Below are 122,881 nucleotides of genomic sequence, written 5' to 3' on the forward strand. Positions count from 1 at the left end.
TAATTCAGAAACTAGGGTAGCATCCATAAAGCTCTCATCTGCCCCAGAGTGACTTAGACTGGTCTCCCCACAGGAGTATCACACAAAAAAGGAGTGCGGATGACGGGAATTAGAGAATTCTTGTACTTGTACCTACTAAAGAAATAGGTATCTTAACAGGGCAGGTGGCTATATAATGTCCCGCAGCCACACAGTACAGACAACAGTTGGAGCTCACACTACGGGAACATTCCCTAGGTGACAATTTAGCTCTGCCCAGTTGCATAGGCTCAGGAGTAACCGACTCATTTTAATGTATTTTATTTCACCTTTATTTAACCAGGTAGGTTGAGAACAAGTTCTCATTTACAATTGCGACCTGGCCAAGATAAAGCAAAGCAGTTCGACACATACAACACAGAGTTACACATGGAGTAAAACAAACATACAGTCAATAATACAGTAGAAAAATAAGTCTATATACAATGTGAGCAAATGAGGTGAGATAAGGGAGGTAAAGGCAAAAAAAAAGGCCATGGTGGCGAAGTAAATACAATATAGCAAGTAAAACACTGGAATGGTAGATTTGCAGTGGAAGAATGTGTAAAGTAGAAATAGAGGGTGCAAAGGAGCAAAATAAATAAATACAGTAGGAGAAGAGGTAGTTGTTTGGGCTAAATTATAGATGGGTTATGTACAGGTGCAGTAATCTGTGAGCTGCTCTGACAGCTGGTGCTTAAAGCTAGTGAGGGAGATAAGTGTTTCCAGTTTCAGAGATTTTTGTAGTTCGTTCCAGTCATTGGCAGCAGAGAACTGGAAGGAGAGGCGGCCAAAGAAGGAATTGGCTTTGGGGGTGACCAGAGAAATATACCTGCTGGAGCACGTGCTACAGGTGGGTGCTGCTATGGTGACCAGCGAGCTGAGATAAGGGGGACTTTACCTAGCAGGGTCTTGTAGATGACCTGGAGCCATTGGGTTTGGCGACGAGTATGAAGTGAGGGCCAGCCAACAAGAGCGTACAGGTCGCAGTGGTGGGTAGTATATGGGGCTTTGGTGACAAAACAGATGGCACTCATCCGTCACCGATGATTCTCGAGGGAACTCGGGTGGCTTTGGCGCTTCTCGGAAATGCACACTTCGGGGATTTCTGGATTCCTTCGGAGGTGAGCAAGCAGAAGCGGATGGACGAACGTTCGAGACCTGACCTCCTTTCACGCTTGCATTCTCGTAGACATCCATCAATCCTAATCGTGAGGGCGATGAGGGAATCGAGGTCCAATGGTAACTCCCGAGCTGCGAGCTTGTCCTTTATTTCCTCGGGCAGTCCGTGAAGGAAGGTATCGAACAGAGCCTCCGGATTCCAGGCACTCTCAGCTGCCAATGAGCGAAAATATACTGTGTAGTCTGTCACACTACGGGAGCTCTGGTGTACCTTCAGTAGTTTTTGGGCCGCCTCGCTCCCGAGCACCGGAGAATTGAATACCTTCCTCACCTCCCCCATGAAATCTTCCAAGTTATGGCAAACAGTGGATTGTTGCTCCCAAACCCCAGGAGTGCGCCCTTCCAACCATTAGCATAATTAGATATGCTATCTTCGATCAATCCAAAGGGAATGAATATGGCTGAAGCTCAAAAATGAGGGAGCACTGGGAAAGAAACGCCAGGCAGGTTCCAGGATTGCCAGCATATCGCTCCGGAGGAGGTAAGCGGGGTTCTCGGAGAGCCGGGGTAGGCTGAACAAACCCACCACTAGTAGGGAAGTTACTTAGTGGCTGGGAGGTCTCAGATGTGGCATGCTGTCTGCGAGCTAATTCACGGAATTGCTCCGTTAATGCCTAGAACCCCTGGTTGTGGCGTTCCGCCAGAGATCGGAACCCCTCCATCAGGTTCTAAAGTAGCTCCTCCTGTTTCTCAATGGTAGCTCCCTGCAGGGAGACAGCGTGATGGAGCTGGTCCAAGTCTGCTGGGCCAGTCATGGCCAGTTCGTACTATAACGACACAAAGCGAGACCCAGATGCAGACACGGGAGGCAGATGGTTTGAGTTCTGATATTTATTATAATCCAAGGGGTAGGCAAAAGGCAGGTCGGGACAGGCAAGAGTTCATAACCAGGTCAAAGTCCAAAACGATACAGGGCGACAGGCAGGTTCGAGGTCAGGGGCAGGCAGAATGGTCAGGCAGGCAGGCAGGCTCAGAGTCAGGACAGGCAAGAGTTCATAACCAGGTCAGAGTCCAAAACGGTACAGGGCGGCAGGCAGGCTCGGGGTCAGGGGCAGGCAGAATGGTCAGGCGGGCGGGCACAGAGTCAGGACAGGCAAAGGTCAGACCCAGGGGGACGAGAAAAACAGAGACTGGGGAAAACCAGGAGCTAGGAGAAAAATGCTGGTTGACTTGGCAAACAAGACAAACTGGCACAGACAGAAAACACAGGTATAAATACACAGAGGATAATGGGGAAGATGGGTGACACCTGGATGGGGGTGGAGACAAGCACAGGTGAAACAGAACAGGGTGTGACAATATGTTGCACTAAAATACTAAATAAGCCATTGCTAACCAGAATAATGTCATACATCGATATAAATGAATGCTTCGATCTTGTAAATAAAGTGGTCGCTGTCATCTCTGCTTCTTTCGCGGTGCAAAGACGTTTAGGGGCCATGGAGAAAATGCAATAACAAAACAAACAAACAGAAAGATTTTCTGTGCAAAATGTCCAAATGATATCAGTTTTACCGGTTTTAAGAAAATACAAACCTGTGAAAACGACCCAAAATCATGTTTTTGATAAGATCTCAGTTCAGCTTGGATGCATGCATATTTTATGTGGTTGAAATAACTCGGCGGTTGAAATAGGCTACTATCAGCTTTTATTACTCAGATAAAGATAGCACCTCTACAGACAGACGTGTGCATTTGCATTGTCTCAAGTTGCTGAAAGAAATAAATCATATTTCTCCACTCCTGTTCCCAAGTAAAACATTTGGTGTATCATTTTAGCCTGCTGCAAGAAATGTTTATTTCTGCAGGAGTTAATATTAAGGCTATGTGAGAGGTTATAGACCTAGTGTCCAGATCTCAGTTTCTATTTAACCCATCCGAAAATTATCCTACAGTTCCTTTGACGAGGCATAGGTCTATTTGGTGACTCGAAATTGTATAGCGCCTCACAATCATCACGTAGGCTATAACATAACCTGCATTGCTATCATCCTTTTACCACTACACCTAATATTTCCCAAACATTACTTTCTGGCTCTCCCTTCTCTTTATTTTCAACTCTCCATTTCGCAGCTTTTCTCTTATTGAATTAAACTCCCAACATTTTACTTTTTGCCTACATAGAAGTTAACTTGTTCTGCCCGTTCCCAAAAGCATTTGGCGATAAACGTGTTGGCTATTTGGCACCGTATAGTTAGGCCCTAATGCCACATAGCCTAAAATAATGAAATAAAAAACGAATATAGACATAAATTGCACAAGAATGATACATTTATGGAGGTATTGTTTATCTTTATTCAACCCGAACTTTATCCAGACAATATTTCATAACCATAAACCCAACCTCCCCCTGGGACTGCGGGTTACGAGTCAACCCGCTGTTGATCTACCCACTTATTTTGCAACGCACACTTTCTGACACACTCCAAGTATGCAGTTCCCATACTTCGTATGCAGTTCCCATACTTACAATCTTTGGCTTACAATCAATACACTAGATATCATTGCGACTAATTAAAACACAGGTCCTTATAGAACACTAAAATCTGATAAAAATCTACGTTTCAAGAAAATTACACTTTCTTCGCGTGCACACGTGACATCATTTAATTAGGTCATGCGCACCTCTGCGCAGGTTTATTGCGGTATCTCTCTATTTGTTTGCAACTTCAGAGAGTTCAGAAATCAGTTTATCAGAAAATGCGTTCTATTTTGGCGGCTACGTTGACATAATGAGACAGTGAACTGAAACGTGTCCAATTGCGTAAAATAACTACATTTGATTGTCAGTTGATGAAAGTAACGAGGAACAATGGAACAGGTAATGAAATTCGAGATGATCTATTGCTGCCCCTATTGATCTGTTTGCATATCTGTTGGATGTTGTTATCTTTGCTCTTTGCAAGGTCAACACGATTTATCCGAAACGGATTGTAGTTGGTTTTCTGTCTGCACAGCAAACAGTATGTTAGTATACTATGAAACAACTGAGTTGTACATGTTATCTGCTGTACCATTCATGAACAACTGGTGCCTTGTAATAATTATCCTTGTGTTATCCATATAATTAGTTGAATGCACACAATGTTATATGCTGAGGTAGAAACAATTATTACTTTCAAACAATTGTAGCCTGTTTAAGCATTGTTAACTAATCACTATAATGATCTCATTGATCCTAGGAGGGACCAATCAATGTCAAAGCTCTGAGGGCCAAGTTTCAGGAGGAAGCCAGAGCCCAGGCTCAAGCCAGGGACCAACACCGACCTGCCATTGCTGAGAAGCCCAGACGGCTCCCATCCACTGTTCCTGGGGAGCAATGCAGCACCCTGATGAGCTGCATCCACTCGGCTGTGGAGAACAAACCTGTCATCCCCAGGGTCATCTTCAGGGATGGGACCAGGGTGTCTGGGGGCAAATGGCCCGTCTCCTTCCCTGCACTTGTACTACAGGCCATCCCACCAAAACCACCAACACCACCACACCAGAACAGTCTCCACAATGGTGGAAGGGACTGCACAGCGACAGCCAAGAAGTCCTTCAAAGACCGCCACTTGCCTCTCGTACTGCCTGGCCTGCCTTTGAAGGAACAGAAAACTGATTTGCCACCTCATAAAGAGGTCCCGCCTCCAACAAAATGCAAGAAAAAGGGTTTGCTGCTCCACCACCCCTTCAAGTCAACCAAAGTCTCCAAGGTTGGTGGCGAACCTGCAGAAGAGCCTGCGTATGCTGGTTTGACCACCAACAGACGTTCAGGCACTCCAGTAGAGGGGCTTGTGATGGACAGGAATAAGGCTGAAGATAGGCTGCCACTCCAGATGGAACATTCTAGCACAGAGTGCCCAACCTCCAGCCCAGACATCACCATCACCACTCCGTTAGAAGGCCCAGGTGAAGACTCATCCTCTATGGTTAGTGCGACCCAGTTCTTCAGTATGTTGGAGAAAGGCAAGAAACGGTTCTCACCTAAGCACCTGTTGGTGTACGCCAGACCCAAGAGCCTGCGTTCCAATGGGGTCCATCTCTCAGACCATAACTCTACCATGGACAAGGGAGTTCATCTGCCCTCTACAGATTATGAGAGTCATGCCCCAGAACATGACCTTCCAGCCCCTTTGCCTGTCTGTCTCCCGCACCTCCCTGGTGTTTCAGCTCTGCCATTCTTCAAGATGAATGGCTCTTCCCGCAGTAAGTAATCTCAGATTCAGAACAATTTTGCGACGTGGTCATTTTGTTTGGTCATTCTCATGTTCTGCTACAATAGTGTTAGAGTTAATGACGTATGATTGCGTAGTTGAGATACAATTGCTCTCTTCATTTTCTTAGGACTAGAGACTGCATCAGAGAAACAGTTTGGCCGGGATAGAGCAGAGCTTCTGCTTGTAAAATCTGATGGACTTCCCCCTCCTCGTCCAGCCAGGAAACTTCTACCTGACCGGGGGTCTCTGGGACCTTTGCCGATGAAACCTCCAAGACCTCCATGGGTAGATCTCAGATGTTACCACCCAACCACAGAACATCACAGAGGTACTTTATCTTCTATTTTCGACCAGTTGTGGTCAATTCCACTGTAAGTGACACTGACTCAGATTTTTCACTTTTAACTTAAAGAATGTATATTGATGTAATGCAATTTACTTCAAATATAATTTGATGTGTGCTGTTCATTGAGCTCAAGTCAAATGTCTATTTTGTTGTTTTGCTTGCAGAGTTGACTTCAGCGGTTGAATCTGAGACATGTGAGGATCCACACTCTGAGCCTCCATCCATTGCTAATCCTGAACTGGTTGTTCCAGAGTTTCCGGACTTTGAGTTGAATTCAGAACTGGAAACTGCAGAAGGCAATGCATTCGACCTCGCAGCTCTAGAACTAGAAGCTACAGAATTTGGAACCCTTGATAATCCAGTAGATCTAGACTTGGGGGTTCCAGATTTCCTATCCCCTGAATGTGAGTTACCATCTTGTGAGCCTCCAGAAATTCCCAGCTTTGACCATCGAGCCCTGACCCTCAGCAGTCATCAGGATCTAGTTCTTTCAGAGTTCTTGGCTCAAACGTGGGAGTTTCCAGCTTCAGTTCAAAAACCTCAAGATGTTTCTGAGCTATCTGCTGAAATGGTGCCTGTTGAACCCTCATTTACAGAGGACACTGACCATGACTCTGCTTCGGTTGAATTTCCTCATTCAGGACTGACGTTGCGGTAAACTGCTTGAAAACTATCATCTTATTTTTGCTAAATACTATAGTCTGCTGAAATGTCTCACCAGGGATTGTGTGGGGATAGAAACTACAGAGTATTTGGTATAGTGAACTTAAGTTTAGCTCTGGGAAGTCCGTTATTCCTCTTTATACCTAACCTCTGAAATGTCCTCTCTTCTAGTGTCTGTCAACAGGAGAACTATTATGAAACCTGTGATAATGTGTATGAAGTTGTTGAGAACACCAACATGTTCACTGTCAGTCAAAACTCACACAAACGTAAAGGCCCACCAAAGAGTAAGACACTACATATGTTTCATTTATTTAATTGAGAGCCCATATCATTATACCAGTATTTATAACATTCAGCCATTTTTTTGATGAGCTATTTACCTTTTGTCAAAGCCTACTCTAATTCAAAGAGGGTGTGTTTATGATTTGTTCCAAATGTTATGTTTTTCAAATTCTCTTCTAGATCCATATGGGGACCCCCGTCCAGTGGTAAGTGACACAATTTTACTGCAGAGTTTATTTCGGTAACTGAATGGTTGGTGCTGTTGTGTATAAAAAATGATTCTTTGTTTTCTGTTTGTATCTGAAGAAGGAGGAGCCTCGAATGCACATATGGCCCCGGAATCCATGGTATGTCGGCTCTAAAAGATGGCCCAATTATTCAAATATTGTAGTTGTTGCACAGGCAAATTAACCATAAGTAAGCCCAGAAAGAGATTTTATTTGAAAATAACATAATTTCATACCTTGGTTACATTGATACACAATGACACATCTCTTTTTATTTGTGGGTATACTTGCGAACAAATTTCCATCACAATCATTTTAGCTGAATTCCTGGTGATTTTAATTTAATTTTTTCAATTTTTTTACTTAACTTTGGGGGCCAAATTGCTAGTGGGCTGATTTTTGCTGAATCACTAGCGGGCCTGTTGCCGACCCCTGGTGTACATCCCCTCCATATGTATTTGGACAGTGAAGCAACCTTTTTTGGGGGGGGGGGGGCTCTATACTCCAGCATTTAAAACATACACATGTTTAAATGTTTTGAAATGAAAGCATTTTATGTATCTAGTCCCCCCCCCAATTTGAAGAAGTCATCAGTATTTAGACAAATTAATTTCTAGTGTATTAAAGTATTCCTAAAACACACTGACTAGCACAACGTCAAGCTTGTCACTCTACAACCTTCTTGGATGCATTTGCAGTTAGTTTTGGATTATGATTTACCCAATAGGAACTAAATGGTGAATAATGTATTGTGCTATGTTGTAGTCACTTTTAGTGTAAGTAAGAATAGATGTTTCTGAACACTTCTACATTCATGTGGATGCTACGATGATTTCGCAGATAGAGTTTGGCAGTCTCTATGGGGGTACCACAGGGTTAAATTCTCTGGCCGACTCTTCTCTGTGTATATCAACGATGTCGCTCTTGCTGCGGGTGATTCCATGATCCACCTCTACGCAGACGACACCATTCTGTATACATCTGGCCCTTCTTTGGACACTGTGTTAACTAACCTCCAAACAAGCTTCAATGCCATACAACACTCCTTCCGTGGCCTCCAACTGCTCTTAAACGCTAGCAAAACCAAATGCATGCTTTTCAACCATTCGCTGCCCGCACCCGCCCGTTCGACTAGCATCACTACTCTGGACGGTTCTGTCCTAGAATATGTGGACAACTATAAATAACTAGGTGTCTGGCTAGACTGTAAACTCTCCTTCCAGACTCATATCAAACATCTCAATCCAAAATCAAATCTAGAATCGTCTTTCTATTTCGCAACAAAGCCTCCTTCACTCACGCCGCCAAACTTACCCTAGTAAAACTGACTATCCTACCGATCCTCAACTTCGGCGATGTGATCTACAAAATAGCTTCCAATACTCTACTCAGACTGCATCTAATTTGCTATCACAGTGCCATCCGTTTTGTCACCAAAGCCCCATATACCACCCACCACTGCGACCTGTATGCTCTAGTCGGCTGGCCCTCGCTACATATCCGTCGCCAGACCCACTGGCTCCAGGTCATCTACAAGTCTATGCTAGGTAAAGCTCCGCCTTATCTCAGCTCACTGGTCACAATAACAACACCCACCCGTAGCACGCGCTCCAGTAGGTATATCTCATTGATCATCCCCAAAGCCAACACCTCCTTTGGCCGCCTTTCCTTCCAGTTCTCTGCTGCCAGTGACTGGAACGAATTGCAAAAATCGCTGAAGCTGGAGACTTACATTTCCCTCACTAACTTTAAACATCAGCTATCTGAGCAGCTAACTAATCGCTGCAGCTGTACATAGTCCATCTGTAAATAGCCCACCCAATCTACCTACCTCATCCCATATTGTTTTTATTTACTTTGCTGCTCTTTTGCACACCAGTATCACTACTTACACACCATCATCTGCTCATCTATCACTCCAGTGTTAATCTGCTAAATTGTAATTACTTTGCTGCTATGGCCTATTTATTGCCATACCTCCTCATGCCATTTTCACACACTGTATATAGACTTTCTTTTTTCTATTGTGTTGACTGTACGCTTGTTTATTCCATGTAACTCTGTGGTTTCCGTCGCACTGCTTTGCTTTATCTTGGCCAGGTCGCAGTTGTAAATGAGAACTTGTTCTCAACTAGCCTACCTGGTGAAATATAAAAACAATTATGGAGGATCATGAATGAGTTGTGAAAAGGTTATGGAGGCACAAAGATAACGCCCATAAAATACTCAACTATTGGTAATGGTTAGAGGTTAGCATGATTTGTTGTAGCCTTTGTAACCTTCTCACGCATCAGACATTATTCATGATTTTTCATAATTTAGAAGTGTTTAGAAACATCCCATCTACTCACTTGTAAAGAAAATTGTTCGTCATCGCCATTCAGTTACTATTGGGCAAAATATAACACAACCAAAACAAACTGAAAATGCATCAACGAGTTTGTAGTCACAAACTTGATGTAATATTGGTCCAAACATTAAACCTTTGACTGCTTTAATACCATATAAGTGAATTTGTACAAATACTTATGACAGCTTCAAATGGAGGGACTAGATACACAGTGCTTTCATTTCTAAACAGTGAAACAGATCTATGAAAACACCCTCAAATAAAAGGTGACATTCTGTACTGTCGCATATATGAAACTTTTATCTAAAAGTATAGAGCCACATTAAACATGTTGGCTTCACTGTCCAAATACATATGGAGGGGAGTGTACATCATGTGCACAGGTGTGTTTGTCATCTCATCTCTCACTGTTGCTTCAATTAAAGGGAATCATCAAATTCATCAATACCTCTAATATTTGGTTCCACTTCATAGCATGTTGTCAGTTAGATTCATGTTAATAGAATAATTATATATTGTTCTCAGTAAGGAAAAACAGAGCCCTGAGAACCACGATGACAAGGATCAGAAGAAGAGAGAGAAGCACCGCCTCGAGAAGGAGAAGAAAGAGCAAAAGGAGAGAGAGAAAAAGGAGAATGAAATGAAGAAAAAATTCAAAGTAATTCTGACCTTGTCACATGTAGCCTTAATGAGATATTATCTTACTAGCTATCAGTTTAAAAGTTGCTGTGTCATGGGTATCAGGCTCATAGGTCAATCTTGTTTTGGTATTTTGAGGGTCCAGCTTTATTTACCCGTAGATCAACACGTTGACAAACAATATTTCAACAAGCTATCCACCATGTTGACCTAAAATGTTCCAGGATAATAGCATTCAAATTTGCATTCCAACTACTCAATTGTGAAATTTGAACTTTTGGATCCAATATGGCACCCATTAACATTCCCAGAACACTCCACACCAAACAAAGTTTGCCAAACTATGGCTGTGGTTACTGTGTAATGTCTGTGTTCAGGTGACTGGCCAGGAGGAGGCGATGTACCATGCCAGGGTGACAGTGGCCAGTAAAGTGCGTAAGAATGACCTGCCAGTGAAGAGTGGTGACACGGTTAGCATCATCCGAACCACCAACTGCCCCAAAGGAAAATGGCTGGCCCGTGACGCCAACCACAAATGTGAGTTTGTCAATGTTGTATTATTGTTCTTTAATGGCCTTCGGGGGGGTTCAGAAAGAGTCAGAGTAGGAGTTCTGATAATAAAAAATAAAAAAAGAATACACAAATGAGGGAATGCTGATATAACATTAGGATTAGTTTTTCCCTTAAGATCATCAGAGTAGATGCTTTTTGAATATGGCACAGGTCAGGAAAAACTCTGGCTAAACTGTGGCCCAAATTATTATCAGGCTGCAGTTGTTCACTGCTCTCACTGCTCTGTTGCTGTTGTGGCTGAGTGTTTTTCCCTGTTTCATCGTTCACTTTTCCAGATGGCTATATCTCTGTAATGAATGTGGAGCTGAATATCAAAGAGATGCTGGAGCTAGGGAAGAAGGCTCAGGCTGCTGGCCGAGGAGGCACAGAGGGAGATACCATCAGCATTGGGAGCAGGTACACAACAGAATGCAACAGTCTATTGTTCAGTACTGTACATCAATTCCAAACATATTTTGTTGTACAGAGGAATATTCAGTGTTCTTAGGAAGAAAAAAATGGAATGCAAAATGAAAGAATTTAAGCATGTTGCCATAATCAGGGTATTTATATATTTTATTTACTCACTCCCTTTGGTTCCGTGCCCTTCCTATCCTGTCTCCATTATATTTTACAGATCATCTAACCATCATCCCATGCTACACAGCAGCTGTAAGTCTTCTTCAACATGCTTACAGACAGTTCTGTGTAAAAACTGCATGATTGATAAGGGCCTGCAGCCCTTCCCATTGGCTATTGTGGTTTTGCAGCCTATCATGCTCTCTCTCAGTCACAGATGACGATGAGGAGTGGACATTAGACGAAGAGACCCTGTCCCCCTACATGGAGAACCGGTGAGACTTTCTGCACTGTCTGGGAAGCAGTCAAGCTATCCCATTTTTATTTGTAAAGCCCTTTTTTAATTGTCAAGTGCTTAACAGCAGTGGTTCTATATTGGTTTTGCCTCGGGACCCAAGTATGTATGTATATGTATATATATATATATTTTTTTTTTTTGTCAAAATGCAATCTGGAAAACAATTGACTACAAATATGGCATTCAATATAGCAATTAAATGGCCAGAGAACAACATTTCTACCTTTTTTTTCCATTGTCAATAATTCCATTTTGCCCATAATCTTGTAAACGAATGTTAGTAAGCTCACTTGTTTGACTACAAAATCAACCAAATCCACGAAATAGTGCTGCTAATAACTTTTATATTTAAAATACTGTGATTTGAAAAAACCTTTCTCAGAGACTTAAATGACTTTCTACCTGGTCTTAGTCATTTTAAATTCAGACGAGTATTTTATTCATCCCCCCCCCCAAAATTCACACACAAAAAAACTGCTGTGGGGCCTGCCGGGTGGCTCAGTGGTCTTAAGGCACTGCATCGTAGTCTTAGCTTTACCACTAGAGATCCTGGTTCCAATCCAGGCTCTGTCGCAGCCGGCCGCGACTGGAAGACCCATGGGGCGGCACACAATTTGCCCAGCATTGTCCGTGTTAGGGGAGGGTTTGGCCAGCAGGGATGTTCCTGTCCCATCGCACATTAGCAACTCCTGTGGCGGGCCAGGCGCAATGCACGCTGACACGGTCACCAGGTGTACAGTGTTTCCTCCGACACATTGGTGTGGCTGGCTTCGGGGTTAAGCGGGCATGGTCAAGACGCAGTGCGGCTTGGCTGGGTTGTTTCGGAGGACGCACGGCTCTCAACCTTTGCCTCTTCCAAGTCCGTACGGGAGTTGCAGCGATGGGACAAGACTGTAACTACCAATTGGATACCACCAAATTGGGGAGGGAAAAAAAACTCCACCAGTTAAATCGCTGCTTTACAGTTCACGTTTGATTCAGCTCAACCATGTTATTTCCACAGAATTTCTGTATAGATAATTGATGAAAAACTTTTGAAGACTGCAATGTACTGTGTATATTATTTAAAGTTTGTTTTTCTAGGAAAAGCTGAGCGAAGGACTGATATATTTAATCTGTTTTCTTATGTATTCTTTAGCGTTCACAATCGGACTGTCTCAATGCCTGATATGCGTGAGTATGATTTATATGGTGTATATATCCATATCTTTGAAGTTATAGATTAGATTTTTGTTTCAGACGTCTGGATTAGAGATAGTGTACCTGCGGTCTCAGGTCTTCATTGTACTGCCCATATACTTATGACTGACCATTTCAATCACGGCTTCAAAGACCACCGTAAAATGACCCTCTTCCCCCATTTCTACTACCCCCTTCACCCTCTTTTCATCCCTCTCTCTCCTGTCCCCTCTCACTGGCAGTCTGCAGCCATGCTAGTGCCCACCACACCCTTAGTGATGGCAGCATAGAGGACCCCCACACACAGTAAGGCTCTACTTTGTCTTTACTGTGATGCCAAATTCAAATGTTATTTATGCAGCCTTTTCTACCACAATGTATCACAAAGTGCCCTAACTTAGTAGTTAACGGTTTCTGTCTTCAGAACCAGACATGAGGCTCTTCAGAAGTTAGCCATCTTCTTTCAGAACAACAAAGCTGGCATCAGTGACACAGCAGAAGACCAAGTGCCAACCCCTACAAAGTACAGTATTTACAAATTGCATTACAAATCCTCATTGCCATCTTTCTAGTCCGTTATTCTAATTTTAAAACTTTCTTTCGCTTTGTCTTCTGAAGTGCTGAAGCTCCAAGTAAGTAGCTGGATACTGACTTCTCTATGGCTGGGTTTGCTATCACCTCGCATGTCACTGTCATTGATTGTGGTGAGGTAGAAAAGTAAACTCTCACTCCAGCCAATGTTTGTGGGTCTTTATGTTTATGTTTATGTCCATCTACAGGCTTCCTATGTGTTGTGGAGCCTCCATACTCGTAAGTGAAGATAGTGTGTGTATATTTCATGCAGTATCCTCATTGGTCTTAATGGCCCTTGAGGTAGTAGTCTAGCTTGGACCAAAATGTATGTACCTGTTTTCTATGGCAGAGACCAGGAAGTGGTTTTTGCAGATTTTGAACTACTTCCCCCTCCAGTTCTATATGCAGATTTCCTGTGACAGGTCAGTACAGACTAACACTAATGGCACAGGGGTTTTCCCTGGTCAGATCATTATGGCCAGGAAAAACTGCACTGGTCCTAACTTCTCAGAGCATTAACAAACTCTTTCTCTGCTCTCTAGCTTCACTGACCGAGAGAACTAAAGGAGAGCACAACAGTTTATTCTCCCATGATTGGCTGAGTAACCTGACCGTTACTGATGCAGGCCAGGCAGCCAGCTGACCAACCCCACACATATCACTCTGCCTTAGGCCTGGAGAACATACCATGAACTCCAGATGAACCACTGTCGTTCTAGATCTATGGACTCTAGATCTACCATTTTTAGATCCAGATGAACCACAGTCATTATAGATGTATAAAACTAGCTCGATAAACCATAGTCATATATATCTCAGATCTGCCACTAGATCAGGGCCCAATTTTTCAAAAATTATCGGGTAGGATTAAAAGCATAGAAATATAATTAATAGAACTGTCTGTATTATATTTGAATGGGGATGCCCATTCTATTTCCATGCCTTTTAATCCTATCCGGATTTCAGCAATTGATCAGGTAACTTTTGAAAACTGGTCCCTGAATATCAAGTAGCCTCTAGGGTTTAGGCTTTTTCCAGTATGTTCCACCATGTCACTTTTGATGGGCTTCCTTTCTCGGGGGAAGCCCATCTTTTTGTGCAGTTATTATTAGTGAAGTATGTTTGACCTGATGCCTTTATTTCTCTCTTGATCACATTTGTTTTGATAGTTGTGTGGTTGCTTAATGCTTTATCCATTGCATGTGTACTGTTATACAAGGATGTTTAGATCAATTGTTTGTCTTCTTGTTGCCTTTGACTATGAACACAGTAAATGATTCACTTATTTCTGTTCATTGATCATTTTGGCACTACTGAATGGGAAACGATGAAGTAGGTACTCAAGTCTGCACTTTCCATAACACAATGGTGAAATGGTGCATTGTTTTGGGTACAATGCCTTGGTCAAGTGTATGTATAATTATTTTTTGGCTCTTCACACTTGTTTTGATCTGTTTGTTCAAAATATCTGATTTTGATGTCCAATGTATCACCTTCATGTAAAGCATCAAATAAATGGTCATATTTCTAGTCTAACAGAGTAACACTTTTTTTCACAAGAGGGCAAGAGGGCAAGCTACCCTTTTTTCAGAAGAGGGCACGCTGCCCTGTTGCAAAAACTGACCGATAAAACTATTAAAATCAACAGAGTGACTTCACTTCTCACAATTGCTGTACTGAATTTAAAGATGATAGTTCAAGTAAGGTAGCTGCTGTCAGCCAGTTGAAGATTATAAAGAGAAAAAAAACCTGGTTGGTTAGACACTGGCCAGAGTTTCTGACAGGGCTGGGTCAGTTGCCTGCTGTTAGTGACTGGTCGTTCGCGAAGAGCCGACTCGCATATCAGAAGAGCCGAATCTATATATAAAAAAAACCCATTAAGATATGAATAATCAAAATATTTAAATTAATATAATGAACTATTTCAAAGAACAAAGAAAGGAAATAATATAGGCCTAAATGCTCAAGCGCACATTCGTTCTGTCTGCTCAGACTAACAGCCTCACTTGTTCCTGTCAATCAGACATGCAGTGTCAACCAAAGATGCGTGAGGGAGGGCCGAGCCAACTCACTCACAGTCACACTTAGCAGCCGAGGAGAGAGAGGAAGAACAGCTGGAAAATGAGTCTGAAGCACAGTAGCAGTTGGCTGCATTTTAATAATCTAGACAATGTTAAAGCACAGTGTAGAATTTGCCAAAACAAAATCTCATATAAAGCCGGTTCTACGCACAACTTACACCGGCATATGCGAACTGTGCACCCAACTGTGAAGCTAGCTGTAGTGGAGCTTCGAGAAACTAGTGGGCCTGCTAGTGATAATGGTGGAGCCAGCACCTCCACACGTGGAGATGTATCCACTCAGTCAAGTAGACCTACTCCGTGACCCACAGCATCACATTCTTCTATGGACCAGTTTATGCCAAATATTTATGTTTGTAGCAAAACGAGGCCAAATTGATATTGCATTGGCTAAAATGATCGCCACCGATTTCCAGCAATTTTCGATCGTGGAGGACAGAGGTTTTAGAAATTATAGCAATAGTCTAAATGCAATGTACACAATTCCAAGCAGGAAAACCCTTTCAAATTCACTTATTCCACAACTGTACGAGAGCACACAGGCTTCAGTGTGGGAAAGAGTCCAAAAAGCTACTGCAGTCTGACTTACCACTGACTGCTGGACATCAAGGGTAACCACTTCTTACATGTCGGTTACATGTCACTTCATTAAAAAAATTCCGATGTCTAGCTGTCTTCTGGACTGCTTGGAGTTCAGCGACAGACACACCTCAGATAACTTGGCAGAGGAACTGTTGAGTGGCCAGAGAATGGCAAGTAGATGGAAAAGTGGTATGTTGTGTTAGTGACAATGCAGCTAACATAACCAAAGCCATGGACATTTTAAAATGGACCCATCATCCATGTCTTGCCGACACAATCAACCTGATTGTAAGAGATGCTCTGAAGGTGATGAAGCCCACTGTGGACAAAGTGAAAGCAGCTGTGGAATAATTCCACAGGAGCACAGTAGGTGCTGAAAAACTAAAGTCTACACAATGCCAGATGGGGATGCCTGAGCAGAGGCCTAAACAAGACTGCACTACAAAGTGGAATTCAACATTTTATACATTGAAGTGGTTTCTTGAGTCAAAGGATGCCATCATCTCTACCCTGGCCATTGTCAATGCACCTGTTGATGCTCTGACCCAAGAGGAATGGGAGGTGGTGGAGGAGGTGTGCAGAGTCCTGGAACACTGAGCAGGTCACTGTGGAGATCAGTGGAGAGAGGTACAGTAAGCAGTTATTACTACATCATTATTTAATCCAGTATTATATATGTATATGAGCAGAAGATGAGAATGTTGAGAATGTAATATCAGTAGACAAAACATGAACCTGAGTTACTGTACTGTTCTGTCTTTTCAGCTATGTGACAGCCTCAAAAATGATACTCCTGTGTAAGGGTCTGCAGCGAATCACAGCCAACCGCCAGAGAGAAGCAAATGTAACCACATGACATGTGACAGAGTTGATGGACACCCTAGGTTCATCAATGGACAGAATGTTCCATTTTGGGATGCTGCAGTTTTGCACATTGTTATTTATTTTTCTTTGATGTGGTGCAATATTCTGTTATTATGTTGTTCAGATTGTTTTCATTTTGAATGGTTAGATTTATATGCACTTTGTTTATATACATTAAAAAGTTATACTTTAAATGCAAATGTTTAATAGCATTTTTTTTCTTCATAACAAACCAATGCATTTTTAAATACATTGTGGTTAAGGTAGAGTATGATTTTATTTAATTATTTAATAAGAATCGTTTTAACACCAATCATAGTCAAACTATGGCAAACTGTTTGACTTGAAAAAATACAAAACATATTTTTTTTAAAGATCCTTTTGGGAGTCAAAAGAGCCGGCTCTTTTTGGTGAGCTGAGCCGAACGAGCCGGCTCACTGAAAAGAGCCGGAATGCCCATCACTACCGGCTGTAGGGGGAGGTCCGTGGGTCTTGTAGGAGGCGGTCACCGGAGGTGGGAGCGCAACTAAACCTTCGGTGGTCCTCAAGGATTATTAGAAGCTGGCTCAACAACGAAAGTCACAGAACGAGCAGAATATACGGGAAAGAAATAAACCCTTGCAGTTAACTTGAAAGTCAACATTACTATCAGAAAAACCGGCACATCTCATTTGAATTTATCAGCACAATATATGGAAAACTATTCAAAATCCCCTCTCAGCTGATGGTAACTCAATAACTGACTAGGAGAAGTTAACGGGACTGGAGGCTGCAACTTTGCCACGCTTTCTTTAATTTGGAAAACCATTCAAGGGGCCTATAAATGCAACGCTGTTTAATTTATGAGAAGACAATGGCACCAGAGACAAGGAATGGAGGAAGCTCTTCCCGGAATAACAACAACTGTAAAGACAACAGCAGGAGAAAGTTGCTGGTCGGTATGGATCTCGTCTGCTTGTTTTTAGGTGAGATTTTCTGCCTTTCATTTCTATAGATGTTTAAGGATTTTCGGATGTGAAATGAGTAAACATGTTTTTTATTTGCATAAAATCTGGTTATGCGAATTAGCATATGTTGTATTGTTTTTATTAATTATGTTATTCATGTTAATAAGCAGGATAATGTTCTGGGACAATGTTAGTTTGTCATCATAGTCGAGCTAGAGTGTTAATCCCAAAGTTATGTCAAGTCCAGAAACTGGCAGTCTTAATAATAATAATGAATCCAAGCAATCTCTGAGCAATGTCATTCTTTATCCAAGATACATATATATATTTTATATAAAACAGAAAAAATAGTTAAAACGTTTTCCCCCCCTTAGAAAGACAATGACTTCTCATGACAATATTTGTCCAGAGTTATTTGAATGCCATTGCCCACAATGCAAATGGGAAAGGGTAATTGATAAATTGCAACAAGTATTTTTACTTGTTGCACTCATTTGGCCTGTTTTAATATTTTACAGAATGTCTCACATGCCACAAGCCAGGAATTCTATTGAAGTGGCATCTGGTGTGTGTGTGTGTGTGTGTGTGTGTGTGTGTGTGTGTGTGTGTGTGTGTGTGTGTGTGTGTGTGTGTGTGTGTGTGTGTGTGTGTGTGTGTGTGTGTGTGTGTGTGTGTGTGTGTGTGTGTGTGTGATTAAAGGAAAGTGGTGACAAGGTCAGCCATGTGTTCAGCTAATGTTCTGGGTGCCATATATTTCCCTCTCTCTCTCTTTCTGAGCTAGGAGTGAATGATTCCTTACCAGGCTCAAAAACACTAAGGTGGGGAAGTTCCAAACAGCTCAAAGGTGAATGAATCAGTAATTCCAAGAAAGACCCTAATAAGTCTTCTGATCCAAGGCCTAGTTGATCTGCTGGTGACTTGACACAACGCCTACAGTACAAGGTGTATGATATGCATTTCAGAGACCAGTCATTTTTACCCCTTGACAGTTTGAAAGTATTATTCCTTTGATGGGTTGAAATGTATAATACATGGAGGTTGAATTTATTACTCTGTGGTGAAGACGTAGTATTCAACTTCTACAGGGTTACTGACTGAGTTGACTGTGTCCCATGAGACATCTATGGCCACTTCTTACACCACAACTGTTTAGTAGAAATAGTCTCTGATAAGGTTATCTCAGGTCAGTAGAGGTTCTTCTGTCAACAAACTTCTCTGTCTCTCTATTGCCCTGCAAATTCAGAAATACAGTGCCTTGTTACGTTACAGCCTTATTCTAAATTGGATTAAATTAAATTAAATCCTTAGCAATCTACACACAATACCCCATAATGACAATGTGAAAACAGGTTTTTAGAAATGTTTGCAAAAACAAAAATAGAGTCCACCTGTGGTAAATTCAATTAATTGGACATGATTAGACATGATTTAAGTTCCCACCGTTGACAGTGCATGTCAGAGCAAAAATCAAGCCATGAAGTCAAAGGAATTGTTCATACAGGGCCGAGACAGGATTGTGTCGAGGCACAGATCTGGGTAAGGGTACCAAAAAATGTCTGCACCATTGAAGGTCCCCAAGAACACAGTGGCCTCCATCATTCTTAAATGGAAGATGTTTGGAACCACCAAGACTCTTCCTTGAGCTAGCCGCCCGGCCGAATTAAGCAATCGAGGGAGAAGGGCCTTGGTCAGGGAGGTGACCAAGAACCCGATGGTCACTGACAGAGCTCTAGAGTTCCTCTGTGGATATGGGAGAACCTTCCAGAAGGACAACCATCTCTGCAGCACTCCACCAATCAGGCCTTTACGGTAGAGTGGAAGGATGGAAGCCACTCCTCAGTATAAGGCACAAGACAGCCCGCTTGGAGTTTGCCAAAAGGCACCTAAAGACTCTCAGACCATGAGAAACAAGATTATCTGGTCTGATGAAACCAAGATTGAACTCTTTGGCCTAAACGCCAAGCGTCACGTTTTGAGAAAACTTGGCACCATCCCTACGGTGAAGCATGGTGGTGGAAGCACCATGCTGTGCGGATGTTTTTCAGTGGCAGGGACTGGGAGACGTCAGGATCGAGGCAAAGATGAACGGAGCAAAGTACAGAGAGATCCTTGATGAAAACCTGCTCCAGAGCGCTCAGGACCTCAGACTGGGGTGAAGGTTCACTTTCCAACAGAACAACGACCCTAAGCACACAGCCAAGACAACGCAGGAGTGACTTCGGGACAAGTCTCAATGTCCTTCAGTGGCCCAGCCAGGGTCCGGACTCAAACCCGATCTAACATCTCTGGAGAGACCTGAAAATAGCTGTGCAGCAATGCTCCCCATCCAACATGACCAAGCTTGAGTAGATCTGCAGAGAAGAATGGGAGAAACTCTCCAATTACAGGTGTGCCAAGCTTGTAGCGTCATACCCAAGAATACTCATGGTTATAATCACTGCCAACGGTGCTTTAACAAAGTACTGAGTAAAGGGTCTGAAATACTTTTGTATATGTCATATTTTATACATTTGCAATCATTTCTAAAAACCTGTTTTTACTTTGTCATTATGGGATATTGTGTGTAGATTGATGAGGGGGAAAAACTATTTAATCCATTTTAGAATAAGGCTGTAACGTAACAAAATGTGGAAAAAGTCAAGTGGTCTGAACACTTACCGAATGCACTGAATGTGTTTTTATTTTTGAAGAATATAACTTGTAAATGCTTCATTAGCTTAGTTCAACTGTCACACTCCATGAGCACCCAAAATATACACATGTTTTTCTCCAATGTTTGTAAACAAAGTAGATGTAAATAAACACTGTATAGTCTCAAAACATGGTTAAAACTATCATTTTGAAATCATGGATAGTCAGTCCTTGCATCAATAGCACTGGCTATGAATTTGAGAGTGGTTACATTTCTCCAGCCCCATCCCCCAGCTTTTTACCAAAACAGTGGCTGGGAGGAACTTTGTTATTGTTTCAGCTGCTGATTGCCACATTAAGCATTCATCACAAATATTTTTGGCAACCACAATTCAACACAAATGTGATCTTTTCCCCTCCGTTCCTCTCTCCCAGCAGTCTGTGGAATTATGAGAGTATAGGAACAGGGTTTGCCCGCCGCACCACGACCAGACAGACAGGGAGTAGTTTCTGTGGGGGTACTGCCTGCCATGCACACAAGCGTACAAGTAAAAACAAGGGCATCTGTATATACTCTATCATACATGTAGTATACACTAAGTATGTCAGTGGGCGAGCATTGGCAGCAAGTGGAAAATGTGTCTGTTTATTTTAGCTTCAGCAACTGGTGTTATGGTAAATGCCCCCAAAATATGGTGGAATTTCATTCATTCAATGCAAGCCTCTATTTGCCTGTTCCAAACATTGATTGTAGTTTCCATAGTGGAATTGACGCCACAAACTGTAATTCTAAAAAGTCCTATGGGCGTGCTTAAGAATTCTTATAACCCAATAAGCTCAAGGTAAATGTTTCTCGCTTCCAATTTTCCATGAGAGAAAACAAAGCAATCAGTTGTTTGAGTACTAACTCATCACTTCGAGGAAGTTGTTTTGGTTATACCTTACTGGGGCTTTAAAGTAATCCGCTACGATGATAGAAAAGCCAAATAATAAATAGACCACAATTTTGATTTTGGTAAAAGAAAATCCGACCTGCTCACTCATGCCCTTTTTAATTAGGGAGTGTTTACTGCTTTCTGTTTTTTGGGGGTTCAGTGTAGCTAATGCATTAGACATGCGCACTCGGCTGGTGTTGTTCTTGGCAACCAGCGGGGCACTAGTTTTCCCTCGCTTGTGTGAAGCGAGTAAAACGGGAAATCCCAAGATGTCTTGCAGAATGCTGATGCTGCACTGTCTGGTGGCATGGGACGTCAGGTTTGGGGGCCTCGGGGCAAGACAACACAGCTGAATCATGGGAAAAACAGTCTTTGTAACATCTCAATTTCCTTTTATTTAACTTGCTCTCATTTTTACTCGCCAGCCTACTCTGTGAGTCTTGGATCTGATCATGTGTTTAAAGGTGGTCAGTGAGATCAAGACACCACGATTAACGCCTTGCACATTCATAGCTGTGCTGAGACTAGGGCCCTCTTTTTTTCTTTCCACTGCCCTACATCCAGTGGCGTAAAGTACTTAAGTAGTACTTTAAAGAATTTTTACTTAAGTGTTTTTTGGGGGGGTACTCATACTTTACTATTTATTTTTTGACAACTATTACATTTACTTCACAACATTCCTAAAGAAAATAATTTACTTTTAGTCCATACATTTTCCTTGACACCCAAAAGTAGTCCTTAGCAGGACAGAAGATTGTCCAATTCACACACTTATCAAGAGAACAACCCTGGTCATCCCTGCCACTTCTGATCTGGCGGACTCACTAAGCACAAATGCTTTATTTGTAAATGATGTCTCAGTGTTGGAGTGTGTCCCTGGCAATATGTAGAAAAAAAAGAAAATTGTGCTGTCTGTCTGGTTTGCTTAATATCATTTTTTTGTAAATTATTCATACATTTACTTTTGATACTTAAGTATATTTTAGCAATTACATTTACTTTGATACTTAAGTATATTTAAAACCAAATACTTTTAGACTTTTACCCAAGTAGTATTTGACTGGGTGACTTTCACTTTTACTTGAGTCATTTTCTATTATGGAATCTTAACTTTGACTCAAGTATGACAGTTGGGTACTTTCTCCACCACTGCCTACATCATCAGCAAGCAGCGGTCCCAAGCTGCCAAGCCAAGCACTGTGCTGTGAGAGGAATGCCTGCTGATTCCCTCCCATCACAAGGGCCATGAAAAAGGCCCAACGGATTAGACAGTCAAGATCGGATGGTACTTAAAGTAGGTTTTCTCTCTGCTACAGCTCTAACACCACTGAAAACACCTACTGTAGCTTCAAATGGTCTTCTGGTTTATTGTTGCTCCTGTCAGGGTATTTGTTTGAATAGTAATAGTAAAAACAGTAACAGTAATAATGTGAATCATGTTGAATCTTGGATGTGAGGGAGGGAGGCCAGTGGAGGAGTGGTTAGGGTCTGGTCTGGGGTTCCCATCAGGCAGAGAGACTGGCCTGTAACATGAGCTGTTTCCAGCTGGGCCTTCAAAGCTCAGGCAGCTTGGAGCAGGGCAAGGGGAGCCAAGCATACTGAGGTGTGTGTTGACATTTGGGTTTGAAGACATCAAGCCCCCTGCCTCAGCTCTGCAGCACCCAGGCCAGCACCCCCAGTTTGATCTTCCCTCCCACCCCGGCCTCAGCCTATACCTAGAGAGAAGGGGTATAGGCTGGATGTTTGTTTTTCTTTGTATTCATACATTTCAGAATTATTCAAGAGGTTCACTTCAAAGTGTCAAACATCAGTAAAGGTCCACTTTGATGTGATCGAGCGAGAGAGTATGTTTTCTGTCAGGGGGTTGGACAGTCCTCTCCTGGGTACCACTTTTCCCCTTTAGTCCTCTTGGCCTACATTTTATTTTCTCATCCAATATGTTTGTTATTTGTTTGTTGTAAAAAAATGTATAAGCTCTTTTACCTCTAAAAGTGGCCAAAGACACAAATTAGATTTGACAAAAACACCCTTCAAGTCTCATCCTTGAAAGGCTGTTTTCTGGTAGAGGTTGAAGGCTGATAGCGCCGCCATGTTTTTTCCACTTTAGTTATCTGTGATGGATACCATCCAACCCTTTTAGTAGTAGCTGCCTCTGTTTGATGTTGGTTATTCATGGTATGAAGGGTGCTACATATTCTAACAATGACAGATCTTTCCCTTTCTTGGCTGCCATGTCAGTAAATTTAATTTAGTTTATTACATTTTTCAGGAGTTGCTGTTATTAAGTTAATATTGTCAATGGCCGGGTCATTTCAGTACACAGAGATAGGATAACAACAGCAGGATGTTCATGTGTTATCTGGTGGTAGAACGAGAGGCTCTATCACTTAAACGGATATTTGGTAGATTGCTGTAGCCTACATGTCCCCTTGATATTTTCCTCAAATTGAACATGGTACAGGTCCAATTCTGATCACCGTATCATTTTATATTACACAAATGTACAACGTTATCAGCTGAGGTTTGTGTGAAGAAAACGTTGATCAATGTTATGATGACAACTGCATAACAACAGTTCCCTTCCAGAGCCCATACAAGTGTATTTGTCTGCCCCTGGTAAGTTTGCTTGGTGAGTGTTGTGGGTTAACTGCAGAAATACAGGTTGTGTGTGTGTGGTGTGTGTTTGTATGCCAGTTAGAATACATGGGCTGACCCCAGCTCTCGTGTGTCTGTCTGTGTGCAGTGATACTCTTTGCTGCCTTTCTGCACAAGTTTCCCATCGTGCCCCACCGGAGGGGCTTGTTCTGCAATGCCAGCAGCATCAGTCTGTCCTATAAGAGCAGCACGGTGCCCACCACTGCCCTGGTAGCTGTCGGCTTCACTGTGCCCGTCACCTCCGTAAGTCTTTAGCATGGCGCAGCAGCAGGAGGGACAGGGAACACATACAGGGGACTCACTCCAACTTCACCCAGGCACTAACTGGCTATCTAAACGTGTCCGTACACACTTATAGCTTCCTAACATTTACTAGTTGGGGATCACCTTTCTAGTCATGCCAGTTGGCTATAGCAGAAACAGACCAAGGTCAGTAGGGGATTCCATTGGGCCAAAATACATTTAGAGTGAGAAGTGAGACCCCCATATTCCCTGTCTGTCCATCGCTGTGCCATCTACCTGTGGACCCTCCTCTAGGAGCCCCTTATTGACCCTCTCGTTCTCTGTCTCCATCTCTCTCTTCCTCTCCTTCTTTTCTCTCTCTCTGCCTCACCGCTGCTGTGTGTACATAGCCGGCCTGCCTTTCCTGATCATAGAGACTAGTGCTGTACAGCCCTACCACCGAGGCTTTTACTGCAACGATGAGTCCATCAAGTACGCGGCCAAACATGGAGACACCATAAGCGACGCTGTGCTTTCTGCTGCTGGCATTCTTATCACCATCCTTTCTGTAAGTCACTATAACTCGCTAATTAGCCTCAGTCCCAGTTCAGTTTGTTCTGTGTTGGCCAACTCTTATGTATAAGAGTATGCATTGGAGTTGTCAAGACAGCACAAACAGATCTGGGATTCAGGCTACTCACTAATGTATGTTCACCCGACTTTTCACCTCATCGTCTCAGCAGTATACACCATCACCTACTCACTGTACTGTGTGTCTACCGGGCCACCCACTGTGTGTCCCAGTCACTGTACTATGCGTCAACTAAATGTTACCACAGATCGAGTCACCTTTGAACTATCATGTCTAGTGGATGTTATCCAGGATCAAATTTGTTATTTTTTTGACCACCATGCCAATACACATCATTCAAAGTTGAACTTTCTCTGAGTGCCTACATGCTCACTGACAGATTGCGCAATTAGTATCTTATGGTGCATTTCCATACAGGATTTACCTCAGCGTTTTACCCAAAAGGCTCAGACTTTTCTGTTTCCATCCTACGTGGGCCGGCGCCCGTTTCTAAATGGGCCACTGGTACTTTCAAGCTTACATTTACATAACAATGGCGAACTGTGAACTTTAACATCTTCTCACAAAGCAACAGTTTTGATTATGCACAGGTTGTTGATTCTGCCCTTCACTGCCAGACCTAGCTATAGAAACAATTTCCCTAGTATAACATAAGGGTGTATACACTAGTGTAACACTCGTGTTACAGTCGAAAAACAGCATTATTGACTATGATTTTCCAGACCTGTCAGGCCTTTTAGTGTTCTGAGTAGCACTAGATAAGAGCAAATCAGAATCGACATTCGCCAGTTGGTTTTGCTGTTAGTGTTATCTTGATTGGTGTGATTAAGATGGTTCCAGTGTTGAAGGTGTTATAAAAGAGTTTAGAGGGTTGAAATGTTAAATGGATCAGGCTGTTGCTGTTTACTATAAGATGACTGAAGATCTGCTGGTGTAGGGCTCCATCTCACTGAAGAGAAGTCTAACCTCAGGGTTGCATTCTTTGGAGTGCAACGTTCAAGAACTTTCAGATAGTAATAGATTATCTAGAACAGACATGCTTCTCTGTCCTATAGAATAGGGTCAGATGATCATGCTAGCTGCTCTATTCAAGACATTTCTATCCTCAACCTTCTGTAACGTTGCATTCCACTGAACAGACCCAGTCAGGGGTTGAGGCAATTGGATTGGTTTGCATGGTGAGAAGGATCTCCCTTGGCCTGTGTAATTATGGTTGACGCAATGGTTGTTCGGTCAAACGCTGTAATTCACGGGCCTGGAAATGTGGTGGATGGCACAGGAGAAGAGCTGTAGGCTCATTTTCTTCTTCTGAACGTGACGTTAAATTCCATGTTCCCCAGAGGCCCAGAGCCTTTTGGCTGGCCTTAGACTTTCTTGAACTCTTGGAAAACTCTTAGCATTAGGTCATTTAATGCTTCGTTGCCCCTTGGATAAAGTGGAGAGAGAAGCTGCCTGTCTTAAATTAAAGGCATAGATGCTGTGTCCCTTGAAATTGGCACTGCGTAAAAAACATCTCTGGAAAGAAAAACAACTCTGGGAGTGTACGAGTTTACTTTTTATCATTTGTGAGACGACTAGACATTTATGAGACAAGCCACGAGACAACCTCTTCCCCCCTTTGAATATCTCTGAGGTTACAACTGTAACAGTTACATAAAGTTACTACAAAGCCGTTTCATTCACATAGTTGATCTTCTCTCAGTTGTCACACAATGAGAACCAGATGTATTCTTTTCTCTCCCATGAAGCAGCTGGGTTGGATCAGCCAGGCTCTAAAGGGCTCCAAGGTGGAGAGAAAGAAAGAAAAAAGAAAAACATACATGTTATCAGCTTGTAAAATCTCCCTATAGGACTTTCCCCCCAAGGAATGTGTTTTAAAAAAAAGAGACGTTTTTTCGACCAGACAAGAATTTTGCGATGAAACCGAGATACTAACAAGAAAACACCCAGACATCCACTAGTGAAATCAGAGCCCTGCGAAAACAAGTCAGCTGGTGAGGTGGAAAACTAACTAGCCCCTGATGTGAGTCTGCTCTGGCCGAATCTGGACACCATGTCGCCTAGCTCAGCGTTTCTCCTGATTAAAACCAGAAGTGCTGCCCCCGCCCTCCCTCTCTCAATTCCTCTCCCTTTTCCCTACTTTTCTCCCTCCCTCTCTCTCCCCCTCTTTTCTTCTCTCCCCACTCAGTCCTTCTCGCGTCCTCCCTCTTTATCTCCCTCGCTCTCTCCCCCGCTCTTCTTCCCTCACTGTTCTCTCCCTCTCTCCCTTCCTCTCTCTCTTCTTCTCTCCCCCTCTGTCCGTCACTCCTGTCTCACTCTCTTTCTCCCTCCCTCTCTTCCCTCTCCCTCACGCCTCTCCTCACTCCCTCCCTCTCTAATTCTCCATCTACCTCCTTCTATCCCCACTCACTCTCTCTCTCCCATTTGTCAGTGGCCAGGAGGTGGATTAGAGTGGTGTGGGGAAGGGAAAGGCATTTGAACTTGAACAGCTGTAGTGAATTATTGGAGTCCAGTCCACGTCCCCTAGTCCAGTCCACGTCCCCCAGTCCAGTCCACGTCCCCTAGTCCAGTCCACGTCCCCTAGTCCACGTCCCCTAGTCCAGTCTACGTCCCCTAGTCCAGTCCACGTCCCCTAGTCCAGTCTATGTCCCCTAGTCCAGTCCACGTCCCCCAGTCCACGTCCCCTAGTCCAGTCCACGTCCCCTAGTCCAGTCTACGTCCCCTAGTCCAGTCCACGTCCCCTAGTCCAGTCCACGTCCCCTAGTCCAGTCTACGTCCCCTAGTCCAGTCCACGTCCCCCAGTCCAGTCCACGTCCCCTAGTCCAGTCCACGTCCCCTAGTCCAGTCTACGTCCCCTAGTCCAGTCCACGTCCCCCAGTCCAGTCCACGTCCCCTAGTCCAGTCCACATCCCCTAGTCCACATCCCCTAGTCCAGTCCACGTCCCCTAGTCCAGTCTACGTCCCCTAGTCCAGTCTACGTCCCCTAGTCCAGTCCACGTCCCCTAGTCCAGTCTACGTTTGTTTATTTACCCACTGAAAACCTCTGCATGTGCTGTCCACAACTCACATACTCACTCACCCTCACATACTGTAGCTATACTGAAAGTTATGCATTTCGTTTTTGATGTTAATGGTACAGACCAAGGGTTTGATCTGTAGTGTTTTTATGGACGTTTTCCTCAAGAACAAACAGAAACATTTGCAAGGCAAGTTCACAGTATTGATGTCGCTGTTCATATCACATTCTGATTACTCCTAATATTGTCCCTCTCTACTCTCTGATCTGTCTCACCTGTTTTACTTCTGTGATTTACTGAATTCCAAGTGTGTATTGGATGTCTGATACTCTATCATATGGTATATTTAGGAAATGAATACGCGGTTCAGTTTTGTTGACATAGGAAAAGTGTCTTCATAACTACTATGGAACAGAGAACATACAGTAACTGTATGCTATACTAGCAGTCATTTGACTGCCCCAGGTCTACAGCAGCCATCTTTGTAGATGACCTGACTGATGAGCCATATATACAGGCAGAGTTTCTGTATCCTCTCCTTGATCCCTCCTGTCAGATCATCATTGGTGAGAGATAAAGTTGTGTAATCTACAAAGATGGCCGCCGTAGACTCCGGGTCCATTAATTACCATTTCACTGCCACAGCGGCCATCTTATACTGTCGATTACATGACCATATCCTCTCCTTGTTCCTTCCCCATCAGATCGTCATTGGGGAGAGCTATAGGATTCACTACCTGAACGAGGGCTCCAAGTCCTTCGTAGGGAACCCCTACATCTCCGCCCTCTACAAGCAGGTGGGCGTGTTCATCTTTGGCTGCGCAGTCAGCCAATCGTTCACGGACATCGCCAAGGTATCGGTGGGCCGCATGCGACCCCACTTCCTGGACGTGTGCAAGCCCGATTGGTCCACCATTAACTGTTCCCTGGGCTACATCACAGACTACCAGTGTCATGGGCCCGAGAGCAAAGTCCAGGAGGCCAGGTACATTACTCTGACATGACTCCATTGTGATTGTGAAACATCTATGTAGTGCTTATGAAGACTTTATGAATGCTCTATAAAAAAACGTAGAAGTTATGCTTAGTTTAAAGTGATACTGGTTAAATTTCATGCAAAGTGAATGCTTAGTTCAATACCCAGGAGAAAGGCATACCTGGATAGCAACAACAACACTGTGTTAACATGGTTATTCTCTCCTTTTCAGGAAGTCGTTCTTCTCTGGCCATGCATCCTTTTCCATGTACACCATGCTGTATCTGGTGGTGAGTTACTGTTATGTGTCTTAGCCAAATGCACAGACACACACGCGCACGCGGATAACGGACGTCACGCTGCTTGCTTAGCGATACATGACGCCCTCCCGAAGCGTCTGACCAGTCGCGCTACACGAAAAGCTAGCTAGGCTGAGGAATACATTTCACACACACGCGCGCACACGCGCGCACACACACACACACACACACACACACACACACACACACACACACACACACACACACACACACACACACACACACACACACACACACCTCTACTTGTCACCCTGTGTTGATTAATTCATTTCCCCTCTGTCCGGTCCTCCCAGTTCTACCTGCAGTCCAGGTTCACCTGGCGTGGAGCCCGTCTCCTGCGCCCCCTGACCCAGTTCACACTCATCATGATGTCTTTCTACACCGGCCTGTCCCGCGTCTCCGACCACAAGCACCACCCCACAGACGTCCTGGCTGGCTTCGCACAGGGAGCCTTGGTGTCCTACTGCATAGTAAGTACTATAACTATGACTTACTACATAGGATGATGGTACTGCATATACAAATTACTATATACATAATGCAGTTATGCAGTCTGTATCAATAACATGTCTGACCTGTTTTTACTATATCATTTATTATTGACAATATTCCAAAACAAATCTTATTTTTTCCTATCCCCCAGGTGTTTTTCGTATCTGACCTGTTCAAGCCCAGAGGCAGGAGTTCAGCTCTACCAGTGACGCCAGTAAAGAACCCCACCAACCCAATGACAGACATCAGAGAGAGGAGCAACCACCTCACCATGGCATAGTACAGACCACTAGAGTACAGCTACCTACCGCTGTAGGTTTTAAAGATCACTTACATCACCTACTGGTCTGTACTGGATACATTCAACCACCAGCCAAAGCAACAAGACTGAAAACTGACATGTCTGTAAGGCACAGAGAAATAATAAACTGGAAAACATTTGAAAACAGAGGAGAGTTGTACACACACACACACACACACACGCACGCACGCACGCACGCACGCACGCACGCACGCACGCACGCACGCACGCACGCACGCACACACACACACACACACACACACACGTTGTGCCTTCTGAACAGCCAGCAACGCCGATGTTGCTCACCATCTCATCTGACATGTGAATGTGGAAGAACGTGGGGAGCACGGCTCTTAATTCTTATCCGGAGAACTCTGTTTCTCATTCGTGCTTTCATTAGTGAAGGTCTCCATGGAACCTGCTGCTCTACAGATTGACTTGGTCTGGTAACTTCAGGCAACATGGATTCAGGCTCATAATTCTGCCTATGACAGAAACACATGAACAGAAACAAATTCCTTGATTACAGGAAGGATGTTTATTTTATGAATAATCTTTGTTATATAGTCAAGCTATAGCACTATATCCAAACTCGATATTTGATTTGATTGTCACCACTTGAATGAACTGAAGTGAAGCTTTTTTGTAAAGCTTTGTATTAAAATCAGCTTTTAGGTCTCCTGAAATGTAGTTTGTATAGAAGTGTAGTTATAGGTGATGGAGGTGTAGTGGTGTATACAGTAGATAGACAGGTGGGTTTCTTTCTGCTGGTTGGGACGAGCCTCCACTGAGCCCTGTAATGAAATAACTGTGTGTGTGCCAGATGGCTACTCACAAGTGTTAGGACAGAGTGACTGTGAGTGTGAGTGTGTGTGTGTGTGTGCACTGCCATGAGTGTGTGTGTATGTGCGTGTCTGTCATGTGCCAGTATCTGAATGTCATGTCTATATTTGAGTGAGTTGGTGTGTCTTGTCATACATGCTTCAGGTTGAAGATCGGGAGCATGAGGCTGCTTCAACAGACGTTTATATTAAAAACAGGAAAACTGTGGAATTACACTTTCTTATAGCTTTGTGATACATTTTGTAATGACTCACATATACTGTGCCAACTGCACCAACAACAAAAAGAAGCCCATCTCTGTGACAACGTAGTATATCCTGTCCTTTCATGTCATTTCAACCACACAGCAATATCTGTTTTATTTTTTTAGATAATTTATGTATCAGAGAATTATGTACAATATCATTTATCTACCTTTTCATGAAATATCCACTATGAATTTTGACGTGTCGATGCCTGTGTAATTGTGCTGTATTAACAAGCAATGATTGCCAGAAGTAATTTAGTGAAATTACAACTTTTGTGAGTATTCAAACTTTGTAAAATAGCTTTTTTTAAAGAAAGCTTCAATACATTTACAGTGATCCCTCGCCACTTCGCGGTTCACTTATCGCGGATTCGCTATTTCGCGGATTTTCATAATGCATTTTTTTTTTTTTTTTGGTGCATTGTGCTCTGCATTCTGATTCGCTAAAAACTCACTCCCGCTTCTTGTATCAAAACATGCTACGAATTGTGCTATCATTTTGTCGTCTCGTGCAGTTATGTGTACGTACATAAAACAGCTTGGCAAATTTACATTAAGTTGTAAAAACAGCTGCCTATCACTATGTTCTTCTCCCGAACAAACACACCTGCACCGCGGGCTTCAGAAGAAGAGAACACTGCAGAGCGCAGTCAGGATGCAGCGGCCCAGTCTGAAGAGCAGTGAAACGGCCTACACGTGAGTCACTGTATTTGTATACATGTAATAGTTGCTAATTGTAAAAAAAAAAAAAAAGTTTTCTATTTCGCGGATTTCACTTATCGCGGGTCATTTTCGGAACGTAACCCCCGCGATAAACGAGGGATTACTGTATATTAAAATAACCTTTTAATATTTTTGTATTGTCCTTTTTGTATTTTCTTCAATAAAAATACAAGCCAAATGTGTGTATCAAATATGTGCAGTGTAATAAAAAAAACATTATGTTAAGAGTTTTTGTGCTATTTATTCATGTCTTTCTTCACTTTGACTGCGACAAAGGCATAAAAAACTTACAGGAGTTGATAGTGAAGCGGAGCAGCTCTCTCCAACTGTGTGCGAGGGTGAGTTCTGGGCGTAGGTTCCAGTCTATGGTAGAGTTCCGTTCTGTGCTTCACTTCCTGAAGGGGAAATAGTGTGCATTCCAGCTTTTAACCCATGCCCCCAGTGATACACTGTAATAATACAGACCATGCAGATGAGTATGCCACAGTGGTACACTGTAATAATATAGACCATGATAGTGAGTATGCCACAGTGGTACACTGTAATAATATAGACCATGATAGTGAGTATGCCACAGTGGTACACTATAATAATATAGACCATGATAGTGAGTATGCCACAGTGGTACACTGTAATAGTATAGATCATGATGGTGAGTATGCCACATTTTTACACTGTAATGATATTGACCATGCGGATGAGTATGTCACAGTGATGCACTGTAATAATATAGACCAAGCTGGTGTTTATGTCACAGTGATACACTGTAATACTACAGACCATGTTGGTGAGTATCCCACAGTGATACACTGTAATAATATAGACCATGCTGGTGTTTATGTCACAGTGATACACTGTAATACTACAGACCATGTTGGTGAGTATCCCACAGTGATACACTGTAATAATATAGACCATGCTGGTGTGTATGTCACAGTGATACACTGTAATGATACAGACCATGATGTGAGTATGCCACAGTGGTACACTGCAATAATATAGACCATGATGTGAGTATGCCACAGTGGTACACGGCAATAATATAGACCATGACGGTAAGTATGCCACAGTGGTACACGGCAATAATATAGACCATGACGGTAAGTATGCCACAGTGTCACGCTCGTTGTAATAGTGAGACCAAGGCGCAGCGTGGTATGCGTACATTCTCCTTTAATGAATGAAACACTGAACAAAAACAACAAAATCAACGAACGAAACGTGAAGCTGTACAAAATAGTGCAGACAGGCAACTAAACATAGTCAAGATCCCACAAACACAAAAGGGAAATTGCTGACTAAATTTGATCCCCAATCAGAGACAACGATAAACAGCTGCCTCTGATTGGGAACCATATCAGGCCACCATAGACATACACATACACCTAGATAACCCACCCAAGTCACCATCACGCCCCAACCAACACAGAGAAAAAACAGCTTACTATGTTCAGGGAGTGACACACAGTCATACACTGTAATAATATAGACCATGATGGTGAGTATGCCACAGTGATACACTGTAATAATACAGACCATGATGGTGAGTATGCCACAGGGATACACTGTAATAATACAGACCATGGTGGTGAGTATGCCACAGTGGTAAACTGTAATAATATAGACCATGCTGGTGTGTGTGTCACAGTGATACACTGTAATAATATAGACCATGCTGGTAGGTATGCCACAGTGATACACTGTAATATTATAGACCATGCTGGTAAGTATGCCACAGTGATACACTGTAATAATATAGATCACGCTGGTGAGCATGCCACAGTGGAAAATGTGTACATTCCCATAAGAGAATGTGACTCTTAGAAGACGAGAGCTGAAAGAGATCCTAATAACGTACAATAATAGTATTGTTACAACTTCAATCCCTATTGAAAAATGCATCCTCTTTAAGTCGTTCCATAGGCTACTATTCAATCTCTGATGAATCCATTCTCAAATGTATGAGCAACATAACTATACTGTAGATCTGGCAGTGTCAGCAAGGAGCTTATATGTGATTATGGCTATAAGCTGGTGTAACAGTATAACTTTAAACCGTCCCCTCGCCCCGACACGGGCGCGAACCAGGGACCCTCTGCACACATCAACAACGGTCGCCCACGAAGCATCGTTACCCATCGCTCCACAAAGGCCACGGCCCTTGCAGAGCAAGGGGCACACTACATCTAGGTTTCAGAGCAAGTGACGTAACTGATTGAAACGCTACTAGCGCGTACCCGCTAACTAGCTAGCCATTTCACATCCGTTACACTGGAAAGCTTGCTTACTCTAGTTATGACTCAGTCACAACCATTTCCTGATGTCCCTAAAGAAGTGTGTTCTACATAGTTATTGCTATCTATGCTCTTGCCAATTATGGTATTTGCCCACCATCGTCTTCCTGAGTAGATACTTGGCACAAGTGAGGACTGAGAGGCCTGAGCAGTAACAGTGCCTTAAAACCTCAAAGTCAGTTTTGTCTCTCTCTGTTTCTATAAACAACGCTAGTGAAAGTTACACAAACCAAACATGGAGCTTTTTTTCTGAGAGATGAAAAGCTATTGACGCACAACTTTTTATTGCTGTCTCTTTAATCTATATTTTTGAACTACTGCCATATAAGTCATAACAGTTAGTGGAAGATTAAGAAAGCATTTACAGTGTCTGAACTCTATTTCTCCATGAAATAAATGTCCTTGTCTGAAGAAGACAGTGGCCAAGAGTCTAATCGATATTCAGAAATGTGATGTGAAGCCTTCTTGAACCCCTTGGTTATGCTCAGATGGTAAAGGTTTATCACTAGTCTGACTTTGAGGGAACTACAGGTTCAATGAAGGCTTCATAAACCCTTCATAAGGCCTATATCAGGGGTGTCAAACTCATTCCACGGAGGGCCTAGTGTCTGCAGGTTTTTGGTTTTTCCTTTCAATAAAGCCCTAGACAACCAGGTGTGGGGAGTTCCTAACTAATTAGTGATGTTAATTCATCAATCAAGTACAAGGGAGGAGCGAAAACCCGCAGACACTCGGCCCCCCGTGGAATGAGTTTGACACCTGTGGCCTATATAGATGCTTCAGAAATCACTCTGTGTGCCAGTTCGACCAATATGTGTTGCAATGATTTGGAGTGAAATGTTTGACTTAAAGTTTTTCTCTTTGTTTTGACCAAACGTGTTTTATTGTTTCAGTTAGGGTCACTAAAAGGCTTTTTTGGTGGTTTTCTTATAAACATTTATGTGTTGCAATTATTGGGAGTGAAATGTTTGGCTTGAGGTTGTATACACAGTACTTTTTAAACATACATATGGCCCCAACAGACATGCCATTTCTGGGAATTCTCCTCGTGTTTGTTTTTCATTGAAAGAAAGAACAATTTCTTCATCAACAGTCCTAAGCATACTAATAATGGAATCTCTTAGATGTGGTCTTTAAACAAAAAGGCTCATTTGTTGTTTGTGTTTTCCCACAGTCATTTAACGCCTATTATGTGTGCGGTCGCATTTTTGTGTTGAGTGTTGCCCTGACTGCATTCTTCACATGCAGTTAGCTCTGTGGAACTGTTGTGGTCACCTCTGAAGTCACATTTGAAGATGATATTTTTCTTGTTTGGTTATTCGAAAGGGCCCCCTTCTGCTCTTGAAATACGAAACTTGAAGCAAAGCACAAATGTTATCAATTAAAACGACTGAAGCGGTTTGTTTCCATCACACAAACAAATTAGGAGATTTGCTGAGGGGGCTCTGCTACATTCTCTGAGCTGCATTTTACAATGTGTGAGCTGTTATTTTGATGTGAGGTCTTATAAATGTGGAAAGTGGAACAACATACACCAACCATTAGAAGTAACATGTCATATTAAACTCCACTGATAGTGAGCATAACAAACGAGCTAAAGGGATAAGAGAAGAAGAACAGCAGCCAGTGTACATCGTTTGAAGAGTGCAGACCTAAGTGAGGAAGATCATTTTCTCCATTCGAGATCTCTCATATGGTCTGTCAGTTGTTGATGTTGCTTAGATCATCCCTCCTTCCCTCCATCCCTCCCTCTGACCGATTGGGGGTTGATAGGAAATGAAGCACACCCACAACGCGCCCATTGCCTCAGCTGATAACTGGCCTCACACACACACCCACACACACGTATGCACACAGCTGATAGGTGACCACATTACAACGTGGGTCTCTACTCAACATGTTCTGCACGAATCACAGACCTTCACCCATGAGACACCAACCAGCACCAGACTACGAGAGGATAGTCAGTGTGCGTCATCGCACACATAAACACACCCACGAGCATACACACACACTTTATACCTCTTTCCATCTCCCTACAGAACCTTCCTGTTTAACTAGAGTATTTGTTACCCATTAATGTTTTATGTGAAAGGTCTGGAATAAATGCTGGGCACTTGGGTGAGAAGAAAGAGTCAAGTATCAAAGACTTATGTACAAGGAAAGTTAACATCAATAGCATGCATGTCAATCTCTCCTGGCTCAAAGATTGACTGCACCACTACTTGTCTTTGTGAGAGGTATTGACATGTTGAAAGCACCGAACTGTCTGTTCAAACAACTAGCACACAGCTCGAACACCCATGCATACCCCCACAAGTCATGATAGAGAGAATAAAGTAGACGGCACACGTCAAACGTTTGATTTATGACCCTATGTCCGGATGACGTGTGCATGCCCATATTTGAGCATCCGGTCAGGACATCCTGGTGGGAAGTGATCACGTGCTTATGCCCATATATGGGCATCCTGTTCCTGTTCTCACGCCTTAGAGTGAGTGTGAAAATATGTATATAAGGCCTTTGAAGTTGTCATGATAATTGATGTCTAGGGACCTCTTTGAACTGGGGGGGGTGAACATTTCAAAGAGTATGGCCCCCCACCCCCTGTTTTATTGACCTTAGGGCTGTTGTCTATGAAACACGAATGTCCTGGGGTATTGGGGTTGGCAGACGCATTATAAATAAAGCCCAGAACAAGACATGCGGCCCCAGAACACTAAACAATACTTTTTTTTAAAATCCTGAACATTAAACAGAAAATTATGTCTCCTAGGCCAATTCTCAGGGTGCTATGCGTCTCTTGTCATGAACCCAACGACAAAAGCCTCGAGGAAGTTCTGTGTGAAGCCCCAGAATGTTTTAAAGAAGTTTTGGGTACGAGTGAGGGACATATGTCTTACATATTCCAACCGGAGGATTCTACGGTTAAGATATTCACAGACAGTGGCCCCAAACCCCTTTATCAGGCAAAACCTGGGAGTTTTTCTCCTGCTCTGCGGATGAGAGAATGGCTTAAGATTAGGCTAGCGCTCTGTAAAATTTAACAGGCCCTAAGTGGTACAACTCTGCCCGGATATGCACTGGAAGAACAGGTCTGCAGACGCAGTGATCTGAAGGCCCTAAGAATCACTTCAATGGCCTATAGCCCTGACTCCAAAGTGACAATTTTAGCATGTGAACAATTTGATAGTGCAAATGTGACAAAGTCTGTCAGTTCTCATGTATCTTCCAAAGCATGCAAGGATGTCAACTTTTTTATGCCAGTGTTTAGCTTTAATTGGATTGATTATCCCATATTCATACCCATTATGAATAAGCTGGACAGTCTTTTCCAAAATCGTGAACAATTACGGCGCTGGCCGCATTAAGATATATTGACTGCTGTACAAGGTTTTGACCCCCGGATGCAACTACCATTTTCGGCCTTAATCGCAGGCCCATCAAATAGTGGTAAAACTTGTTTTGTAAATAGTATTTTAGAGAATTCTGAACATGTGTTATCTCAAAAGCCTGATAATATTGTGTGGTGTTATTCATGTTATCAACCTCTGTATGATGAATTATTGAAGACAATAAAAATCAAGTTTGTTGAAGGAATACCTGAATCCCTGTCTGATGATGAACTTCTCCCTCCTCATAAAAACAATCTGCTGGTTTTGGACGATATGCTATTTGCAGGTAGCGAACATCCCGAAATTTCACGAGCTTTTTACCCAATATACTCATCATAGAAACCTGTCCGTGCTTTACTTGGTGCAGAATGTGTTTCACCAAGGTAAAAATAGCCGTACCATTAGCTTGAACACCAATTACATGGTTTTGTTCAAAAATCCTAGAGACAAACTACAAATTAGCACTCTAGCTCAGCAGATGTACCCGGGAAGGAAATCCTACTTTATGGAGAGCTATGAGGACGCTACCAAAGCGCCATTTTCTTATTTAATCGTGGATTTAAAAGCAAATACTCCAGAACACCTGAGGCTATGAACCGGTCTGTTCCCATGGGAGTGGCCGGCTGCGTACATTCCTAAAAAGTAACAGCTATGTCTCTGCGTTTAAAAAGAAACCTGCCCCTCTTGAGAAGCCTAGTTGGGTCTACAGCTAAAGAACGGAAGGCCATCTTGGGTCACTGTTCTTCAGATCTCATATTATCCCTATGTGAGATTGCTTTGAATCTTCTCAAAGGACGCATTCCACTCACCCTGATCCAATTGAAAAAATTAAAGAGACAAAAGACCGCGATCAAACTCTTTGCCAGTCTTCAAAAGAAAAGACATAGCATACAACAGTCTGGGGGTTTTCTTCTACCTTTACTAAGTATAGCCGTGCCCTTCATCACCAGCCTTATTGCTGCCAGACGTGGGGGTTGAACACCGAGCGTGATGGCCAATAAAATGTATTTGTTGCCACAACAAGAGTTGGATAGACCTAAAAAACAAATGCAGGGTCCTGAAAATATCAGACAAACAGCGGAAAATGATTTGGATACGGCCATGAAGGATATTTTGAACCGAAAAGGATTGAACCCCTATGATAAGGTCCAAAAATACACAAACCTTTTGGAAAGGTATTTGGCCTTGGTAAAACAAGGGGAGAGAGAGACCGACCATTTAACGCTTTCCCTACCGGACCCTTTAAAAGATGACGAGCCTAGCGAGAGCCAAGCCCCTGTAAGGCCTGTACCTGCAATCTTACCGGCTGAAGATCAAATGCCTGTTGAAGATAAAGTTATGTAGGACATGTTGACACATGTTCCGGCACGTAACAGGAAAAATGTTAGATACATTATGAACAAGATAAAAGACTCAAAGGGGACCGCTACTTGGAATGACAAAGGAGAGTTTATCCTTCAGGGCGCTGTTGTCAGGGGTTCACATATGCTTGACTTGCTTAAAAGTACCACGGCAGCCCACAAGGTTGCTGATGACAGAAGACCTCCCGGCTGGCGTCAGTTTCTTAAGGCCCTGGCAATCCTCAACATTCCCCTCTCGGGTGTACCCAACTATAAGCTTCGTCAACAGATTCAAGCTTTAAAACAAAAACCTTCAACGAGATACAGCACCCCTAAAGATGCCCCAACAACCCCACCCCCCTATGAAAGGGATGATGATAACTAATTTACCCCCCTGAACGTCTCCGGACCTTTTCCTAATCCTGATCTCTCTGGGTGGTTAGACTTTTGAATGACTTTTGAATGACTATGATTAAATTCAATACATTTCATTTGAAAAAGTAAGCAATTTAACATTTGTGGCATTCTTGAAACATTTGACGTGAGCATACGCCTTGATTACACGGTCTTAAAGGACACACATTTGAACACTTTTGATATTTTCTAACAAAAGAAGCTACAACGTTATCATTACTTCTTAAATCAGCCTTATAAAGAGACATAACATCTTCAAAAGAAACTCCCCGGGCTCTTTGGCATAGGTAGAATACACAGTGTTGACCGCATGTAGTGGAAAGGTTATCTGCACTTGTTTGATGCTGTAGTATATCTTTGATATACGTTTTTGGTCAAAAATTCTTAATAGATTTGGGGAAATGTGAAAAACCGGGGGGAAAGCCGTAGGAATCAAAAAAAGTTGAGATTTTTCTTCCTCCTTCCTCTTCTAATGTCACAGCTAGCCAATGTTCACCAGGCATGTGTTTAGGATGGGTATTGACAATAAACATGGCAGGCCGCTCCGGCCATTTCTCAATAGGTAATTCATCACAAGCCAACTGTAACGGCGGGTGAGTGAAATGAGTGAGGAGTCAAATGCAGAGAGCGAAATGAACGGGAAAACGCTTTAATGTCCTTCAAAAACGTAACAGGTCCAAACATGGGTGAATGCCCAAAACACTGGCGCTAAACAAACCCCAAACCTCGTTACAAACACTGGACAGCGAAAAACCCAAAACAAGACACGATACATCACCAAACGTAACAACCAATAAGCCCGGACAAACACTAGCAGGCAAAACGAACCTAAATAGCACCCATCCCAAAACCCTAACAAGGAACAGCTGAAAACAATTAGACAGAAATAAACGAAAAGGAAAAAGGGATCGGTGGTAGCTAGTAGACCGGCGACGACGACCGCCAAGCGCCACCCGAACAGGAAGGGGAGCCACCTTCGGTGGTATTCGTGACACCAACACTCCACAAAATTGTTTTCCAATCAATCGGCTCATGAGCCCTTCCAACTCTTGGGTATTCATGTCTTTGCTCAACGATCCTTAATAATAATCCACTAAGACCTGTCTTCGGGCATTCACTTCCAAGATTGAATCAGAGCATGCATAAACAATCATGCTAACTGTACAGGCTAAAGGTGTACGGAAATGCATTTCAAGCCTGAGGTTACCTTGGGACACCACAGACAGATTTCCTGAGGTGTCATCATCAGGTGATAAATTGAAAGCATACAATGTGTAACCCTCTGCAAAATAATTTCTGTCAATAGGTAAAGAGAGATCTTTTAGATGCCTCCCTGTAGCCAGGAATAGATTGTAAAATTCTCGCACAGATATGTGGTTATTAAATTGTAGTTGGAAAGCCTTAACAGGGACCTGACGTCCGTCCTAACAGAGAGCTACATACTCTGCATTGAAGTGTTGAAAATTAAAGTTTTTTTAATCTAAGCTGCCCGTATTAGAGGCGTGATCAACCAAACCTATAACCACGTATCGAGGTAAAGGGCCTAGAAATAGGTTTTCTTGACTGCAGATTCTACTGCCCACAGGTATGCTAAAGGTTTTCATGGTAATTCTTTGGAGAGGGTAAAGGGCATTTCCTTTCATCAAAGCCTGTGAGTGACCCAGACGAACTGCCGGAGATACAGACACTTTTTTAATAAAAAGCGTTGCCCCCAACACTTTTAAACTAAAGTCCCCGTCCTGGGCAGACATCAGGCAAAACTCATCCTTGGCCCTGGTTAATTTTACTCTTAAATCAACCGAATTTAAGAGTAAACGTTCTTGAAAGAAAATGTCAGAGTGTATAGGCCCTAGCAAATGAAACTCTCGAGATTCGGCACAGTAGCGAGCGCGTGCCTCCAGTCCTTTGTTTGCACCGGTGGGTCTGTCGATTCCATAGAGCCTCCTGCAGTATCCTTGCTAAACAGCCCGGCGCTGAATTGTGTTATGAGAGTATCTTCGGAGTAGTTGAGTAAACACTCCATGATGGCCCTATAAGGGTATGTGGCACTGCTTTGACTGATTAGGCGTTCACCCAAAGTCACGTCCACTTGGGAGAAGATGGTGGCCACTGGGTAATTAATGAGACTCACTTTGGCATCGCCTGCAATATTAGTGCCATCTCTTTTGGTCACTTTTAGACGCAAATGCACCAAGGTGTTGTTGAGGTCCAGATAGTTGTCACCGTGGCCTGGTATGAAAAATTCTATAGGACCGTTGTCGGTAATGGCAGAGAGAGGGGCTGTCTCCACATAACTGGACCTCTCTATTGAATGTTGGGTTAAGGGGGCCGTGAAAAGATCGAGCTCTGTCTTTATAGCTTCAGAGGACATGCGGTGTAAAAGAGCCATGTTGCTTGTTCTTTTAGAAAATACTTCAGAGTATTCTTTTTGTCGTTTTTGGTCCAGACCTCCTCACTTTACCACGTCTTTGACTTACTGAGTTTCTTTTAACTGTTAACCTCCGCTTTTTAGGGGCAAGCCTGCGCCTTATACCCGGAGGTCTCTTTTTTGGTCTTCGAGACAACATCATAAGCCCCGAGCTTGGTCATAGCATTGGTCATAGCATTGGCTACAACCTCACTTACTATATTTTTAGCCGCTGATTTTAAATGCTGTTTGGCTATGCTGAGGCCTCTCTTCATAAACGGTAAAACCATCCTAAAGAGGTTACGAAATATACCTCCTATCCCCGAACCGTACATGGTCGGGGATCCATAATAGCCAGGTAACCCATTACCCACTTGAGGAACATAGTATGAGACATAGCGGTTAGTGTCGAGATGTTAGTGGTCCATAACCCTTTTTAATTTATTTGTATTATGTTTATAAATATATATATAATACTAATATTATATATGTAGAGAGGTTTTGGTGGGTCTAAAGTGGAGTTTTACAATCGTTTTACCATAAGTAAATTCAATGTTTTCGTTCTGATCCGTTTTAAGCTCAACCAGAATGTTTTCAATATATTTCTTGCTGACATGTACGTAGTGCGGCTTGTCGTAGGTGACAGTGACTATGTCCCCGTCCTTTCTGTCTATATGAACTGTTCTCAGGAGGGGCACACAGCTGTCTCCGACCCTTTGATAGGATATGATGTCGGTATACACAAATATGTTGTAAAATCCTGCATGTATATCCGCAGGGAATGGGAATAATTTATCTTTCACATACGTCCATTTATTGGGACCCATCCCCAACATGTAGGCTAAATTAGCGCTGGTCTTTATACCCCGTCAGCATCCCCTGAGATTTGTACCCGTTTATGTATAGGGTTGTAGATCAGGAATATTTCCATATTTTTCAGGGTTAGGAGTTGATTCAACTCTGAGACGATCCTGTCGACGGTTCTATAGAACCCTTTTTTAAGCTTAATAAGTTTCGCAGGTTAAGATATCTTTTTGCAATAAAAATCACGGTCCTTATCTTTGATATTATACCAACTATGGGGGTATGTCATCTCGCTGAGACCTACTTCCCAGGCCTCTGATAACTCTGATAACTGATAACTATAGGCTTTGGAAAATTGGTTGTATAATTCGAACTCTGATTATTACGATATATATGTGCAGACGCATTACTGGGGAGAGTCAGGTAGAAGCCGCTGTGTTCCATGATGCACTCCTGTGTACATGGGAATGATGGTGTATTTATCATGCATGAGGGTTTAAGTTAACCCCCGATGCCTCCACCACATCGTGCTGTAATACCCAACTGTTGAACTTTTGGGGCCAGTTTTTCCAGCGGACCAGCACCCATTTTATACCCTTTTCTCTCTTTTGATCTAGAATCTCCTCCACGTGAAAGACTTTGTCTTTACCCAACTGTACCTTCTGTAATTCCTTCTCATAAAAAGATCCCTCTATAAGCTCCCCGTCATAATCTTTTAACGTGTAGACAGGGGGTATGCGCGGTAGACATTTGGTAACGGTGAACAACTCATCACTGTAACCTTGCTCATATTCTTTGGTCAAAAACACCCCTCAACTTGGATATACGCACCAAGTCCCCCTCTATGAATTTAAAAATAATATTTTTCTTACGGCGAAGGGGGAACAAACCATACAGATTTTTAAAGACTTGAAAAGAGTTTTCAAAAGAGACCTCGGAGGGCTTCATACGTATACTCTTATGGTAGCTGTTGTTGTACCCCTTTACTAAATCTTGAACTATATCGATATATCTATGCGTGTTGTGAGCTGTAAAATATCGCCACATCCGCTCCTTCAGAGTTCTGTTAAAGCGTTCAACAACTGAAGCTTTCAAATCCGAGCCTGTAGCAAAATGTACTATATTGTGCTTCTTCATGAGTTTCTGAAAAGTATTATTAAAAAATGATTTTCCACCATCAGTCTGCACTTTCTTGTGGGCCCCTCCTTCCTTCAAGATAGAGTCAAAGGCCCGGGTCACCTCTGCCCAGCTCTTATTTTATAAGCACCTTACAAATGCTATTTTAGAGAAAATATCTATAACCGTTGTAGCGATTTCCATCATTTTTATCTGCAAGGGCCTGCATGTCACATAGATCCGCCTGAAATTGGGACAAGGGATGAGTAGAAAAAACTCTATTTCTTGGAAATTGTTTTCTTACAGGTTTATGTAGAGTATGTGCATCCTGCTCTGATAACCACTCATTCACTTTAGCATCGCTTAACAGGCTACCTGTTTCTTCGGCTATAGCTCTCTGGAAACGCTCTTTACCCCCATAAGACCCGGGGTTAGAGGGATTATAATAAATGTTATTATATATGTTGTGTTATTACGCTATGCCCTCCGACAAACCATCAAACAGGCAAAGCGTCAACACAGGACTAAGATCGAATCGTACAACACCGGCTCTGACGCTCGGCAGGGCTTGCAAACTATTACAGACTACAAAGGGAAGCACAGCCGAGAGCTGCCCAGTGACACGAGCCTAACAGACGAGCTATATTACTTCTATGCTCACTTTGAGGCAAGTAACACTGAAACATGCATTAGAGCATCAGCTGTTCCGGACGACTGTGTGATCACGCTCTCCGCAGCCGATGTGAGTAAGACCTTTAAACAGGTCAACATTCACAAGGCCGCAGGGCCAGACAGATTACCAGGACGTGTACTCAGAGCATGCGCTGACCAACTTGCAAGTGTCTTCACTGACATTTTCAACCTCTCCCTGTCTGAGTCTGTAATACCAACATGTTTCAAGCAGACCACCATAGTCCCTGTGCCAAAGAACACCAAGGTAACTTGTCTAAATGACTACCAATCCGTAGCACGCACACGTGTAGCCATGAAGTGCTTTGAAAGGCTGGTCATGTCTCACATCAACACCATTCTCCCAGAAACCCTAGACACACTCCCAATAGATCCACAGACGACGCAATCTCTACTGCACTCCATACTAACCTTTCACACCTGGACAAAAGGAACACATATGTGAGAATGCTATTCATTGACTACAGCTCAGCTTTCAACACCATAGTGCCCTCAAAGCTCATCACTAAGCTAAGAACCCTGGGACTAAACACCTCCCTCTGCAACTGGATCCTGGACTTCCTGATGGGCCGCCCCCAGGTGGTAAGGGGAGGTAACAACACATCCGCCACTCTGATCCTGAACATGGGGGCCCCTCAGGGGTGCGTGCTCAGTCCCCTCCTGTACTCCCTGTTCATTCATGACTGCACAGCCAGGCACGACTCCAACACCATCATTAAGTTTGCCGATGACACAACAGTGGTAGGCCTGATCACCGACAACGACGAGACAGCCTATAGGGAGTAGGTCAGAGACCTGACAGTGTGGTGCAAGGACAACAACCTCTTCCTCAACGTGATCAAGACAAAGGAGATGATTGTGGACCACAGTAAAAGGAGGATAGAGCACGCCCCCATTCTCATTGACGGGGCTGTAGTGGAGCAGGTTGAGAGCTTCTAGTTCCTTGGCGTTCACATCACCAACAAACTATCATTGTCCAAGCACACCAAGACAGTCGTGAAGAGGGCACGACAAGACCTATTCCCCCCCAGGAGACTGAAAAGATTTGTCATGGGTCCTCAGATCCTCAAAAGGTTCTACAGCTGCACCATTGAGAGCATCCTGACGGGTTGCATCACTGCCTGGTATGGCAACTGCTCGGCCTCCGACCGCAAGGCACTACAGAGGGTAGTATGTACAGCCAAGTATATCACTGATCCCAAGCTTCCTGCCATCCAGGACCTCCATACCAGGCGGTGTCAGAGGAAGGCCCTAAAAATGTTCAAAGACTCCAGCCACCCTAGTCATAGACTGTTCTCTCTGGTACCGCACGGCAAGCGGTATCGGAGTGCCAAGTCTAGGTCCAAGAGCCTTCTAAACAGCTTCAATCCCCAAACCATAAGACTCCTGAACATCTAACCAAATGACTATTTGCATAGTCTGGGTAGCCCCCCCCCCCCCCCCCTTCTACACTGCTGCTACGCTGTTATTATCTATGCATAGTCACTTTAATAACTCTACCTACATGTACATATTACCTCGACTAACCGGTACCCCCGCACATTGACTCCGTACCGGTACCCCCTGTATATAGCCTCGCTATTGTTATTTTACTGCTGCTCTTGAATTATTTTTTACTTTAATTTGTTACTTTTTTTGTATTTTTCTTAAAACTGCATTGTTGGTTAACGGCTTGTAAGTAAGCATTTCACTGTAAGGTCTACCTGTTGGGTTCGGCGCATGTCTCCTCTGAACAGTTGATGTTGAGATGTGTCTGTTACTTGAACTATTTAAAGCATTTCTTTGGACTGCAATTTCTGAGGCTGTTAACTAATGAACTTATCCTCTGCAGCAGAGGTAACTCTGGGTCTTCCTTCCTGTGGCGGTCCTCATGAGTGCCAGTTTCATCATAGCGCTTAATGATTTTTGCGACTGCACAAAGTTCTTTATATTTTCCAGATTGACTGACCTTTTTGTCTTAAAGTAATGGACTGTCGTTACTCTTGGCTTATTTGACATGTTCTTCCCATAATATCGACTTGGTCTTTTACCAAACAGGGCTATCTTCTGTATACCACCCCTACCTTGTTACAACACAACTGATTGGCACAAATGCATTACGGAAAGAATTTCCACAAATGAACCTATAACAAGGCACACCTGTTAATTGAAATGCATTCCAGGTGACTACCTCAAGAAGTTGGTTGAGGGAATGCCAAGAGTGTGCAAAGCTGTCATCAAGGAAAAGGGTGGGTTTTACGTACGTCTCTAAGAGGGAACGCAACACCCTGCTACAACTCAACTCCCCGTGGAGTGAAAGAGGTATGGGACTGTAGGTGCGAGTAAGGATGACAAAAGGCAGAGAATTGACCATTTACTAGGAATTTATTGCTTCCTTCACACTGTACATTTGGGGAAAAGGGGCTGGATGGAACCAAAGCAAAGAAAGTAAATGTCAAAGCCCCCTCTCCTACCTTACCTGCCTACCCACTACTTACCACCACCTGGTGCTCTAACCAAAATACAGGGTGTGGTCCGCCCAGGTCTTACCTAGTGTGTATAGACAGTAAATACTACGGGTTATGTATGCCCGTGGGCCTCTTGGTGCCTTCCCCCCTGGGAACAAATGAAACAGAATATTACAAACAATTTTACAAAAAAAACCTGAGAAACACAGGACATAAAATAGGCTCTATCTGACTGAGCAACAAACTAACACAGAACCAATAGCTCTCTCAGCAACAACTAACATAGTACATCCCAATTCTCTCTTAACAACCAACACAGGACACACTAATCATATATCTCTCAGCAACCAACATATGACATACCAATTCTCTCTTAACAACCAACACATGATATAACCCTCAGCTCTCTTCTGAGCAACAGAACACTGGCTTATATAGAAGGAGTCTAATGGGAAGAAGGAGTCTAATGGGATACAGCTGTATCCTGACGAGGGGGCGGGGTCAGCTCTCCAATCATCGATGTGGCCGACCAATCAGCTGCTTGGGGGGAATTTCCGGAAGCCATCCTGAAACACACACATACAAAACCACAACACAGAAACTGGGGAACATAACAGTGGGTACTTTGAAGAATCTAGAATATAAAATATATTTGTATTTGTTTAACACTTTTTTGGTTAGTACATGATTCCATATGTGTTATTTCATAGTTTTGATGTCTTCACTATTATTCTACAATGTAGAAAATATTAAAAACAAAGAAAATCCCTTGAATGAGTAGGTGTGTCCAAACTTTTTACTGGTTCTGTACAGTAACAGCTAATTACATTGTGACATTTCGATCTTTGACAGGGGATTTTCTGTGTTTCACACAGTACCCCCCGTCCCATCCCACTTACCCCACCCCCTCCCTCTTCCAGAGACAGAAATCCCCTCCCAGCCCCTTTAGTCGACTTCCAACCCCGAATCCCAAGGCCTTTTCCCCCCCTCATTTATTTTTCTTGCCAAAGAATTTGAACAAATGACCTCCATGTGCGTGTGTGAAGGAGCCCCATGGGAAGCAGCCAAGAAGAATATATTGCTGACTGAACACAAACATTGACTTCATCAAAAAGCATACTCTGATGTTCTCCATATGGTCACCTGGTACTGGCCCGCCATTCACTGCCACTGACAGCAGGGACTGTTACATACGTATGTCGCTTCACTGGTGGGTTTAACTAACCATGCCAGTCACCCATCCCACATATGTAGCCTACATACAGCATCTGACATAGAAAGACTGGTGTGTGTTGTCAGTGACACCGGTTACACAACTCACGATATGTCTGTATGGGTTTCTTTGGAACGTTATGGGGGAACTTCTTTAACGAAGGAGAAAACTAAAGGAGAGTAAAACAATAACAGGTGCATAATTCCATACACGCTTTGGATGTTAGAAAAGTCTGAGCCGTAGGTTGAGAAACTTCGAAACAACATCCTCGACTGTGTAATGATGACTGGTAGACGCTAAACATTTGGAGACCATGAGCCTTGGTTTGTCCCCTCGTGTTTTGAACCCGAAACCAGAGCAGAGGGAGGGGTGAAGCAAGAGACAAGAGACAAGAGACAGACAAATTGGAAAGGAAAAGGAAAAAATAGCAAAGAGAAAAAATCCCCAGTGTTTGGTTTACTTTTAGTTTCAGGTACCACTCTCATTCTCATCTGAAACATTGGTTTTTCTTGGGAACGCCCAGAGGTATTTGACCTCATTCACGTTTCACTGCAGGATCATTCAGTGAGCGGTAACACCGCTCCCTAGGTGATGAACCCTTGGAGTATTATAAATTATTGAAAAACTCAAACACACTAACTTCCGAAGGCGTAAGGGGAAAAACCAATAATTTACAGCCATATTTCATCTGATCATCATTCAGCTCCTCTATGAAACACGAGTGGTCCCATGACACTGACCTGCACCACCAGGAATGTGTGATTGACAGGAAGATGGGTGGATTTGGCTGCTGAAAGAAGAGAGATGTCCCCCTATCTAGATTGGACCAAGCTGGAGAACCAAGCTGGAGAACCAATCTATACTAGCAGATCTAGAAGAATTCTGCCAACACTCTCCTCTGCATGTCAAATGGAACATGGCAGAGTTTTCAGAACTTTTGGCAATAACAACATTTCTCCATCAGAAAATGGAGAAACAAAGATCTCGAATTGCAGGGGTTTGCTAATGATATTTTCTAACGGTCCAGAGAAAATAGGGATCTTCTTACCCTCTGTGTCCTGCTATATTATGGTGATTAGCTAACAATGTTTATCCAGGGACACAGAGTCCAAAATGCAAGAGAGAGAGAGAACCATCTGGCTGGTCCTGGCTGTGGCATGCAGCGCTGAGAGACCTGGGGCCTGTTCAGGAGAGTGCAATGTTACAGAACATTCAGATGTGTTGTGTAGAACATAGAGTGCATTCGGAAAGTATTCAGACCCCTTGACTTTCGTTACGTTTCCTCATCAATCTACACATAATACCCCATAATTACAAAGCAAAAACAGGTTTTTAGAAATGTTTGCAAATGTATAAAAAAAAAAAACGGAAATATCACAGGTATTCAAACCCTTTACTCAGTACTTTGTTGAAGCACCTTTGGGAGCGATGACAGCCTCGAGTCTTCTTGGGTATGACGCTACAAGCTTGGCACACCTGTATTTGGGAAGTTTCTCCCATTCTTCTCTGCAGATCCACTCAAGCTCTTTCAGGTTTCATGGGGACTATTGCTGCACAGCTATTTTCAGGTCTCTCCAGAGATGTTTGATCGGGTTCAAGTCCGGGCTCTGGCTGGACCATTCAAGGACATTCAGAGACTTATCTCGAAGCCACGCCTGCGTTGTCTTGGCTGTGCGCATAGGGTTGTTGTCCTGTTGGAAGGTGAACCTTCGGCCCATTCTCAGGTCCCAAGGGCTCTGGAGCAGGTTTTCATCAAGGATCTCTCTGTACTTTGCTCCGTTCATCTTTCCCTCGATCCTGACTTAGTGTCCCAGTCCCTGCCGCTGAAAAATATCCACAAAGCATGATGCTGCCACCACCATGCTTCACCGTAAGGATGGTGCCAGGTTTCCTCCAGACGTGACGCTTAGCATTCAGGCCAAAGAGTTCAATCTTGGTTTCATCAGACCAGAGAATCTTGTTTAACTTCTTATGGCTGCAATCCCGTTAACGGGATGATATGACAACAGCCAGTGAAAGTGCAGGGCGCCAAATTCAAACAACAGAAATCTCAGAATTAAAATTACTCAAACATACATGTATCTTATACCATTTTAAAGGTAATCTTGTTGTTAATCCCACCAAAGTGTCCGATTTCAAATAGGCTTTTCAGCGAAAGCACCACAAACGATTACGTTAGGTCACCGCAAAATCACAGAAAAACACAGCTATTTTTCCAGCCAAAGACAGGAGTCACAAAAAGCAGAAATAGAGATAAAATGAATCACTAACCTTTGATGATCTTCATCAGATGACACTCATAGGACTTCATGTTACACAATACATATATGTTTTTTTGATTAAGTTCATATTTATATCCAAAAACCTCAGTTTACATTGGCGCCATGTTCAGAAATGCCTCCAAAATATCCGGAGAAATTGCAGAGAGCCACGTCAAATAACATAAATACTCATCATAAACTTTGATGAAAGATACATGTTTTACATAGAATTAAAGATACACTTGTTCTTAATGCAACCGCTGTGTCAGATTTCAAAAATCTTTACGGAAAAAGCACAATATTCAATAATCTGCGAACAGTGTTCAGCCACAAAAGTAAGCCATACAGTTACCCGACAAATTGTGCAGTCAACAAAACTCATAAAAAGCATTATAAATCTTCACTTACCTTTGCTGATCTTCGTCGGAATGCACTCCCAGGACTCCCACAAGAAATTTTCGTTTTGTTCGGTAATGTCCATAATTTATGTCCAAGTAGCTACTTTTGTTAGCGCGTTTAGTACACATATCCAAACGCTCGTGCAGGTCCAGGCGAACGTCGGACAAAAACTTAAAAAAGTTATATTACAGGTCGAATAAACTTGTCAAACTAAGTATAGAATCAATCTTTAGGATGTTGTTATCATAAATATCCAATAACGTTCCAACCGGAGAATTCCTTTGTGTCTACAGAAGTAATGGAACGCAAGTCGATATCATGTGGAATGCGCGTGACCAGGACCTGGCTCTCTGCCAGACCACTGACTCAAACAGCTCCCATCTGGCTCAACATCACAGTAGAAGCTTCCTTCAACGTTCTACAGACTGTTGACGTCTAGTGGAAGCCGTAGGAAGTGTCCAAACAGATCCATATCCTACAGTGTTTTCAAGAGGCGATGAGTTGAAAATCGACCAACCTCAGATTTCTCACTTCCTGGTTGGATTTCTTCTCAGGTTTTTGCCTGCCATATGAGTTTTTTTATACTCACAGACATAATTCAAACCGTTTTAGAAACTTCAGAGTGTTTTCTATCCAATACTAATAATAATATGCATATATTAGTAACTATGACTGAGGAGCAGGCCGTTTACTCTGGGCACCTCTGTGCACCTTTCCTCCAAGCTACTCAATACTGCCCCTGCAGCCATAAGAAGTTAAGTACCTTTTGGCAAACTCCAAGCGGGTCATGTGCCTTTTACTGAGGTGTAGCTTCCGTCTGGCCGCTCTACCATAAAAGCCTGATTGGTGGAGTGCTGCAGCGATGGTTGTCCTTCTGGAAGGTTCTCCCATCTCCACAGACGAAGTCTGGACCTCTGTCAGAGTGACCATCGGGTTCTTGGTCACCTCCCTGACCTTGGCCCTTCTCCCCCAGTTTGGCCGGGCGGGCCAGCTCTTGGAAGAGTCTTGGGGGTTCCAAACTTGTTCCATTTATGATTGATGGAGGCCACTGTTGTCTTGGGGACCTTCAATGCTGCAGAGACACAGATCCCCAGATCTGTGCCTCTACACAATCCTGTCTCGGAGCTCTACGTACAATTCCTTCGATCTCAAGGCTTGGTATTTGCTCTGACATGCACTGTCAACTGTGAGACCTTATATAGACAGGTGTGTACCTTTCCAAATCATGTCCACAATTGAATTTACCACAGATGGCCTCCAATCAAGTTGTAGAAACATCTCAAGGATGATCAATGGAAGCATGATTCACCTGTGCTCAATTTCGAGTATCATAGCAAAGGGTCTGAATACTTATGTAAATAAGGTATTTCTGTTTTTTATTTTTAATACATTTACCAAAATTTCAAAAAACCTGTTTTCCCTTGTCATTATGGGTTATTGTGTGTAGATTGATGAGGAAAAAAATTATTTGAGACATTTTAGAATAAGGCTGTAATATAACAAAATGTGGATACTTTCCAAATGCACTGTATATGGTTGTCTGTGAAGAACAATAGGACATCATGAGTTGACTCTATTTGTTACATTTCTATCTGCAGTGTTGTGAACATTTTCCCTCGTGGAATTCACCCCTGGTCCTAGCTCCTAATCTGGGGCTGTGGACTGTACTGGAGGTATCCCATCCTACTCATTATTCTCTTCTGGGCATTAAAAGGAAAATCCTGCTGATTGTCTCCAGAGTAACATTCCCTGGGGTTATTTATTCAGGAATGTTAATGTGATTAGAATCTGTATGTATGGCCCTTAATGTGGCCCCTATCAGGCAGCTGATCAGACGTACCGTCTCTCTGGTTGCGGTCCTTCTAGTTAACCAACAACACTGATGCAAAAGGAATCCGTTGACGGTGTCATCTATCTGAATGATGGGTGCTTTAGAGGAGCATGGCCATTATAGATGTATGTCTTTATGTCCATCAGATGGCATCAGAAGGTCTAGAATAGATGGAAGGCAAACATTAAAGTTGTAGGAAATAGCTGACGGGATGACCATTTTGGGGTAATTCTTGGCTTAATGTTTTCCCTGTTGCACTTGCTCTCATGTCTTGTTAGAGATTCAGTAGGACTTGAGTACTTCCTGGGTATGATCCACTGTAAATATTTACATGTGCATGTCTTCTTCTTCTTCAGTCTCCAGTGAAGAGGTCGTAGGGTCCTCATTTGCTGATGTGGCGACTGAGAAGCACCTCAATGAAGGTCGGTAAGTTGTAGGTACCAGGACACAGACCAGAGTCCTGAACACAGAGAAGAAAACATCAAACACCCATAAGCATCTGTCTGTGTTGTCTCTGTCTGTGTTGCTGCTGGTGAAAAACAAAATGTCCCCTTTATTCCCCCAATAAACCTTGTTCATTCATTCATATATTCTGTTTCCCCTATACAGTTGAAGTCAGAAATGTACATACACTTTGGTTGGAGTCATTAAAACTCGTTTTTCAACCACTCCACATATTTCTTGTTAACAAACTATAGTTTTGGCAAGTCGGTTAGGACATCTACTTTGTGCACGACACAAGTAATTTTTCCAACAATTGTTTACAGACCGATTATTTCACTTAAAATTCACTGTATCACAATGTCTTCTTCTTCTTCAGTCTCCATTGTCCTCTCAATTATTTTGTTTGTCTATCAACTGGCTCCACTGCTCTTTATGGTATTATAAAGCATAAACACCCAAAATGCAACACAATTACAAATCTGAGAGAGGTTCTCTCTACACATACGATCCATTAAGTTTTACTATCACTTCATCTCTCTGTAGGCTCCTAACTGAAACCAGCTGTATGGTCCTGGCCTGGGCCATGTAAATAAATATGCATGAGGCAGAGCTATCTATGAACAATGCTTTTCCTTTTGCTGATTTCCCCCTCTTTTCCCATTCTCTGTCAGTTAAAGCTGTGTACCAAACTTCCCCTGAGGAGAATTTGAGCAATTCTCAAATTCCTTGTGGATAGTGTATTTTCTGACATGGATATGTTGAGACCTCAACACTTGAGTGTTTATATTTTCTTCAAGAAAAGTAAACTGCCTGTTGAGTTCGTTGAGTGTTTTCTTGCGTAATTGTGCAATAAAAGTCCATAAAGCTCCCCACCCAACCCAACTGGTTTTTGTTTGCTAGTCGAGGCCCTTCCACAAATCATGTGACCCAGGAGGATTTCCTCCCTGGCCCAGTGGCCTCGTTTGTAACACCGTGTTATTCTGACCCCCGACTCGCCGCATGCAAACCCATATGCCACGCTTTGACATCATCATCATCATGGACTCAACAGGACATGGACTGAAATATATGTTCCTCTATCTATTTGAACAAACATAGATGTGTGTGTGTGTGTGTCCTGCTCTGGTCCAGTCAGGTCTAGGACAAACAGATCCTCTCCCTACTGGTGTGAGTCTCTCTGGTTGTGGTTTTATATCCACTTCTCAGCGACCTTCAATACTTCATGCCTCAACTGGTTTGGCAGAAAACCAGGGTTACTCCACAAATAACCCACACACCCATTTTATGATTCATAAATAATAAATCACAGCTAATTTCACTGACAGCTGTAGTAAAGCCTAATCTGCTTATAATGGTGGCCTTCAATGACATCCACATCTAGACCACATTTCTGCTGTTTGTTTAATTTAACGATTTCCCTGAAACTGGAAGGCAGAAGCCGGAGTTGTAAAAAATCAACATAACACTTTCAAAGCCAAATTTGAATGGACAGCCTACCTCATGTAATGCTGACCCTCAGGTCATCAGACACCACCCTGAAAGCATTCACCTGGAGACTAATATTTTACTATCCCCTGTGGCATTAGTAACCTCATTTTTATATTCACTAACTCTACTCTTGACTAACCTCTCAATCTTTGAGGAAATGTTGTGTCAACGCGTTGCTGTGCAACTGCAAGTAGTGATCTAACTTATGTTTTCCTCATATCAAATCAGAGAGACTGCTATAAGCCAACTCTGACAGTGAAGGGCAAAACATGTTTCATATTTAAGGCTTGACATGGAATACAAACGTACAAACACTTCTATCTCTGATTGGACTGTGATTTCCTTGGTTTCCCAAGCAGTGAAGGTCATGAACTAATACTGCCCTCTACAGACCTTCTTCACACATAACAAGTAACTTTGAATCAGGTTACAGGATCTTTCATTTTATTTTCTCAAAAGTGTGTGTGTATGTTGGCGTTGTGTTCAAGGTTGAGCTGGTGCTTAAGTCTTTTCTCAACCTGAGGAGTGTAGAGCTGCAACGGCCGAAACCTCATCTGGCGGCCGATAGTAGGGCATCCTATGTGGGGGAATGTTGATGGGGTTCAGCCTCTCCCTGGAAAATCAAATTGGGATTTAACATGTGTCAGCATGGATCTACTGGTCACAGATGATGTCGAGTGTGGTGTGATCCGTGATCCAAAGGTCAACAAATAAGTATACAAAGTTATAATACTTCTCTCACCAATCTACACACAATACCCCATCATGACAAAGTGAAAACATGTTTTTAGATTTTTTTAGCAAATTTATTGAAAATGAAATACAGAAATATATAATTTATGTAAGTATTCACACCGCTGAGTCAATACATGTTAGAATCACATTTTGCAGTGATTACAGCTGTGAGTCTTTCTGCGTAAGTCTCTAAGAGCTTTCGCACACCTGGATTGTACAATATTTGCACATTATTTAGTCAATTTGGTTGTTAGTCATTACTAGACAGCCATTTTCAGGTCTTGCCATAGATTTTCAAGCTGATTTAAGTCAAAACTGTAACTAGGCCACTCAGGAACATTGTTGTCTTGGTAAACAACTCCAATGTATATTTGGCCTTGTTTTTAGGTTATTGTCCTGTTGAAAGGTGAATTTGTCTCCCACTGTCTGTTTGAAAGCAGACTGAAACAGGTTTTCCTCTAGGATTTTGCATACCCATAACATGATGCAGCCACCACCATGCTTGAAAATATGAAGAGTGGTACTCTGTGTTGTGTTGGATTTTCCCCAAATATAACACTTTGTATTCAGGACATACAATTCATTAATTTGCCACATTTGCAAAAAGGATGCATGTTTCGGAATATTTTTACTCTGTACAGGCTTCCATATTTTCACTCTGTCATGTAGGTTAGTATTGTGGAGTAACTACAATGTTGTTGATCCATCCTCAGTTTTCTCCTATCACAGCCATTAAACTCTGTAACTGTTTTAAAGTCACCATTGGTGTAACGGCGTTCCTCCTCCTCTTCATCCGAAGAGGAGGAGCAGGGATTGAACCAAAATGCAGCGTTTGAATTCGACATAATATTTATTTACAAAACGGAAAAACACGACAACACTTTAACAAACTACAAAACAATAAACGACGTAGACAGACCTGGACGACGAACTTACATGAAACACGAAGAACGCATGAACAGGAAAACTGACTACATAAAAGAACGAACGTACAAACAAACCGAGACAGTCCCGTGTGGCGCGACAAACACAGACACAGGAGACATCCACCCACCAACAAACAATGTGACACCACCTACCTTAATATGATTCTCAATCAGAGGAGATGAAAACCACCTGCCTCTAATTGAGAACCATATTAGGTACCCATTAACCAACATAAAAACAGAAAACATAGACTGCCCACCCAAACTCACGTCCTGACCAACTAACACATACAAAAACTAACAGAAAACAGGTCAGGAACGTAACATAACCCCCCCCTTAAGGTGCGAACTCCGGGCGCACCAGCACAAAGTCTAGGGGAGGGTCAGGGTGGGCATCTGACCACGGTGGTGGCTCAGGCTCTGGGCGAGGTCCCCACCCCACCATAGTCAATCCCAGCTTACTTCTTCCCCTCAGAATGACCACCATCCTATTCCACCCACCTAATATAAGAGGCAACACAAAAATAAGGGACAGCTCCGGGACAAGGTAGCTCAGGACAGAGAGGTAGGTCAGGATAGAGAGGTAGCTCAAGATAGAGAGGTAGCTCAGGATAGAGAGGTAGCTCAGGATAGAGGGGCAACTCCGGACTGAAGGGCAGCTCCGGACAGAGAGACAGCTCTGGACTGAGTGGCAGTTCTGGATACATGGCAGCTCTGGACGCTCATGACTAGCTGACGGCTCTGGACGCTCATGGCTGGCTGACGGCTCTGGACGCTCATGGCTGGCTGACGGCTCTGGACGCTCATGGCTGGCTGACGGCTCTGGACGCTCATGGCTGGCTGACGGCTCTGGACGCTCATGGCTGGCTGACGGCTCTGGACGCTCATGGCTGGCTGACGGCTCTGGACGCTCATGGCTCGCTGACGGCTCTGGCAGATCCTGTCTGGTTGGCGGCTCTGGCAGATCCTGTCTGGTTGGCGGCTCTGGCAGATCCTGTCTGGTTGGCGGCTCTGGCAGATCCTGTCTGGTTGGCGGCTCTGGCAGATCCTGTCTGGTTGGCGGCTCTGGCAGATCCTGTCTGGTTGGCGGCTCTGGCAGATCCTGACTGACGAATGGCTCTAGCGGCTCCTGACTGACTAACGGCTCTGACGGCTCGGGACAGACGGGCGGCTCTAATGGCTCGGGACAGACGGATGGCTCAGACGGCACTGGGCAGACGGATGGCTCAGATAGCGCTGGGGAGACGGATGGCTCAGATGGCGCTGGGGAGACGGATGGCTCAGATGACGCTAGGGAGACGGATGGCTCTGGCCGGATGAGGCGCACTGTAGGCCTGGTGCGTGGTGCCGGAACTGGAGGCACCGGGCTAAGGACACGCACCTTCATGCTAGTGCGGGGAGCAGGGACAGGGCACACTGGACTCTCAAAGCGTACTATTTGCCTGGTGCGTGGTACCGGCACTGGTGGCACCGGGCTGAGGGCACGCACATCAGGACGAGTACGGGGAGAAGGAACAGTGTGTACAGGGCTCTGGAGACGCACAGGAGGCTTAGTGCGTGGTGCCGGAACTGGAGGCACTGGGCTGGAGACACGCACCATAGGAAGAGTGCGTGGAGGAGGAACAGGGCTCTGAAAACGCACTGGAAGCCTGGTGCGTGGTGTAGGCACTGGTGGTACTGGGCTGGGGCGGGTAGGTAGCGCCGGAAATACCGGACCGTGCAAGCGTACTGGCTCCCTTGAGCATTGAGCCTGCCCAACCTTACCTGGTTGAATGCTCCCCGTAGCCCGACCAGTGCGGGGAGGTGGAATAACCCGCACCGGGCTATGTAGGCGAACCGGGGACACCATGCGTAAGGCTGGTGCCATGTAAGCCGGCCCGAGGAGACGCACTGGAGACCAGACGCGTTGAGCCGGCATCATGGCACCTGGCTCAATGCCCAATCTAGCCCTACCAGTGTGGGGAGGTGGAATAACCCGCACCGGGCTATGCACACGTACAGGAGACACCGTGCGCTCTACTGCGTAACACGGCGTCTGCCCGTACTCCCGCTCTCCACGGTTAGCCTGGGAAGTGGGCGCAGGTCTCCTACCTGCCCTTGGCCCACTACCTCTTAGCCCCCCCCCAAGAAATGTTTGGGGTTTCTTCACGGACTTCCGTGCTAGCCGCGTACCTTCATAAATCCGGTCTCTCTCTCCCGTTGCCTCCGCTCTCCTAATCGCCTCCAGCTGTTCCCATGGAAGGCGATCTCTTCCAGCTCGGATCTCCTCCCATGTGTAGCAACCTTTTCCATTTAACACGTCCTCCCATGTCCACTGCTCGAACTCACGCTGCTTGGTTCTGGATCGGTGGGTGGTTCTGTAACGGCGTTCCTCCTCCTCTTCATCCGAAGAGGAGGAGCAGGGATTGAACCAAAATGCAGCGTTTGAATTCGACATAATATCTATTTACAAAACGGAAAAACACGACAACACTTTAACAAACTACAAAACAATAAACGACGTAGACAGACCTGGACGACGAACTTACATGAAACACGAAGAACGCATGAACAGGAAAACTGACTACATAAAAGAACGAACGTACAAACAAACCGAGACAGTCCCGTGTGGCGCGACAAACACAGACACAGGAGACATCCACCCACCAACAAACAATGTGACACCACCTACCTTAATATGATTCTCAATCAGAGGAGATGAAAACCACCTGCCTCTAATTGAGAACCATATTAGGTACCCATTAACCAACATAAAAACAGAAAACATAGACTGCCCACCCAAACTCACGTCCTGACCAACTAACACATACAAAAACTAACAGAAAACAGGTCAGGAACGTAACAATTGGCGTCATGGTAAAATCCCTGAGCGGTTTTCTTCCTCTCCGGCAACTGAGTTAGGAAGGACCGCCTGTATCTTTGTAGTGACTGGGTGTATTGATACACCATCCAAAATGTAATTAATAACTTCACCATGCTCAAAGGGATATATATATATTTTTTACCCATCTACCATCTGCCTTTCTTTGCAAGGCTTTGGAAAACCTACCTGGTCTTTGTGGTTCAACCTATGTTTGAAATTCACTGCTCGACTGAGGAACCGTACAGATAATTGTATGTGTGGGGTACCGAGATGAGGTAGTCATTCAAAAATCATATTAAACAGTATTATTGCACACAGAGTGAGTCCATGCAACTTATGTGACTTGTTAAGCAATGTTTTACTCTTGAATTTAAGCTTGCCATAAAAAAGGGCTTAAATATTTATTGACTCTAGACATTTCAGCTTTTCATTCCAGTTTGACATTATGGGGTATTGTATGTAGGCCAGTGACACAAAATCTTAATTTAAAATGTGGAAAAAGTCAAGGGGTGTGAATAATTTCTGAAGGCACTGTATTACTGTAGCTTTCCCATCACATTGTTACTAAGCTGATGTGAACTTAAGCTATAAATGATCTTGTGAATGTATCTGAGTTTCATAAATAATACACATCAGTATTAAGTAACTTCTTGCCAGCCACAACATAAAACTAAGCCCTCAGAAGAAAGGTTGATCCTACTGGTTGAAGTTGTCCTTGTGCAGGTCATGTAGATATCTGGGCATGCGGGACTTGAAGACGTAGCGATAGCCAGCGTTAACGTTTTTCTTCAGAGTTTTCCTCGTTCGCTTCTTAGCCAGGTTGTAACGTCCCACTCCCACTGTGGTCTGGTTGAGGTGAAGAGAAGTGGGTGTCAAGATAAGATTTAAGGTCTTTCCTCAACTTAAAACAGGTCTATTTGGTCCGTTTAAGAAAAAGAAAAGTAAAAGCAAGATGAAGATTGATGATGTCAACATCACTCACATAGTTCCCCTGCATCAGCCTCTCGGCCCTCAGGGTGATACGAGGAGAGGAGGAGAGGAAGGGAGGAGGGTTGCGGTTCTCCACTTTGGGCAGACAAACATCTTCATAGAATCCATGACCAGAGTGTCTCTGCTGTTATTGTTTGATGTGAGTTTGAGGTATAAGACTGGAGACGAGCCAGCTAACTACATCTGATTACTACATCCATGCTGCTAAAAGAGCAGGAACATATTCTGAATATTACTCTAATTGCATGGATATGATCACTTGTTAGCTACTTGATATTTTAACTACGTTAGTCTACAATACGCTATATCAATGTGTTTACATTGTGGAATGAGTAGACTATGACAGGGCTGTACTGACCGCTGGCCGTGGGTACTGAGGCAGGGAACCCAGGTAGATGCGTTCTGTAGGGAGGGAAGGGTACTGCTCTAGGGTGCCAAACTTGCCGTGGTGTCTTTTCTCTGGTCGCAGAACGTCCTCACATAAGACCTTTGCTGGCTTGGCGACCATAGCCAGATTCAGATTGGCTTTTTTCTAGGGCAGGAAGGAGGCAAAATAACCCAATTATTCAGAAATAGCATGTGAAGGGATGTCCTCAAGGCAAGCAACATTCAAGCAGGGTTTTAGGTTGAAATACACATCAAACATGTAGTTTCCTTTTCAACTGCTTATCACAATAGAAAGACAATTATGAAACATAATGTAGTATGAAAAATGATAATTTAATGAGTTCACGATGGAATGGATCAATTCTCAATCTTCACAGAGGATCATGATGACATACCATGAGATATCAATTCTCAATCTTCACAGAGGATCATGATGACATACCATGAGATATCAATTCTCAATCTTCGCAGAGGATCATGATGACATACCATGAGATATCAATTCTCAATCTTCACAGAGGATCATGATGACATACCATGAGATATCAATTCTCAATCTTCACAGAGGATCATGATGACATACCATGAGATATCAATTCTCAATCTTCACAGAGGATCATGATGACATACCATGAGATATCAATTCTCAATCTTCACAGAGGATCATGATGACATACCATGAGATATCAATTCTCAATCTTCACAGAGAATCATGATGACATACCATGAGATATCAATTCTCAATCTTCACAGAGGATCATGATGACATACCATGAGATATCAATTATCAATCTTCACAGAGGATCATGATGACATACCATGAGATATCAATTATCAATCTTCACAGAGGATCATGATGACATACCATGAGATATCAATTATCAATCTTCACAGAGGATCATGAGATATCAATTCTCCAATTCGTCTGGCAATTCCTCTACATGCACTTTAACAGCTCTCTTAACAACACTCAATGGCGCTCCCTTCACCCTTTTGAATATGTTATTCTTATAATTGTTCATAAATATATATTTTTATTTAACCTTTTATACAGGTTATTCTAATTGAGATCAAATCTAATTGAAGGGCCTAGTTACCGGGGCAGCAAAATATCCACAGGTGATTGGCTTGTCTCGTCGGCCAGTGAAGAGGTCGTAGGGTCCTCGTTTGCTGATGTGGCGACTGAGAAGCACCTCAGTGAAGGTCGGTAAGTTGTAGGTACCAGGACACAGACCAGAGTCCTGAACACAGAGAAGAAAACATCAAACACCCATAAGCATCTGTCTGTGTTGTCTCTGTCTGTGTTGCTGCTGGTGAAAAACGAAATGTCCCCCTTATTCCCCCAATAAACCTTGTTCATTCATATATTCCGTTTCCCCTATACAGTTGAAGTCGGAAGTTTACATACACTTAGGTTGGAGTCATTAAAACTCGTTTTTCAACCACTCCACAAATGTCTTGTTAACAAACTATAGTTTTGGCAAGTCGGTTAGGACATCTACTTTGTGCATGACACAAGTCATTTTTCAACAATTGTTTACAGACAGATTATTTCACTGTATCACAATTCCAGTGGGTCAGAAGTTTACATACACTAAGTTGACTGTGCCTTTAAACAGCTTGGAAAATTCCAGAAAATGATGTCATTGCTTTAGAAGATTCTGATAGGCTAACTGACATAATTTGAGTCAATTGGAGGTGTACCTGTGGATGTATCTCAAGGCATACCTTCAAACTCAGTGCCTCTTTGCTTGACATCATGGGAAAATCTAAATAAATCAGCCAAGCCCTCAGAAAAAAATGTGTAGACCACCACAAGTCTGGTTCATCCTTGGGAGCAATTTCCAAACGCCTGAAGGTACCACGTTCATCTGTACCAACAATAGTACGCAAGTATAAACACCATGGGACCACGCAGCCGTCATACCGCTCAGGAAGGAGACGCGTTCTGTCTCCTAGAGATAAACGTACTTTGGTGGGAAAAGTGCAAATCAATCCCAGAACAACAGCAAAGGACCTTGTGAAGATGCTGGAGGAAACAGGTACAAAAGTATCTATATCCACAGTAAAACGAGTCCTATATCGACATAACCTGAAAGGCTGCTCAGCAAGGAAGAAGGCACTGCTCCAAAACCGCCATAAAAAAGCCAAACTGCGGTTTGCAACTGCACAAGGGGACAAAGATCGTACTTTTTGGAGAAATGTCCTCTGGTCTGATGAAACAATAATAGAACTGTTTGGCCGTAATGACCATCGTTATGTTTGGAGGAAGAAGGGGGAGGCTTGCAAGCCGAAGAACACCATCCCAACCGTGAAGCATGGAGCACGGGGCAGCATCATGTTGTGGGGGTGCTTTGCTGCAGGAGGGACTGGTGCACTTCACAAAATAGATGGCATCATGAGGCAGGAAAATTATGTGGATATATTGAAGCAACATCTCAAGACATCAGTCAGGAAGTTAAAGCTTGGTTGCAAATGGTTCTTCCAAATGGACAATGACCCCAAGCATACTTCCAAAGTTGTGGCAAAATGGCTTAAGGACAACAAAGTCAAGATATTGGAGTGGCCATCACAAAGCCCTGACCTCAACCCTATAGAAAATGTGTGGGCAGAACTGGAAAAGCGTGTGCGAGCAAGGAGGCCTACAAACCTGACTCAGTTACACCAGCTCTGTCAGGAGGAATGGGACAAAATTCACCCAACTTATTGTGGGAAGCTTGTGGAAGGCTACCTGAAACGTTTGACCCAAGTTAAACAATTTAAAGGCAATGCTACCAAATACTAATTGAGTGTATGTACACTTCTGACCCACTGGGAATGTGATGAAAGTTTCAAATCTGAAATAAATCATTCTCTCTACTATTATTCTAACATTTCACATTCTTAAAATAAAGTGGTGATACTAACTGAACTAAAACAGGGACGTTTTACTAGGATTAAATGTCAATTGTGAAAAACTGAGTTTAAATGTATTTGGCTAAGGTGTATGTAAACTTCCGACTTCAACTGTATTGGTATATCTGATACATCTGATCTTTTCTCCAATATATACACAGCAAAAAATCACATTCACATTTAAGGACTACAAACTCACCACTATGAGGTCTGGGAAGCGTTCCACTCCAGCACTGAAGTCCATCATGGGACAGGAGCCAATCGGCTTCCTCCTCCTCTCATCCAGCAGCCCAGACGGGATGCCCCCCTTCCCATAAGCCCCTGGGCCTGGAGTAGTTTGCTTCTGTCACATGACAAGGAGAAATTACAATAATACCATTAATCAATTATCTTCTACCCAGTGGAGAAAAAGGAAACCTTTTCTTCCTTCTAGGGATTTTTTACATGCCACTGTGCTGCTGCTCGCTCCTTAATAGTCTAGTCTGGGTTACCGTAAAGCACTTGACCAATGTTCTAGTACCACAGTGACTTACTTGTATGTGAGTATCGGTATGTGAGTATTTGTCTCCCTCTAGTGACGGGTTACTGCATTACCTTCATGAAGTCTTTAAACCTCTCCTCCCTGCTGTCACACACTCCTCTCACACTGTAAGGCTTCTTACAGAGCTCTGTGAAGTCCTGGATGTCATACCTCCCTGGGCCTACCCTGCTTCTCTAGGTTGTGGAACAGCTTAGCATTAGTTACACTGGAACCTTCCACCAATATAATTATTATGTTTCATCAGTTTAGATCACATTATATAACACATTCCATTGATTGTTTGGTTGTAATATTAATTTCACACAGCTACATTTGTGTACAGAATCAAAATATAATTAGCCTTCATACTGGCTTGGACTGGAGCTGAAAAGTCCCTAAACTGTTGCCCTCATTACAGAAGCATCAATGCATCTATATAGGACAACATGACAGACCAAACAAAAATAACAGGGTCTATTTCAGTGTCAGTTCTGTGATGTCGTGAAGTGATAGATGCTGTATGAGACAGAAATAATTTCCTAACGGATACAAGTCATCATCATTATGATGGATGCTGCTCCCTCACCAGTAGGCGGTTGGTCAACCATGTGTCTCTATACAGCAGGTGGGGCATCTGAGCCTGCTGGGCCATCTCCTGACCCCTCTTCCACCCTGGTCCCCTGGCCCTGCTCTGGACTACCTGAGGGCTGAAGTCCCCTGTGTCCACCTCATACCGACCTGGACTCAGTTTACGCTCCTGACACAGACAGAGAGATACACAAACAGGAGTGGAATAAAATAGAATTGAATAGAAAATAAAATATTACTTTATTATTTCAGTTGTAGTTTGTTAGTTCAGCTCAAAACATGGATTGCACACACACACATTTAGGAGGAGAGTCATGCAAAGCCTTGACACATACTGTATCTTCCAAGTAAATTGTTTTGAAAATCACATCAAATCGAATGAGATACTGTAATGTGCTTTTATTTACCAAGTCACTTATCAGTCTCTTGCAGTGGTTGATTTCTGTGAACGTGCCAATCTTCTTTTTGGATGGGTAGACTCCTGAAACATCAAACCTTATTGAGAAAAAGAAGATTGAAAGAGTTTATGATTGTTATTTATTTGATGCTATAGACCTACAATGCTATAATAGATATTTACAAGAGATGTTTACAATCATTATTGACTGTTATGTTTCATAGGGGTAATTTCATGGAAATATTAGAAACAAAGAACCTTGCAGACTGTGTTCCAAATGGAGCCCCTGTGAACTTTTTGTTGCTCATCTTTGATCATAACCTATTCCCAGGCATATCCCAATCAATTACAGCAAATGTCAGATGGCTATTCTTTACCTGTCCCAGAAGTGACGTCAATGCCAACTCTGACGTCATGTGACATGTAATTAAGTCGTTATCTGGATCCATAATGTAAGCCAGCATAAGCTTGTCAATTGTTGTATTATAGTTGGCTATACTAGACATGGGTTCATAAGTAAATTAAATAAATAATCTAACAATGTATTCGTATGAAATGGCTATTTAAGTATAAAAACGTATTTTACACATGCTCGCATATTCTGCAGGTTCCCACTATCTCTCAATTGAGCACCGGTATACTACTTGCCGACTGCAGTTCATATTCAGGTTCATATTCACCTACATTTACATTCCTGATGTTTTTGTGCGGACTGGGTGGACCCACGTCTAGCTGGTGACGAGTGGCATTGCCTCGGCACATATCAGGTTAGCTGTTGTTGGCTGTCCACATCTGTCCGTCTCTGACAGTGATTGCGTAACAATATCGACGGCCTTTGAGAATAATGAATTAAATTAAGCTATCGACGCATCCAGTTATTTCTCACGTTTTTGCAATAGCTCACGATGCTTTTGAACCCCGTCAGTGGAAAAGTTTGCTCCAATCTCTCAATGGAATCCTAGTTCATTATGGAGCGTTCAGGAACACAATGCGCACGTGAGGTCTTTTTTTCAAGTTGACTATGCCTGCGGGCAAGCTAACATGTTTTGTGTCACAGGTAATTTGTCAGGGCTGATTTCCAATATACTGTTTGCTTGGATCGTTGCGCGTAAGCTACCCCTAAAATTCTCTAACAATTCTATATTCAAGTAGGATTTCATAATATTTTATTATGGAAGAAGAGTCATTTCCAGATTTGAAAGAGCTGGAAAATCAAATTGGGAGGAAAACTCCGGAGAGCCTGTTGAGGTGGATGCAGGGGGATGCTTCGCTCGGTGTGGAGTGGAGTTCCAATCGTCCTGAGGGGAGAGACAACCGCACCAGCGACAGTCTGACCGACAAGATCAGAAACTTGAAACTGGAGATGGTAAGGATTCCTTTGCAGAATGCAATTTTTAATAGTTCTGTACGATTTGATTATACAAACTGTGTGTGTGCATTCATTTATTCTGTTCAGTTGTTCTATGACTGGGTTTATTTTTCAAAGCTATACAAATGCTGTATAGAACTCTCCCACCAGACCATGTTTGGCTGGCATTAGTGACAACCACTTCACCTTTATTATTGACAGTCATTGACAGTTCTGTCACCACACCACCCCCCTCACCCAGCTGAGGGCCCTCGTGTCATTCAAAACATTTTAGGTCTAAATTCCTCTGCTCACTACTGTCATCTCACATTCCCTCCCCACCCTCCTCCCACAGGGCTGTCTGCGTGCTGCAGACGTGCGGATCCTGCACCAGCTGGTGACGGTGCATGAGGCCATGGAGGCTGTGCGCTGGCTGCTGGAGGAGCGTGGCACCCTTACCAGCAGGGGCAGCAGCCTGACAAGCAGCCAGTGTAGTCTGGCTGAGGGGCCTGGGTCTGGCTTGTCCCCTTGCAGCGAGGGCCTGAGTCTGGCCCTAACTAGCTGGCGGAGTCCTCTAAATGATGCCAATGAAGAACCAGAAGAGTTGAAAGTACCAGATAGCATCTCTGGGGACAGCTACTTCCATATGCTCACCAATGCCGTTTCTTCTAATGACACAGGGTTAACTCTAGAGGGCGTTGTTAGCCCTTCTGAGAGGACAGGAGAAACTGGGACACCGCACTGTGGTCTCCCAGAGGAGAGACAAGGGGCCTCGGACGGTGACATCGTGGGGGTGGAGGAACAGACCATTCCCAGTTGTGAGGTTCTGTTGGGGTATGACACTCAGTGGTGCTGGGTGGAGTCTCAAGACGATGTGACGTTTCTCTGACGTTATAAGCGCAATTCAAAAGATGCTTTATGACATGAAACCTTCCCTCTTCGCCTACCAAACTTAGATGCAATGGTGCCAGTTGGACATGAAGTGCCGTCCTGGACTAAGAGTGACATTTAAATTGACATTAAAGTGTCCATGGTGGACTGGATGAATGCTAGTAGCATTGTTCTCTAGAGGAGCAAAATCAAGGCGTACTCATATTTTGATTTAGCTACTTTGGTTTGTCAGTTGCCCTTTTGCTTTTCAATGAGTCACCGTTGCCACTTTCAACAAGATGTAAATCAGATCGATGTCAATCATGTTCTCACTATCACATGTTTTGCTAGAGAAAGCTTATGCATTGATGTTATGACATGTCATAAATGGATGCAGACATTTGACTTCTAAAAGTGAAATCTGTTCCTTCTGAAATGCCATTAAGCCCATCACAACTCCAATGTGATACTATAATGAACCCTTATCTTTTGGATGCAAATGTGTTACTCAGAATATTATTCTGTTTAATTTTTAAAAAAGGATAATGATGGTGCTCAATTTGACAATTTTTTGCCCAACCATACTGTCTCCAGCTGCACATTTTTATATAATAGGCCTAAGAATGCATATCATTGGTTGACTTCAACAGTGCTCAGACCTTTGTGTGTCCTGTTCCTGTCTGTTGGAAGTTGGTGAGCCCCAGACATTGTCCAGCAGCTTGATGGGCTGATGACGTGCGAGAATGCCAGCTATGTCGGGAGATAGCAGTAACCTACTGCTGTTTAACAATTATAGGACTGCGACCAGAACCAGGAAGTAAATCGCAGATACGGTAACGTTTATATTTATTTTATTCAACAATTATAAAATGCTGCCATCACAACAATACAATGATAATAGGACCAAGTTATTTTAATGCAGTGTTAGAGGAACAATCCAACAGAGGACCACAAGAAATAGAAACTAAACACTTGTCAATAAGCATTTGTAGATTTGGTAGTCTATTCTGGTAGGAAACATGTAGAAAAAGGCACAATACATTGCTGATGCTCAGATGTTATGCACACTGCATATATTTATCTAAATTAGTTCACTTACAAGACATTCAAAGGCTCAGACAACTTACTACATTTTGGGATTTTGCCAAACTGTAGCATCATTTTAAGCTGGGTAACAGTTTGAGCGGCTTTACAAAAACATAGAAACAGGTTCTCCATATTTTCTTAATTTCAAACACAATCAATGGTGAGTGGTTCAAACTAAGCATTTGGAACAAAAAGAAAAGTATGTTAGCTAGCTGCTAGTGCAACTATTAGTGTGAAGGATGCCGTTGGTTGTAGTGCCTAAAGGTTTGAGACTGGGCGCAGCACCCTCATTGGCTTAGTCGACAGTGGCTGGTCATCCTCCTTCAGCCTAGGGCAGAAGGCTGGTCTGAGGTAAGTTTGGCTGGCTGAGTCCTGATCCAGGGTACAGAAAGACCCCGATCCGTATGGGTGGGTTGGAGTCCGGTGCATGGAACGCAAATGCCAGCCAGTCATGCTGGGCAGAGAACTGCTGCTTGCTCTTGCTGTAACTCAGACTCCACGACTGGTCATCAGTGCCGAGCTTGCAGGTCACCGCTATCTGGTATGGGCCAAGGAAGGCTACACCGAGGGCCCAAGAGGAGAGCCCCTCTACTTCCACCTCCCAATTGTGCACACCCTTGGAGGAGATAATGACTCCCATCACACAGTAAGGCCGATCCAGGTAACATGGTTCCTCATGTCGCTGGTCCTCCTCAGTCACCCACACAGAGCCAGAGTCAGGGTCCAACTTCAGTTTGGGGTGGGCACTTAATTCAGCAAAGAAAATGACATCTCCTACAGAGACATAATATTAGAGATACGAGCCAAAATGTTACTTTAAAATGGCTGACAGGAACAATTAGCTGGCCAAAAACACAATAGGTTTCTAATGTACTATAGTTGTGTGAATGTTCAGATAGACTGATTGGTTCAATATTCAGCTAATAATGATATTTTTTTTAAACTTGTGTTAACTGCTCTTCATGGAGACGGAGTACCTTGAAATGTTTTCTGGAGAGTCTGGAATAAGGGGGTGATTCTAGATGAAGCCACAAGCTTGGTTCCACTCCAATTACTGAGCTTCTCCATCTGACGGGAACAAACGTCCCTTTGAAGCAGGTCTGCCCTGCAACGGGGAAATTTAAGATCACTAAAGTTCAGAATTTAGCGAGATGAACATAATGTGTAGCATATGTACAGTCTGTTGCGCCAATTATTTACATACTTGTAAAGAAATTTGTCAAATACTGTGGTGCTGGTCATAAAAAAATAAAAAAAAAGGCATGACATTAAATTATTCTACTTTGAGGGAACTGTTTGTGGGTGTCTTCAGCTATAATTCAGTCATAAAAATAAATTTCAACTTACCACTCCTCATTCTTCAAGAGCTGTTTAATGAAATTAAATCGAACAGTTAAAATAAATCATTATGAAATGTAGCCATACGCTTAATTAATTGATTATTAGCATAAGCGCCACTGGGTGCGCTGCCTACCGTTTTTGTTTTTTGTGGTGCCGAATTTCAACTCTCATTTAGATTTACGTCCCAGTACACTCCTAGCCTGGACAAACCAGACAATGCTGTGCCCACCATTGTTTCACGTCAGCGTTCAGTCTTTCTTTTAAAAATGTTATTATGCCCTAATCATGCTTGTGCTCTACCTGGTGCAGCACCAGGGGGTCACTGATGGTCTGAGTCTTCAGCAGGGTGTCCTGTGCCTGTGTCAGCCTGTCCTGCAGCCTCCTCAGCCCCTCTGTCCGCTGCTTCCCGGTCCTGCTCTCCTGCACCATGTCCACAGAGAACCTCTTCTGCCACGCCTGCTCCTCAAACTCAAGGAACAGCTTGATTCTGCGCAGGAAGGCTGTGCACTCACTTTGCTGCCTCTCCAGACTGGCCTGTTATAAAAATGGGTGACCGTCAGAGGTGTAGCCTGGTTAAACCAGACAAATGCTGCAGTCACGCTGGGGCGGAGTTATTGACTTGGAGGCCCCAGGCAGAAGCCAGTCTTAGGCCCCCGCCCATGTCTATTTAACAATCATGGCTACTGAACAAAGAGCTGTTTGGAGCCAGCTCTTCTAAGTGAAAGAAGAATAATTAAAATGCCCCTCACTACTAAAAGGTATTTGCGTTGCCACAGAACAAGGGTGGGCAATAATTTTGACTCGAGGGCTACGTCAGGATTTCAAAAGTTCAATGGAGTACCGCACAGATTGAAACATTTTCCGACAGATTTGTTCACCAAAAGCAATTTGCAGGCAAGAAAAATGGCAGTAATAAAAAAAATTGCCGCTCCCATGTTTCATGAGCAGAAATAAAAGATCCCAGAAATGTTCCATATGCACAAAAAGCTTATTTCTCAAAGATTGTAAACAGATGGTTTACATCCCTGTTAGTCAGTATTTCTCCTTTGCCAAGGTAATCCATACACCTGACAGGTGTGGCATATGAAGCTGATTCAACAGCCTGATCGTTACAGGTGCACCTTGCACTGAGGACAATCAAATGTGCAGTTCTGTCATAACACAATGCCACAGACGTTTCAAGTTGAGGGAGCATGCAATTGTCTTGCTGACTGCAGGAATGTCCACCAAAGCCGTTGCCAGAGAATTTAATGTTTGTTTCTCTACCAAAAACCACGTCCAACATCATGTTTTAGAGAACGTCAGCACGTCCAAATGGCCTCAACCACGTGTAACCACGCCAGCCACCCAGATCCAGCTTCTTAACCTGCGTGATCATCCGAGACCAGCCACCCAGATCCAGCTTCTTAACCTGCGTGATCATCCGAGACCAGCCACCCAGATCCAGCTTCTTAACCTGCGTGATCATCCGAGACCAGCCACCCAGATCCAGCTTCTTAACCTGCGTGATCATCCGAGACCAGCCACCCAGATCCAGCTTCTTAACCTGTGTGATCATCCGAGACCAGCCACCCAGATCCAGCTTCTTAACCTGCGTGATCATCCGAGACCAGCCACCCAGATCCAGCTTCTTAACCTGCGTGATCATCCGAGACCAGCCACCCAGATCCAGCTTCTTAACCTGCGTGATCATCCGAGACCAGCCACCCAGATCCAGCTTCTTAACCTGCGTGATCATCCGAGACCAGCCACCCAGATCCAGCTTCTTAACCTGCGTGATCATCCGAGACCAGCCACCCGGACAGTTGATGAAACTGAACAACTGAATCATTTCTGCACAAACGGTCAGAAACAGTCACAGGGAAGCACATCTGCATGCTTGTTGTACTCACCAGGGTCTTGACCTAACTGCAGTTTGGTGTCGTACCCGACTTCAGTGGGCAAACGCTCACCTTCGATGGCCACTGGCATGCTGGAGAAGTGTGCTCTTCACAGATGAATCCCGATTTCAACTGTACCGGACAGATGGCAGACAGCGTGTATGGCGTCGTGCTGATGTCAGCGTTGTGAACAAAGTTCCCCATGGTGGTAGGGTTATTATGGGCAAGCATAAGTTATGGCCAACAAACACAATTGCATTTTATCGATGGCAATTTGAATGCAGAGATAGCGTGATGAGATCCTGAGGCCCATTGTCGAGCCAGTCATTTGCCGCCATCACCTCATGTTTCAGAATGATAATGAACAGCCCCATGTCGCAAGGATCTGTACACAATTCCTGGATGCTGAAAGTGTCCATGTTCTTCCATGGCTGACATACCTGTCACGTAACCGATTGAAAATGAGTGGGACAACATGCCACAATCAACAGCCTGGTCAACTCTACGCAAAAGAGATGTGTCGCGCTGCACGAGGTAAATGGTGGTCACACCAGATACGGACTGGTTTTCTGATCCACGCCCCTACCTTTTATTTAAGGTATCTGTGACCAACATATGCATATCTATTCCGTCATGTGAAATCCATAGATTAGGGCCTAATACAGGTCAATTGACAGATTCTCATATGAACTGTAACTCAGTAAACTCTGAAATGTTTGCATTTATATTTTTGTTTGTGTACATATTGTCTGTTTTACACTTTCAAGTTAGGGATTCTGGGCCAATACCTATATCTGTTGTTTTCCTATGCAATAGACAATACTGATATTTTAATGGACTTTAACAATTCTAGCACAGATACAAACTGCAACCAAGTTATGTTCATGAGGCTAAAAAGGAAAATATGGCAAATGACTTGAATATGGGGAAGGAGTAAAACAAATATTTGCACCACAACATGACTAAAATGCATCAGGGAAGAGCATAGTTAATAATTGTATGCAAAGGAGATGCGTGTAGAAAAAAATGTGACAAAACCACAATTGAAAATAATGCACAGTAACATGCTGACCAGACCGCTCGCACACATGTTGATTTTGTCCACACACACATCAGACACGATCAAGACATGCAGGTTGAAAAATCAGAACCAACTATATTAATTTGGGGACAGGTCAAAAAGCAAACAATTATGGCAATTTAGCTAGCTTGCTGTTGCTAGCTAATTTGTCCTGGGATATGAACATTGGGTTATTTTACCTGAACTGTACCAGGTCCTCTACTTCGACAATTAATCCACAGATAAAATGGTAAACCGAGGTGGTTTCTAGTAATCTCTACCGCTTCTTCTTTTTTGGACTTTATATGGCAGTTGGCAAAGAACTTTAAGGTGCATTACCACCACCAACTGGACTGGAGTGTGGACCTCAGTTCATCTTTCAATCACCCACATGGGTATATGCTCCTAAAAACCAATGAGGAGATAGGAGAGGCGGGACTTGCAGTGCATCAAGCATCACAAATAGAACTAAGGTTTATTTTAGAGCCTGGCTATGCAGACGCTCGTAAGCAGTGTGAGTGTAATGATTGCGCGGCATGTGAGCATCAGAAGGAAGCGGAAGACACATAGGCCTGTGTCTCAAAAACAGTCATAGCTTTCAGGCATGGGGTCGTAATAGTGAAGTCGTTCAATATCAAGAGACAAATTCGGAGGAGGAAAACAGACACCAATCCATTTGTCACAAGCACTATAATAGCACACCAGGGAGATTATTCACGAGTGAAGTAGGACCTCAAGTGGAGTAGAATTGCATGATAATTTTGTTTAATAATACATTAGTTATGCCAAGTTCACGAGGCCGCCTGATGTCAGGCCCCAGGCAATTGCCTTACACGGAACCCAAACCGGCTGCGCGCGTGCACCATCGTGCATTCATTTATTGCAACGCTGACGACACTGCTCACGTCGCGAGCATTGCAAAATAAATGTATGAATCTATGGTATTCAATTATTGCACCCACACTGCTCGCGCCAACAAGCGTCTGCGTTGCTGCCAAGGGCTAAAATAGAAGTCATTCCTATTTCTGACGCAGATCGCGCTGCAAGTCCTGCCTCTCCCATCTCCTCATTGGTTATACCCACGTGGGTGATTGAAAGATGAAGTGTTGCCGGTTGTCATGGTATTACTATGAAAGTTTAGATGCCAATCACCATATAAGTTAAATGATGAAAAAGCCTGGAAGGATGAGAGCTGACTAGAAATTATTCCATTTTTATGTGTGGATTAATTGTCGGAGTAGAGGACCTTGTGCATTTCAAGTAAAATAACCTAATGTTTATATCCCAGGACAAATTAGCTAGCAACAGCAAGCTAGCTAAATAGGACAAATTAGCTAGCAAGTGCAATATAAATTGCCATAAATGTTTAATGGTTTTCAACCTGTCCCCAAATTAATGTCATTGGTTCAGAGTTTGTTTTGATATTTTAACCTGCGTGTCGTGATCGTGTTTGGTGTGGGGGTACAAAATAAATGTATGCACGATGGCGCACACGCGCAGCCGGTTTGGGTTCCGTGTTAGTTGTCTAATAAGTCTGCCACTACATGCACTCACTATTCAGACTAGTTTAACGGAAGTGGTGAGGGGAGCATCAACATTTGCCTAATTCCTATCATGTGGGGTTTGGGTTAATTTTCTTGCTGACATAGTCAACATGATAGGATCTGTGTTACCTTGGAACACGAAGCAGCTTCATCAATTTTTGCCATGCCATTCTTTACTTCAGTCAGCCTCTCTTTAATACCCTGAAGTTTGACTTGACAGTTCCCCTATCGAAACAATTAAAGACATACCATTGATGAATTAGTGATTTACCAATTAACAAGATGCATTCTAATAGATTTTCTGAAAATAGCGCAAACTCAAAGTATCTTCCATGAATGCACAAGTGACCAAAATGAAAATATGAGACACCACCTCACCCTTAAAGTATCCAGCGCATCTGCCAGTTTCACGACGTTGTGCCCATCCCTGTGCTTGGCCCCCGCAGGTAGCATGCAGTAGGCACACAGGGGGGTCTGGTCTGTCTCGCAGTAAAGTTCCTGTTCCTTCCCGTGCTCTTTGCAGAGTCTGCTAGTGTCGCCCATCGGGCTCACCAGAACATGTTGGCGCAGTACAGCGTTCTCCAAGTGTGGTATGATGTGAACGGTGCAATATGACTCTTCGCAGCTGACACAACTCTTTTCTGCGAACATCCTCTGATCACCTTTGCAGACAGTGCAGTCGACACCGCTTGCACGTTTACTGTGGTACTTTTCAATTATGTTGTTAAGTACAACGTTATTTTTCAAGTTTAACGTTGAATCGCAAGGTGCAAGGCAAAGAGGACAGGTGTAACATATACACAGTCTCTCGAATCCACCCTCGGCATTGATGTTTTCGACTTTCACCGCAGATCTTTTCAACTGCTTCACACAGCCTTCACAATAATTATGACCGCACGGCAAAGTCACAGGCTCGACAAATATGTCACGGCAGACGGCGCAAAGAAGCTCCTCGTCAAGAGATATGACCTCCATGCCCAACAAATGTACGGTTCAGAATATAACCAAAACGTGTGCACTCTCTTCGATAACTAGGTAAGTTAGTTATGATTTAATCGAAAATTGAGAAGAGAAACTTGTAAAAGTGCTTCGTCCAATCAAAACGGTCCGTTCCAAACTTGAATGTCACGTGACTTTACTGTCCAGCTTTTGAATCCCGTGCAGTTTCATTTACACATGGTCATTACTTTGTTGTTCCAGTTTAATTACTTTGTTGTTGATTTTTTTCATTTCGGTTTTACTCCAAATATTTTGTTAATGATGTAATATTTATTTCATATAGAAAATGCATGTGGATGGGTTAAACCAGTCCTTCTCAAATAGTGGGGGGCGCGTGACCCCGGGGAACATGTTTTTTTTGTCACCGAACAAGAGCAGGAGATATGAAGTGCAGATAACAAACCCTTAAGAGACACCATGGAAAAATATTTAACAGCGATGAAAAGAAAGGCGGAGAGAAGATGGAGATGAGACAAACGTAAGTCTCCCGAAAGCTAAGACGAGGAAATATGACGACGCGTATGTAGCGCTTGGATTCACTGTGACTACGGTGGGAGACGAGGAAAGACCGGTATGTTTACTGTGTCTAAAAATGTTGGCAGCGGACAGCATGAAGCCAAATAAGTTAAGGCGTCACTTAAAGACATTACACCCCAATCACGCTGATAAGCCACTTGAGTTTTTTCAGCGAAAACGTGCCGAATATTGCCAACAATCGTCCCGCTTTGTGAATGCTACTTCAGTAAACCAGCGAGCACTGTTAGCATAAGTGCGCGTACCATATAAGGTGGCGTACCAAATTGCTCAGTGCAAAAAAAAAACACTCCATAGCAGAGGAGCTGATACTGCCTGCAGCATTAGACATGGTCTCTGTCATCAGGTCCCAGCTAAACATTGAGCAGGAGCTGAGAGTTGCAGTATCATGCTTCAAACCCCGCTTCGAAAAGCTGTGCTCTGCAAAACGTGCTCATTGTAGCCATTAATCCTGACTTCCTCATTTTGATTTTAAAAAATCAGCACATTGTTTTATAGGTCAAAGTGTTTCATATATTGTGCTCCTGAGTTAATGTTGCTGATCAATTTGAATTTATTATTATTTATTGATTATATTTTATTTTTCAGAATCAAATGGTCAAAAAAAAATTGTTTAAATAAGGCTTGAATTTTTTTTTACATTTCCGGCAAATTGATGCACTTTAAGTCTTTTCTGTTACAGACTAAAAAAACAATGTTAATAAAGTTATTCTTTGTTGTAAGTTGATCTATATTTCTTTTTTCGTTTTCTTTAATGTTAATAAGGATACAATGTTATGCAGAGGTGTACTTATAACAATTTTATAGACAAATGATACCATTTACAGTCGTTGGGGGGCGCGAAATGTTTACTTCTGCCTAGGGGGGGGCGTAACAGAAAATAATTGAGAAGCACTGGGTTAAACCCCGAACAACCATTGTTTGGTTGATTTAGCTAAGAACCACGCTCTAGTAGGGTTTGTTTACGTTACGCCTTTATGCCCAATGCCTCAGCCAATCACTTATCGCGAGTAAAAAGGCGGGACTCAAATCAACCAATGGATGCAACGAACGCCAAGCATCTTACAGTACAGTAGCACAAGACAAGGGTTTCCATCAAGACAAGAGGCACGAAAGTGAATGAAGGTAAAAATACATTTAATTTGAAATCTCACCTTACCAATTTAGCTAGATACGCCATGGTCATAGATGTTTCTTACCTCATCACCTAAACTCGGTTTGATTTTGCGTTTCATCTTAGTAATTCTAACTAACTGGCCTTTGCTAGCTAACATACTGTATCCAGATACCATAGCTTGTGTAGCTAGCTAACTACTGTTCCTTGGCTCTGAAGGTCAAAATGGATCAGCTCAGCTAATAGCTAATGGTGAAAAGAACAAGCACTGGTTGTAGCCTAATAATCAGTGACAGTACAGGGTCGTTTGTAGAGGAGATAGTAATTGATTGAGAAGTAGAACAGGTAAATGTTGCCTTGGACAATTTCCATGTATGACACCTGTTAGTTAGCTACAATTCTAGCTATACTTGCAATACACTTGTCTGGTATTGTCTGTGTATATCTTCTCATATCATATTGTGTCAGTGCATCAATCATGTTCAGAATTTCCTTGTCATTACAGTTGTCTAGTGTCTTTTACTAGAAAATGGAAATGTGATTATGGGAAAACTGTAAGACTAACACCTATAGTCCTCTTTCATCCCCCTGCAGAAATGAGAGCCATGTCTCCTGAGGATCCCTTCCAGGACTCTTTAGACGATGAGCTAGATGGCTTCTCAGAGCATGGGAGAGGGAGCAGGATACGCAGCAGCGTCTACACTAAAACCCCTGAGATGGAGAGCAACTAGTGAGATCTATGGGCCACAGTTTTGTTTAGGGGATAGTTAGCTCTCGAAATCTCTAGGCGGCATTCTGCCTTCTCCCTACAGTTCTCAGCCATTAGCTTCGCCTACCACTGCCTTATCTGAACTTCAAATCAAACTTTATTTGTCACATGCTTAATCCTGTATTGACACTTTGCTTGTTTGATGGTTCATCTGAGGGCCTAGCGGGATTTCTTTTAAGCGTCCGGATTCGTGTCCCGCTCCTTGAAAGCAGCAGTTCTAGCCTTGATGCGGATGTTGCCTGTAATCCATGGCTTCTTGTTGGGATATGTACGTATGGTCACTGTCGGGACGACGTCGGTGATGTACTTATTGATGAAGCCGATGACTGAGGTGGTATACTCCTCAATGCCATTGGATGAATCCAGGAACATATTCCAGTCTGTGCTAGCAAAACAGTCCTGTAGCGTAGCATCCGTGTCATCTGAACAATTTTTTTATTGCCCGAGGCACTGGTGCTTCCTGCTTTATTTTTTGCTTGTAAGCAGGAATCAGGAGGATAGAATTAGGGTCAGATTTGCCAAATGAAGGGCGGTGGAGAGCTTTGTATGCATCTCTGTGTGTGGAGTAAAGGTGGTCTAGAGTTTTTTTACCTCTGGTTGCACATGTGACATGCTGGTGGAAATGATGTAAAACAGATTTAAGTTTGCCTGCATTAAAGTCCCCGGCCTCTAGGAACGCCGCTTCTGGATGATAATTTTCTTGTTTGCTTATGGCCTTATAGAGTTGGTTGAGTGCTGTCTTAGTACCAGCATCGGTTTGTGGTGGTAAATAGACGGCTACGAATAATATAGATGAGAACTCTCTTGGTAGATAGTTTGGTCTACAGCTTATCATAAGGTACTCATAAGGTACCTCAGGCGAGCAATACCTCGAGACTTCTTTAATATTAGACATCGCGCACCAGCTGTTATTGACAAATATTCACACCCCCACCTAGGGTTGCTAACTTTCTCACTACCAAATAAGGGACAAAAGGTGACATGCCAGTGCACGGTGCCACGGCGGTATGGGTATGGTGTTGTGTGAATGAATATACAGTGTATATTCATATTCTTATTCAATTGGAAAGGCAAAACATTTGTATTGTAATGAAACAGCAGGGAGCAGGTCTCGAACCCTCGACCTTCTAGCCCGAAGTCCAGCGCGCTATCGACTGTGCCGCAAAAGCATGCTCGTGCGGCAGGGTCGATTTCCGCGCTTATAAACCCAGGGTCGTTACACTATATTCAATTTTGTCTATAGCTTTACTTAAACTGTATCATTATGTAAACTTATGTGAATAACCCTCAAAATAAATTATCAAAGAAATCACAATTTGGACCTTTACAGCGAAAAAACAACCTTTCAAATGCAAAAGAGGAAATGAGGGGCATGAGTCACTCACCAAGTCTACTTATTTTTTGCTGCTCTTGACTGATTCAAGCAGTCCTTTCTCCTTTTGCATAGCCAGAGAGAAGTCATTACATGACAACTCACAGTTCACAGATATTGAAGTTCATTTTTGATCAGCTCTGTCACAGAGCCTCTGTGCTACATCTGTTTCTTGAGTCTGACCATTTAATGGTCATCAGACAGAAAATCCTCTCTACAAAGGCATTTGAGCCTGGCACACTGAGGACAAATGAGACAATCCTGAACATGTTGATCAAGTTGGCTTTCCCTTGGTTTTGGAAAACTGCCACCTACATCTCACTGGTGGATGTTGTGGTATCCTGTCTGGCTTTCTGTATTTCCTCCCGGCTAGCACAAAACTCTTCATAGAGTTGGTCCATACTGACCGTCTCTGTAATTTTGAGGACAACCACCACCTGCTCCAGGTCAGTGAAGGAGAGCTCCTCATAGAGGCCGATCAGTTTCACCATTTCATTTTCTGGTGAGAAATCAAACCACATGTCAATGTATGTAATGACAGTGTCATAGAACTTCAAAGTCCTGTTGCTGCTTCGACCTTTGTGCTGACAATTGTTTGTCCATCAGCTGCTTGGTCTGGTATCCAAAGAAACTGTCCTGTTTCAGCTGAAGCATCTTCATTTTGAACTTTTGGACTTCCTCGTAAACATCTGTGATGCAGAGTGTTGTTTCCTCCTGCTTTTTTACGAGTTGGTCATAAACACACCCCGCGTTGTGGAAAAAGCACAGATAAATCTCAGCATCTTCTGCTTTTTCTTCATACTCAAAAATACTCTTCAGTGCCACAGGACAGGTCTCCCCAAGGGACTTGAAGTTTGATGTAAGAGCTGGCCAGCTTCGCAGGAGACGATCGACAGCTGGATGAAGAGAGAGCCATCGTGTGCAAACATGTTGCAGAATTTCACGCCACTCAATGTCAACAAAGGCAAAAAATGCACGCAGTTCCTCTCTTCGGGAAGCAGATACTGATAAGTGGCTGTAGATCTGTAAAACAATTGTCTCAATATCCACTGACAGCTGATTGCAGGCGTGCTTGCAGGCATTATGAGCTATGTGAGCTGGGCAATTAGCTTTCAGAATGCGATTGTTGGCACTGCTCAATAACTGGTAAACGGAGAGGTGTTTTCCAATTTTGTCAGTTTTTCCGCAGTAGACGTCACGAAGAATGCACCGATATTGCTAGCACCTTTAGCTAGCGTGGCCTTGTGCATTTCTGTGGATGCATGCTGAGTTAGGTCATTCTCCCCTCCATGGCCAATTGAGAATCCCCGACGCATAAAGTACAGAAAGCTTTTGTAGAGTCACCACTGACGGGCTTAACCTACGTCTTTTTTGCTTCACATTGTTTGTTGTAGCTGCACAGTCTTTTTTTTTCTGCAGATTTATCCATATATCCTTGATATGCCAAACCGACCGAACAATAACAGAAATTACTTTGCAGGAATTGGCGAGTTTACGCTTTACTGTGATTGGATGAATTTACGGGACAAGGGAGGTCCAGTATGGGACAAACCAATTTAGCCCAATATAAGGGACATCCCGACTAATACGGGACAGTTGGCAACCCCCCACCCCTTGTCTTACCAGATGTAGCTTCCCTGTTCTGCCGGTGCATGGAAAATCCCGCCAGCTCTATATTATCCTTGTCGTCTTTTAGCCACGACTCTGTGAAACATAAGATATTACAGTTTTTAATGTCCCGTTGGTAGGATAATCTTGATCAACTAACAAAAAAACGAACAAAATAGCACAGTTGGTTAGGAGCATGTAAAACGGCAGCCATCCTCTCGGGCACCATTCCTTCTGTCCTGATGCTGTGTTTTAACATTTAGAAACGTCAATAAACATTGCTTGCCATACGGCTTTCAAAACATATGGCCTCTATCTTTCATCATCAAGAAAGAATCCTTCAAATGAAAAACATACACTTACTCTAGCAGTTTTGCACAGATCCATACAGCTAGATAACTAATTAGCACAGGTGGTCGCCTCCTGTCGTCCGTCTGTTGTCCGTAAACAAGCGCTGTAACATGGAGATATGGCCGTGTGGGAACACTAACCTATCAAGTTGTGTATTAATTTAAACATTGTTATTTGAAAATTATTTTGAGCTGATATGAAAGATAAGGTCCTTATGCTTCCAAAACCGCAAGTGATGCATGTTAATGTTCAGACCGAGCGTCAGGGATCACAAAAATACACTATACATCTACATTATAAAACGATTGCATTTGGGAGAAACACTGCACAGACACAGCTCTAAGTGTGGATCCAACTGATTTCTAACCCTCTCTCTGTCTTTTCTTTATATGTAGTTATGGAGACTATGGTGCAACCATGGACAAAAGTCCCCTGTTGAAAACATTGATGGATGCCGAAGCAGCGGCCAATTCTGCAGCCATACAGCTCATGTCATTCAAGGAGACACTGGAGGGCGATTTTGCCGTACGTGAAGTCCTTTGCAGTTGATGTGCAGACAGTGCACCTGTCTTTATTTTAAGAGAGGCATAACATGATATCAACATCTTTAATTTGTTTACAATGTTTAAGGTGTCAAAAGCAGAATTTAATTAATCCTTCTGTTACAAAGGACTCAAGACACTGTGCTTCTGATAACCGGCAGATGTCAAGGCAGAGAGGCCTTCTGCTGGACAAGTTGGAGGTTTTTAAATGGATAAACAAGTCTGTTCGACAGCAACTCCAAGACCTGAAGGATGCAGAGGTTGGCAATTCTAATCTGATGGCTAATGATTACTACTTTGAAGGACTGTCAGCTAGCAATTTATAAGGGGGTCATGCTTATGACAAGTATTAGAATGCATTATACCTGTGCACTAAAGTAAAGGGTTATTGCAACTTTGTCTTCTTAAATTAACATATGATTTGACTACACTTTTTGTCTCCTGTATTAGGCGTCTCGAATGGAGACAGACAAACACATCGATCTCTTACTGAAGAAGCTTACACAGGCTGAGTGTGATAATCTGGTAAATTGCTTCTCCCTTGGTGAAAAAAATAAAACTTCACACATTACTCCAGACCTGTATTGAAACGCTTTGAAATGTTGACATAGTGGTGCCAAGGCTTAAGATTTTATAAGGTCTGCCAGTTTGTTAAGCTCCCCTTGGCAGATAATAGGGTCATTCAGTGCAGTATGGCTCAGTGGGTTGAAACATGATGCCAGCTACATTAAAGTTGGGGATTTGATTCAAACCCGCATGGGACACATATACTGAACTTGTGTGCTAAATTTGTAAGACACTTTGGATAGAAAAGCATCTGCTACTGTTCACTATACACATTTGTCATTTCAAATGAAAATTGTACTGTGGGAAAGATTTTTTTTTTTTTTATGTTTGTTGTTATTTTGTTTCCACCAGCATTTGAAAGGAGATTTGAATGATAAAGAACAAATGGTAGAAGAACTGATGGGTTTGCGGAAGAAAGAAATGGTTAGCATTGGGCTTTAATTTCACATGAAATTTGTACATGATAAAACATTGACAAAGGTACAAATTAAATGAAGGCATTGTCCTCACACCATCTCTTTCTGCTTTGATGCTCCACAGGAGAACACAGAGAATGCGGTCCATGCCACCAAGTCTGTGGAGACCACACGTGCTCACCTGCAGGGCCAGCTACGCAGCAGGGAGGCCGACAACAACCGTCTCACTGTGCAGCTCCGGGTAACACACAAGTTCAGGCATCAGTCTATGAATATATCAATCACTTTATTGTCCCATTTGAGAACTTAGTAAGGACAAGCCATTCTATCTGTAGAATAAGACACAGAGGAAGCACAATACACAATTTCCAGTAAATATGAAGCTTCCAGCCTGTGTGTCTGATGTCTGGGAGGGTTGGGAAGAAAGAGCAAAAAATAGACGCATTTCTGTTTCACAAAGAATGGTGGACAATATTAATTTACGACCCATCCAAGATGGACGTTGTCCATAAGTGAAATCCTATTTGTTTTAAAAAGGCTAGGAATTAGTGTGTAGATATGTTTAAAGCTTAAACACTGTGCATGTTCCCTCTCTTTTTTCCAGGGTTTGGAGAGGCAGTTGACGGCACAGAAGCTGGAGATAGATGGTCTGAGGGGGGAGATCTCTGGTTTTTTGGAGAAGGCAGCGCAGGAGAAAGAAGTCCTGAAGAAGGCCACCCGCTCCCAGAAACAGAGGGCCGAGAGGTTCGAAGCTGCTGTGGATAAATGCTACACGAAGCTGAGGGAAAAAGTACGTATGGGTAATGTTGGGAACCAATAAGAACACAGTTTTTACTTTAGCTACGGTGTCCCCTACTTTACACAACTTGGGTATCCCGTTCTTGGTGAGTTCATTGCCACTGCCAGTAAGGTGCGTTATGTTATGTTCTATTACATGTAGGATGTTCAGCTGGTTGAGGTTCATTCAGAGAGGGACACATGGAGGAGACATCAGGAGCAGAAGACAGATGAGAGAATACAGCTTGATGCACAGATAGGACTGCTAAAAGGGTACGTCATTTCAAGCCTTAGTATTCATTTTTTGTCCTGGACACAAAGTCTGACATATTGTCAATCCAGGTCCTTGGGGCAATAAATAATATTCTTTTTTTTTTTTTTTTTACTTTTCAAATCTTCTCCTCACAGAAAGTATTTGGGCAAGCGACAATTGCTTTTTTCTTAATTCCTTTCTTTTTATTTTGGGGATTTGTGTGTATTGTGGGGCAGCAGGTAGCCTAGTGGTTAGAGCGTTAGACTTGTAACCGAAAGATTGCAAGATCGAATCCCTGAGCTGACAAGGTAAAAATCTGTCGTTCTGCCCCTGAACGAGGCAGTTAACCCCCTGTTCCTAGGCCGTCATTGAAAATAAGAATTTTTTATTTTTTTATTTTACCAGGTAGGCTAGTTGAGAACAAGTTCTCATTTACAACTGCGACCTGGCCAAGATAAAGCTTGTTAACTGACTTGCCTAGTTAAATAAATAAAAAATTGTTAGGTATTACTGCACTGTTGGAGCTAGAAACATCAGCATTTTGCTGCAAAATATGTGTACATGACCCATAAAATTGTATTTTATTTAGATTTTTATTGTTTCATTACAGCCAAATAGCAGACATTACTGTGAAGCTGCAGAAAGAGAGAGATGAATTCGCTGCTGCAAATGAGGCCTTACTGCTAAAAGGGGAAAAACTCAACGCTGAAAACAGAAACATTGGCCTTGAGAACGCAACCCTCAAGGTAGGAAAATAAAACAGCAATATATACCTTGAAGTTGCGTGTGCACCACCCAACAATTATTGATTTATTTATTTAGTTTGACTTGGGAACTCCTTCAAGACTAGTTTGACTTGGGAACTCCTTCAAGACTAGTTTGACTTGGGAACTCCTTCAAGACTAGTTTGACTTGGGAACTCCTTCAAGACTAGTTTGACTTGGGAACTCCTTCAAGACTAGTTTGACTTGGGAACTCCTTCAAGACTGTTGGAAAATCATTCCTCATTAAGCTGGTTGAGAGAATGATAAGAGTGTGCAAAGCTGTCATCAAGGCAAAAAACATGTATTTTTTGTTGTTAAATATAACCTTTATTTAACTAGGTTAAGAACAAATTCTTATTTACAATGATGGCCTACTGGGGAACAGTGGGTTAACTGCCTTGTTCAGGGGCGGAACGACAGATTTGTACCTTGTCAGCTCGGGGATTTGATCCAGCCACCTTTCAGTTACTGGCCCAACACTAACCACTACCAACACCACCGCCCCAAAGGGTGGCTACTTTGAAGTATTTGATTTGTTTAACACTTTTTTGGTTACTACATGATTCCATATGTTTTATTTCATAGTTTTTAATGTCTTCACTATTATTCTACAATTTAGAAAATAGTAAAAATAAAGAAAAACCCTTGAATGAGTAGGTGTGTCCAAACATTTAAATGGTAGTGTATATTATTATTATTATTACGTGATTTGTTCCCGTCGTGTTCAAGATTATATTGGTTTATGTATGTTCTATGTTCTAGGCGTCCACCGCTGGGCTGGAACTGCAGCTGGTCCATTCTGAAGCAGCCCTGAAAGAGGAGAGCACTATGTTACAGGAGAGGAAAGACCAAGCAGAACAGGATCAGAGTCAGGCAGGGATCCCACACCCCCCCATATCCAAGTTTCAATACTTACTAATCCTATAAAAATGCGTTGAGAGATTCATAGGTAAGGTAGAAGTTGTCTGTTTTTATTGACCTGTTATTGCACACCTCTCAGGTGGCAGAGCTTCAAATGGAGGTGGATGATCTGAGAATAAAGTTGGAGAGTGTTCTGAGGGAAACAGAGAACATCAGAGAAGGAAGAGAGGCAGAAGTGGAGAAGGTAAAGTCTTCTGTTGGCTACATTCAGTGTAAAGAGCTTTGTCTTAAATTGGTTTTCATCCTTCGGAAATTGAAGCAAAAAGATAGCCCATTCAACATGTGTAAGAATAAAATCAAATTGAAATTGAAGCAAAAAGATAGCCCATTCAACATGTGTAAGAATAAAATCAAATTGAAATTGAAGCAAAAAGATAGCCCATTCAACATGTGTAAGAATAAAATCAAATTGAAATTGAAGCAAAAAGATAGCCCATTCAACATGTGTAAGAATAAAATCAAATTGAAATTGAAGCAAAAAGATAGCCCATTCAACATGTGTAAGAATAAAATCAAATTGCTTGAAATAGTTTGACACAAACAATATTTGGTTCAGTGAAATCAAAATGAATGTGAATCCTGTGTTTTTGATATTTGTTTGCCTCACAGTTTGCTGAAAGCCTTTAAAAGATTATCTCTGTGTAAATACACATCAGTGGTGAATGGGAGTGTCCAGCTTCCTATGGGTGTATTGTCAGTTGTGGACCAGTCAGTGAGAGCTACTTAGAGAGGTGTGGCCAATCAGTAATTAACATTTCTCTGCGCCCCTGCCCTGCTGGCCGGTGCGCCCCTCCCCCCATGGACCCCAGGTGAGACTGGAACTGGAGGGGTGTGTAAGGGAGCTGGAAGAGTACCCAGAGTTACTGAGTGCCACAGAGCAGAGTCTTGCGGAGTGCCAGGACAACCTGAAGCGCTCCGAGAAGACATGTGCAGACAAGGCAGAGGCCATTAGACAACTGCAGGTCAAGGTGTGCAATTTAGCAGTAAGACTATGGTAACCTGTAGATGGGCAAGTAAGTGCTGTTGGAGTCCAGTACAGTATGTAGAATGTGGCCGTTTACCACTTCCAACCACCAGATGGCAGTCAAACCCTATATGTGGTTTCCTTTTATAGTGTTATAATCACAATGGTTATAATGGTGTATCCCAACCCTGTCCTGCTTTGACTTGATGTTAAGGTTTGTGACTGAATGTGCTCAGATTGCAGTGGGAAGAAAGTAAGGTCGCAACCCTATGTGCCCCTGTTAGTTGTATATAGAGCCTTGATGGTCACCTTCAACTGATTTAAGATGTGTTTCTATTCATGTTTCAGCATTGTTCAATCAATGCTTGCCTTTGAGTGTTGCTCATGTTACCTTTGTGTAGCGTTGAGGGTGCTGTGTTGATAAGTTGATAAACCAATGTAATTCCAGTCATTGCATGGTACAGATCTACTATCTTAATTTGTTCACTCTGTTGCCGCAGAGAATATTCCTGAGCAGCAGGACATTTACATTTTAGTGTATTCAAGGTTTAAAAAGGCTTCCAAAGTTTGTAATTTACACTTTAACATTTCTGACTTGATTTCCGCAATCAAAAAATTGATCAACCCCTTCAAAAATGTCCATTCATTATAATCCCCATAATAATTCACATTTCCTGTTGCTGCAGGATTATTTTCCTGCTGTGAGAAGCAGTGTCAAATTAAGTGCATCTGTACAACTCTTTGTGTTGTTGTACTGTATGTGCTTGAACCCCAATTCATGTGTTCAATACTAATTGAAAATACATGCAGCATGTAAGATATTCAGTCAAAGAGTACATTTTTTGACTAACCCCAATTCTGAAAATGATTATTCTGAAATGATTATTCTCCATCCAGGTGGAGAGCCAAGGGGAGAAGATGAGATCATCATTGGACATGAAAGAGTCTATCCATGAGGCTAACTCACAGCTACAGCAGAAAGTGGATGCTCTTCAAAAGTAAGTTTATCTTTCTCTCATTAGACATAATTCATACATGCTCCCATTTTATTACAAGTGGTATTTTCAAATGAGATTCTTCTATATTTCTCATGTCAAAGTACATTAGTGACATTGAAGATATATTGTATTGTTTTTAATAAAAAAAAGTTTCAAACCTGACCAGGGTGAATTCTGAAATGTTCTGAAATGTGTATACAATGCTGATGGCTGTTATATGTGTAGGTTATGAATGTGTTATGAAGTCCTTATGTAGCTAGATAGGTGCTCTTCAAGTATCGTTGTGTATTCCTCAAGGCAGATGGAAGAGCTGCAAGGGGAGAACCAGGGGCTGGTCCGTAGGCTGGCAGGTCAGGAGGACGCTTTACGCTATAGCAGCAGGCACCTAGACCAGCGCTCAGCAGACTGCCAGGCTCTCAACAGAGAACTGGAGGCCGCTCTGGCCGACGTCAGGCAACAGGTACTGTATGTTAGCAGCTGCTGGATTATATAGAGTGTGGACAGTATTTCATGCTCATATGCTCAGCATATGGTTTTACTCAAACCTATCATGTGTATAGTAACAAATGTAAATGCTCAGAATATAAAATATATATGGGAGAGAAAAGAAAAAAAATATATATATATATAGTACCAATCAATAGTTTGGACACTACTAATTCAAGGGTTTTTATTTATTTTTACTAGCTTCACCTGGAATGCTTTTCCAACAGTCTTGAAGGCGTTCCCACATATGCTGAGCACTTGTTGGCTGCTTTTCCTTCACTCAACGGTCCAAATCATCCCAACCATCTAAATTGGGTTGAGGTCAGGTGATTGTGGAGGCCAGGTCATCTGATGCAGCACTCCATCACAATCCTTCTTGGTCAAATAGCCCTGGAGGTGTGTTGTGTTATTGTCCTGTTGAAAACAAATGATAGTCCCACTAAGCGCAAACCAGATGGGATGGTAGCCATGCTGGTTAAGTGTGCCTTGAATTCTAAATAAATCACAGACAGTGTCACCAGCAAAGCAATATCACACCTCCTCCTCCATGCTTCACGGTGGGAACCACACATGCGGAGATCATCTCTTCTCCTGCTCTGCGTCTCACGAAGACATGGCGGTTGGAACCAGAAATGTCAAATTTGGACTCATCAGACCAAAGGACAAATTTCCACCGGTCTAATGTCCATTGCTCGTGTTTCTTGGCCCAAGCAAGTCTCTTCTTCTTATTGGTGTCCTTTAGTAGTGGTTTCTTTGCAGAAATTTGACCATGAAGGCCTGATTCACGCAGTCTCCTCTGAACAGATGTGTCTGTTACTTGAACTCTGTGAAGCATTTATTTGGGCTGCAATTTCTGAGGCTGGTAACTAATGAACTTATCCTCTGCAGAAGAGGTAACTCTGGGTCTTCCTTTCCTGTGGCGGTCCTCATGAGTGCCAATTTCATCATAGCACTTGATGGTTTTTGCGACTGCACTTGAAGAAACTTTCATAGTTCTTGAAATGTTCCGGATTGACTGACCTTCATGTCTTAAAGTAATGATGGACTGTCATTTCTTTTTGCTTATTTGAGCTTTTCTTGCCATAATATGGACTTGGTCTTTTGCCAAATAGGGCTATCTTTTGTATACCAACCCTACCTTGTCACAACCCAACTGATTGGCTCAAACGCATTAAGAAGGAAAGAAATTCCACAAATGAACAAAGCACACCTGTTAATTGAAATGCATTCCTGGTGACTACTTCATGAAGCTGGTTGAGAGAATGCCAACAGTGTCATCAAGGCAAAGGGTGGCTACTTTGAAGAATCTTAAATATATAATATATATTTTTTGGTTACTACAGGATTCCATATGTGTTATTTCATAGTTTTGATGTCTTCATAATTATTCTATAAAAATAAAGAAAAACCCTTGAATGAGTAGGTGTGTCCAAACTTTTGACTGGTTCCCAGAAGGAAATGGAAAGGCACAGAAACCATTTGAAGATAGTGTATTTTAGGAGTTGAGTTTGTATCAAGAGGTCGAGGTTGACTTTTTGATACATCTCATCTCTATTTCTTTAATGCCAAGGTGTCCAATGTGAAAGACAAAGCTGTTTCCAGAGAAAGTTCCTTTCAGACTAAAATCCTGGAACTGGAAGCTGAGAAGAGCAGGAGAGAGAATGAGCTGAAACAGATGAAACAAAGCAATCAGTTGGTGAGTATCAGACACGATCACCTACGATAACCTACTGCATACCATAGGATGTTTCTCATATCACTTAAAGCTAATGATAATACAGTACTTTTTGATGCCATAGCCAATCAGACAATTTTTTTTATTTTAAAGAATAGAAATACATACATTTTTCCGTTCAATGGATTGATTCCTTTGTGTAGGCTGAGAAGAAGTTTGAGGTGCGTCTGAAGGGCCTGCAGCTCAGCCTGGACCAATCAGAGAGCCACAAGCAGAGCATTCAGAACTACGTAGACTTCCTCAAGAACTCTTACGCCACCATGTTTGATGAAGGACTACCACCGGCAACGTCTAGCTTTGAATCATCCTACTTTTTCAAATGATAATTACTCAGATATGTGTGTTTGTGGTGTGTTATGAGTAACTTGTGTTGTTGTGGAAGTCATATGAGCCTTACTTACAATGTATGAACCTTACTTACGAATGTTTTTAATAATGTATGTGTTTTGGAAAACTAATGAATTTGCACATTGATTCATGTTCGATAAAGAAGTCCATGTTTATTTTTATATCGATCAGTAACTACTTTTTTCCCATTATAAATAGAATTTCAATAAAGTTGATAATGGATATTGTACAGACAGAGTTTTTACTCAGCGTACTGATCCAAATTGTTTTTCTTAAGTCTTAAAGGGATAGGTTGAGATTTTGGCATAGACTTCCGCTAGTTAGCAATCGCATCATAAACAACCTTTAACTTCCTTCAAACTGCACGCGGAGACAAAAATGGTATCCTTGAGTTCATCTGACTCTTGGTAAGTAGAAACAAATGCTTAATTGACAAAATCTCGAACTATCCCTTTAAAGAAGGTAAGTCTTAAGCCTGTATATCACTCAGTGGTGCTGTGCGGGATATGGGAACCTCGGAGAGCCAGTTTCATGACCTGTTTGGGATCTCACTGTCTCCAGGGTGTTGCTCAGGAGTAGTCAGTCAACACTTTGTTTCCCTCCAAATGTTATGCAATCTGATTGAATGCCAACATCTGAAAACAAGGTACAGTTGCTTTAGCTGTCAGGCCTGGTTTCATCACAGGATCTCCAGATATCCAACGCAGAGCTAACACAGTCTCAGTTATGTAAAAGACAAAAACAAACAATTCAACTGATAGGGCGTGAACAAACAGGATGAACTCAGACCAAGTTTATTCAACCCACTGGATGCTTCAGCTGCAAACACACTTGTACAATGATCAAACAGGCATATATACTGTATGTCAAGATGAGATTATGTGTGTGACTTCTCAGAACTGTCCATCTGTTTTCCAAACTGCCTAGATGTTAAGCGGTCTGGTAGTGGTTCCCCTTCATCAGGTCACTTCTCTGTGATGTTTACAAGGGACCTTCTGTTCAACTTACTCAACATACTTGCTGTTCCCCTTTTCTCTCACAGTAACTTTCCATACAAAAAGTTAATCTTCTCCATTCATTGACATACCATATACATTTATTAATCAGGTAACATAATCAATAAGGTCTAATATAGTGACAGGAGTAAGTATATTTCAAGTTGGAACACAACAAACGAGCAGCAACGTGAACCACATGTCCACTGATACTTCCTTACTTCCCCTCTTGGCCTCTTTGTGTTTCACTGTTGATGTGTTTATGTGAACTGGGATATTGAGTTTTAGAGGTTGTTTGGGTATACAGGCAGGCCTCCAGTCAAACTAAGGTACACTCCATAGCCTGGCCTACCAACAGGAACCTTGGCACATCTCACAATGCTTTGTTACATAAGCTTGACTTGCCACATCTGATGACATCCAGGAACATTTGTTACTCCCTGTGACAGCCAGAGATGGACAGTGTTGTTTCCATTGGGCCTAATCAACACTAATTACTGTTGTACTGTGTTTCCCCATCACTGACCATAAGATAACTATACAACCATACATTCTATGTGAGGGTATATTAGCTGGCTGCCATGAGTTGGACCAAAGAGTGTGACGATGTGATGATGACTTCATTCTGTTCTTCTTTGCCATTCGTCTTTTCTTTGCCAAAGAGACTGAAGAGGCTGTAATTTAGAAGTTTTAAACCTCTGTTACAGCGCTCACAGAAGGGAAGGTTTGACCGCAATTGATTAGTTGTCCAGAATACCCATGGTACTGGACCACCATTGATTATGGTATGATTATGGGGCTATTGGTTGACTCATAATCCTGCCTGCATTTGTTTGGTGGTGAGCTGCTATTATGTAAACTCATCAAACCCTAGGGCCCTCAAACTCAACTCTGGACCTTGAAGCCAGTTCCACTGCATTTTTTAATTGTTCCCCTCTAATCAGGGACTGATTTAGACCTGAGACATCAGCTGTGTGCAATGAATTATTAGGTAGGTCAGAAAACCAGCAGGCTCCGGCCTCGTAGAGTAAGCGTTGAATACCCCTGCCCTAGGGTATAGGGCATAGGCTACTAATGTCAGTCAAGTTCTCTGCCTCCCATGGTTAGCGACAGGGTCAGTTCCATTTCAATTCAGGAAGTAAACTGAAGGAGGAATATAGGATTTTTTAAAGCTCATATGTGGACCTGTTCCACTCCTCTCAAGTGTTCAAAGATAAAACTCCTTGGTACTCCTCAGACACACGATGGACGCATTTTACTTCTGTGTGCGTCAATGCCCTCATTTTCCCCCCTGTCCAAGTCTGCTTACGCAATACTGTCAGTGATGCATCTCTGTCTCTCTCTCTTTCTCATTTTACTGGAAAGCATTCTTCTTTCATGCTGATACCTGACATGTTAAGCAAATGAGAAGGTATTACAGACTTTTTTTATTACAGACACACATACACACACATACGCACACACACAAACGTGCATGAGGGCCACTGCTGACCCAGGGGACTGGGTAATCTCACTCTCCAAGGCCGACGTGAGTATCAAATCAAATTGATTTATATAGCCCTTCTTACATCAGCTGATATCTCAAAGTGCTGTACAGAAACCCAGCCTAAAACCCCAAACAGCAAGCAATGCAGGTGTCGAAGCACGGTGGCTAGGAAAAACTCCCTAGAAAGGCCGAAACCTAGGAAGAAACCTAGAGAGGAACCAGGCTATGAGGGGGGTGGCCAGTCCTCTTCTGGCTGTGCCGGATGGAGATTATAACAGAACATGGCCAAGATGTTTAAATGTTCATAGATGACCAGCAGGGTCAAATAATAATAATCACAGTAGTTGTCGAGGGTGCAACAAGTCAGCACCTCAGGAGTAAATGTCAGTTGGCTTTTCATAGCCGATCATTGAGAGTATCTCTACCGCTCCTGCTGTCTCTAGAGAGTTGAAAACAGCAGGTCTGGGACAGGTAGCATGTCCGGTGAACAGGTCAGGGTTCCATAGCCGCAGGCAGAACAGTTGAAACTGGAGCAGCAGCACGGCCAGGTGGACTGGGGACAGCAAGGAGTCATCATGCCAGCTAGTCCTGAGGTATGGTCCTAGGGCTCAGGTCCTCCGAGAGAGAGAAAGAAAGAAAGAAAGAAAGAAAGAAAGAAAGAAAGAGAGAAAAAGAGAGAATTAGAGAGAGCATACTTAAATTCACACAGGACACCGGATAAGACAGGAGAAATACTCCAGATATAACAGACTGACCCTAGCCCCCGACACATAAACTACTGCAGCATAAATACTGGAGGCTGAGACAGGAGGGGTCAGGAGACACTGTGGCCCCATCCGATGATACCCCCGGACAGGGCCAAACAGGCAGGACATAACCCCACCCACTTTGCCAAAGCACAGCCACCACACCACTAGAGGGATATATCCAACCACAAACTTACCATCCTGAGACAAGGCCGAGTATAGCCCACAAAGATCTCCGCCACGGCACAACCGAAGGGGGGGCGCCAACCCAGACAGGAAGACCACGTCAGTGACTCAACCCACTCAAGTGACGCACCCCTCCTAGGGACGGCATGGAAGAGCACCAGTTAGCCAGTGACTCAACCCCTGTAATAGGGTTAGAGGCAGAGAATCCCAGTGGAGAGAGGGGAACCGGCCAGGCAGAGACAGCAAGGGCGGTTCGTTGCTCCAGAGCCTTTCCGTTCACCTTCACACTCCTGGGCCAGACTACACTCAATCATATGACCTACTGAAGAGATGAGTCTTCAGTAAAGACTTAAAGGTTGAGACCGAGTCTGCGTCTCTCACATGGGTAGGCAGACCATTCCATAAAAATGGAGCTCTATAGGAGAAAGTCCTGCCTCCAGATGTTTGCTTAGAAATTCTAGGGACAATTAGGAGGCCTGCGTCTTGTGACCGTAGCGTACGTGTAAGTATGTCCGGCAGGATCAAATCGGAAAGATAGGTAGGAGCAAGCCAATGTAATGCTTTGTAGGTTAGCAGTAAAACCTTGAAATCAGCCCTTGCCTTAACAGGAAGCCAGTATAGGGAGGCTAGCACTGGAGTAATATGATCAAACCGTTTGGTTCTAGTCAGGATTCTAGCAGCCGTATTTAGCACTAACTGAAGTTTATTTAGTGCTTTATCCGGGTAGCCGAAAAGTAGAGCATTGCAGTAGTCTAAACTAGAAGTAACAAAAGCATTGATACATTTTTGTATAGAAAGTTACTGACTTTTGCAATGTTACGTAGATGGAAAAAATCTGTCCTTGAAACAGTCTTGATATGTTCGTCAAAAGAGAGATCAGGGTCCAGAGTAACGCCGAGGTCCTTCACAGTTTTATTTGAGACGACTGTACAACACCTCCGCCTTTGCGGGATGCACGGGGATATGGTCACTAGTGTAACCAGGAGGTGAGGCCTCATTTAACACAGTACATTCATCAGGCTTAAGCCATGTTTCAGTCAGGCCAATCACATCAAGATTGTGATCAGTGATTAGTTCATTGACTATAACCGCCTTTGAAGTGAGGGATCTAACATTAAGTAGCCCTATTTTGAGATGTGCGGTATCACGATCTCTTTCAATAATGGCAGGAATGGAGGAGGTCTTTATGAGATTGTGAGATTGCTAAGGCGAACACTGCCATGTTTAGTTTTGCCCAACCTAGGTCGAGGCACAGACACGGTCTCAATGTTTATAATCAGTAATGTTTTTAATCAGGTTAACACTCGTAAGGCCGCGAGGACGGTATTCCAGGGCGTGTTCTCAGAGCATGTGCAGAACAGCTGGCAGGCATATTCATTTTCAACCTTGTCCCAGTCTGTAATCCCCACATCTCTCAAGCTGACCTCCATCATTCCTGTTCCCAAGAACTCTAAGGCTACCTGCAACAATGATTAGCAACCTATAGCACTCACATCTGTAGGCTGGTTATGGCACACATCAACTCTATCATTCCAGATGCCCTAGAGTCCCACTCCAATTTGCATACCGTCCCAACAGATCCATAGACGATGCAATTTCACTCCATATTGCGCTCACCCACCTACAGTACCAGTCAAAAGTTTGGACAAACCTATTCATTCAAGGGTTTTTCTTTATTTTAACTATTTTCTACATTGTAGAATAATAGTGAAGATATCAAAACTATGAAATAACACATATGGAATCATGTAGTAACCAAAAACGTGTTAAACATTTCAAAATAGATTCTTCAAAGTAGCCACCTTCGCCTTAAAGACAGCTTTGCACAATTGGCATTCTCTCAACCAGCATCACCTGGAATGCTTTTCCAACAGTCTTGAAGGAGTTCCCACATATGCCGAGCACTTGTTGGCTGCTTTTCCTTCACTCTGCAGTCCAACTCATCCTAAACCATCTCAATTGGGTTGAGGTCGGGTGATTGTGTAGGCCAGGTCATCTGATGCAGCACTCCATCACAATCCTTCTTGGTCAAATAGCCCTTACACAGCCTGGAGGTGTGTTGGGTCATTGTCCTGTTGAAAAACAATTGATAGTCCCACTAAGCGCAAACCATATGGAATGGCGTATCGCTGCAGAATACTGTGGTAGCCATGCTGGTTAAATGTGCCTTGAATTCTAAATAAATCACTGATAGTGTCACCAGCAAAGTACCCCCACACCATCACACCACCTCCTCCATGCGTCACCGTAGGACCCACACATGCGTAATCATCTCATAAAGACACAGCGGTTGGAACCAAAAATCTCAAATTTGGACTCATTAGATCAAAGGACAGATTTCCACCGGGCTAATGTCTATTGCTCGTGTGTTTTGGACCAATCAAGTCTCTTCTTCTTATTGGTGTCCTTTAGTAGTGGTTTATTTGCAGCAATTCAACCATAAATGCTTGATTCACCCAGTCTCCTCTGAACAGTTGATGTTGAGATGTGTCTGTTACTTGAACTCTGTGAAGCATTTATTTGGGCTGCAATCTGAGGTGCAGTTAACTCTAATGACTTTATCCTCTGCAGCAGAGGTAACTCTGGGTCTTCCTTCCTTGTGGCGGTCCTCATGAGAGCCAGTTTCATCATAGCACTTGATGGTTTTTGCGACTGCACTTGAAGAAACTTTCATAGTTCTTGAAATTTTCGAATTGACTGACCTTCATGTCTTCAAGTAATGACGGACTGTCATTTCTCTTTGCTTATTCTCTTCACTTATTGGCTCCCGAGTGGTGCAGCGGTCTAAGGCAATGCATCGCAGTGCTAGAGGCATCACTACAGACCCTGGTTTGATACCGGGCTGTATCACAACTGGCCGTGATCGGGAGTCCCATAAGGCGGCGCACAAATGGCGGCGCACAACATAAGGCATTGCATTGCAGTGCTAGAGGCATCACTACAGACCCTGGTTTGATACCGGGCTGTATCACAACTGGCCGTGATTGGGAGTCCCATAGGGTGGCGCACAAATGGCGGCACACAATTGGCCCAGCATCGTCAGGGTTAGTGAAGGGTTTGGGCAGGGTACGCTGTCATTGTAAATAAGAATTTGTTCTTAACTGACTTGCCTAGTTAAATATGGACTTGGTCTTTTACCAAATGGGGCTATCTTCTGTATACCACCCCTACCTTGTCACAACACAACTGATTGTTTCAAACGTATTAAGAAGGAAATAAATTCCACAAATTAACTTTTAACAAGACAAACCTGTTAATTGAAATGCATTCCAGGTGACTACCTCATGAAGTTGGTTGAGGGAATGCCAAGAGTGTGCAAAGCTGTCATCAAGGCAAAGGGTGGCTACTTTGAAGAATCTCAAATTTAAAATATATGTTGATTTGTCTAACACTTTTTTGGTTACTACATTCTTCCATACGTGTTATTTCATAGTTTTGATGTCTTCACTATTATTCTACAATGTAAAAAATAGAACAAATAACGAAAAACCCTTGAATGAGTAGGTGTTCTAAAACTTTTGACTGGTACTGTAGGTAAAAAGAGTACCTATGTGAGAATGCTGTTCATTGACTACAGCTCAGCGTTCAACACCATAGGCCACTCCAAGCTCGTCACCAAGCTTAGGACCCTGGGACTGAACACCTCCCTTTGCAACTGGATCCTGGACTTCCTGATGGGCCGACCCCAGGTGGTGAGGGTAGATAACATGCTTTGTATGGCAAATGCACCGCCCTTAATCGCATGGCGCTACAGAGGGTAGTGCGGACAGCCAAGTACATCACTGGGGCTGAGCTCCCTGCCATCCAGGACCTCTATATCAGGTGACAGGTGCATCTTTTAAATGCAAACATTAGCTAGCCAAAACAGACAAGCCAACCCACCATCTGTCCTGCAACTAAGTGGGTAAAAACAACCAGACATATCCAATCAACAACTCAATGACTTATCAAAAACACGTAAAAACCTCTAATATATGTACAACATTAACAGATCTCCACTACCGTTGCAGATCATGGCCCACAGATCGGGTTATAGACACTTACTGTATGAAAATAGACTTGGATGTATTTAGAGGTCTTATGAGTTGATGTTTGTGCAGACTGAATGACATGTAGGAGCTGGATTAGGTGATCCACGAACACAATGAACTACTAGATTATATATATGTACACATTTGAGCCATCCATTCAAATCTAGATCCCCTCAGAAGTGGGTCAGCCAGAAACACAGCAGGTATCCCTTACTCTAAAATAACTATGGGCGGAGGATAGATTAAACTAGAGAAAGCAATGCCAATAAAACTAGGTTAAATATCAACTGTTCATACTGTGATATCTAGTCATTCACAACAGAGCATCAGGTTCCATAAATACATACATTTTATTAATAACATTTAAAAAACTAATGGTCAAAAATATAAGTTGTGTAACGGTTTTCTTCTGTGGAAGGAGAGTACCAAAGCGCAGCGTGATTAGTGTTCATCATGTTTAATAAAAGACAAAAAACTGAACACTTCCAAAATACAAAAAACAACAAACGTGAAAACCGAAACAGTTCTATCTGGTGCAGACACACAAAGACTGAAGACAAACACCCACAAAACCCAACACAAAACAGGCTACCTAAATATGGTTCCCAATCAGGGACAACGATTGACAGCTGCCTCTGATTGAGAACCATATCAGGCCAAACACAGAAATAGAAAAACATAGAAATACAAACAGACTGCCCACCCCAACTCACGCCCTGACCATACTAAATAAAGACAAAACAAAGGAAATAAAGGTCAGAACGTGACAGTACCCCCCTCCCAAGGTGCGGACTCCGGCCGCAAAACCTGAACCTATAGGGGAGGGTCTGGGTGGGCATCTGTCCGCGGTGGTGGCTCTGGCGCTGGACGTGGACCCCACTACACAATTGTCTTTGTCCGCTTTCTTAGCATCCTTTTAGCGGCGACCCTCGCCGCCGACCTTGGTCTGGGAACCCTAATAAAGGGCCCCACCGGACTGAGGAGCGCCTCTGGACTGAGGAAACTCCTCTGGACTGAGGGGCAGCTCCGGACTGAGGGGCGGCTCCGGACTGAGGGGCGGCTCCTAACTGAAGGGCGGCTCCTGACTGAAGGGCGGCTCCTGACTGAAGGGCGGCTCTGGCGGTTCCTGACTGAAGGGCGGCTCTGGCGGCTCCTGACTGGCGGGCGGCTCTGGCGGCTCCTGACTGGCGGGCGGCTCTGGCGGCTCCTGACTGGCGGGCGGCTCTGGCGGCTCCTGACTGGCGGGCGGCTCTGGCGGCTCCTGACTGGCGGGCGGCTCTGGCGGCTCCTGACTGGCGGGCGGCTCTGGCGGCTCCTGACTGGCGGGCGGCTCTGGCGGCTCAGGACAGACGGGCGGCTCTAGCGGTTCAGGATAGACGGGCGGTTCTAGCTGCTCAGGACAGCCGGGCGGCTCTGGCGGCTCAGGACAGACGGGCGGCTCTGGCGGCTCAGGACAGACGGGCGGCTCTGGCGGCTCAGGACAGACGGGCGGCTCTAGCGGCGCTGGGCAGACGGGCAGCTCAGACGGCGCTGGGCAGACGGGCAGCTCAGGCGGCGCTGGGCAGACGGGCAGCTCAGGCGGCGCTGGGCAGACGGGCAGCTCAGGCGGCGCTGGGCAGACGGGCAGCTCAGGCGGCGCTGGGCAGACGGGCAGCTCAGGCGGCGCTGGGCAGACGGGCAGCTCAGGCGGCGCTGGGCAGACGGGCAGCTCAGGCGGCGCTGGGCAGACGGGCAGCTCAGGCGGCGCTGGGCAGACGGGCAGCTCAGGCGGCGCTGGGCAGACGGAAGACTCTGGCCTGCTGAGGCGCACAGTAGGCCTGTTGCGTGGTGCCGGAACTGGTGGTACCGGGCTGGGGACACGTACCTCTGGGCGAGTGCGGGGAGCAGGAACAGGGCATACTGGACCCTGGAGACGCACAGTAGGCTTGGTGCGTGGTGCCGGAACTGATGGTACCGGACTGGGGACACGCACCACAGGGCGAGTGCGGGGAGCAGGAACAGGGCATACTGGACCCGGGAGGCACACAGTAGGCCTGGTGCGTGGTGCCGGCACTGGTGGTACTGGGCTGAAGACACGCACCTCAGGGCGAGTGCGGGGAGCAGGAACAGGGGGTGCTGGACCCGGGAGGCGCACAGTAGGCCTGGTGCGTGGTGCCGGCACTGGTGGTACCGGGCTGAAGACACGCACCTCAGGGCGAGTGCGGGGAGCAGGAACAGGGCGTACAGGGCTCTGGAGACGCACAGGAAGCCTGGTGCGTGGTGTTGGCACTGGTGGTAGTGGGCTGAGGACACGCACCTCAAGGCGAGTGCGGGGTGCTGGAACTGGAAGCCTGGTACGTGGCGCCGGCACCGGAGGGCTGGTGCGTGGGGCTGCCACAGGAGAGCTAGTACGTGGGGCTGCCACAGGAGAGCTGGTGCGCTGAGCTGGCACAGGACGTGCAGGGCTAGGGAGGCGCACAGGAGGCCTGGTGCGTGGGGCTGGCACAGTCTTCACCAGACGGCTAGCACGCACCTCAGGACGAGTATGGAGAGCTGACTCAGGTGACATCAAATCCCCGACACGCTCCGTCGGGCGGATGTCGTGCCTCATGCACCAAACCAGCACCTCCCTCATAACTCTCTCCTCCAATCTCCCCATTAACTCCTTTACTGTCTCTGCTTCGCTCACCTCCAATACCGCCCTGACCGGCTCTGGTTCCATCCTTGGCTCCTTACGGTAAGCAGGGGGAGTTGGCTCAGGTCTGACTCCTGACTCTGCCACACTCCCTGTGTGCCCCCTCCCAATACATTTTTGGGGCTGCCTCTCGGGCTTCCAGCTGCTCTGCCGTGCTAGCTCCTCATAATGCCGCCTCTCTGCTTTTGCTGCCTCCAGCTCTGCTTTGGGGCGGCGATATTCCCCTGGCTCTGCCCAGGGTCCTTTGCCGTCCAACTCGTCCTCCCATGTCCATTCCTCCTTCTCGCGCTGCTCCTGCTGCCGCTGCCTGTTACCACGCTGCTTGGTCCGGTTTTGGTGGGTGGTTCTGTAACGGTTTTCTTCTGTGGAAGGAGAGTACCAAAGCACAGCGTGATTAGTGTTCATCATGTTTAATAAAAGACAAAAAACTGAACACTTCCAAAATACAAAAAACAACAACCGTGAAAACCGAAACAGTTCTATCTGGTGCAGACACACAAAGACTGAAGACAAACACCCACAAAACCCAACACAAAACAGGCTACCTAAATATGGTTCCCAATCAGGGACAACGATTGACAGTTGCCTCTGATTGAGAACCATATCAGGCCAAACACAGAAATAGAAAAACATAGAAATACAAACATAGACTGCCCACCCCAACTCACTCCCTGACCATACTAAATAAAGACAAAACAAAGGAAATAAAGGTCAGAACGTGACAAAGGAAATAAAGGTCAGAACGTGACAGAACGTAAGAAAACGTCAAGATTTTAGAAATAAATACAAATAATGTTGTGATATTAAAAACAATGTTTGACACAAATCTACTCATGATTAAATCCTTCTAGTAGCTGCCACAAAGCAGATGTTTTCATATTTACAAATAAACACAAAAAGATAGACATGCATACAAAACTTGAGTGCATCTCATGCCTTGTTTGAATAAACAAAACAAGTTGTCATTGAACAGAAATATTACAACATAAAACGCTCCATATCGAAGCAGCCAATAACTCCAATATTACGAAGCAATTCATTAAAAAATCCTCAAAATAAATGTCTCCAGCATAGCAGTGCACATATGGAGTTATCCTTACTCCCCGTCATCTCACCCCTTTGTAATCCTAGTTTACAGACAGGGTGTGGAACCCTAAACCTTCCCCTCAGTCTCTGGATTTGCGGATATCATTGGAGACCAGAGAGCTTCTCGTTGTTATGGGAACAGTTAGTCACATGAACAGGACTCTATGACCATGACGTCCTTGCTGAAAGTGTCTCCGTCCTCACAGCTGAAGAGAACGGCCACAGTCTGGGTCTGCTGAGGGGTGCAGCAGCACCCGTCCAGGCAAGAACCACAGTACCTGGAGTGGAACTTCTTCACGCTGCTGCAGCCTGCATAGGTCAGCGTCACTGGACGGCTGGCCTTCGCAATGCGACTACACTTCTTACCCTTCTGTTGGTGAGAGGAGAACAAGAACAACATGAAACAAAATATTGATGTACTGGACATGCATGCGTTTCATCACTGTGAGATCAGCATTGCTCCTGCCGGTTCGATTCCCACATATACTCAATATATCTGTAGAAGTAATTTTGGATAAAAGCATCTGAAAAATTACCGTATAATGTATAGACGCATACCTTCAGAAATGAGTAGGATGACTGGGAGCATGGGCGGACCTCACAGAGACGAGTCACCTTCACCAGCTTGCACTGGCTGTTGTTGGTGACCCTGGAGGAAACTCCTGTACCACAGGACTTAGAGCAGGGGGACCAGGCTGTGGTCTGAGCCACACACACAGGCTTACTCCTGGAAGCTGTGGGGAAAAGATGGTGAGACGATTAGTCAATGTGCATTGGATGGGTCTCACAAAACTTGGACATGATTTCAAATCTACATACACTGTACATACAGATGGGGATAATAAATAGCTTTTCCATTTAAACTCCCTGTCTGGATGTATACCGAGGCTTTACATCAATTGGAGCTCAATAATTTCACAAACTGAACCATTGGAATAAACAGAGTTCCATTGACTCACCAGCTAAAGACTTGAGTCCTCCTCTGATGAAAGACACCAGTTCGTTTCTCTTTGTGAAGTCATCATCAGAATGTTTATCCTTGCGGCCATCTTTGCTGACCTTGTCCACTGAGGCTTTCCCCTTCTCCTCAGGGCAGACCAGCTCCTCACAGCAGCGACAGGGCACTTTGACCAGCTTGGATATGGCACAGCCCAGTTTGGACAGGGAGAGCTGCTGGGGGCACAGGGACACACACCCTAAGGCACCATCCATGCATGTACACTGGTGCTTGCAGTTGGCAGTGAAGCCCTCTCCATTCTGGTAGATCTAGCTGTTGTACTCACAGGGTCTTCCATCTGATTTGGCTGTTTGGAGAAGCAGACAGGGAGACTGTTACAGTGTGAGTCAAGTGTAATATTCTAATTATATAGAATGAGCTGTAAATAAACCAAAAGCATAATTCCTCATTTGTAATAAACAAGTTCATAACTGTACATTCCTACAGCCAAACCCATTGGAGTCTGTACTAATTTGTAGAAGTTACAGTGACCACAGTAGGGTATCAGTATTTCCAATACACTTGTATCATTTTTTTTATTTAACCAGGCAAGTCAGTTAACAAATTCTTATTTACAATGAAGGCCTACCATGGAAGTGGGTTAACTGCCTTGTTGAGAACGACAGATTTTTACTTTGTCACCTCTGGAATTCGATCTAGCAACCTTTCGGTTACTGGCCCAACGCTCTAACCACTAGGCTACCTGCCGCCCCAATCATACCTCGACAGATGCCTTTAGCTGTGCCATAACCAGCCCCAAAGTTGCACTCCAGTCCCTTGAGGTGGTCGCATGGCTCAGTCTTGCTGCAGTCCTCATTGAGCTGCCTCGTGCAAGCCTTGCAGCATCCACAGCCATCTGGCACGAGGCTGATTCCTGGAGCGCACCTGGCTAACTCAAGAGGACACGAACATTCGGAGGGACAAGATGCAGATACCTAAAATAACAAAAACATGTTATAAGATAAATAAATGTTCACTTAATTTGTTATTTCTTCTACAAATATTCACTTTGTTTATGTTATTTATTCTACAAATATTGTACTGTGAGATGGAGTGAGGACTATCTGAATTAATCACCGTCACCCACCCTCGGCTTTGACAATCAAGGATTTTATTGTAGGCTACGATTAATTAATATATATTTTCTTACCGAATTAAAACTCCCATAAAGGAAAACAACAAAGGAAAGCATCAACATATTCATATCTATTGAAATAGTCTTCTTATTTTCCTTAGTAAAGAAAAAGGCTCCTTTAGATTGATTATTCCAGACACGGAGCACGCAATGTAGGCTTAACTACAGCGTGAATTACAAGGTATATATAGTCTGCTGTTTCGCTGGTGTAGCCTCTCATTTTTTATATCTGAAAGAGATCTGACGTAGCCTATGGGGTGAATTGTTCCAAAACTATGCGAGGAATGTCTCCCAATGTTCCATTCAAGCCAAGTACCACCCTGTCTACATTCATTTTTACAGGGATTATTTTATTTTCAATTCCTTTCTTTTTTAGGCTATTTAATGTTGGAAACTGAAGTCAAACACGTATTTAAAGTATTTATTTTAAGATATTTTTATATGTTGGCTGTTATGTTCTGTCCTAGAGTGCAGCTCAGAAAATCTGGACAAAGAAGTTTATTATATTAAGTTATATTCTCTTCTATTGTAGTTACCCTTTTTAATATCTATACCTGTATGATAATTGTTCTAGTATGTGTTACTTTGGGGCCTGATTGGTGTCACACTTTCCCACCATCCCTAGCAAACACACCTGATTTAAACTAATAGCATTTCTAACTGACGATCGTGATTAGTTGATTATTGGACACAGGTGTGTTAGCTGGGGCTGAGGCAAAAGTGGGACACCAATCAGGACCCAAAGACTGGAGTTGCCCAGGCCTGGGTTAGAGCGTTGTGCCAGTAATCTGAAAGGTTTCTGGATCAAATTCCAGAGCTGACAAGGTAAAAAGCTATTGCTCTGACCCCGAACAAGGCAGTTAACCCACTGTTCCCTGGTAGGCTGTCATTGTAAATAAGAATTTGTTCTTAACTGATTTGCCTAGTTAAATAAAAGTTTTTAAAAAATAATTTTAATTTTCATGATGACAGATATGACACTATGTGATTATTTTGCCCAGCCCTGGGATGGACTGGGCTAAATGTGATGGCTCAGCACTAGGGTTGCAAAGGGTTGGAAACTTTCCGGGTTTTCCATGGGAAGTTAAGCCCAGGAATTTGGGGAATTTTGCTTAAATTCACCAAAAAAGTTAGCTTACAACAGTGAACCTTCTTTGTGTGATACACATAAGGCAATTCTAGGTCTTGTGGCATATTTTTGGTTGAACTATCCCCAATTCAATGGAATTGCAACCCTCTGCATGCACAGTGCACTCTTCCATCCATGGTACAGCTGATTGTCAAGATCTTGCACACTAATGAGATGCTATTGAGCCCACACTACTACATGGTCTGAGCCAAGGACCTCATGCTTTCTGGTAAGTTTTGATTACAATACTGGGTGAGGTGAATATATTTTATATGACATACATGGTTTTTTGTTAACTAGTAAATAGTAGCCTACAGAAAATTGTGTTTAAATCATTTCTAACTTAACAATTTCAGCTAGTTAGTTTTTGCTACCATGTGGGTTTTAGCTTGCTTGAGCCTCCTGAGGAGTGTTAATTCACCTGTTTCCATACATGTTTCATTTAAAAAAGGGTATATCTTACAAAGGAGATGTTTAATCTAACTGCTTAACTATTTATCTGTAAATGGAATTGTGTTGTTCATTTTTTTTATAAATATTTTTTCTAATCTTTACAGGAAAATGCCATGGGCACTATCTGATGTGTGGAGACATTTCACTGCAGCTAATGTAGAAGGAAAAGCTGTGTACATTTGCAAATGCAGTGCCAAATCATATGTGAAGAATGCAACAAAGATGCAGAATCATCTGGCCAAGTGCATAAAATTCCTTCACTGCTCACAACAAGCAACCTCTGACAAAAGTCACTCTCTTCTATTCGAGGTTAAAATTATGAATCTAAGACCTTATCGATAGAAACAGCTCATGGTCCTCCTGGAATCCAATTTTTTTTTTTTACTCAATGGAGTAACGTAGTCAGAGAAATGCTGATGAATGTCTTGCTCGAGCTGTGTATGCAACTGGTTCACCTCTGATGCTCACAGGCAATGTGTATTTGAAGAGATTTCTGAATGTTCTTTGCCCAGCATACACCCCTCCAACCAGACATGCTTTATCTACTCATTTGCTGGATACAGAGTTCAAGTGAAAGTCAAGCAAATCATAGAGAAAGCAGACTGAATTGCAATCATCTCTGATGGGTGGTCGAATGTTCGTGGGCAAGGAATAATTAACTACATAATTTCCACCCCTCAAATAGTATTCTACAAGAGCACAGACACAAGGGACAACAGACACACTGGTCTCTACATTGCAGGTGAGCTGAAGGCAGTCATCAATGACCTTGGACCACAGGAGGTATTTGCACTGGTGACAGACAATGGTGCGAACATGAAGGTTGCTTGGTCTAAAGTGGAGGAGTCCTACCCTCACATCACACCAATTGGCTGTGCTGTTCATGCATTGAATCTGCTCCTCAAGGACATCATGGCACTGAAAACAATGGATACATTCGACAAGAGAGCCAAGGAAATGGTTAGATATGTGAAATCTACCTCACCAAGCAAAGTGAGAAGAATAAGAGCACCACATTGAAACTGCCCAGCAACACCTGTTGGGTGGTGTTGTCATGTTTGACAGTCTCCTGGAGGGGAAGGAGTCTCTCCAAGAAATGGCCATATCACAGTCTGCCGATATGGACAGCCCCATCAAGAGGATCCTCCTGGATGATGTATTTTGGGAGAGAGTGGTAAGCAGCCTGAAATTCCTGAAACCTATAGCAGTAGCCATGGCACGGATTGAGGGAGACAATGCCATCCTGTCTGATGTTCAGACTCTGCTTGCAGATGTAAGAGAAGAAATCCGTAATGCCCTGCCCACTTCACTGTTGCTCCAAGCAGAGGAAACTGCAGTTCTGAAATACATCAAAAAGTGTGAAGACTTCTGCTTGAAGCCCATACCCGCCGCAGCGTACATGTTGGACCCCAAGTATGCTGGCAAGATTAGAGATCTGGTGCAGAGATCAACAAGGCCTATGGTGTCATCACTACCGTGTCCCGCCACCTTGGCCTGGATGAGGGCAAGGTTCTTGGCAGTCTGGCGAAGTACACTTCCAAGCAAGAGCTTTGGGATGTCGATGCAATATGGCAGTCGTGCCAACATATCTCATCAGCCACCTGGTGGAAGGGACTTTGTGGATCTGAGGCTGTTTCCCCTGTTGCCTCCATCATCCTCCAAATCCCACCAACATCAGCCGCCTCAGAGCGCAACTGGTCCTTGTTTGGTAACACACACACACCAAAGCATGCATCAGGCTGACCAATACAAGGGTTGAAAAATTGATGGACATCCGTGCAAATGTTTGCCTTTTTGAGACTGACAACGAGCCATCCTCAACAAGGTTGGAAAGTGACAGTGAAGATGAAGCCTCAGTCTGATGTTCAAGAGGTGGACATTGAGGAGGTCCAGGGAGAAGACATGGAAGCCTGAGAGGAAGACAACCAAAGCTTTAGTTTCTAGACAGTCTGTGGTGCAACGTGGCGTTGGTGGATGGAGCGAGACATGTCCCAGATGTGCTCAATTGGATTCAGGTCTGGGGAACGGGCGGGCCAGTCCATTGCATCAATGCCTTCCTCTTGCAGGAACTGCTGATGGTCTCACAAGGGGTCTGAGGATCTCATCTCGGTACCTAATGGCAGTCAGGCTACCTCTGGCGAGCCCATGTAGGGCTGTGCGGCCCCCCAAAGAAATGCCACTCCACACCATGACTGACCCACCGCCAAACCGGTCATGCTAGAGCAGGGGTGTCAAACTCATTCCACGGAGGGCCTAGTGTCTGCAGGTTTTTGGTTTTTCCTTTCAATAAAGCCCTAGACAACCAGGTGTGGGGAGTTCCTAACTAATTAGTGATGTTAATTCATCAATCAAGTACAAGGGAGGAGCGAAAACCCGCAGACACTCGGCCCCCCGTGGAATGAGTTTGACACCTGTGTGCTAGAGGATGTTGCAGGCAGCAGAACATTCTCCACGGCGTCTCCAGACTGTCACGTCTGTCACATGTGCTCAGTGTGAACCTGCTTTCATCTGTGAAGAGCACAGGGTGCCAGTGGCAAATTTGCCAATCTTGGTGTTCTCTGGCAAATGCCAAACTTCCTGCACGGTGTTGGGATGTAAGCACAACCCCCACCTGTGGACGTCGGGCCCTCATACCACCCTCATGGAGTCTGTTTCTGAACGTTTGAGCAGACACATGCACATTTGTGGCCAACTGGAGGTCATTATGCAGGGCTCTGGCAGTGCTCCTCCTTGCACAAAGGCGGAGGTAGCGGTCCTGCTGCTGGGTTGTTGCCCTCCTACGGCCTCCTCCACGTCTCCTGATGTACTGGCCTGTCTCCTGGTAGCGCCTCCATGCTCTGGACACTACGCTGACAGACACAGCAAACCTTCTTGCCACAGCTCGCATTGATGTGCCATCCTGGATGAGCTGCACTACCTGAGCCACTTGTGTGGGTTGTAGACTCCGTCTTATGCTACCACTAGAGTGAAAGCACCGCCAGCATTCAAAAGTGACCAAAACATCAGCCAGGAAGCATAGGAACTGAGAAGTGGTCTGTGGTCACCACCTGCAGAACCACTCCTTTATTGGGGGTGTCTTGCTAATTGCCTATAATTTCCATCTGTCTATTCCATTTGCACAACAGCATGTGAAATGTATTGTCAATCAGTGTTGCTTCCTAAGTGGACAGTTTGATTTCACAGAAGTGTGATTGACTTGGAGTTACATTGTGTTGTTTAAGTGTTCCCTTTATTTTTTTGAGCAGTGTATATTGGAAGGATTTTATCATTTGCAATTATGTCTACTTATGATAAGGTCAAATGTTTCTGTCTCCGTATGATATGGTAAATATATCCAATGTAAAAAACATCTACATTTAAATGGTATTAATATTAATTCCCATATATTCCTGTTAATTTCCATGGAAAGTTTCCACCTCTAAATATTCCCCAAAATGCGCAACCTTACTCAGCACGAATATATTATAGCCTAAATATTAAAAGATGAGCTACATATTTATATCGATAAATGAATGGAAGAAATGTGTCTCCCTCGGATGCAGGCCAGCCCAAGTGTTTAGAATAACCCTTAATCTATTGTCAGTGTTTCTATTGGAAGTATTTTTTTTTTCCTGTGTTAGTTTCTTCAACTCCATATTTTGTCATACTTGAAATGCCTGTCAGTCACCCATCTGGATGTGGGTGGATTAGTGTTTGTCTAACCCAAATATCTTTAAAAAGACAAGTAGAGAGTTTGGAATGTTTGACCCCTCCTGGAATTCTTTGTTCAGACAGAATAAGTGAGTTAGGATTGAGAGAAGACAAAAGAGATTCCAGAATGTGCTTGAGGAATGCCTGAAGGAACATCCAACATCCAAGATGAAACAGGAGGGTGCTTTTGGAAAATATAATTTTATAACCACATCAAAGAACAACAATTATGAAATAACAAAAATAATTTCCACACTTCATCCCTGTTCTTTACTTCAGGATGACTTGGGTGAATAGGAAACCTAGCCAACCAGATTGGCATATCTTTTCATTTAGTCCTTGTCTAACTTGAGAGTGCACATAGCTCAGACAGTTGCGTTAAATCCAGGCAAATTTACACAGCTTAACAGCAGACCTCATATTTGAGGAGCATGCGTCACAATGCTCTGTCCTGGAAAATTGCTGACTTAGTTTTATTTCATTTTTTTACTTTTTCCTACATAGCCCCAAGGCCCACACATTGTTGAGCAATTTTACTAAAAGTACATATACTCTGGGTTCTAAACTGTGGATTCAACAGGTGGTCAGTTATGAACTATGGTTGGACTGGTATGATAGAAGAACATTATTACAGTACACTGGAATTGTGATACAGTGAAATCATTTGTAAACAATTGTTGAAAAAATGACTTGTATCATGCACAAAGTAGATGTCCTAACCGACTTGCCAAAACTATAGTCTGATAACAAGAAATGTGTAGAGTGGTTGAAAAACGAGTTTTAATGACTCCAACCTAAGTGTATGTGAACTTCCAACTTCAACTGTGTATATATACAGTACCAGTCAAAAGTTTGGACGCATCTACTCATTCAAGGGTTTTTCTTTATTTGTACTATTTTCTACATTGTAGAATAATGCCAAGAGTGTGCAAAGCTGTCATCAAAGCAAGGGTGGCTACTTTGAAGAATCTCAAATGTAAAATATATTTTGATTTGTTAAACACTTTTTTGGTTACTACGTGATTCCATATATGTTATAGTAAAAATAAAGAAAAACCCTGTAAGGAGTAGGTGTGTCCAAACTTTTGACTGGTACTGTATATTTGTTTTCACTTTCACTTACTTAGCTTGCAAATGCAGCTAACTAGTTTTGTCATGTTTTGTCATTGATTATCATGTCTTGTCCCTGTGCTTCCCTTCTATTCGTTTCCCTCTGCTGGTCTTATTAGGTTCTTTCCCTCTTTCTATCCCTCTCTCTCCCCCTCCCTCTCTCCCTCTCTCGCTCTCTCTCTCTATCGTTCCGTTCCTGCTCCCAGCTGTTCCTCATTCTCCTAACTACCTCATTTACTCTTTCACACCTGTCCCCTATTTTGCCCTCTGATTAGAGTCCCTATTTCTCCCTCTGTTTTCCGCTTCTGTCCTTGTCGGATCCTTGTTTGATGTTTGCTGTTCTGTGTCCTTGTTCCGCCCTGTCGTATTTTTGCCTTCTTCAGATGCTGCGTGTGAGCAGGTGTCTATGTCAGCTACGGCCTGTGCCTTCCCGAAGCGACCTGCAGTCTGTGGTCGCGTCTCCAGTCGTTCCTCTCTACTGACGAGAGGATTTCAGTTTTCCTGTTTTGTATTTACCTAAGATAATATCCAGGAGTATCGTTTTTGTTTAAGACTGGAATAAAGACTCTGTTTCTGTTAAGTCGCTTTTGGGTCCTCATTCACCAGCATAACAAGTTTAGCTTGCTCAAACAGAGAGCGATGCTATGTTACCTAGCTGGCTATGGCTATCCAACATTGGAACTCTTCCAAGTCAACGTAAGCTTTTGGTTTTATTAATTTATTGGCACCGGGGCCCGCCAAGGTAGCTGCAAAACTGCTTGCCAACTGTACACTGTACTGCATGATTGTAGCAGGTTTACTAACGTGCTAGTTCTAATAGCTATGCTGACTTGATGTGAGCTAATGTGGTGACAACGATGTAGGCTGTGTGTAGCGGTTATGATATGAAGGTTTGGCTTGGAAAGGTTTTCTGCCAGGTCACAGTCAGCTGACGTGTTGCGCACTGAAGTCCACAAGTGAAGGGAAAAGGTGAGAGGAGGGCGCATTGATGTGAGAAGGAATTATCCAACAATCAAGGGGATTATGCTGTTTGTATGTGGCTGCTATGAAAGTGAGCTGTGTTTACATGTGATCAGGCGTGTATTCATTCCTCCGATTTTGTTGAAAAACATTTATTAAACGGAAGCAAACGGAACGAAACGGGGATAAACATACCTGAATTTGTCCAATAGAAACTCTTGTTTGCAACTGTGGACTAATGACACCCTAGATCAACAAGATCCAAGGCAGATTGTGCAAGGTGTTATTGAATGTGTCAATGTCTGTCACCTTGATTACTTAAATCTCTCTCAACCTGTGCACCTACGTTGTAAACTTTCATTCATAGGCTAGGTTGTAGCAACCTCATTATGGGTATAGGGAACATGTGAGTATCATGAAGTAGCTTAAACCTATCGATGTTACATTAAGTTGGGTGAATGGAAAATGAATGACAGTCATCCAATATGCTGTAATAGAAATAAGGGCATGCTCATCAAAAAATAAATAATCCTCCCTCATGCCACTGGACCGTAGGTAGTGAGAAGGGGGCTTGAAAATACTGAACATTTTTATGGGTCTGACTGACACCTTTTATAAGGTACACAGGAATGTCTGTAGTGGCTTTGTGTCCGTTTTCATGATGTGATTGCAAATCTAGTTTTATTACATCATTTCTATAAATGAGTTTTCCTCGTTTTGGGTCCCTTTCCTTTCGCTGCATGCAATGGGCACTCAGAACAGGAACATAGTGTTCGTCTGGTCTGACATTCCCGATTGCTGACTCGTCAGTAAACATGGTCTGCCGCTAAACACATGCTGCTAATCACAATACAGTCTGGTCTCTAGGCTGTTTCCTAACACAGAGAAGAGAGCTAGTTGTGTTTTGAGGGAGTTTATTTTGTTCACTATTTTATAACCCTTGCCTGGCTTGTTCCTGTGAGGACTGTAAATTGTACTGCTCTCATGTCATGGAGGAACATATTTTCAAACCAAGCCTGTACTGTACTTGTAATATTTTATTAGGATCCCCATAAGCTAATGCCGTAACGCTAGCTAATCTTTCTGGGGTTCAACACCAATTAACAAACAACCACAATCAAGACTTCACAAACATTCAACAATTAGACAATACAGATAATTAAAATACCTGACAGGAAACACATTTAACATTCAGTTGATGCTTTCTATTTCCAGTCCAGTCATATGGTCTATCGCATATGGTCTATCGGCTCCATATAAAGCTGTAGATTTAAGGCGATTTGTCCATGGCTTGGGGTTGTTTTAGCTACACTGAATTTGCCTGTCTGGTTTGGTGGTTATGCGTGTTGCAAGAATGTACTAACTGGACTGAAAAATACTTTGGTTTTTTGAAAAATATAACATTCCTAAAGAAAATCAAAAGACTAGATAGTAATTTGTTTTTGACATGAAGCCATGAGAGATTCTGATGCATTTGGATAATATTCATACAGTTAGAGCAACGAAGAGCTAATCTGGCAGCCCTGTTTTGAGCCATTTGGAGCTTTTTTATATCTTTCTTTGCTGCAGATGTCCGTATAACTGGACAGTACTCTAAGTGTGATAGGACCAAGGATTGAATCACCTGATTCAGTGTGCTAAATGTTACATACTCTGAACATTTTCTTGTGACTGCAATTCCTTTACCCATCTTAATAACAATATTATCTATATGTTCGGACCATGATAAAGCTGCGTCCAACATGACGCCTATTAGTTTAGTTTTTTTCACTTGCTCTCCATGCGTTCTATTTATAGACAAAATTCAATTGAGGATCATCAACAAGCATATATCTTGAACCAAATACAATACATTTAGTTTTAGAAATGTTCAACACCAATTTGTTCATATCAACCCACTCAGACCCCATTCTTAGTTTACTGCTCAGTACATCTGTTAGCTCATTACATTCTGATGCTGCGCTATACATTGTAGAGTCATCAGCATACATGACCACTCTTGCTTTGTTCATTACTGAAGGTAAATCATTAGTAAAGATAGAGAAGTGGGCCTAGGCAACTTCCTTAAGGAACACCACAGTGTATATCTTTACTGTTTGAAAAGCTACCATTTAAAGAACACTTTTTGCCTTCTGGATAGATAGCTTTCCATCCAGGATAGAGCTGCAGACTTAAAACCATAACATTTGAGTTTACCTAGTAACAGTTCATGATCATTTACATCAAAAGCAGCACTGAAATCTAGCAACACTGCACCAACTAACTTCCTGTCATCCATACTCTTTAACCAATCATCTGTCATTTGTGCTAAGGCCATACTCGTAGAATGCCCTTCTTTGTATGCATGCTGGACACCCGTTATCAGACCATTACATGAGAAATAATCCTTGATTTGTACAGATACAATTTTTTCCAATAATTTACTTAACACAGGCAGCAAGCTTATAGGATGACTATTAGGACCAGTGAATGCAAATGTTTTATCCTTAGGTAGTGAAATAACCTTTTGACTCTTTCCAGACTTCTGGGCACACTCCATACATCAAGCACTTGTTAAAAATATGAGCGATTGAGGTAGATATTTGGTTAGCTGTAACTAAGCAATTTGGTGTCTAGATTATCTGTACCAGGTGACTTGTCATCCGAAAGAGACAACAGCATCCTTTCTACTTGATGAAATTCAAACATGCATTGCCTCTCCTTCATGATACAATATTTTATAAGGGTATATGACATGGAGCCATCAGTTGGAATCATAGCATTCCTCAACTTGTCCACTTTGCCTGTAAAATATTCATTAAAGTAGCTTGCGACGTCATGTGGTTTTATAATAAATATACCCTCTGATTCAAAAAAAGAGGGGGACATGTTCGAATTCCTACCCATAATAGGCTTCAACGTTCTCTACAGCTTTTTCCCATCACCCTTTACTCTATAAATTTTGTGCTGATAGAATCCCGTCTTTCCTTTGTTTAGCTTGGTCACAAGATTTCTTAATTTACAATAACTTTGCTTATCAAACAGAGTGCCAGATTTATCTGCTACTGTTTTGGCATCATAACATTGAATCATTACATTTCTCAGCTCATCATCAATCCACGGGGCACCCAAACTTAGTGATATTTCAGGATCATCCTTACTACACACTTCTAACCATTGCACATTCTTAATCTCATCCACAAATGAGTCCTGATTGAACCATGTGTAGGACCTGCGGTAGATTATTTTAGGGCCAGCCTTTGGTATTTTTGTTTTCCTAGTGAGTGCAACCAAATTATGATCACTGCAACCTAGTGCCACTGATACAGCTTTAGAACAATGTTCAGCCATGTTAGTAAAAATGTGATCGATACAAGTTGATGATGTGATACCGGACCTATTAGTGAACGTTCTCGTTGGTAATGTCATAACTTGGGTCATGTTACATACACTGGCAACAGAAATACGTTTCTTTCTCATTGGACAGTTGGTGTTTAAAAAATCAATATTCATATCTCCCCAAAAATATATTTCCCTATTTTCATCAGATACCGTATCCAACATTTTGCAAATGACATCAAGATATTTGACATCAGCACTAGGTGGCCTATAGCAGCAACCAACTAGTTTAGGTTTTAAATGTGGTAAATCCACCTGTACCCATAGCGCCTCTAATCCATTCAACATCAAGTCCTTATGTTGTTTTGCTGTAATATGACTCTGGATGTAAACTGCAACTCCACCTACATATCTATTTATGTTCCTCCTGAACATATTGTCTCCATGTATAGAGATCTCAGCATCCTCAAAAGAAGAGTCCAAGTGAATCTCTGATATTGCCAATACATGAATATTGTTTGACTGCACTAGACAACATATTTCATGAATTTTGTTCCTTAAACGGCATATATTGAAGTGAGCAATTAACAAACCTTTCTTTGGTAGATGTACAGTATTTACGGTATATCACAAAAGTGAGTACACCCCTCACATTTTTGTAAATATTTGAGTATATCTTTTCATGTGACAACACTGAAGAAATGACACTTTGCTACAATGTAAAGTAGTGAGTGTACAGCTTGTATAACAGTGTAAATTTGCTGTCCCCTCAAAATAACTCAACACACAGCCATTAATGTCTAAACCGCTGGCAACAAAAGTGAGTACACCCCTACTTGCCTCAGTGGCACTGATATGATAGCCTATTGCTTAGTGTTATAGCCCCATCCCAAGGTCTCTTTATGAAAGAACATTCTATTTATTTATTTTTTGCAAGTGTTTAGTAAAAAATATAATGGTAATTAAATAAATAATTAAATTGAACCGCACATACATTTTTATGGTAATTACATTACATTATTTGAACACTGGAATATGTGGTTTATCACCAGGGGAATTAGCTGGTGGTGTGCTAGTACAAGTAGCGTTATTGAATGAAAAGCACTCACTCATCGTTCATTTGCCCGCACATGATTTGGGTAAACCCGTTCATGGAATCAGGAAGTAATAATTTGCAGCGGTTCCCCTGATGAGAAACCTTCGTGTACTGGGGCAGTCGAAGCTTTTGTTTTGTATCCGCAAATATAGGCTATTAGAGTTACACACTGGAAAATATAATATTCGTGGACGGGAGCCTATCTTTTGATGTAAGTCTTTTTAGTGTGCCTTTTTATTTTCTGAAAGTACCAGGAAGACTTGAATTTGACACCTTGGCTTCGGTAAGGTAGGTAGAATGGATGTTCCTAACCTGACAGAAGATGAAATGGCAGATATTAAAAAGGAGGTAAGTTGCCTATTTGTCTGACTAACAATTCAACTGTCAGGGAGTCTGTTTTACAATAATGATTTGCCAGAATGTTGTTAACTTATAGAGGTGGGAACTTTAAATGTAGAAATGCGCAAAATGAAGAAGTGAAAGTAACCAACTTATGCCGCACCCTAGCAGGGCCGACCAAACCAGGGCACTAGGGGGACACAGAGTCCAAATGTTTTATTTTATTTATTTTTAGGAAGTCAGTCAGGGTCTCAACTTAATGTTGAGAGATATCATATTAGAACACACAACATGCAATTTCGAAATTTGGTAGTTCATTAGAAATGTTCCTCTTGTTAATTCAGTCACATACAGTCAAATCAATTAGCCCATATCATCTAACATGTTATAGATTGCTAGGTAAGTTAGTGTAGCCATCCCTCTAAACCTTGTAGTGGCCAAATTACTGACGGGCCCTGACCTCCAGTGGGCCTCCATAGATTTTGTTAGTCACTCTCACTCTCACTAGTTTAGGGCTCCCAAAGCCTTCCCACTGGGCACAGATGTCAGTTCAATGTCTAGATTTGATTTACATTTGGTTGAGTTGTCAACTAACATGAATTCAATGTGAAATCAACAAAAATGTCACCATGTCATTGGATTTAGGTTAAAAGTTGGGTGAAGAAAAGATTAAATTTCAAATCCAATCAGTTTTCGACGATGATTCAACATCTTCACATATATCTTTTTGGTTGTAATTACGTGGAAACAACAATGGTGTTTTAATACATATTTAATACTGGTAATCAGAATGTGTTCTTAGGTGTCAAGTTATATGGCTACGATTGGATAATGTTTGAAGTGTAATTACTTTCAAAAAAGTATTATTTCAAGACCCTAAAAAAAGCTATTGTTTACCTTTTATAATTCTAAATAAACAATGTATATTTGTCCGGCCCGTGGCCCACAACTCGGATTATGTACGAAGCCCAAACGTTTGAGCACCCATGCTCTATAGGCTACCCAATTTTTACAGTAGCCTATATGTGTGTATAGTGTAAATAAAGTTGAGTAATGATGTGATGTGCATGTGCATATACCTAACCCCTTTCTCATAATGATCAACAAAGGCATACCCTTCCTCTAATTATTCTTTGTCCAGACATGTTTACCTGTCCTTCAGTACAGTTACAGTATTGCCATCAGCAGTCAGTCCCCTGGTCACACACACTTGATAAAACACATATTAACAAAGTATGTCCCCATAAAACATACAGATTGTCCAGAACCCAACCCTCAACACAACACAAAACACCCACAGTTTCCATCTTGCTCATCTCTGTCCAGGTCCTAACGAGGCTGCGACCGTACCTCTGTGACAAGATCCGGGTCGACCGCCATTTTGACTACCTGCGCTCGCGCAAGATCCTTACGCGGGACGACACAGAGGAGATCAGCTGCAGGAGCACGCAGAGTAAACGGACGGGCATGCTGCTGGACTACCTGGCTGAGAACCCTCGGGGGCTGGACGCCCTGGTCGAGTCCATCCAGCAAGGACGTACCCTCAACTTCATCATCACCAAGATCACTGATGAGGTGCAGAAAGTGAAGAACGAGAGGATAGAGGCTCTCAGAGGTACGGTGTGTTGTTTTTTATAATTTGTTTGAATTCATATAATGAAAGTACTGCAGTGAACCACACTTGAGGGACGAGTAATCTTGCATGAGACCTGAATATTTGTGTTAGCTCCCTAAGCTAATAGGCTTTAGCTCAGTGTGCTAACACCGTCTTAGAATCATTATCATGACCATCTCCCTTGGGTCCTCTACAGCAGGGGCATCCAGTTCCTCCTCGGGCTTCCTGCCAACCCAGGACACATCCAGGGCTGCTAAAGACCTGTCCAGGACGCTGTCATATGAGACCAACCTGGCATCCACCATGCCGTACAACGGAGATGGGAGCCCATCCACCTCTGACGCACTAAGATCCCTCAACCTGCCCACTGCCTCCAGCCAAGGGAAGGAGGTGTCATCATCCATGGGAGGGGATAGCATGGTTGTGTCTTCATCCCAGGCCTCGTCCAAACTGCCCAGGCCTGGAGACCCAGGGGCTCCCCACCTGCCGCAGGAGGCCTTATCTAACATGGATGCTGGACCACACGGGAGCACAGCGATCAGCGGAGGGGACGCCAACTTCCAGCCCCTGAGGTCACGCTCCATCACCCCCACTTCCACATCATACAGGGACCTCTCGCCTCGGCCCCCACCAAAATCTTACTGAGGACCGCCCCTTGCCCTGGAATGTCTCCCACATCATTACTCATCACAAACATTCACACTTCAATTTTATTGTTTGTATGTTTGTACCAGTTTATGTGTTTTCTCAAGGGTTTTAGTTCAGTGATACATCAATCAAATAGCAACTCGTAAAGTGTATTACATGCCTTACATTATACTCTGGGTTATTAGAAAGCTGGACAAGCTTATTTCGAATTCAATGAAGAAACCATACAAGTAACTACTTACTAATCATGTCTCAATCATAAGCTGTACCTTCATGAATTTGACTCTGCTCCTATCAAGTCATCTTTCATAAGATGCCCCTTACCCACAGAGAGACGGATTGAGATATAGGTACACTTTATTCTGAACTTGGACTAAAGTTGTAGGTCATCATTCTCCATCAACACTACTGCTCATCTCCTTTCCTATGAATTATGGGTGTGTGAGTTCTTCATGAGAGACTGGCATCAACATGCCACACCATGAATTATGGGGGTATGAGTTCTTCATGAGAGACTGGCATCAACATGCCACACCATGGCAGCTACAGTAGAGATGTTTCCTTGTAAGGAGCCCAGAGCATCAGAAGACAACTTCTCTGTATTGACACATAACACTGGAATTAATGGTTCAGCATATGCTTTAAGGCACACAAACTGTAGTCACAAACTGTGGTAGACCTACGCTGAAATGGTTAATGTTTTTACTCTATAGACTAGAGTATTGTTATACTATAGATACATTTTCTTATTGTGAAAGGGCATGAATGTGTAATGTGGTACAACGGTGTTACTTATTATCAGAAAGTGAACTTTAATACCTGCTATTTTGATAATTGATGTCCCAGTACTTTTTATATTTGAGATCTTGAAAATGTAGGCCTTCTATAAATAAATCAAAGGAATATGAGACACAGGAGACATTTCCTGTAAAATGTGTGATTCATTGATGTTTGTTAAAGATGGCTCACAGAAATACATTCTAAAGCACTAAATAAACTTCAGTTAGTGCTAAATACGGCTGCTAGAATCCTGACTAGAACCAAAAAATTTGATCATATTACTCCAGTGCTAGCTTCCCTACACTGGCTTCCTGTTAAGGCAAAGGCTGATTTCAAGGTTTTACTGTTAACCTATAAAGCATTACATGGGCTTGCTCCTACCTATCTTTCCGATTTGGTCCTGCCGTACATACCTACACGCACGCTACGGTCACAAGACGCAGGCCTCCTAATTGTCCCTAGAATTTCTAAGCAAACAGCTGGAGGCAGGGCTTTCTCCTATAGAGCTCCATTTTTATGGAATGGTCTGCCTACCCATGTGAGAGACGCAGACTCGGTCTCAACCTTTAAGTCTTTACTGAAGACTCATCTCTTCAGTAGGTCATATGATTGAGTGTAGTCTGGCCCAGGAGTGTGAAGGTGAACGGAAAGGCTCTGGAGCAACGAACCGCCCTTGCTGTCTCTGCCTGGCCGGTTCCCCTCCACTGGGATTCTCTGCCTCTAACCCTATTACAGGGGCTGAGTCACTGGCTTACTACTGCTCTTCCATACCGTCCCTAGGAGGGGTGCGTCACTGACGTGATCTTCCTGTCTGGGTTGGCGCCCCCCCTTGGGTTGTGCCGTGGCGGAGATCTTTATGGGCTATACTCTTCCTTGTCTCAGGTTGGTAAATTGGTAGTTGAAGATATCCCTCTAGTGGTGTGGGGGCTGTGCTTTGGCAAAGTGGGTGGGGTTATATCCTGCCTGTTTGGCCCTGTCCGGGGGTATCATCGGATGGGGCCACAGTGTCTCCTGACCCCTCCTGTCTCAGCCTCCAGTATTTATGCTGCAGTAGTTTGTGTGTCGGGGGGCTAGGGTCAGTCTGTTATATCTGGAGTACTTCTGTCTTATCCGGTGTCCTGTGTGAATTTAAGTATGCTCTCTCTAATTCTCTCTTTCTTTCTCTCAGGCCTGAGCCCTAGGACCATGCCTCAGGACTACCTGGAATGATGACTCCTTGCTGTCCCCAGTCCACCTGGCCGTGCTGCTGCTCCAGTTTCAACTGTTCTGCCTGCGGTTATGGAACCCTGACCTGTTCACCGGACATGCTACCTGTCCCAGACCTGCTGTTTTCAACTCTCTAGAGACAGCAGGAGCGGTAAAGATACTCTTAATGATCGGCTATGAAAAGCTAACTGACATTTACTCCTGAGGTGCTGACTTGTTGCACCCTCGACAACTACTGTGATTATTATTATTTGACCATGCTGGTCATTTATGAACATTTGAACATCTTGGCCATGTTCTGTTATAATCTCCACCCTGCACAGCCAGAAGAGGACTGGCCACCCCTCATAGCCTGGTTCCTCTCTAGGTTTCTTCCTAGGTTTCGGCCTTTCTAGGGAGTTTTTCCTAGCCACCGTGCTTCTACACCTGCATTGCTTGCTGTTTGGGGTTTTAGGCTTGGTTTCTGTACAGCACTTTGAGATATCAGCTGATGTAAGAAGGGCTATATAAATAAATTTGATTTGATTTGATCCTTATTTTCTGAAGTTTCATTATGATTTTATGACAATTAGATTAGGAAATTACATGCATGAAACTTAAGCTGATCAGTAACATAGGCCTACTGTATTAGAGAACTTTAATTTTGTTTTGGGAAAACAGGTCAACCTCAGAATGCCGCTGGAGAATGACAGTCACAGTGATTGAGTGTCTGCTTCCCTGTTCTGTCCAATGTTGACAGAATACATGGGATTTTTCACATGTTAAACAAGCTGCTCTGTATAGAGTGGGCAGGTGCTTCTCTGGAATACAGGTAAGTAATAAACCGTCGCCATTCCAATTATGTAAAAAGAAATTGAGTAGGCATAACCTATCAAAGTGTTACGATGATGAAGACAATGATGAAGATGTTGTTTATTTATTATTACAGCTGCTTCCCCAATCAAAAGCCCTGTATTAACACTGAGGTTGGCGCTAAACTAAAGGATAGGGCTACGTAAACAGGGCTATCGCATACAACCCTGAGGCTACGGCTCAAGACAGGAACAAGTACAAGAAGTACCGCTATGACCTCCGCAGAGTCATCAAATGAGCAAAAGGACAATATAGGAATAAGGTGGAATCATATTACACAGGCTCAAATGAAATTGTATTAGTCGCATACACATATTTAGCAATGTTATTTCTGTCACACCCTGATCTGTTTCACCTGTCTTGGTGCTTGTCTCCACCCCCCTCCAAGTATCGCTCATTATCCCCACTGTATTTATACCTGTGTTCTCTGTCTGTTGCCAGTTCGTTTTGTTCGTCAAGCCTAACAGCGTTTTTCCCCTTGCTCCTGTCTGTTTCTAATTCCTGTTTTCCCGGTTTTTACCTTTTTTTCCTGCCCTGATCCTGAGTATGCCTGCCGTTTCTGTACCTTGTCACACCACCCTGAATTATTGACCTCTGCCTGCCCTGACCCCGACACTGCCTGCCGTTCTGTACCTTTTGGACTCTTTCGTGTTGCGAAATGCTTGTGTTCCTAGCTCCAACTGTGTAGTAATATCTAACAATACACAACAATACACACAAATCTAAAAAGTAAAATAATGGGATTAAGTAATATAGAAATATTAAGAGGAGTAATATCGGAGTCCGGAGTATAAAAAGCCTATATACAGTACCAGTCAAAAGTTTGGACACACCTACTCATTCAAGGGTTTTTCTTAATTTGTGCTATTTTTAAATTGTAGAATAGTGAAGACATCAAAACTATGAAAAAAGAGTGTTAAACAAATCAAAATATATTTTAGATTTGAGATTCTTCAAAGTAGCCACCCTTTGCCTTGATGACAGCTTTGCACATTCTTGGCATTCTCTCAACCAGCTTCATTATGTATGTGGCACCGGAGAAGATGGCTGACGTGCTCCTAAACGATTGTGTTTTTATGTTAGTTTTTTTGCGTTGTTTTGTAACTTATTTTTTTACTTATTTTGTACATCATTTTGCAGCTACCGTCTCTTATGACCGAAAATAACTTCTGGACATTAGAACAGCGGTTACTCACCACGAACTGGCAGAAGCTTTTTTATCCTTTAACGAGTCCGATGAGCCCGACGTGATCGACATACTGCTTTCCGGGGAACAGGCCCAAATCCCTGTCATTTGCGTGAAGAGACGACAAAGAAAAAGAGGACGGAGGTCGGGCTGCCTTCTGAGAATTCGTAGGCGATCGAATAAACCCCCCATAACTTCCATTCTTCTAGCTAACATGCAATCATTGGAAAATAAAATCGACGACCTATGAGGAAGATTAAACTACCAACGGGACATTAAAAACTGTAATATCTTATGCTTCATGGAGTCGTGGCTGAACGACGACATTATCAACATACAGCTGACGGGTTATACACTCTATCGGCAGGATAGAACAGCGGTGTCTGGTAAGACAAGGGGTGGAGGACTATGCATATATGTAAACAACAGCTGGTGCACGATATCTAAGGACGTTTCGAGGTTTTGCTCGCCTGAGGTAGAGTATCTCATGATAAGCTGTCGACCACACTATCTACCAAGAGAGTTTTCATCTGTATTTTTTGTAGCTGTCTACATACCACCACAGATCGATGCTGGCACTAATACTGCACTCAATGAGCTGTATTCCACCATAAGCAAACAGGAAAACGCTCACCCAGAGGCAGCGCTCCTAGTGGCGGGGGACTTAATGCAGGGAAACTTAAATCTGTTTAAGCAAATTTCTATCAGGATGTTAAATGTGCAACCAGGGGGAAAAGAACTCTAGACCACCTTTACTCCACACACAGAGACGCGTACAAAGCTCTCGATTGCCCTCCATTTGGCAAATCCGGACATAATTCTATCCTCCTGATTAAAGCAGGAAGCACCAGTGACTCGGTCAATAAAAAAGTGGTCAGATGAAGCAGTTGCTAAGCTACAGGAATGTTTTGCTAGCACAGACTGGAATATGTTTCTGGATTCTTCCTATGGCATTGAGGAGTACACCACATCAGTCAATGGCTTCATCAATAAGTGCATCGAGGACGTCATCCCCACAGTGACCGTACGTACATACCCCAACCAGAAGCCAAGGATTACAGGCAACATCCGCACTGAGCTAAAGGCTAGAGCTGCCGCTTTCAAGGAGTGGGACTCTAACCCGGAAGCTTAAAAGAAATCCCGCTATGCCGCCGCCGAACCATCAAACAGGCAAAGTGTCAATACAGGACTAAGATCGAATCGTACTACACCAGCTCCGACGCTCGTCGGATGTGGCAGGGCTTGCAAACCATTACATACTACAACGGGAAGCACAGCCGAGAGCTTCCCAGTGACACGAGCCTACCAGACGAGCTAAACTACTTCTATGCTCGCTTCGAGGCAAATAACACTGAAACATGCATGAGAGTACCAGCTGTTCCGGACGACTGTGTGATCACGCTCTCCTCAGCCGATATGAGTAAGACCTTTTAACAGGTCAACATTCACAAGACCGCAGGGCCAAACGGATTACCAGGACCTGTACTGCGAGCATGCGCTGACCAACTGGCAAGTGTCTTCACTGACATTTTCAACCTCTCCCTGTCCGAGTCTGTAATACCAACATGTTTTAAGCAGACCACCATAGTCCCTGTGCGCAAGAACACTAAGGTAACCTGCCTAAATGACTACCGACCCGTAGCACTCAAGTCTGTAGCCATGAAGTGCTTTGAAAGGCTGGTCATGGCTCACATCAACACTATTATCCCAGAAACCCTAGACCCACTCCAATTTGCATACTGCCATAACAGATCCACAGATGATGCAATCTCTATTGCACTCCACACTGCCCTTTCCCACCTGGACAAAAGGAACACCTACAGTATGTGAGAATGCTGTTCATGACTCAAGCTCAGCGTTCAACACTATTGTCCCGTCCAAGCTATTCACCAAGTTCCCTCTGCAACGATCCTGGACTTCCTGATAGGCCGACCCTAGGTGGTAAGGGTAGACAACATCACCTCCGCCACGCTGACCCTCAACACAGGGGCCCCACAGGGGTGTGTGCTTATTCCCCTCCTGTACTCCCTGTTCACCCATAACTGCGTGGCCACGCACGACTCCAACTCCACTGTCAAGTTTGCTGACGACACGACAGTGTTAGGCCTGATCACCAGCGACAATGAGACAGCCTACGCACTCTTTATTTTTTGC

At 43.3% G+C, this 122,881-nt stretch overlaps 8 protein-coding genes, 1 long non-coding RNA gene and 1 pseudogene across 13 annotated transcripts in view; 6 read left to right on the forward strand and 4 right to left on the reverse strand.

The window, feature by feature from the left end:
- The window catches only part of si:ch211-188c16.1 (uncharacterized protein LOC562677 homolog), a 16,858-nt gene extending 2,241 nt beyond the window's left edge, over nucleotides 1–14,617 (forward strand). Inside the window, exons 1-18 of one of the 2 annotated variants that reach the window (XM_039004111.1) lie at nucleotides 3,875–4,021; nucleotides 4,383–5,388; nucleotides 5,527–5,727; nucleotides 5,910–6,399; nucleotides 6,580–6,695; nucleotides 6,874–6,899; nucleotides 7,000–7,040; nucleotides 9,796–9,928; nucleotides 10,287–10,446; nucleotides 10,758–10,878; nucleotides 11,099–11,133; nucleotides 11,252–11,315; nucleotides 12,477–12,511; nucleotides 12,760–12,823; nucleotides 12,942–13,040; nucleotides 13,297–13,327; nucleotides 13,440–13,512; nucleotides 13,633–14,617. In XM_039004111.1, coding sequence (XP_038860039.1) covers nucleotides 4,013–4,021; nucleotides 4,383–5,388; nucleotides 5,527–5,727; nucleotides 5,910–6,399; nucleotides 6,580–6,695; nucleotides 6,874–6,899; nucleotides 7,000–7,040; nucleotides 9,796–9,928; nucleotides 10,287–10,446; nucleotides 10,758–10,878; nucleotides 11,099–11,133; nucleotides 11,252–11,315; nucleotides 12,477–12,511; nucleotides 12,760–12,823; nucleotides 12,942–13,040; nucleotides 13,297–13,327; nucleotides 13,440–13,469 — 2,661 coding nt within the window. In that variant the 5' untranslated portion in view covers nucleotides 3,875–4,012 and the 3' untranslated portion in view covers nucleotides 13,470–13,512; nucleotides 13,633–14,617. Of the gene's footprint in view, nucleotides 1–3,874; nucleotides 4,022–4,382; nucleotides 5,389–5,526; nucleotides 5,728–5,909; nucleotides 6,400–6,579; nucleotides 6,696–6,873; nucleotides 6,900–6,999; nucleotides 7,041–9,795; nucleotides 9,929–10,286; nucleotides 10,447–10,757; nucleotides 10,879–11,098; nucleotides 11,134–11,251; nucleotides 11,316–12,476; nucleotides 12,512–12,759; nucleotides 12,824–12,941; nucleotides 13,041–13,296 lie in introns of those variants that run through there. The other variant, XM_039004112.1, reaches the window with a different exon arrangement.
- Nucleotides 14,618–17,134: 2,517 nt separating this feature from the next.
- LOC120055999 (phospholipid phosphatase 3-like) lies at nucleotides 17,135–31,199 on the forward strand. Of its 2 annotated transcripts, none has more exons than XM_039004115.1 (6): nucleotides 17,135–17,582; nucleotides 23,874–24,028; nucleotides 28,321–28,601; nucleotides 28,825–28,882; nucleotides 29,206–29,382; nucleotides 29,556–31,199. In XM_039004115.1, the coding sequence occupies exons 1-6, from the start codon at nucleotides 17,441–17,443 to the stop codon at nucleotides 29,682–29,684; spliced, it is 942 nt and encodes a 313-aa protein (XP_038860043.1). In that variant the 5' UTR covers nucleotides 17,135–17,440; the 3' UTR covers nucleotides 29,685–31,199. The 2 variants fall into 2 exon arrangements, with proteins under 2 accessions (XP_038860043.1, XP_038860042.1); XM_039004114.1 differs by lacking the exon at nucleotides 23,874–24,028 and adding an exon at nucleotides 24,418–24,575.
- On the reverse strand, nucleotides 26,170–31,858 carry LOC120056000. Its single transcript, XR_005477734.1, has 3 exons — nucleotides 31,810–31,858; nucleotides 30,012–30,190; nucleotides 26,170–26,371 (listed from the first exon to the last, which is right to left on the reverse strand). It is a non-coding gene; the product is annotated as an uncharacterized LOC120056000 (long non-coding RNA).
- A 28,054-nt stretch (nucleotides 31,859–59,912) lies between these two features.
- On the reverse strand, nucleotides 59,913–64,785 carry LOC120055335 (lymphocyte expansion molecule-like). Its single transcript, XM_039003210.1, has 7 exons — nucleotides 64,740–64,785; nucleotides 64,373–64,446; nucleotides 63,964–64,134; nucleotides 63,452–63,571; nucleotides 63,057–63,200; nucleotides 61,060–61,203; nucleotides 59,913–60,107 (listed from the first exon to the last, which is right to left on the reverse strand). Exons 1-7 carry the CDS (start codon nucleotides 64,783–64,785, stop codon nucleotides 59,913–59,915), a joined length of 894 nt encoding a protein of 297 aa, XP_038859138.1.
- A 748-nt stretch (nucleotides 64,786–65,533) lies between these two features.
- On the forward strand, nucleotides 65,534–66,599 carry LOC120055336 (leucine rich adaptor protein 1-like). The gene is made up of 2 exons (XM_039003211.1): nucleotides 65,534–65,728; nucleotides 66,066–66,599. Exons 1-2 carry the CDS (start codon nucleotides 65,534–65,536, stop codon nucleotides 66,597–66,599), a joined length of 729 nt encoding a protein of 242 aa, XP_038859139.1.
- Nucleotides 66,600–67,424: 825 nt separating this feature from the next.
- Nucleotides 67,425–74,536, reverse strand: LOC120055599 (probable E3 ubiquitin-protein ligase TRIM8). Of its 2 annotated transcripts, XM_039003481.1 has the most exons (6): nucleotides 73,870–74,536; nucleotides 73,621–73,716; nucleotides 69,308–69,541; nucleotides 69,014–69,033; nucleotides 68,644–68,771; nucleotides 67,425–68,440 (listed from the first exon to the last, which is right to left on the reverse strand). In XM_039003481.1, the coding sequence occupies exons 1-6, from the start codon at nucleotides 74,464–74,466 to the stop codon at nucleotides 67,995–67,997; spliced, it is 1,521 nt and encodes a 506-aa protein (XP_038859409.1). In that variant the 5' UTR covers nucleotides 74,467–74,536; the 3' UTR covers nucleotides 67,425–67,994. The 2 variants fall into 2 exon arrangements, with proteins under 2 accessions (XP_038859409.1, XP_038859410.1); XM_039003482.1 differs by lacking the exon at nucleotides 73,621–73,716.
- A 6,003-nt stretch (nucleotides 74,537–80,539) lies between these two features.
- On the forward strand, nucleotides 80,540–84,484 carry LOC120055337 (outer dense fiber protein 2-like). Its single transcript, XM_039003212.1, has 9 exons — nucleotides 80,540–80,763; nucleotides 80,909–81,040; nucleotides 81,231–81,305; nucleotides 81,699–81,770; nucleotides 81,888–82,004; nucleotides 82,368–82,553; nucleotides 82,704–82,813; nucleotides 83,404–83,539; nucleotides 84,320–84,484. The coding sequence occupies exons 1-9, from the start codon at nucleotides 80,656–80,658 to the stop codon at nucleotides 84,482–84,484; spliced, it is 1,101 nt and encodes a 366-aa protein (XP_038859140.1). The 5' UTR covers nucleotides 80,540–80,655.
- A 70-nt stretch (nucleotides 84,485–84,554) lies between these two features.
- LOC120055600 (outer dense fiber protein 2-like) lies at nucleotides 84,555–89,174 on the forward strand. Its single transcript, XM_039003483.1, has 5 exons — nucleotides 84,555–84,662; nucleotides 86,340–86,440; nucleotides 86,738–86,900; nucleotides 88,497–88,622; nucleotides 88,805–89,174. The coding sequence occupies exons 1-5, from the start codon at nucleotides 84,573–84,575 to the stop codon at nucleotides 88,982–88,984; spliced, it is 660 nt and encodes a 219-aa protein (XP_038859411.1). The 5' UTR covers nucleotides 84,555–84,572; the 3' UTR covers nucleotides 88,985–89,174.
- Nucleotides 89,175–100,355: 11,181 nt separating this feature from the next.
- On the reverse strand, nucleotides 100,356–102,679 carry LOC120055338 (annotated as a pseudogene).
- An 11,517-nt stretch (nucleotides 102,680–114,196) lies between these two features.
- LOC120055601 (B-cell lymphoma/leukemia 10-like) lies at nucleotides 114,197–117,620 on the forward strand. 2 transcript variants are annotated; one of them, XM_039003485.1, is made up of 3 exons: nucleotides 114,197–114,449; nucleotides 115,767–116,055; nucleotides 116,252–117,620. In XM_039003485.1, the coding sequence occupies exons 1-3, from the start codon at nucleotides 114,399–114,401 to the stop codon at nucleotides 116,698–116,700; spliced, it is 789 nt and encodes a 262-aa protein (XP_038859413.1). In that variant the 5' UTR covers nucleotides 114,197–114,398; the 3' UTR covers nucleotides 116,701–117,620. The 2 variants fall into 2 exon arrangements, with proteins under 2 accessions (XP_038859413.1, XP_038859412.1); XM_039003484.1 differs by lacking the exon at nucleotides 114,197–114,449 and having other exon boundaries at nucleotides 115,099–116,055.
- The last annotated feature ends 5,261 nt before the right edge of the window (nucleotides 117,621–122,881 follow it).

The sequence above is a fragment of the Salvelinus namaycush genome, chromosome 11, assembly GCF_016432855.1.
Source record: "Salvelinus namaycush isolate Seneca chromosome 11, SaNama_1.0, whole genome shotgun sequence".
NCBI classification, from domain to species: Eukaryota; Metazoa; Chordata; class Actinopteri; order Salmoniformes; family Salmonidae; genus Salvelinus; species Salvelinus namaycush.

Bases quoted from the DNA above. Each gene is read 5' to 3' on its own strand.
- LOC120055999 (XM_039004114.1), top strand. From the start codon at position 17,441: ATGCAACGCTGTTTAATTTATGAGAAGACAATGGCACCAGAGACAAGG. The intron at 17,583-24,417 runs GTGAGATTTTCT...GTGTGTACATAG, and splicing joins TCTCGTCTGCTTGTTTTTAG to CCGGCCTGCCTTTCCTGATC. The intron at 28,602-28,824 runs GTACATTACTCT...TCTCCTTTTCAG, and splicing joins AGCAAAGTCCAGGAGGCCAG to GAAGTCGTTCTTCTCTGGCC.
- LOC120055335 (XM_039003210.1), bottom strand. From the start codon at position 64,785: ATGTCACATGACGTCAGAGTTGGCATTGACGTCACTTCTGGGACAG. The intron at 64,135-64,372 runs GTAAATAAAAGC...TGTCTGTGTCAG, and splicing joins AGAGACTGATAAGTGACTTG to GAGCGTAAACTGAGTCCAGG. The intron at 63,201-63,451 runs GTAATGCAGTAA...GTCATGTGACAG, and splicing joins GGTTTAAAGACTTCATGAAG to AAGCAAACTACTCCAGGCCC.
- LOC120055336 (XM_039003211.1), top strand. From the start codon at position 65,534: ATGGAAGAAGAGTCATTTCCAGATTTGAAAGAGCTGGAAAATCAAATT. The intron at 65,729-66,065 runs GTAAGGATTCCT...CTCCTCCCACAG, and splicing joins GAAACTTGAAACTGGAGATG to GGCTGTCTGCGTGCTGCAGA.
- LOC120055599 (XM_039003481.1), bottom strand. From the start codon at position 74,466: ATGGAGGTCATATCTCTTGACGAGGAGCTTCTTTGCGCCGTCTGCCGT. The intron at 69,542-73,620 runs GTAACACAGATC...TTTTTATAACAG, and splicing joins AAGCTGCTTCGTGTTCCAAG to GCCAGTCTGGAGAGGCAGCA. The intron at 68,772-69,013 runs GTAAGTTGAAAT...TCCCCGTTGCAG, and splicing joins CTCTTGAAGAATGAGGAGTG to GGCAGACCTGCTTCAAAGGG.
- LOC120055337 (XM_039003212.1), top strand. From the start codon at position 80,656: ATGGACAAAAGTCCCCTGTTGAAAACATTGATGGATGCCGAAGCAGCG. The intron at 82,005-82,367 runs GTAACACACAAG...TCTTTTTTCCAG, and splicing joins GTCTCACTGTGCAGCTCCGG to GGTTTGGAGAGGCAGTTGAC. The intron at 82,814-83,403 runs GTACGTCATTTC...GTTTCATTACAG, and splicing joins CAGATAGGACTGCTAAAAGG to CCAAATAGCAGACATTACTG.
- LOC120055600 (XM_039003483.1), top strand. From the start codon at position 84,573: ATGGAGGTGGATGATCTGAGAATAAAGTTGGAGAGTGTTCTGAGGGAA. The intron at 86,441-86,737 runs GTAAGTTTATCT...GTATTCCTCAAG, and splicing joins AAAGTGGATGCTCTTCAAAA to GCAGATGGAAGAGCTGCAAG. The intron at 88,623-88,804 runs GTGAGTATCAGA...TCCTTTGTGTAG, and splicing joins TGAAACAAAGCAATCAGTTG to GCTGAGAAGAAGTTTGAGGT.
- LOC120055601 (XM_039003484.1), top strand. From the start codon at position 115,584: ATGTTTACCTGTCCTTCAGTACAGTTACAGTATTGCCATCAGCAGTCA. The intron at 116,056-116,251 runs GTACGGTGTGTT...GGTCCTCTACAG, and splicing joins GAGGATAGAGGCTCTCAGAG to CAGGGGCATCCAGTTCCTCC.